Raw genomic sequence first — 144179 nt, 5'->3', positions numbered from 1 at the left:
TCAGCGAACCTCAAAGTTTTTATTTCTTCTCCATGGATTTTAATACCTACTCCGAATTTTTCTTTTGTTTACTGCTTGCTCAATATACAGATTGAATAACATCAGGGAGAGGCTACAACCCTGTCTCACTCCCTTCCCACCACTGCTTCCATTTCATGTCCCTCGACTCTTGTAACTGCCATCTGGTTTCTGTACAAACTGCAAATAGCCTTTCGCTCCCTGTATTTTACCCCTGCCACCTTCATAATTTGAAAGAGAGTATTCCAGTCAACATTGTCAAAAGCTTTCTCTAAGTCTACAAATGCTAGAAACGTAGGTTTGCCTTTTTTTAATCTAGCTTCTAAAATAAGTCGTAGGGTCAGTATCGCCTCACATGTTCCCATATTTCTATGGAATCCAAACTGATCTTCCCCAAGGTCAGCTTCTACCAGTTTTTCCATTCGTCTGTAAAAAATTCGCGTTAGTATTTACTTACAGTACGTTATTTCGTCCAGTCTTAGAGTATTGTTCGTCTGTATGGGACCCTTACCAGTTGGGTCTGATTCAAGAGATTGAGAAAGTCCAAAGAAGAGCGGCAAGATTCGTGACTGGTACATTTAGCCATCGCGAGAGCGTTACAAATCTCATAGAAAGTTTGAAGTGGGACACACTTGCAGATAGACAGCGCGCTAAACGGAAGGGGCTGCTCACTAAATTCCGAAATCCGATATTCGCCGAGGATGTAGAGCATATATTATTACCACCAACTTTCAAATCGTGCAATGACCACCATTGAAAGATGAGGGAAATTAGAGCTCGTACTGAGGCGTTCAGACAGTCGTTTTTACCTCGCGCGATTTGCGCGTGGAACCGGGTGGGAGGGGGGGATATGACTTCGGCGCGAATTGTTCCCTCCGCCACACACCGCTTGGTGGCTAGCATAGTATATATGTAGATGTACATGTAGGCTACTAGCGGTATAAGAAAGCACAGGAAAATGCAGGAGCATCGAACCACTTAATTCTCGCTCCAGTGCATAGATGAGTGAAATAGATATTAGTGTGAGTGGCATTCAGAAACAGTTCAGATTCTCATAATTTATCTGAAGGACCACACGGAATCCCTGTCAGATTCTATATCTGATTTGCGGCTGAGTTAGCCCCTGTTTTTAAGCATGTTATACCGTACCCTCCTGGAAGAAAAAACCATGCCCATTCGTTAGAAGAAAACACAGATAATACCTTACCAACTGTGACATGGTCGCGTATACAAACAGTGATCCAATACTGTCAAATGTTTTTTATTCCAGTCTTTGATCACAATATGAATTCCTTAGACGATGACCGGTTTCAGTCCGTAGTGAGCATCCTCAGATCTTTTTTACACAATGTGCTAACGTGATAAGGCCATAATGGCATCGTCAAAACATATAAATATAATCAGCATAGCATCGTCATATAGACCTAAAATAAGGTTTAGAATAGGCAGCACCGTCCACGCAGTCATTGTTAATAAGCTGTACAATAGGCCGCATCCCATAATGACTGTGTGGACGGTGCGACCTATTCTACACCTTATTTTAGATCTACATGACGATGCTATGCTGATTATATGTTTTGACGATGCCATTATGGCCTTATCACTTTAGGACATGGCGTAACAAAGATCTGAGGATGGTCATTACGGACTGAAACCGGTCATCGTCTAAAGAATTCATATTGTGATCAAAGACTGGAATAAAGAACATTTGACAGATCATACCTGTCTACAAGAAGAGTAGACGAAGCGATCTTAAAACTCATTCTGGACTCAAACCTAATGAGCCATCTCGAACAAATCGTTCATGCCAACCAGCACAAAGTAAGTGGATGCAGCAATTCTTGATTTTATTTTTATCTTATTTTAACAAGACTTATTCAGCAACAGCGTACTAGTCTCAATACAGGATTAAATAGTCGACCGGTTGCACGTAAACGGTAGGTACATTGACCTAGGTTTCTACACCTGCTAGGGTGTAGAATGAAGTGTTGCTAAATCGTTTAAAATAATACGTAGGAAAATCAGGCTCGACAAGTAAACACATTAACCAAGTTGACAATTTCCATGACGCCCAAAGGTTGCTTTTGTAAAATCGAAATGGCTCTGAGCACTATGGGACTTAACTTCTAAGGTCATCAGTCCCCTAGAACTTAGAACTACTTAAACCTAACTAACCGAAGAACATCACACACATCCATGCCCGAGACAGGATTCGAACCTGCGACCGTAGCGGTTGCGCGTTTCTAGACTGTAGTGCCTAGAACCGCTCGGCCACCCCGGCCGGCTTATGTAAAATCACATTGGTAAAAAGTAGTAGTCAGAATTTGGAGCATCTGTGCTCAAATCAAAAGTAAAACAAAACGCTCTGGCCTTTGCCACGTGTGCCCAGCTGACAAGGGAACCTGCCCATCGCACCCCCCTCAGATTTAGTTATAAGTTGGCACATTGGATAGGCCTTGAAAAACTGAACACAGATCAATTGAGAAAACAGGAAGAAGTTGTGTGGAACTATGAAAAAAATAAGCAAAATATACAAACTGAGTAGTTCATGGGAAGATAGCCAACGTCAAGTACACAGGGAACGCCAGAGCGCTGTGGTCCCGTGGTACCGTGAGCAGCTGTGGAATGAAAGGTCCGTGGTTCAAATGTTCCATCGAGTCAAAATTTTCATTTTTTATTTTCAGTTTATGTGACAAACTCTTATGTTTTCATCACTTTTTTGGGAGTGATTATCACATCCACAAGAAAACCTAAATCGGGCAAGTTAGAAGAATCTTTTTACACATTCGCCAAGTGTACAAGTTAGATGGGTCGACAACATATTCCTGTCATGTGACGCACATGCCGTCACCAGTGTCGTATAGAATATTTCAGATGTGTATTCCTGTGGAGGAATCGGTTGACCTATGACCTTTCGATCAAGTGTTTTCGGTTCCGATTGGAGAGGCACGTCCTTTCGTCTACTAATCGCACGGTTTTGCGATGCGGTCGCAAAACACAGACACTAAACTTATTACAGTGAACAGAGACGTCAATGAACGAACGGACAAATAATAACTACGCAAAAATAAAGAAAGTGAAAATTTTCGCTTATGCGAAGACTAGAACCAAGGACCTCTCATTCTGCAGCTGCTCACGCTACCACGAGACCACGGCGTTCCTGAGCTCATGTGCTCCTTGATGTTGCCTATGTGGCCCATGGACTACTCAGTTTGTATATTTTGCTTATTTTTTCACAGTTTCACACAACTTCTTCCTGTTTTCTCAATTGATCTGTGTTCGGTTTATCAAGGCCTATCCACTGTGCCAAGTTATAACTAAATCTGAGGGGGGTGCGATGGGGAGGTTCCCTTGTGAGTAATCGTCCCACGGGCTTACATTGCTGCCAACAAAACAATACAAGTCGCGCGGCCCATCAGACACAGACGTACTAGGTACGGTGTAGATCCTCCTACAGTACAGAGCATTAGACGATGGCATAAACAGTTCCGAGAAACAGGATGTCTGTGTAAAGGCAAATCGCCCGGCAGTCCCCGAGTGTCTGACACAGCCGTCGAACGCGTCCCCCATAGTTTCACAAGGAGTCCGCAGATATCCGTTCGCCGTGCAGCTCGACAGCTCAACATACCCCCCGAAGTCCGTCTGGCGTGTGTTGCGTCGACGTTTTACACATGAAAACATACAAAATTCAGCTACTGCAAGCTCTTTGTGAAGGTGACAAACAACAATGTGTGGAGTTCTGTAATTTCGTTTTTGACAAGATGGAGGACGACAGTTTTCTTGCACGCTTAGTGTTTGGTGACGAGCCAACATTCCATTAAAATGAAAAGGGAAGTGTAATAATGTGAGAACATGGTGTGTGGAACAACCCCATGAAGTTGTACGACATGAGAGGGACTCTCCAAAATTTAATGTTTTTTGTGCAGTTTCGCGCAAAAAGGTGTACGGTCCACTTTTCTTTCCCGAGAACACAGTTATAGGAAGCACATATTTCGATGTGCTTGAGAACTTTCTTTTCCCACAGATGGAGACTGATTCGAACGACTTCGTTTACCAACAGGATGGGGCACCGCCACACTGGCTTCTGCTGGTGCAGGAGTTTTAAAATCAAAAGATTACTGATCGATGGATCGGTCGCACTGGACCAAATGATTCAGCCTTACATTACTGGCCATTCAAGGTCACCGGACCTGACTGCATGTGATTATGTCTTGTAGGGGGTTTGTAAAAGACTCTGTTTACGTACCTCCGTTACCAGCAACAATGAATGAACTGAGACATCGCATAACAGCAGCTGTGGAAGCTGGAACTCAAAACATGCTCGGTGCAGTGTGGGAACAATTTGAATATTGCATTGACATAGGCCTATGCCGTGCACCTAAAGGGGAGCACATTGAACACCTATGACAAAAAAACTTTTTGAGTTTTCCGTTCATTAAAAAACAGAATTCATTGTATACGTTTATTACTTTCAGAAATATAGACGCACCAAATCGGATGTCTTATTTCAAAATACCCGGTATCCAAGCAGATTAAGTAGAACAGAGCCATCTGTCAGGCGTTACAGAAATGTAAAGAACGTAAAGAACAGAATGACACAGAAAAATTTTACCAAACGGATGTACAATCGAGTAAATATTCTCATGAAAGTAACTTCAGCAGTACATATCTATGAAACTAGAAGAAAATATAGTAAAAAATAAGGGAAAATATAGTAAAAAATAGAGGAATCAAAATTCCGTGAACAGTGGACTGAAACCATTGAAAAAGTTTTTTTTACGTAGCTGTAACTGTTTATTGAGGATGAGGTCATCGTTCTTAGAAAGACGATAGAAATTCTCTAGCTCTCCAAGTACATCGAAACTTTGACCTTTTTTTCTTCTTTACGTAAAACGGAAATTTCTTCAACGCGTTTCGGTTTTCGGTTTGCGTCCGGAAATTACCAGATGATCAGCGAAACTGGAATTGTCTACATTAGTGCCCCTTTCTCCCAACAAACGTTCCCTGCACCTAACACTAAAAGACCTTCCAGTTTGTCCTATATATTAAACGGGACACTTATCACAACTGATTTTATACACCCCTGTATTCTGTTTCGGAACAACTGTGGACTTGTTTTCAGATTGTCCATGAGAGTCTTTTGCAAGTTATTGTTCGTGGAACACGCGATTTTTAATCCACATTCTTTAATGAGAAGACGACGAATTTGGTACGAAATAGGGCCTAAAAAAGAAATCGAGAAAACATTTTTGTACTCGTTACTGTGAGGAATAGCACTGCTGCTTGAAGTGGTCAATACTTGATTTATGAAAACCATTTGACTCAGTGACACATATATGCGTACTATCGAAAATACGATCGTGTGGCTGGGCGTTGTGGCCGAGCGCTTCTAGGCGCTTCAGTCTGGAACCGCGCTGCTGCTACGGTACCAGGTTCGAATCCAGCCTCGGGCATGGATGTGTGTGATGTCCTTAGGTTACTTAGGTTTAAGTAGTTCTAAGTTCTAGGGGACTGATGACCACAGATGTTAAGTCCCATAGTGCTCAGAGCCATTTGAACCATTTGAACGTGTGGCGTATCAGGCGAAATCTACGACCGAACTGAGGGCGGAGGAAGTTGCCATCGATGGACAGTCATCAACATCGATACACGTAGAAGTAATTTGAGTTGTTTCCTAGGGAGGTGCGTTGGTTCCCTTGCCGTGCGTCTTATGTATTACTGGCCTAGCAAACGTTATTAATAGTAACTCCACACTTTTCACATATCACACCCTTCCGTGTAATGAAGTACTGCGAGAAATAAACTCCAGATATACTGAAGAGCCAAAGGAACTGGTACACCTGCATGATAATGTGTAGGACCCCAGCGAGCACCCCAAAGTGCCGCAGCACGACATGGCATGGACTCGACTAATGTCTGAAGTGCTGCAGGGAATTGACACCATGAATCGTGCAGGGCTGTGCGTAAACCCGTAAGAGTCGAATGGAGAACTCTTCTGAACAGCATGTTGCAACGCATCCCAGATATGATCAATAATGTTCATGTCTCGGGAGTTTAGTTGTCAGCGGAAGCGTTTAAATTCAGAAGTGTATTCCTGGAGCCACTCTGTAGCAATTCTGGACGTGTGGGGTGACGCACTGCCCTGCTGGAATTACCCATGACCGTCGGAATGCAGAATGGACATCGATGGATGCAGGTGATCAGACAGGATGCTTACGTATGTGTCACCTCTGGGAGTTGTATCTAGACATGCTAGGGGTCCCATATCACTCCAACTGCACACGCCCCGCACCATTACAGAGCGTCCACCAGCTTGACCAGTCCCCTGCTGACATGCACAGTACATGGATTCATGAGGTTGCCTCCATAGTCGTACACGTCCATCTGCTCGATACAATTTGAAACGAGACTCGTCCGACCAGGCAACATGTTTCCAGTCATCAACAGTCCAATGTCGGTGTTGATGGGCTCAGGCGAGGTTTAAAACTTTGTGTCGTGCAGTGATCAAGGGTACAGGAGTAGGCCTTCGACTCCGAAAGCCCATATGCAGACATTACGCCCCTTGACTTTTTTTCTGGGGCTATATCAAGGACAAAGTCTTCGTCACACCAGCTGCTGACGTCGACGAACTGAAGGCTAGGATACAAGCTAGTGTGGGTACTGTGACAGAACACATGTTACGAAACACCTGGCGGGAACTGGAATACCGCCTCGACATTCTCCGAATTACCAAGGGAGCGCAATTTTGGTTTACTAACGTAAGTGGTCTTTAAAAAAAAACTAGGAACACTAACCTATGTAACAGTATCAAATGTAAATTATTATGTCAAATGGTTATTCTGTTATAAATTTTTTATAACCAGGACAGGACTTTGTGCTCACCCTGTATAAACAGGCAGAATACGGCGCTGCGGTCGGCAACGCCTATATAAGTTAGCAAGTGTCTGGCGCAGTTGTTAGATAGGTTACTGCTGCTACAATGGCAGGTAATCAAGATTTAAGTGAGTTTGAACGTGGTGTTATTGTCGGCGCACGAGCAATGGGACAAGCATCGCTGAGATAATGATGAAGTGGGGATTTTCCCGTGCGGCCATTATCACGACTGTACCGTGAATATCAGGAATCCGGTAAACATCAAATCTAAGACATCGATGTGGCTGGAAAAAGATTCTGCAAGAATGGAACCGACGACGACTGAAGAGAATCGTTCAACGTAACAGAAGTGCAACCCTTCCGCAAATTGCTGCAGATTTCAACAAGTGTCAGCATGCGAACCATTCAACGGAACACCAACGATATGGGCTTTCGGAGCCAAAGGCCCACTCATGTACCTTTGATAACTGCACGACGCTAAGCCTCACGTCTCGCCTGGGCCCATCAACACTGTTGATGACTGAAAACATGTTGCCTGGCCGGACGGGTCTCGTTTCAAATTGTATCGAGCAGATGGGCGTGTATGACTCCATGGATCGTGCTTGTCAGCAGGGGACTGTTCAAGCTGGTGGAGGCTCTGTAATGGTGTGGGGCGCGTGCAATTGGAGTGATGTGGGACCCCTGATACGTCTAGATACGACTCTGTCAGGTGACACGTACATCTGATCACCTGCAACCATTCGTGTCCACTGTGATTCCGACGGACTTGGGCAATTCCAGCAGGACCCCACACGTCCAGAATCGCTACAGAGTGGCTACGAACACTCTTCTGAGTTTAAACACTTCCGCTGGCCTCCAAACTCCCCAGACATGAACATTATTGAGCGTATGTGGGACGCCTTGCAACGTGCTGTTCAGAAGAGATCTCCACCGCCACGTATTGTTAAGGATTTATGGACAGCCTTGCAGGATTCATGGTGTCATTTCCCTCCAGCTCTAGTTCACACATTAGTCGAGTCTGTGGCACTTCGTTTTGCGGCATTTTTGCGTGCTCGAGGGAGTCCTACCCGATGTTAGGCACGTGTACCAGATTCTTTGGCTCTTCGGTGTAGTATTACAAGTGTCTAAGTGGATTTTGGGCGGAAGGGAGAGTGAGGGACGCAGGGAGCAGTTGGTTCGGACGAACTCAAGCAACCTGCTGAAAAATTCTTTTATAAACGAACGAACTATAGAATGTGCTGGCATCACATATCACTCTCCACAAACTACTCCCCGTCTTTCCGTATCGGAAATGGTTTTCATAGTTGAGTACCGACGAGTGAGCAGACTGGGTGATATTTTGGGCAACAATGAGCTTCCGTAGCTCAGATGGTGAGAGCACTTGCCCGCGAAAGCCAAAGGTCCCGAGTTCGAGTCTCGGTCGGGCACACAGTTTTAATCTGCCAGGAAGTTTCATATCAGCGCACACTCCGCTGCAGAGTGAATATCTCATTCTGATGAGCAAAACATTTCAAAGGGATGTGACCAACGCCGTTTGAGAGATATCTTTGATGATTAATGAGATTGTTGGGCGACACAGGCAAATCCAAGTATATTTTAATGCAATCATTTTAATTTACTGTAATGACACTTATCGCACAGCTGCCTTGGGAGGTACTGAAATATTGCAACCCCAAACTTGTACCAGCCTCCAAATAACCGCTTCAATGCTAACCTTAATACACTGAAGTGACAAAGTCGTATAGGGTACACTAGGAATAAAATGGGAGAGCATTGGCGGACCTATCGTGTGAAAAGGTTTTCCACGTAATTACGACCGCTCGACGGGAATAAAGAGACTTTAAACGCGGAGCTAGATGTGGGGGACATTCCATTTCAAAAATCGTTTGAGAATTCAATATTCCGTGGTCCACAGCGTCAAGAGAGTGCCGAGAATACTAAATTTCAGTCATTACCTCTCACCATGGACAACGCAGAGGCCGACGACCTCCACTTAACTACGGAATGCAGCGTCGTTTGCGTAGAGTTGTCAGTGCTAACAGACAAGCAACACTGCGTGAAATAACTGCAAAATCAATGTGAAATGTACGGTTAATGTATCTGTTAGGACAGTGCTCTGGAATTTGGCCTTACCTGGCTACGTCAGCAGACGACAGACGCGAGTGCCTTTGCTAAAATTACGACATCGCCTGCAGTGCCTCTCCAGGGCTCGTGACCGTATCGGTTGGACCGAAAATGACTGGATAGCCATGGCCCAGTGAGATGAGCCTCGATTACAGTTGGTAAAAACTAATGGTACGGTTCGAGTGTGGCACAAAAACCACCAAGCCATCGTCCCAAGTTATCAACAAGGCACTGTGAAAGCTTGTGGTGGCTCCATAATGGTGTGGACCCTAGATGACTGGATAGCTGTAGCTCAGTGAGATGAGCCTTGATTTCAGTTGGTAAGAACTGATGGTACGGTTCGATTGTGGCACTAATCCCACCAAGCCATGGACCCAGGTTGACAACAAGGCAATGTGAAAGCTGGTGGTGGCTCCATAAAGGTGTGGGCCCTAGATGACTGGATAGCCAAGGCCCAGTAAGATCAACCTCGATTTTAGTTGGTAATAACTGAAAATACGGTTCAAGTCTGGTGCAAAACCCACCAAACCATGGTCCCAAGTTATCAACAAGGCAATGTGAAAGATGGTGGTGGCTCCATAATAGTGTTGGCCCTAGATGACTGCATAGCCATGGCCCAGTGAGATCAACCTCGATTTCAGTTGGTAATAACTGAAAATAGGGATCAAGTGCAAAACCCACCAACCCATGGTCCCACATTATCAACAAGGGAATGAGAAAGCTGGTAGTGGCTCCATAATGGTGTGGGCCCTAGATGAATGGATAGCCATGGCCCAGTGAGGTCAACCTCGAATTTGGTTGGTAAGAACTGATAATAGGGTTCAAGTGTGGTGCAAAACGCACCAATCCATGGTCCCAAGTTATCAACAAGGCAATGTTAGAGCTGGTGGTGGCTCCATAATGGTGTGGGCCCTAGATAACTGGATAGCCATGGCCCAGTGAGATGAGCCTCAATTTCAGTTGGTAAGAACTAATGGTAGGGTTCGAGTGTGGCGCAAAACCCATGAAGCCATGGACCCAATTTATCAACAAGGCACTGTGCAGGCTGGTGGTGGCTCCATAATGGTGTGGGCCCTAGATGGCTGGATAGCTGTAGCTCAGTGAGATGAGCCTCTATTTCAGATAGTAAAAACTGATGATAGGATTCGAGTGTGGCAAAAAACATACAAAGCCATGGTCCCAAGTAATCAACAAGGCAATGCAAAAGCTGGTGGTGGCTCCATAATGGTGTGGGACCTACGTGACTTGATAGCCATGGCCCAGTGAGATGAGCTTCGCATTCAGTTGGTAAGAACTGATGATAGTGTTCGAGTGTGGCACAAAACCCACCAAGCCATTGTCCCAAGTTATCAACAAGGCAATGTGAAAGTTGGTGGTGGCTCCATAATGGTGTGGGCCCTAGATGACTGGATAGCCATGGCCTAGTGAGATGAGCCTCGATTTCAGTTGGTAAGAACTAATGGTAGGGTTCGAGCGTGGCATAAAACTCATGAATCCATGGACCTAAGTTGTCAACAAGGCACTGTAAAAGCTCGTGATGGTTCCATAATGGTGTGGACCCTAGATAACTGGATAGCCATGGCTCAGTGAGATGAGCCTCGATTTCAGTTGGTAAGAACTGATGGTACTGTTCGATTGTGGCACTAATCCCACCAAACCATGGACCCAAGTTGTCAACAAGGCAATGTGAAAGCTGGTGGTGACTCTATAATGGTGTGGACCCTAGATGACTGGATATCCGTGGCTCAGTGAGATGAGCCTCGACTTCAGTTGGTAAGAACTGATGATAGGGTTCGAGTGTGGCGCAAAACCCACCAAGCCATCATCCCAAGTTATCAACAAGGCAATGCGAAAGCTGGTGGTGGCTCCATAATGGTGTGGGACCTAGATGACTTGATAGCCATGGCCCAGTAAGATGAGCTTCGCATTCAGTTGGTAAGAACTGATGATAGTGTTCGAGTGTGGCACAAAACCCACCAAGCCATTGTCCCAAGTTATCAACAAGGCAATGTGAAAGTTGGTGGTGGCTCCATAATGAAGTGTGGGCCCTATATGACTGGATAGCCATGGCCTAGTGAGATGAGCCTCGATTTCAGTTGGTAAGAACTAATGGTAGGGTTCGGCATAAAACTCATGAAGCCATGGACCTAAGTTGTCAACAAGGCACTGTAAAAGCTCGTGATGGTTACATAATGGTGTGGACCCTAGATGACTGGATAGCCATGGCTCAGTGAGATGAGCCTCGATTTCAGTTGGTAAGAACTGATGGTACGGTTCGATTGTGGCACTAATCCCACCAAGCCATGGACCCAGGTTGTCAACACGGCAATGTGAAAGCTGGTGGTGACTCTATAATGGTGTGGACCCTAGATGACTGGATACCCGTGGCTCAGTGAGATGAGCCTCGATTTCAGTTGGTAAGAACTGATGTAGGGTTCGAGTGTGGCGCAAAACCCACCAAGCCATCATCCCAAGTTATCAACAAGGCAATGTGAAAGCTGGTGGTGGCTCCATAATGGTGTGGGCCCTAGATGACTGGATAGCAGTGGTCCAGTAAGATGAAACTCGTTTTCAGATGGTAAGAACTGATGGTAAGGTTCTAGTGTGGCACAAAACCCACGAAGCTATGGACCCAAGCTGTCAACAAGGCACTGTGCAAGCTTGTGGTGGCTCCATAATGGTGTGGGCTGTGGTCTCATGAATTGGACTGAATCCCTGGTCCAACTGAACCGACCATTGGCTGAAAATTCGTTATTTTCGGCTACTTGGAGACCAATTGCAGCTATTGATGGACTTTATGGTCCCAAACAATGATGGATTTTTTTGTGGATGACAATGCGCCATATCACTGGGCCACAGCTGTTTGCGATTGGTCTGAAGAATGGTCTGAACAATTCGAGCAAGTAGTTTGGCCAGTTTGTGCACAAAATCCTGCAGCGGCAACACTTTCGCAATTATGGACCTCTATAGAGGCAGCATGACTCAACATTTCTGCAAGGGACTTGCAGCATCTTCATCAGTCCATATCACACTGAGCTGCTGCACTACACCAGGCAAAACGAGGTCCAATACAATATTCGGAAATTCTCTCAATACTCCACATTATTTAAATTGAACTTTGAAAAGGCATTTCCAAAAGTATCTCAACCCATGTGGCACAACTCCAACCATGCCAAACAATTGGGCATTGCCCTTAATGGAACAGGACGCACTGTCATTGGCTACTTGCGGGCAACTCCTATTAATAAAATATATCAACTCATGGGTATAGCATCTCCACATATCAGAAGAAGAACAGCAGCAGGAAAAGAGAAACGGGAACAGGAGATAGATCCAAGACACTCCTTGTTTGGATGTGAATACCAGCATCCAACATTAAGATCAAGAAAGAGTTTCCTTCGTTCAACAGGACCACTTTTAACATCACCTGCAAATCATCGAATACAGCTTTGGGGTAACTCACCATCAGAGAGGTACTGGAACAGCCCTAAAGAAGAGCTTGCTAGAGGACGTCAACTCCCACATAAAACATGGAAGGTCCTCAACAGGCTGAGTACTGGTGTATCCGGATTCAAGATAAATTTGAAGAAATGGGGTTACTCCCCAGGAGATGAACTATGTGAATGTGGCGAACAGGAAGATCATCAACAGCTGCTCAACTGTAGAAACCTCCCAGCCCCATACCCTATGGAAGATCTGGTTATCGCCAATGATACTGCAGTTCAAACGGCGGAATTTTGGATGTCATATGGAATTTAATCATGTACTTACAGGGTGTTTCAAAAATGACCGGTATATTTGAAATGGCAATAAAAACTAAACGAGCAGCGATAGAAATACACCGTTTGTTGCAATATGCTTGGGACAACAGTACATTTTAAGGCAGACAAACTTTCGAAATTACAGTAGTTACAATTTTCAACAACAGATGGCGCTGCAAGTGATGTGAAAGATATAGAAGACAACGCAGTCTGTGGGTGCGCCATTCTGTATGTCGTCTTTCTGCTGTAAGCGTGTGTTGTTCACAACGTGCAAGTGTGCTGTAGACAACATGGTTTATTCCTTAGAACAGAGGATTTTTCTGGTGTTGGAATTCCACCGCCTAGAACACAGTGTTGTTGCAACAAGACGAAGTTTTCAACGGAGGTTTAATGTAACCAAAGGGCCGAAAAGCGATACAATAAAGGATCTGTTTGAAAAATTTCAACGGACTGGGAACGAGACGGATGAACGTGCTGGAAAGGTAGGGCGACCGCGTACGGCAACCACAGAGGGCAACGCGCAGCTAGTGCAGCAGGTGATCCAACAGCGGCCTCGGGTTTCTGTTCGCCGTGTTGCAGCTGCGGTCCAAATGACGCCAACGTCCACGTATCGTCTCATGCGCCAGAGTTTACACCTCTATCCATACAAAATTCAAACGCGGCAACCCCTCAGCGCCGCTACCATTGCTGCACGAGAGACATTCGCTAACGATATAGTGCACAGGATTGATGACGGCGATATGCATGTGGGCAGCATTTGGTTTACTGACGAAGCTTATTTTTACCTGGACGGCTTCGTCAATAAACAGAACTGGCGCATATGGAGAACCGAAAAGCCCCATGTTGCAGTCCCATCCTCCCTGCATCCTCAAAAAGTACTGGTCTGGGCCGCCATTTCTTCCAAAGGAATCATTGGCCCATTTTTCAGATCCGAAACGATTACTGCATCACGCTATCTGGACATTCTTCGTCGATTTGTGGCGGTACAAACTGCCTTAGACGACACTGCGAACACCTCGTGGTTTATGCAAGATGGTGCCCGGCCACATCGCACGGCCGACGTCTTTAATTTCCTGAATGAATATTTCGATGATCGTGTGATTGCTTTGGGCTATCCGAAACATACAAGAGGCGGCGTGGATTGGCCTCCCTATTCGCCAGACATGAACCCCTGTGACTTCTTTCTGTGGGGACACTTGAAAGACTAGGTGTACCGCCAGAATCCAGAAACAATTGAACAGCTGAAGCAGTACATCTCATCCGCATGTGAAGCCATTCCGCCAGACACGTTGTCAAAGGTTTCGGGTAATTTCATTCAGAGACTACGCCATATTATTGCTACACATGGTGGATATGTGGAAAATATCGTACTATAGAGTTTCCCAGACCGCAGCGCCATCTGTTGTTGAAAATTGTAACTACTGTAATTTCGAAAGTTTGTCTGCCTGAAAATGTACTGTTGTCCCAAGCATATTGCAACAAACGGTGTATTTCTATCGCTGTTCGTTTAGTTTTTATTGCCGTTTCAAATATACCGGTCATTTTTGTAACACCCTGTATATGGTTTGTAAATTGATGGCATACAGAATTTAGTCATGTACTTATATTGTTTGTAAATTGCTGCCTATCGGCTATACATGTATGTTATGTTCTGGACACGAGTAAATAAATAAAATCAACATCTCACAAAAACGGATGGATAACAGCAGGTATTAAGAAGTCCTCCCAAACACTTAAATATCTCAGTTCCATGAAAAAGAGTCGCAATGATCTAGAATTCTTCAATTTCTATCATAGATACAAAAAGCTCTGTGCGAAGGTGCTGATTGCTGCAAGAAAGTCATTTAATGGAAAAATAATACATAATGTAGAGAATAAAAGCAAAGCAGTCTGGTATGTTATAAAAAAGGAAATGGGGAGAGGCAAACAAACGCAAATAACATACTACTAAGGGAGGGGGACAAGGTAATAAATGCTCCACAACACTTAGCAAACTATGTAAATGAGCATTTTTCAAGTACTGCAGAGACGTTACAGAAAAAATTCCCCAAGACAAATATAACACCTGCAAATAGTGTCGCACTAAATACAATGATGTTACATCCAACCACAGAGAATGAAGTCAATGAAACTGTTCAAAAAATAACAAATAAAAAGTCAGTAGGCTTAGATGAAATACCAGTGTGTGTACTGAAACGATGTATAGAGATTATACAAGGCCCCTTAACAATTATAATAAATGAATCCTTCACATCAGGGACTTCCAGTGCAGTTAAAATCGGCAACAGTTGTACCTTGCATGGGGGCTTAATTATAAATTTAATGCAAATATTTTTAATTTTTAGTTGCTAACTGTCCGGTTACGCAGTCTCGTAAACGGTTGGCCCTGACTGGTATTAGTGCACAATCTGACTGCATAGAATAACAACAAAGAATGAAAGAAAATTTCCATTAACACAATTAATTAATTAAGTCCCCAGCAACTATAAAACGTACGAAACCAAAGCACAAGTGTAACTGTTCTGTGTGTGGAAGTGTGATTCAACGTACACATCTGGCACGGTTCTTCTTCAATAAGACAAGAAATTTTAAATACCATTTATACTGAAGTAACTAAAAAAAATAGAAATACTATAATTGCGCAAGAAAACCAGAATTACACTCTAATACAAGAACACAAGCCAGATGCTTTGTTGACTGAACCTGTAATGACGCATTATTTAAGACATTGAAATAATAAAAAGAAAAGGGAATTTTTTTACCTTCATATATATTGACGAAAAGCACTCTGATCATTACAATCTCTCCATTCGAACAACATCTGCTGTCTAGCCCATCAAACAACTGCATAAAACATGGAACAAGCACTCCCTACTACAACATCTCAACACCAACTCACTACTACTACCTCTCAACAAGCTCTGACTACCGCCACATCTCGACAAGCACTGCCAGTGGAGGCGGCTGAATAATACTTTTTGGCGCAATCTCTGGCGCTGTGGCGCAGTGTAGCCACCTTTCATATGCCCGTCCTCCACGGGCCAGAATTTGATAGTATTTTTGCCAGCATTGGTGGTGAAAATAGCACCAAATTCGTCCACAAAAATACAGACAAAAATAAAAGATAATATTAATACATAAATATCACATAATTAGATAAAATTTTGGCTTTGCACTGACCTTTCAATAACCTAATATATAAAATACAGTAAGCAATACAAATTCTTTCATACATGTGACTTTACATAATAGTTTACACAATACACAAAAAAATCAGTTTATACAAATGTTCACATAAATTGCTTTCAATGATTCAAAAAAACAAGTAGTTGATAGTTCCAGCAGTAGTACCCAGCAATGGTCAACAGGTGCAAACAGCAAGAAGTAACATCATTTCAGTAGAAACAGTTCCAACAGTGGCACCCAGCAATGTTGAACAGGTGCAGAGACCAACAAGTGACATCATTTCAGTAGAAGCAGTTCCATTAGTGACACCCAGTAATGTTGACAGGTGCAGACAGCAACAAGTGACATCTCATCACTGGTTGAGCAGTTCCAACAGTGGCACCCAGTAATGTTGAACAGGTACAGACACCAATAAATGACATTATCTCAGTAGAAGCAGTCCATCAGTGGCACCCAGCAATGTTGAGCAGGTGTAGACAGCAACAAGTGACATCATTTCAGTATAAGCAGTTCCATCTGTGGCACCCAGTAATGTTGAACAAGTGCAGACACCAACAAGTGACATCATTTCAGTAGAAGCAGTTCCATCAGTGGCAGCCAGCAATGTTGAACAAGTGCAGACACCAACAAGTGACATTATTTCAGTAGAAACAGTTTTATCAGTGGCACCCAGGAATGTTGAGCAGGTGCAGACAGCAGTCCATAATATTCACTATCACTAATCACACTGTTCATCAGAGTTTATCAGCAGAAATTAAACATGTCCTAGTGGCACCAATCATGTAGAAAAAGTGCAAGTAACAGTCCATAATATTCACTATCACTAATCACACAGTTCATCAGCTGAAATTAAACATTTCTAAGTGTCACACATCAATGTTTAACAGGTGCAGGTCTGAACAATAGTTTGAATGCACACACAATTGCTTTTACAAAATTATTATCAATGCTCTCACACTAAACATACAAATTATAAAAAACACACAAATGATATCAGATAATTGTCATATTAACTATTACAATACACAAATATCAGTAAACCTATAATATTTATGGGTGTCAGTGCAAGCCACAACAAACAAGTAAAATAATATTTAGGAGATAGGTCGGTACCAATTATTTGGGATTAGGAAAGGAAAACACACAAAACACACTCACTCATCTTTCGTCCACATTAGTGCTACTGTGTAATTGAATAGTGTTAACTGTGTAAATGCAATTCTGTCAAAATTTGATGTTCATCATGTGTATCAAGTAGTAGTGGCAGCAATGTATAACAGTCAATAATAGTTAGTCAACGTCATAGTCATCATGTCAAGAACAATGTTTGCCAAGCCAGATCAAAATGTACGGTTGCTGAACAACTGTCAGTGTGCCAAGATATGCAATTACTTCCTCTCTCCAAAAAAAAGTATATACTGCTTAGTGATTTAACAAAGTGTATGTGTAGACAATCTTCCTTCTACTTGAGTGTTCTAGTCTGCCATCTTCATCCTCCTTGTTCCATATAGACCAACAAAAAAATATGCTCCTCACTTACTTTACCTCTTATCCACCAAAACTCCAATAATCATCAGCATCACATAATCTCAATACTTCAATAATACCTCTTACGTCGATACATATAAACCTTATCATCAATATCATTTACCTTTTCTCTCGTCCACCAAAACTCCAATAATAATCAACTTCACACAATCTCAATACCTCAATAATACCTCTTCAATACGTCAATACATATAAACCTTATTACCAATATCATTTCACTTCCATAACAATTCTTTCCTCTAGTCAGTCTCCTCGAACAAGTACAGATAAAATCCTAATGCAAACTTCATCATCCCATACAATCCGTAGACACAATGTCCACACACAACCTCTGTGTAATCCATCTGACCCATATCTTCTACTCATTATGAATTATAAAATACATTTTGGTTACTTTGTCCATCATTATATAAGAGAAATGCATACATGACCTCTAACAGCCTTTAGTTCGAATAACTCTCAGTTAGTAAGTACGATTACGAAGTGTGAATAATCGTGATATTTCAGTGTGTACACCACTTCAAGAATCATGGCAGAAGCAAACATGTGGAGTATTTTTAGTGTCAAGTGTCACTTACTATTTCAATTGCTCACGAAGAATGCAGTGTAATAACAGTCAATGGTCTAAAGCTAATGTTGGTATGTCATGTTGTTAGCTTCCTTCCTATTAACAAATTTATATAGCTTCCATAAAACCTCCAGCTCATGTGACTTCTATGAAGTTTCTTGTACTAATGTCGTTTGTCGAATTATAGCAGTTCATTTTCTTATCTTAAAAATATAAGGCACTGAGCGTAAGCAAAACATGCAACAGCGAGTAAATATACCAGTAGAGAACAGAATGTCAACAAGTAGATGCAGCACAATCCCTACAACGAGGCTCTGCCAAGCGAACTATAATTAATACCATAGTGTAACCTAAACTCCATGTTCGTACACCGTATATCAACATTTCTATATACCAAATTAAAGAGTAGTTATGACAACAAAACAGAAATGTGTAAATATGCAATCCATGCGCAAAGCAGCAAATATGTATCTTACATAATAAACAGGTCATTAGCATCATATCAGCATAAGCAAATAAATGTTCATATGTCATCTTAATAAGTAAACATGAAGGCTCAAGCAGATAAATCACGAAGTATAATCTACATACATAACCACATCAGCACAATTAATCAGGTGACAATTATAATTTAAATACATAAGCACAGCAGGCACATAATAGAAAAATATGACATCAGTGAAAAAGCAGTGCAGCCAAGCGATGCATAATATACACAAGTAACAACCCTGTGCATTAATCAATCATTGTCAAAATCAGTTAACACAAAGTATAAATCACGTAATCGCGAGCAGCAAATTACGTCTAAAGTACGTACCTAAGTGGAATTATGTTACCTGAAAAATAAACTCAATTAATAGTTACCCTTTTTAGTTTATTACTTTTTTCTTCGAAATTACATTCTTCCTGAAATTTTCTCCATAGCAAGTCGTCAACGTCGGACACGCACAGAATTTACCTGAAGTTCTTAAATATTTTATACAACCGTATCCAGAAAAATACTGAACGTTAATAACATAATTTATCAAGTCACTATAGCTTTATACTGAATTTAATCGGAGAAATTAGACCGTGTAGTTGTTTACGGCTGTCAGTGCATTCGCACTGAGCGCTCGATCAGCTGTAGGCGCGTGACGTAGGAAGTGATTGTTTGCGGCCAACGACTGCCTTGTGCGGCGCGCAGACTTGACTGTTGCTTGGAGTATGTGCCGCCGCCGGAACACAGCGCGGTATCCTTGCATTCTCCGTGTGTTTACGTACAACTGTTAGTTTCTCAAAAGTATGTCATTCCACAAGAATTTTAACGTTAGATATATGATGTATTCCCTTAGAGCGCCGAGATTTAAGAGTTTCTACTTCGACAGTGTTGTCATGAATAATTTTGCGAACTCTATATGGACCATTATAAAGCAGAAAAAATTTGCGACACAAGCCTTTTCCTTTGTGAGACAAGCGATGAAACTTAATTAATACCTTTTGGCCAACTGAAAAAGTTTTTAAACGACCAGGACGCTTAGCTGATTTCTCTCTTCTAGCAGCCGCAGATGCAATATTTCGTAGAGCCAGGTTGACAACTTCAGAATGCCGCAGTTTCTGTGAAGGCGGAAAAGGAGCGATTTCAGAAATGCGATTTGTCGGTGCTTTATTTTTTAATGTCAATATAGGCGGTAAAGAAGTTGAATCATTAGGGAGTTCATTCAGAATGTTTTGAAAAATATGAAGATACTGATCACACGTTCTGTGATTCTGATGACAATAAAGACGACACAATTTATTGATTTCCTTCATCCATCTCTCTGAAGCGTTAGATTGAGGGTGAAAAAGTGAAATGAAAATTGGTTTAATCTTACGACGCCGTAGAGTACGAAGCCAAATTTTAGAGCGAAACTGTGATCCATTATCTGATATAACCTTATCAACATGACCCACTTCTTTAAGAAAATGTTTGATGAAAGTGTTAGATACTGAACGAGCTGTTGCTTTGCATAAAGGTGTAAAACACACATATTTTGATGTCAATTCCACTGCTACGAAAATGTACGCAAAACCATTAGTAGAACGAACCACTGGACCGAACAAATCGACTGCAGCCATGTCCTTTAATTTCGCTGGAATGATAGGAAACAACGGTGCTCTGTGAGAAATAGTTGGCGGCTTAGCCTTTTGACATAATTTGCATTTGGCAAGAACAGATCGAATACGTTTTTCCATATTACTGAAGTAGCAATTTTCTCGTAATTTATGAAAGCATTTTCTGGGACCAAAGTGTGCATAACTGAAATGTGTGTACCAAATCAATTTATTGACCCACTCATCAGGAATACAAACTAACCAAACAGAGTAGTCGACCGATTTTCGTTTAAAAAGAACTATCCAGATAGTTCGCAAAAACGGGGTGTGGCCAAATTGTCCAATCTAACAAGCATCTAAGAAAATTAGAGACACCAAGGAAACTACGAACATCACGTTTTGTGGTAGGAACAGCATAATTACGAATAGCGTCTAGTTTCTCTGGATCAGGAAGAATACCTTCTGTAGAAATAATGTGACCGAGAAATTTCACCTGAGAACGACCAAATTCAGATTTTTCCAAGTTCACTGTAATGCCAACTCTTGCAAAGATACGTAATAATGAATCCAAAATTTTGTTGTGTTCACTCCAAGAATGTTTAGCAATTAGAATATCGTCAACATATGAAGTAATATTGTCACGAAGATAAACAGGTAAAATTTCGTTTAAACTACGAATGAATGCTGCAGAAGATACAGTAAGTCCAAATGGTAATTTCCGAAATCACTTTTAAGGTAAAATAGTCATATCCGGTTATTGTTTACTGATTCTCTAGATAGATTGATAGTCGAAGAGTTGTTTTGACAGATGCAAAGAATAGTAAAAGAGTAGGCAGCGGTGCAGACAACTAAAAGGGAAATAGCACCACTACAGCTCGGGGCCCTATGCACGCTACGGCACATATTCACTTAGTGTAGTGAATCCCCTGAGGACGTTAATAGTCGCACATAAATTCCAGTTTGTGACTTAGTGGCCAATTTGGTGGAAGTGCGTACATAAATTGATTTAGCCATGAACATGGATGTATGTCATTCTTAGAATTACGAAAGATCTAAATTTCCGAACAGTCAAGATGTGTTCATAGTCAAAGTTTTCGCCTCGTGGCGACAAAGACCTACCGCGTCTGTCCCAGTCACAATGACGATTATTGTCAAGTTCGCGCGCCTGGCGCTCTCTTGTTGCATCCCGTAAATAAAACAAATTACTTTCTTCAAACCCCTCTGCTATTTGTGATTCTAAATTTCCTTTGCTGTCTTTTCCCACAATTTCGCCTGCAATTTGTTGACTTGCTTTTGTAATGCCTCAAATTCCCTTTTAACGCGTTCATTAAATTTTCCCTGATTTTCAACATGCTTATTTATGTTCTGGTACTCTTCGGTATCTGCAAATGGCAATGCAGCTGTATCATCTGAATCTCTGTCCCCATTTAAACTAAGACTTGTCAATTTATCTGAAATCTCCTCAACTCTTTCCGATAAGTCACCTAATTGTTCTTTCTGTTTATTTACGTCTTTCGTAAGTGTCGCGACTCGGGTTTCAGTATTGACACATTTAGTAGTTAACTGTTCATATTGTTGTGTTAGGTTATTTAATCTGTCATTTGGTACGGATTATTCGATTCTCTCAAATATTTCTTCCTTATCGTGTGCACGTTGTAAATTTAATTCTGAAAATTTTTGTACTATCACGCGATCTCTTTCTTCCTGTTCTCTATCCTGTTCCTTCTGTCTAATCTCTACTGCAATTAATCTATTATTGTGAGCGTTCAAAATTAGTTGTACTTCTTCTCTGATTTCTTTCTTTAATTCATCTTTCATGTATTTGAAACATGTCCCTATTCGTGAATCTAACCGTGTTTCCATTGTTTCCATCTCTGTTTTAATTGTTCCTATTTGTGATCCCAACTGTGATCCCAGTGAGTCTAACCGTGTTTCCATTGTTCCTATTTGTGATCCCAGTATGTCTAACCGTGATCCCAAATTTAATATTGCACCCATCAACTGTTCCATATGAACTGGTTCAAAATTCCTTTCGCCCCTAACATTTCCCACAAAACCAGCTTCCTTCGTCATAGCTGTAAAGCTATCTGTGTTCGATATTATTCCAGAATCTTCTGTCGTTATTCTCGTATTCTGTGAATTTTCTGATTGAGAAAAATCTTGAAATGGTTCCGGACTATCTTCCCGACTTATTAAATTGTTTTCAACTTCATCATTCATCATACTGTTCTCCTGTGTTGGCGAGTTCGCCATGTTAACAGTTTCGTCATTCTCACTATTCATCATTTTTGCCTTTTTCATTGATCGCGTAATCATTTACAAAACATACAAAACTCGTCACTGTACGGAAATTACACACAATGACTCTTTATCTACAACAATACCGTTCACACGAAATGTTTCCCTCAAACACGATTAACGAACGATTGAAATAATTGCACTAAATTGTCAAACCCATAGACAAGACAACAAAAATTAAATTCTGCAAAAAAAAATACCATTAGAAGAATGACAATTACCAAATCTACACATGCAATATAGACTACAATTACTAAACTACAAATTACTACAACAATACTACTGTCTGCTATTTTTACAATCAGAAGATTCCAAGGGACGATCCGAAGCAGCGGTCGCCACGTGCATGGGGGCTTAATTATAAATTTAATGCAAATATTTTTAATTTTTAGTAGCTAACTGTCCGGTTACGCAGTCTCGTAAACGGTTGGCCCTGACTGGTATTAGTGCGCAATCTGACTGCATAGAATAACAACAAAGAATGAAAGAAAATTTCCATTAACACAATTAATTAATTAAGTCCCCAGCAACTATAAAACGTACGAAACCAAAGCACAAGTGTAACTGTTCTGCGTGTGGAAGTGTGATTCAACGTACACATCTGGCATGGTTCTTCTTTAATAAGACAAGAAATTTTAAATACCATTTATACTGAAGTAATTAAAAAAAATAGAAATACTATAATTGCGCAAGAAAACCAGAATTACACTCTAATACAAGAACACAAGCCAGATGCTTTGTTGACTGAACCTGTAATGACGCATTATTTAAGACATTGAAATAATAAAAAGAAAAGGGATTTTTTTTACCTTCATATATATTGACGAAAAGCACTCTGATCATTACAATCTCTCCATTCGAACAACATCTGCTGTCTAGCCCATCAAACAACTGCATAAAACATGGAACAAGCACTCCCTACTACAACATCTCAACACCGACCCACTACTACTACTTCTCAACAAGCACTGACTACTGCCACATCTCGACAAGCACTGCCAGTGGAGGCGGCTGAATAATACTCTTTGGCGCAATCTCTGGCGCTGTGGCTCAGTGTAGCCACCTTTCAACCTTTACTTAAGAACAGTAATGCAGAAGGCATAGAAAATTACTGGCCCATTTCCCTACTGTCACCATTCTCGAAAATAATAGAAGCAATTATGAAAGACAGATTATGAATTACCTGAATGAATACAATCTTTCAAGCGAATCACAGTTTGGTTTCCGAATTGGAAAAAATATAGAGTCAGCCATAGTAGACTTTACGAAAGTTGTACTTGATGCTCGTGACAAGATGGGTGTGTCACAGGAATATTTTTGAATCTTAGATACTGGCCTTTGATACAGACAACCACAAGATTCTATTAAATAAATTAGAAGCATTAGGAATAAGAGGGGTAGCTAAAGACTGGTTTCGATCACACCTAGCGGATAGGGTACGAAGAGTAGATATAACACATGCTCCAAATAGATCTAAACATTTAGTAAAACACTTATCAGAACAAAAATACATTAAGATAGGGGTTCTGCAAGGTAGCATATTAGGACCAATACTATTCCTGATATACGTCAATGACTTTCCCAGTAGTGTTACTCATGGCGAAAAAATTCTCTTTGCTGATGGCTGCAGTATTATAATCACTGAGAAAACAAGAGAACTTCTTGCAGAGAAAGCAAATGAAACTCTCAAGGAAGTTTATGATTGGTCAATAAGCATTAAAGCGATATTGAACATGGAGAAAACTAATGCTAAGAATTTCAGTTTGAAGATGGAAAATGGCAATGTTAAATTAAATGTAGATGGCACCTCTGTAGACCGTGTAACAAATGCAGAGTTTCTAGGAATGAATGTTGATTCTCAGTTGAAGTGGTATGAACACACAAAGGTACTTCCAGACAGAATGTCATCAGCATGTTATGCCCCTAGAATCCTGTCATCAGTGTGTAACATACAGTCTCTTTTAGTTACGTATTATTCATATGTTAACTCTGTTTTTAGTTATGGCAATCTTTTTTGGTGAACAAATGCGCAAAATATGAACACAATTTTCAAACTCCAGAAAAGAGCCATGGGAAAAATAACCAAAAATACTAGTCAAGCTTATTGTAAAGATCTGCTCAAAACACTGGGGATTTTAACTGCTCCATGTGAATGCATTTACTAGTCAGTTGCACACATAAAAATAACATTGGTAATTACTGCACAAACAGCTCTATGCATGACCATGGAACATGAGCTAGACTCAGCTTACATTTACAAAAAAAAAAAAAAAAAAAAAAAAAAAAAAAATGAAATAAAATAAACATAAATCTCAAAACAGCACTTTCTACCAAGGAATAAAAGTGTACAATAAATTTCCAAAAGAGATTAAAGAAATTGCAAAAATACACTTCTTTACAAAGGCGACTAAAATGTATCTGTTACAAAATACATTTTATACATTGAAGGATTACTTAGATAAAACAGAGTAGGGGTTTGATAAAAAAAAGTTATACAAATAAATAATAATAATGAGTATAAAACATCCAACGTTCTACATAACACCTTCACTTTATGTTTTTTCCTTCTTTTTTCCTTTCTAGAAAAACTTACCCCCAAGCTATGCATAGCACAATACATACACCTTTTCCTCTTTCTTAGCTCAACGTCTCACGCATTATAGAGGGATGATGACTCAGTTTTTCAGGATAGCAAATAGCCCAGAGATCACCAGCATGTGTGTGTTTGTGTGTGTAGTGAGTGAAGTGTTATGAAAAAATGAGTGTATAGTGTGTGCAGGGAGTAATAGTCAGATATGAGTGAACTGTGTGGCATTACATTATTTAATAAGTTATTTGTAAAAAAAGTATTGTATGCCAGGAGTAAATCTAATGATTGTCTCTAACTAGAAGTCTGTAAATGTATGTCTGTACGAATTAGCTTATTTTAAATTGGTCTAAATACTTTGGCATGTCCTATATCCTTGTAAAAAGAGATATACGGATGAATAAAGCTACTACCACTACTATTACTATTTCTACTACTACTACCTTTTTTCATCCCCTCAGTGTATAGTCCTTATTTCATCCATCACATGTTATTTTGCTTCTGAGGCAGCAGAATACCTCCACTTCGTCAAATATTGGTTTTATGTCAACTTCATCCCTAATCACGTTTCTGCTACTCCTCAATGTTTTATTCTTACTCTGGTTTGCTCTGAATCTCTATTTCATGTTCGTTATATAGTTCACTCCATTCACTGTGTCCTTCCATTTTTCTTTTCTCTAACTGAAGGCAGAACATTAACAATCAAATCTATCTATAATCTTGCAGCTGTTAGAAGAACAAGCCAAAGTCTACCATTAGGCTGCTTTCTATGCCTCATCTTACTCAACACTCTTATGACAGGCTGACACAGGAGTTTGGCACCACACACAGCTGACTTGACTCAACGAATGCCTCAGAGGTGGTGTGACTGTAAACGTACAACCAGTTTTCCTTGCTCTGGGATTTCGTCATCCTATGATTATTCTCTTTGCAGTCATGCCAATTTTACATCAAAATACACTACCCTCCATAAGTTTGGAAACACCTAGTAATTATAGACAATGGAAAGGAAATACAGTATAAAAATGCATTTTGTTGTTTTCCAAATCTTTATTAAGCTCAAAAACACACAGGAAGATGCAACTATTAAATTTTCGGTTCCTCAAAATAGCCGCCCTTTGCTTTCATCACTGACTTGCACGCTCTCGACATGCGCTGCGTCAGTTCTGCCAAAGTTTGAGTCGGAATTAATCTCCATTCGTGCTGTAGCATCTCCCACAATTGTGACCCACTCGTGATTTCCCGTTTTCGGATCCTCCTGTCCAATTCGTCCCATAGCAGCTCGATTGGGCTACAATCAGGGGATTGGGGCGGCCATTCCTTCTTTTTCAATATTTTACGAACCTCTACAGACTACACATAGTTCTGACACAAGCGAGACGTATGTTTCGGGTCGTTGTCTTGCTGCAATACAAACCCTTTCCCAATCAGACGCAGACCAGTTATCTTAGCATGTCGCTGGAGAATGGCATGAAAATCCTTTTGGTTCAGATTACCATCTATTTTCACCAAATCTCCGACTTTATTCCCTCCAAAGGACCCCCACACCATCACAGAACCCCCTCCATGCTTTACAGTTGGAATTACGCATTGAGGATTCAAGCGTTCATGGGGTAAATGGTGTACAAATTGACGGCGTTTACTTCCAAATATTTCGAACTTGGATTCATCAGTGAATAAGACCCTTTCCCAATCCCCTGCTCTCCAATGCTGGTATGTCTTAGCCCACTGAAGCCTTTTCTTCTTGTTAACAGGGCGCAACAGTGGTTTCCTTGTTGCTACGTAATCTCGGAGGCTGTTGTCTGCCAGGCGTTGTCTCACTGTTGACTCAGTCATTGGTGTATCCCTCGTTGCGTTTAGGTCAGCAGTCAATTCACGGACAGTTTTTAATCTGTTACGTTTACTGGTCGCTAACAAATACTTTTCCTGGCGTTCTGATATTTTAATGGGTGCTCCAGAGCGAGGACGATCTCCATAGGAGCCTGTTACTCGACGGCGGTGTGTGGTTTTGACAATTCCGTTGATGGAAATAATCAGTTCCATTGCTATTTGTCGGTTGCTATTGCCTTCTTGGTGCAAAGTGATTGTCATTACCAGTGATTCATAAGGAATCTGGCACTTTGGGGTCACTTTCAATTACTTTCGCGGCGTTTTATACCTTCATGCAAACGCAAATACAAGTGAACAGAAATGTAAACAACGCACCTCTACACAGCCGTGCGGTCTACTCGCGCAACCTGGCGTGTTTAGTAGAACTGCTTGGACAGGTAACGTCGGTTTGCACAAAACGGAGCAATACTAGTATGTTCCAGTGTGTATGTATACGTACAATAATTAAGTGTACAGTACTGTACGTGTCACTATTAACCGTTATTTGAGCTTGCTATTCCGTATTCTAACCAATAACTCACATAGATCACTTCCACCTTGCTCCGTTGTAACACGCAACACGGTGTTTGGTTCAAATGGCTCTGAGCACTATGGGACTTGACATCTGAGGTCATCAGTCGCCTAGAACAATTTTTTTTTTTTTTTTTTTTTTTTTTGTCATCAGTCTACTGACTGGTTTGATGCGGCCCGCCACGAATTCCTTTCCTGTGCTAACGTCTTCATCTCAGAGTAGCACTTGCAACCTATGTCCTCAATTATTTGCTTGACGTATTCCAATCTCTGTCTTCCTCTACAGTTTTTGCCTTCTACAGCTCCCTCTAATACCATGGAAGTGATTCTCTCATGTCTTAGCAGATGTCCTATCATCCTGTCCCTTCTCCTTATCAGTGTTTTCCACATATTCCTTTCCTCTCCGATTCTGTGTAGAACCTCCTCATTCCTTACCTTATCAGTCCACCTAATTTTCAACATTCGTCTATAGCACCACATCTCAAATGCTTCGATTCTCTTCTGTTCCGGTTTTCCCACAGTCCATGTTTCACTACCATACAATGCTGTACTCCAGACGTACATCCTCAGAAATTTCTTCCTCAAATTAAGGCCGGTATTTGATATTAGTAGACTTCTCTTGGCCAGAAATGCCTTTTTTGCCATAGCGAGTCTGCTTTTGATGTCCTCCTTGCTCCGTCTGTCATTGGTTATTTTACTGCCTAGGTAGCAGAATTCCTTAACTTCATTGACTTCGTGACCATCAATCCTGATGTTAAGTTTCTCGCTGTTCTCATTTCTATTACTTCTCATTACCTTCGTCTTTCTCCGATTTACTCTCAAACTATACTGTGTACTCATTAGACTGTTCATTCCGTTCAGCAGATCATTTAATTCTTCTTCACTTTCACTCAGGATAGCAATGTCATCAGCGAATCGTATCATTGATATCGTTTCACCTTGTATTTTAATTCCACTCCTGAACCTTTCTTTTATTTCCATCATTGCTTCCTCGATGTACAGATTGAAGAGTGGGGGCGAAAGGTTACAGCCTTGTCTTACACCCTTCTTAATACGAGCACTTCGTTCTTGATCGTCCCCTCTTATTATTCCCTCTTGGTTGTTGTACATATTGTATATGACCCGTCTCTCCCTATAGCTTACCCCAACTTTTTTCAGAATCTCGAACAGCTTGCACCATTTATATTGTCGAACGCTTTTTCCAGGTCGACAAATCCTATGAAAGTGTCTTGATTTTTCCTTAGCCTTGCTTCCATTATTAGCCGTAACGTCAGAATTGCCTCTCTCGTCCCTTTACTTTTCCTAAAGCCAAACTGATCGTCACCTAGCGCATTCTCAATTTTCTTTTCCATTCTTCTGTATATTATTCTTGTAAGCAGCTTCGATGCGTGAGCTGTTAAGCTGATTGTGCAATAATTCTCGCACTTGTCAGCTCTTGCCGTCTTCGGAATTGTGTGGATGATGCTTTTCCGAAAGTCAGATGGTATATCGCCAGACTCATATATTCTACACACCAACGTGAATAGTCGTTTTGTTGCCACTTCCCCCAATGATTTTAGAAATTCTGATGGAATGTTATCTATCCCTTCTGCCTTATTTGACCGTAAGTCCTCCAAAGCTCTTTTAAATTCCGATTCTAATACTAGATCCCCTATCTCTTCTAAATCGACTCCTGTTTCTTCTTCTATCACATCAGACAAATCTTCACCCTCATAGAGGCTTTCAATGTATTCTTTCCACCTATCTGCTCTCTCCTCTGCATTTAACAGTGGAATTCTCGTTGCACTCTTAATGTTACCACCGTTGCTTTTAATGTCACCAAAGCTTGTTTTGACTTTCCTGTATGCTGAGTCTGTCCTTCCGACAGTCATATCTTTTTCGATGTCTTCACATTTTTCCTGCTGCCATTTCGTCTTAGCTTCCCTGCACTTCCTATGTATTTCATTCCTCAGCGACTTGTATTTCTGTATTCCTGATTTTCCCGGAACATGTTTGTACTTCCTCCTTTCATCAATCAACTGAAGTATTTCTTCTGTTACCCATGATTTCTTCGCAGCTACCTTCTTTGTACCTATATTTTCCTTCCCAACTTCTGTGATGGCCCTTTTTAGAGATGTTTATTGCTCTTCAACTGTACTGCCTACTGCGCTATTCCTTATTGCTGTATCTATAGCGTTAGAGAACTTCAAACGTATCTCGTCATTCCTTAGTACTTCCATATCCCACTTCTTTGCGTATTGATTCTTCCTGACTAATGTCTTGAACTTCAGCCTACTCTTCATCACTACTATGTAGTGATCTGAGTCTATATCTGCTCCTGGGTACGCCTTACAATCCAGTATCTGATTTCGGAATCTCTGTCTGACCATGATGTAATCTAATTGAAATCTTCCCGTATCTCCCGGCCTTTTCCAAGTATACCTCTTCCTCTTGTGATTCTTGAACAGGGTATTCGCTGTTACTAGCTGAAACTTGTTACAGAACTCAATTAGTCTTTCTCCTCTTTCATTCCTTGTCCCAAGCCCATATTCTCCTGTAACCTTTTCTTCTACTCCTTCCCCTACAACTGCATTCCAGTCGCCCATGACTATTAGATTTTCGTCCCCCTTTACATACTGTATTACCCTTTCAATATCCTCATACACTTTCTCTATCTGTTCATTTTCAGATTGCGACGTCGGCATGTATACCTGAACTATCGTTGTCGGTGTTGGTCTGCTGTCGATTCTGATTAGAACAACCCGGTCAATGAACTGTTCACAGTAACACACCCTCTGCCCTACCATCCTATTCACAACGAATCCTACACCTGTTATACCATTTTCTGCTGCTGTTGATATTACCCGATACTCATCTGACCAGAAATCCTTGTCTTCCTTCCACTTCACTTCACTGACCCCTACTATATCTAGATTGAGCCTTTGCATTTCCCTTTTCAGATTTTCTAGTTTCCCTACCACGTTCAAGCTTCTGACATTCCACGCCCCGACTCGTAGAACATTATCCTTTCGTTGATTATTCACTCATGGTAACCTCCCCCTTGGCAGTCCCCTCCCAGAGATCCGAATGGGGGACTATTCCGGAATCTTTTGCCAATGGAGAGATCATCATGACACTTCTTCAATTACAGGCCACATGTCCTGTGGATACACGTTACGTGTCTTTAATGCAGTGGTTTCCATTGCCTTCTGAATCCTCATGTCGTTGATCATTGCTGATTCTTCCGCCTTTAGGGGCAATTTCCCACCCCTAGGACAAGAGAGTGCCCTGAACCTCTATCCGCTCCTCCGCCCTCTTTGACAAGGCCGTTGGCAGAATGAGACTGACTTCTTATGCCGGAAGTCTTCTGCCGCCAATGCTGATTCTTTATCAAAATTTAGCCAGTGGCGGGGATCGAACCCGGAACCGAAGACGTTTTGATTATGACCACGGGTGACCTCCCCTAGAACTTAGAACTACTTAAACCTAACTAAGTTAAGGACATCGCACACATCCATGCCCGAGGCAGGATTCGAACCTGCGACCGTAGCGGTCGCGCGGTTCCAGACTGAGGCGCCTAGAACCGCTCGGCCAAAAGGGCCGGCAGCATGTTGTTTCCAAACTTATGGATGGCAGTGTATCAAAACATCGTGTGTGAGCTCAAAACTGCGTGAAATGTTTTGATTTATCTGTTATCAGACAATGAGGAATAAGATACTGGTCCCTAACTGATTGTACTTCATAAAAACGTCCATCTCAATCAGAAACTGATAATGACACATGATCCATGTTCAGGGACAGTTTCTTATCATCAGCTGTAACACAGCCTGTGAACTCAACATAATGTTACTTGGAAGCAGCCGGGAGCTTGTGCACTCTGTGACACGCAAGAAGCGAGACTGGATCACAAAAAATTGTTAACGTGACATATCTGTTCAATTAGTGGACGTCGCCTTCATAAGCCCCTTTTCCATTTTCGAAGCAACCAACACGAGTAGTTCGAAGTTTAAGGCAAGCATATCGCTTTCCGCGCAGTACTCTGACACGAATATCTTGCAAAATCTAAATTTGAATATACGTTGTCGGTGAAACAGTGTAGTCGATGATATTAAGTTCTTAGGACTGAGAATAGATGGAAAGTTTTTTTTTTTCTTTTATTGGAAGTATCACGTTCAGGAACTTCTGCAGAGACTAAATGCTGATACCTCATTATACGGGGTGACTGGGCTAAATATCTCACGAAATAAGCATCAAACGAAAAAACTACAAAGAACAAAACTCGTCTACCTTGAAGGGGGAAACCAGATGGCGCTATGGTTGGCCCTCTAGATGGCGCTGCCATAGATCAAACGGTTATAAAATTTTCTTTGAAAATAACACGCCAGTGTATATTGGCAAGATGTGCTTTTCCCACTTTCTTGTTTGCTATGCGTTTTTTAGTGCACAATTTTAAATTTGAAATATTCAATTAATGATTTGCAAGTGCACTTTGGTATTTTGTGATAATCTCTTGCCAAATAAATTATTGTTAAGTCTTCACGTGACACATGTCACATAGAGGGCGTTCCAAGAACCTGCCACACCGAGGTCTGTTGTATAGGTGGATGTAAACAGCGGCTTCAGTTATTGCGATCGTTGCATAGCTTTGGTTACTGAAAATAACTTAATACCAGTGCCTATGAGTTTAATTTGTACACTACAGGTATGTTCTTTCCAACAGTTGGTTTATACTCAGGTGTATTTGTGGTCTTTTGTTTCTTATTCACTGGTCGCTATGTGAAAATTTTTAACTTGCAGCACTGAAGATGATCACTATGTGATTGAAAATAGATTTTGCAGTCAATAAACAATGAAAATTACGGTCAACGCTGACTTTCCTTCTAATTTTTGTTTCATATTTTTTTCGCAATTTTTGCTAAATATTTGAAATTGTTCTTTTGAAATTGTCGTAGAACATGATTTTACTTTCACTGTGTCAAGGAGTCTTACTACGTTTTGAGCTTTCAGCGCGCCCTGACTTTATCTCTGAATGGTGAAGCAAGTACATGTGGCACCAAAGAATTCAAATGGCTCTGAGCACTACGGGGCTTAACATCTGAGGTCATCAGTCTCCTAGAACTTAGAAATACTTAAACCTAACTAACCTAAGCACAGCACACACAGATCCATACCCGAGGCAGGATTCGAACCTGCGGCCGTAACAGTCGCGCGGTCCGGACTGAAGCGCCTAGAACCGATCGGCCACAGCGGCCGGCTGGACACTTTTTATTGTGCCACTTCCATAGAGTTACCATTGTTAGCAAAGTGGTTATCGTCTAGGTATGTAAATGCAACGTTTTCCTTTCAATTTTTGCTCTAAGGGGGATAAGTAAGCTGCTGCTTTGTTAACGTACAGAATATATAATAATAAATCAATACTTGAATATACAGCTCTAAAACCAGCAGTATATTTACTATGTGTAGCTGATATTTTTATAGGGCAGTGCGTCGACATTATCAACGTCGGTATATCGATAAACAGTTCGACATATCAACGGCCGATAATGAGGTATTTTAAATATCGAAGTATTGGATTCCCGATATTTTTAAAAGCATCAATAGTCCTAGTGCCTATAGTGGCAGCCCAACAGTGGGTTGTCATTTCTGACCATTCGAACGTAAGGACAACACAGTACTCGGTCCCCGAGCCCAGAAAATCTCCGACCCGGCCGGGAATCGAACCGGAACCCCTTCGGTAAGCAATACAGCCGCGCTGACCACGCAGTCACCCAGGCGGACAACGCCAAAGTTTTACTGAGTGAAATGCGAAAACGCGCTAGACGATAATCTTTTTTCCTTTCATCATTTTTTGTGGAGCGTTAGAGAGAGAAAGTTTCTTAAAGATTTGAAATTACCTTTGTTAGCGAGAGTGAAGTCCAAAACTCCACCGCAAAACACCGATGGACCATGCAAGATGACTTCGGCGCCTACGTAATCCTTGGTAGTAATAGAAATGTTGTCTATTGCTTTAGAAACTGTAAGACGCGAGAGCCTACGCCTCCTAAAATTTTACTGCGTGAAATGCGAAAATGTGCTAAACGATAATTTTTTTTCCTTTCATCATTTTTGTGGCGCGCTAACGAGAGAAAGTTTCTTAAAGATTTGAAATTATGTGTAATGCTGGTTAGAAGTCGGTTAGTTCTCCCATTCTCAGACACTGGATGTATAAAGTTCCTGTATTTGCGCGCAGTGAGTCAAGCCATATCGAGACGAACACACGGTTTCTTACTGTAGTGCTGGTCTTACATTGAAGAGTCAAAGAAACTGGTACGCCTGCCTAATATCGTGTAGGGCCCCCGAGAGCACACAGAAGTTGCGCAACACAACATGGCATCGACTCGACTACTGTCTGAAGTAGTGCTGTAGGGAACTGATAACCGTGAATCCTGCAGGACTGTCCATAAATCCGTAAGAGTACGAGGGGATGGAGATCTCTTCTGAACAGCACGCTGCAAGACATCGCAGATATTCTCAATAATGTTCATGTCTGGGGAGTCTGATGGCCAGAGGAAGTGTTTAAACTCAGAAAAGTGTTCCTGAGCCACTCTCTAGCCATTCTGGACGTGTGGGTTGTCGCATTGTGCTCCTGGAATAGCCCAATTCCATGGGAATGCATAATGGACACGAGTGGATGCAGGTGATCAGAGAGGATACTTATGTACGTGTCACCTCTCAAGAGGCGTATCTGGACCAATCTGGAGTCCCATATCGCTCCAACTGCACACGTCCCACCCCATTCACCAGCTTCAAAAGTCCCCTGCTAACATGCAAAGTCGAGGGATTCATGAGGTTTCTCCATACCCGAACACGTCCATCCGCTCGATACAATTTGAAACGAAACTCGTGCAACCAGGCAACATGTTTGCAGTAATCAACAGTCCAATGTCAGCTTTGATGGGACCAGGTGAGGCATGAAGCTTTTTGTCGTGGAGTCATCAAGGGTACACGAATGGGTCTTCGACTCCGAAAGCCCATTTCGATGATGTTTCGTTGAATGGTTCGCACGCTGACCCTTGTTGATGGCCCAGAACTGAAATCTGCAGGAATATGCGGAAGGGCGGCACTTCTGTCACGTTCAACGATTCTCTTCAGTCGTCGTTGGTCCCGTTCTTCCACAACCTTTTTCCGGCCACTGCGATGTCAGAGATTTGATGTTTTACCGGATTCCTGATATTCATGGTACACTCGTGAAATGGTCGTACGGGAAAATCCCCACTTCATCGCTACCTCGCAGATGCTGTGTCCCGTCGCTCGTGATGTGCCAAAGGCTTGTTGTGTTATACAGGCGTTGCCGACCGTAGGGCCGTATTCTGCCTGTTTACACATCTCTGTATTTGAATACGCATTCCCATACTAGATACTTTGGCGCTTCAGTGTGTGTTGTTAAACTTTTCTCGAAAAAGTTGTAAGACGTGTATATTTCTATTGTCTATTGTCAAACCACAATTTATGAAAGATGTTTATATTTTATTAATAGGATTAGGAGGAATAATTGATATTTGTCATGTTGGAAATAATTGTGGTAGTAGGGAATATCTGCACCAAAGTATTGTTGATATAATTTTAAAAAGCGCGGGAGAAACCGCGTACGGATACATTTTAAGAAAAGAGCGGGAAAGACCGCGCATTGATATATTTTGTAATGGTAGTAGGTATTGTCTGCACCAGAAAGCATTGTTGGCAGGAGAGACCGCACTTAAGCTTGCGTAGGAAGTCTGTAGTAAGCGAGATGAGAAGCGAGTCGATAGCTGGTCTCAAGCGAGAGGTTGAGAGGAGCGGTGTGCCTGCCAGCCACCAGCTATGATTTACAAGAGATTATAATGTGCAGAGACATCAGCTAACTATTATCATAAGAGTAACTAATATTATTGAATTTTTTTTTTTTTTTTTTTTTTTTTTTGAGAAACTCAAGACTACTGAAGGTATGTTTGCGCAATGCTAGTTGTAAGATTATTGTAAAAAGTAAGTCCCATTTGAACGTTAGTAAAATCATTTCATTACCAACAGTAAATAGTTGAAGCGTTTTCAGAATATAATTAATTTTTGCCAGCAATGTTGCATTACTGATTATAATCTACCCCAAAAACCATCAACATAAAACTTTGCATAAATTTTATTGTTGTCAAGAAAAAGTGTAACTATGAATTACGTAACTTCAGTCAAATTAATTAAATAATAACGTCAGCTTTGCTAATAAAGAATAACGTCAGCTTTGGTAATAAGTACAGCCACTTATTATGACAGCCCACCAGCAGTTAATAGAGTATAGTAAACTAGAGTAAGTATATTCATGTCGCGGTTCGATGTAGCAGTCAGATGGCGATCCAGTAACAGTAAAAAAGGTGAGGAACAGTTTTGGGTTATTGCAGATAACGACTGAGGGCCACGACAACGACACATTCTACAGGGTGTCCAGAAAAGGACTCCCTCGTTTCAAAATTAAATATCTCGGTAAACAAAGATCGATAGAGGAATGCAGTAGACGGTATGTTTATTGTGAAAGCTGTAAGAAGTTTATACAGCAGTTTGAAATAATAGTTACAAAAGCTGCTAACAGATGGCGCTGTGCGCTGTACAGCTCATATCAGCATACATAAGTGAAATAATCGTATGAAAACAATCTTTGCAAACAATCACATCACAGTGTTTTCAAAATGTTCACCATTGGCACTACAGAGGTGGCGCAAACGAAGAATGAAATTCGCCATCACATTTCGTAGTGTCTCAACCGAAATGGATTCACCTGCCACAGAGATCGCCGATTCAAGCTCGTCCAGCGTGGCGGGATGCTTCGGGTAGACCATGTCTTTCGCTGTACCCCACAAAAAAAAAGTCACAGGGAGTCAAATCCGGCGAATATGGTGGCCAATCCATGCCTGCACCAGTAAATTTGGGATATTCCAAAGCAATGACTCGATTCCCGAAGTATTCCTCAAGAAAGCGAAACACTTGTTCGGTCCGATGTGGTCGGGCTCCGTCTTGCTTAAACCATTCAGTACCTGGTCGATCCTCTAACGCTTGCTGTGTGGCGACAAATTGTTCCAAAATTGCAACGTAACGTGCACCAGTGACCGTTTCTCGAATGAAAAAAGGGCCAATAATGCCTCTGCTGCATACTGCAGCCCACACAGTAACTTTAGGAGAATACAGGGGTTTCGCTTCACACCAATATGGCTTTTCGGAACCCCAAAATCGCCAGTTCTGCTTATTCACATATCCATTCAGGTGGAAGTGTGCTTCATCTGTAAACCAGATGCAGCCAACATCAAATCCTTCACTATCAATCATAGTGAGCATCTGATTAGCAAAGGCAACCCTTTGTTGCACAGCTCGTACAGGTATGGCCTGGTGCGTTTGAATTTTGAATGGATACATGTGTAGGCTCTTTCTCAGTATTTTCTGCGTGCTGGAAGGCTTCAAACCAGTCTCAGATGCAATTCTACGGACGGATGACATTGGATTTCGCTGAATAATTCCAGAAACTGTGGCGATATTTTCAGGCGTAACTGTGGTTTGCTTGCGGCCAACAAGCCCCACTAGATCACCAGTTACGCTGCCTGTTCGTTGAAATTTTGCGAAGAGCGTACGAATGGTTTTCGCATCGGATCCTTTTGGAACATTAAATCGTGCTTGAAAACTTCGCCTTGTTGCCGTAGGACTCTCTTCTAACCTGTGGTACTCTAGCACCAGAAAAACGCGTTGTTCAATGGAGTACATGGTTTTAATCTCTTCCTTCGGTATGCTAACCTTTCACGTTTCAATAGTGGAACTGCTCGCTCTGGGCTTCGGATAGCTATTTATATTAGGCATTACGTATGGCGATTACAGCGCCATCTGTTAGCAGCTTTTGGAACTATTAGTTCAAACTGCTGTATAAACTTCTTACAGCTTTCACAATAAACATACCGTTTACTGCATTCCTCTATCGATCTTTTTTTTTTCGAGATATTTAATTTTGAAATCAGGGAGTCCTTTTCTGGACACCCTGTATGTTTCGTCGAAATAATCGGAAAATCATTTTTAAAAAGCAGCAATTAAGTTTGTATGTGAAGATTGAGAAAGAGAATAAATTTCAAAGGGAAGATTTCATTTGTTATTATTAAGCAAGAGATAGAAATCCTAAGGAAAGGTTACATAGGTTATAGTAAAAGGGAAGGTTATCATTAACAAAAGAGGTATAGAGCAGACGGGAAGGTTTCAGAGTATGTCTCTCAGAATGACTAGACTATGATAGCATTCCAAATTTTTAAACTCGGTCAATAATTACGCGAAACATTGAAAACCACGTTTTTGCTGCCGCTGAAGCTGTTAGATAGGCATTCGGCTACTGATAGCCGGTTCAGGTTTCGCGCTTGCGGGACAGTAGCTAATTGCAGGACTGTCGGCGCGCGTAAACAGCAGGTAAACAAGAGGTAAACAGCTGGGCGCAGCTCGCGGTACGGTACCTGCGTTCATCGTTGCTCGCGCTGGTCGGGCATCGGTGTTGAACTTGGTAGCGACGCCGCTGGAGTCCACCTGCCTAAGACGGTGAGGTGACAGGTACGAGCGTATCGCTTCTTCAAGAGGCAGAAAGTAGTCGGCATAATCTTATCAAACGCTGCCGCTGCCGACCCAATCGCAGACAGGATGCGCCTGTTTTCCTTATGCGCGCACACACACACACACACACACACACACACACACATAGATTGTCAGCGAGTAAGGCGTCAAACACTCTGGCACTTCTGTTATCTACCGTCGTTTCTGATTTCTCCGAACTGCAATAATTCGTTTCGACCCGAAGAAAACGTAATATTATTCATTTTAGTTATCGATCCATTGACAATAAACATCATATGGATGTTATCCAAATGTGGACTTACATATATCTACAACTATAATCCAGAAACGGTGTGTGACCGAGGGCACTTCTAGACAGATTAAAATATGCAGTTCTTAAACTTCGTTAGAAGACATGTAGCAAGAATGACGTAAATACACTGGAGCGCCAAAGAAACGGGTATAGGCATGGGTATTCGAATACGGAGATACACTCAGTCAGAAAAGTATTCGGACAGCACGTAACGGCGCATAATTTTGCAGTTTGCCGCATGGACAAATACAGGGTTATTACAAATGATTGAAGCGATTTCACAGCTCTACAATAACTTTATTATTTGAGATATTTTCACAATGCTTTGCGCACACATACAAAAACTCAAAAAGTTTTTTTAGGCATTCACAAATGTTCGATATGTGCCCCTTTAGTGATATGGCAGACATCAAGCCGATAATCAAGTTCCTCCCACACTCTGCGCAGCATGTCCCCATCAATGAGTTCGAAAGCATTGTTGATGCGAGCTCGCAGTTCTGGCACGTTTCTTGGTAGAGGAGGTTTAAACACTGAATCTTTCACATCACTATGCGTGAAACTTGAACGCACGCGTTCAACCGTTTCTTCGCTCACTGCCGGCCGACCCGTTGATTTCCCCTTACAGAGGCATCCAGAAGCTTTAAACTGCGCATACCATCGCTGAATGGAGTTAGCAGTTGGTGGATCTTTGTTGAACTTTGTCCTGAAGTGTCGTTGCACTGTTATGACTGACTGATGTGAGTGTATTTCAAGCACGACATACGCTTTCTCGGCTCCTGTCGCCATTTTGTCTCACTGCGCTCTCGAGCGGTCTGGCGGCAGAAACCTGAAGTGCGGCTTCAGCCGAACAAAACTTTATGAGTTTTTCTACGTATCTGTAGTGTGTCGTGACCATATGTCAATGAATGGAGCTACAGTGAAATTATGAAATCGCTTCAATCATTTGTAATAGCCCTGTACAGAAATTGCACTTTGTAATGTATTTGGGACTCTGGGTGCGATGTCGTAACGTGAAACACGCGTCAAATACGAAGAATTGTTGTTGGACGTGTGTGTGTTACGTAATATTTCCTGAAAACGGCATGGGAAGGTGCAACAAAAGTATTCGGACAAAGGCGGACAACGTGAGAGAATAGTTCATTCCGAGACGCACAGAGGGTGAAGTGACTGCAGAGTGTCCGACATTTCCGCAAGACGTTAGCGATGATTAGTAAACACGTATCGCGAGCATGTGCAGGTCGACGTTGGAACGCAGAGGGAAGTGTTCTACGTTCGAGCAAAGGCAACTTGTCGTCTATCATCACGCGAAGGGGAAAACCTGCAGGAAAATTGCCGCAATAGTGAACATGAAGAAAAGTACAGTTCACGGCATTATTAAACGGTTCGAGAAAGAAGAACGACTGGAATTCCTTTGCAGTACAGGACGGTCACGAACATTTTCACAGAGAGATGAACGTGTGATTGTGCGAAAGGTACAAAAGGATCCGAAAATATCTGCCACACGAATTGCAAGCGAGGTGGAGGGAGACCTCGGTATAAAAGTTCATCCCGAAACCGTGCGGAGAGCACTACGACGATCGCAGTACCCTGGTCGAGTGGCTCGGCGACAGCCATTCACAAATGCAGTGAACCAGAAGAAACGTATGCAGTTTGCGAGGGAATACGCCGAATACGATCAGGTTTGGTGGAATCGGGTGATATTTTGCGACGAATGTAAATTTACATTATGGCAAAGCGACGGAAAGCCAAACGTGTGGCGAAAGACCAATGAAGAGCTGAATCCCAGGAACCTCAAACCAACAGTAAAGTTTGGAGATGGGAGCATCATGGTGTGGGGATGCATGTCCGGCAATGGTGTGGGTGATTTAGTGTTCACTGGTGATACGATGAACAAGGAAGCGTATTTGAATATACTGCGAGGACATTTGAAGCAGAGTGCACGACATCTAGGTATTGCGAACAACTTTCATTTTCCAGAATGAGATTTTCACTCTGCAGCGGAGTGTGCGCTGATATGAAACTTCCTGGCAGATTAAAACCGTGTGCCCGACCGAGACTCGAACTCGGGACCTTTGCCTTTCGCGGGCAAGTGCTCTACCATCTGAGCTACCGAAGCACGACTCACGACCGGTCCCACAGCTTTACTTCTGCCAGTATCTCGTCTCCTACCTTCCAAACTTTACAGAAGCTCTCCTGCGAACCTTCTGGAAACATCCCCCAGGCTGTGGCTAAGCCATGTCTCCGCAATATCCTTTCTTTCAGGAGTGCTAGTTCTGCAAGGATCGCAGGAGAGCTTCTGTAAAGTTTGGAAGGTAGGAGACGAGATACTGGCAGAAGTAAAGCTGTGAGAGCGGGCGTTGAGTCCTGCTTCGGTGGCTCAGATGGTAGAGCACTTGCCCGCGAAAGGCAAAGGTCCCGAGTTCGAGTCTCGGTCGGGCACACAGTTTTAATCTGCCAGGAAGTTTCATATCAGCGCACACTCCGCTGCAGAGTGAAAATGTCATTCTGGAAATCTCCCCCAGGCTGTGGCTAAGCCATGTCTCCGCAACATCCTTTCTTTCAGGAGTGCTAGTTCTGCAAGGTTCGCAGGAGAGCTTCTGTAAAGTTTGGAAGGTAGGAGACGAGATACTGGCAGAAGTAAAGCTGTGAGAGCGGGCGTTGAGTCCTGCTTCGGTGGCTCAGATGGTAGAGCACTTGCCCGCGAAAGGCAAAGGTCCCGAGTTCGAGTCTCGGTCGCCAGGAAGTTTCAACTTTCATTTTTATCAGGATAATGATCCCAAGCATACCGCGCATATTGTACAAATGTGGATGCTCTTCAATTGCCCGAAAGTATTGCACCCCCCTCCCCAGTCACCAGACCTTAACCCAATCGAACATTTGCGGGATAAATTGAAATGGACCCTCCGCGCGGACAACATCTATACGAAGGAGACCTTGAAAGAGAAACTGCGCCAAGAATGGGCAAATATAGGCCCAGATTTCACGAAAAAACTCGTAGAAAGTATGCCTAGTAGACTGGAGGAGGTATTGAAAATGAAAGGTGGACCCACAAGGTATTGACATTTTCGTTGTACAACTTACGAACATTTATTGGACAGTGTCCGAATACTTTTGTAGCAGCAGTAATACAATAATTCTTTTGTAATTAATGTTGTTACGCATATCTATTGCTAATAAATATGTTTGGGTTTCATAGTCGGTGTTTCTCGAGTACTCATTGTGAAACTTCCCACTGTCCGAATACTTTCGCGACTGAGTGTATGTAAACAGGCAGAATATGGCGATGCGATCGGCAACGCCTACATAAGACACCCATTGCCTGACGCAGTTGTTAGATGGCACGTTATCAAGTTTTAAGGGAGTTTGAACGTGGTGTTATAGTCGGTGCACGAGAGATGGGACACAGCATCTCCGAGGTAGAGATGAAGTGAGGATTTTCCCGTACGACCATTTCACGAATGTACCGTGAATATCAAGAATCTGGTAAAACGTCAAATCTCCGACATCGCTGCGGCCGAAAAAGATCCTGCAAGAACGGGACCAACGACAACTGAACAGAATCGTTCAACGTGACAGAAGTGCAACCTTTGCGCAGATAGCTGCAGATCTCAATGCTGGGCCATCAACAGCTGCCAGCGTGCGAACTATTCAACGGAACACCATCGATATGGGCTATTGGAGCCGAAGACATAATCGTGTATCGTTGATTACTGCACGACACTAAGGTTTACGCATCACCTGGTCTCGTCAACACCGACATTGCGCGGTTGATGCCTGGAAACATCTTGCCTGATCGGGCGAGTCTCGTTTCAAATTGTATCGAGTGGATGGACGTGTGCGGGTATGGAGACAACCTCATGAAGCCATGGATCTTGCATGTCAGCAGCAGACTGTTGAAGCTAGTGAAGGCTCTGTAATGGTGTGGGGCGTGTGCAGCTGGAGCGATATGGGACCCCCGATGCGTCTAGATACGACTCTAAAGGGAGACATGTACGTAAGCATCCTGTCTGATCACCTGCATCCATTCATGTCCATTGTGCATGCCGACGGACTTGGGCAATTCCAGCAGGACAATGCGAAAACCCAAACGTTCAGAATTGCTATAGAGTGGCTTCAGGAACACTCTTCTTAATTTAAACACTTCCCTTGCCCTCCATACTTCATAGACACGAACATTATTGAGGATATCTGGGCCTGCCGGTGTGGCTGAGCAGTTCTAGGCGCTTCAGTCTGGAAACGCGCGACCGCTACCGTCGCAGGTTCGAATCCTGCCTCGGGCATGGATGTGTGTGATGTCCTCAGTTACTTAGATTTAAGTCGTTTGAAGTTCTAGGGAGCTGATGACCTCAGATGTTAAGTCCCATAGTGCTCAGAGCCATTTGAACCATTTTTGAGGATATCTGGAATGCTTTGCAATGTGCTGTTCAAAAGAGATCTCCACCCCCTCGTACTGTTACGGATTTATGGACAGTGGGCCGATCGGATTAGTATATCAACAAGTCGGCACATGTTATCAGTAAATTAAACAGCATAGCGGTACAAACTTAAGTCCGTCCAACGGTACCGACCGGCCGCCGTGTCATCCTCAGATTACAGGCAGCACTGGATGCGGATATGGAGGGGCATGTGGTCAGCACACCGCTCTCCCGGCCGTGCGTCAGTTGACGAGACTAGCTGAAATGGATTTTTCCTCCTGATGTTGCAGAACTGTTTAAATACTGCCTCACAACCACGTACTTCAAATTGAACGAAGAGTTCTATGAATAGACGGATGATGTCGCTATAGGGAGCCGTTAAGACCTGTTATAGCGAGCTTCTTTACGCAAAAATTCGAGGAACAGATATTGGAAACTGCGACGAAGAAACCGAATATCTGGTTCCGCTACATGGATGATATGTTTGTTTGATGGCGGCATCGCAGGAGGGAACTGGATAGTTTTCAGAAACATCTGAACGGGATGAATCCGAAGATAAAAAGAAAAAGGCTCTAAGCACTATGGGACATCTGAGGTCATCAGTCCTCTAGACTTAGAACTACTTAAACCTAACTAACCGCCGGCTGGAGTGGCCGAGCGGTTCTAGGCGCTACAGTCTGGAACCGCGCGCCTGCTACGATCGCAGGTTCGAATCCTGCCACGGGCATGGATGTGTGTGATGTCCTTAGGTTAGTTAGGTTTAAGTAGTTCAAAGTTCTAGGGGACTGATGTCCTCAGAAGTTAAGTCCCATAGTGCTCAAAGCCATTTGAACCATTTTTTTCGAACTCCAGAAAGGGCCATAAGAATAAAAAGCAAAAATACTAGTCGAGCTCATTGTAAAGATCTGTTCAAAACACTGGGGATTTTAGTTGTTCCGTGTGAATACATTTACCAGTCAGTTGCACACATCAAAAATAACATTGGTAATTACTGCACAAACAGTTCTGTACTGACCATGCAACAACAGATAGACTCAACTTACATTTACCAAGAAAAAATAAACACAAAACTTAAAACAGCATTTTCTACCAAGGAATAAAACTGTATATCAAGTTACTAAAAGAGATTAAAGAAATTGCAAAAATGCACTTATTTAAAAAGGAAGCTTAAAAGTACCTGTTATGCAATACATTTTATACATTGAAGGATTACTTAGATAAAACAGAGTAGGGATTTGATAAAAAAAGTTATACAAACAAATAATAACAATAATGATTATAAAACATCCAACATTCCACATAACACCTTCACTTTGTGTTTTTTTCTTTTTTTCTTCCTTTCTAGAAATACTTACTCCCAAGCTATGCTTAGCACAATACTAACACTTTTTCCTCTTTCTGAGCCCAATATCTCAGTCATTATGGAGGGATGCTGAATCAATTTTTCAGGATAGCAAATGGGAAGTAGTGGTACAGAAAATGGTCCAGAGATCAACAGAGAGTGAACGTGTGTGTGTGTGTGTGTGTGTGTGTGTGTGTGTGTGTAATGAGTGAAGTGTTATGAAACAATGTGTGTATAGTGTGTGCAGTGACTGATATTGAGATATGAGTGAACAGTGTGGCATTACATTATTTAATAAGTTATTTGTAAAAAAGGTATTGTATACCAGAAGAGAATCTAATGACTGTCTCTAACTAGAAGTCTGTAAATATATGTGCATACGAATTAGTTTATTTTAAACTGGTCTAAACTTGTAAATACTTTGACATGTCCTATATCCTTGTAAAAAGAGATCTATGGATGAATAAAGCTACTACTACTACTACTACTACTATATTATGCGCGGCCCAAAAGTAACCGCCTTCTTAAAATATGGGCTAGGTAAGGCAAAAGGTTGGACGCCACTGATGTAGACGATCTATCGATAGCAACCCCGACTTCAGAGGAGCATGTTCAATTAATGGAGAAAGTGTTAAAGAAATTCTTAAGTAGTGGAGTAACTTCCAATTTAGAAAAATCAAAACTTGCCAATGATAAAATTAAAATTCTCAGATATATCATTTCACCTACAGGTATTGTAAATTATTCTGAAAAAATCAAAGTAATAAAGTGCTTCCATCTTCCTACTTCAAAAAAACTATTAAAGGTCTTTTTAACACTCACTTTCTTTTTAGGAGATTTGCCCCTAATCAGTTCGTGAATAGTCCAGTGTTTCTATAATTTTCAGTGCGGTAGGGTCCACAGCTGCAATGAATTTTTTGAGGGATTTCTTGTCCGATTGTACAGTTTCGGCCTTAGGCCATTTTCAAGTATTTTATGGATGATTTTTACTAACAGAATATGTCATATACGTCGTTGCTCTTATGACATCATGTTATGCTCATAAATTAATTGGAGATGTTCGCGCTATTTTAGGAGCACGTTAGAAAAATCAAAATTTGCCTATGATAAAATCAAAATTCTCAGATCTATCATTTCACCTACAGGTATCGTAAATGCGTAACGTGCTCCTAAAATAGCGTGAAAACCTCAAAGTAGTTAATGAGCATAACATGATGACATAGGAGCAACGACGTACATGGATTAATCTGTTACTAAAAATTCATCCATAAAATACTTGAAAATGGCCTAAGGCCGAAAGTGTGCAATCGTACAGGAAATAAAGAGAATGGCAGCTGAAGGCTTCAAGAAATCGTTCTAAAGAAAAAAATAGTCCAGTGTTGTTAAATCTTTTATGTAAAAATGTTACATGGTTTACATGGTTTTGGTCAACAAAATGTCAGGAGGCTTGGCTCGTCAACACCAACACTGAACTATTGATGACTGGAAACATGTTGCCCAATCGAACGAGTCTCGTTTCGAATTGTATCAAGTGGATGGACGTGTATGGGTATGGAGACAATCTCATGAATGTGTGGACCTAGAATGTCAGCAGGGGACTGTTCAAGCTGATGGAGACTCTGTAATGGTGTGGGGTGTGTGCAGTTGGAGTGATATGGGACCCCTGATACGTCTAGATACGACACTGACAGGTGACACGTACGTAAGCATCCTGTCTGATCGCCTGCATCCATTCATATCCATTGGGCATTTCCAGCAGGACAATGCGTCACCCAACATGTCCAGAATTTGCTACAGAGTGGCTCCAGGAACACTCTTATGTGTTTAAACGCTCCCGCTGGCCATCAAACTCCCCAGACGTGAACATTATTGAGCATATCTGGGATGCATCGCAACGTGCTGTTCAGAAGAGATCTCCACCCACTCGTACTCTTACGGATTCATGGACAGCCCTGCAGTATTCACGGTGTCAATTCTTTCCATCACTACTTCAGACATTAGTCGAGTCCATACCGCATTGTGTTGCGACACTTCTGCGTTGTCACTGGGGCCGTACGCGATATTAGGCAGGTGTACCAGTTTCTTTGGTTATTCAGTGTAAAGAGTGGACAGCAGCGAAATCGGCCTGTAATCTTTTGGGTGATCAGTTTTTCCAGGCTTTCGGATAGCTTTCGATTTATTCCATATTTTTGGAACCTTACCCATGTTTATGATTGTCGTAAACAATTCTGCTAGGCACTTCAGTCTGTCCGTACCAAAGAATTCAGGGATCAGTACATCCACTTTCCTATTTTTGGTGTAATGTACTGTATGAAAGCAACCTGTGCCATGCAGTGTACAGTGGCTTGTAAGGAACACACACTGAAGAGCCGAGACACTCTGATCGCTGTCCAGTGCGTTGCCAGCACGTGACGCGTTAAGGGGGTTTATAAGTGGAGCAGAGACGAATGGGGAATCATTCTAGCGATGAACTGGGGCGCAAATTGAGAAACCAACTGATACAATCGACTCTGACAAAGGTCAGACTGTTGTTGCCCGGCGCCTCGGAAAAAATCAACGTCCACACAGCGGAGCCAGTCAGCTGTTCGAGTGCTATCATTGTCATACACAGGATGAGTGTAGGCTATTTAATCTGCTCTCCGTTTTAAGCAATAACTAATTTTCCGCGCATCCCAATGTTTGTGACGTCATATTTCCTTAACTATGTGTCTCACAACGATATAATTTTGCAGGTACATTTGGTGGTGTATGCAGATATTGTCTGCACAATGTGCTGCGAATAGCGTTAGTACGAGGGCTATGCCGAAAGTTTTTAGCAGAATGTGTGAAAAAAATTTATTTGCAAAAAAAACGTTTACAACTTCTCAAAATACTCTCCATTAGCATGTATGCATTTTTCCATTCTCTGAAACCACTTAGAAAATGTGTCAGTCCAAGCTTCTTTTGGGATGTCACTTAGTGCACTCTCGTACGCTGCAATGGCCTCTTCATCTCATGAAAACCGCTGCCCTCGAATTTTTGCCTTAGTCTTAGGGAACAGAAAGAAGTTACAGGGGGCCAGGTCAGGTAAATAGGGGGGATGGGGTAACACTGGCACTTTTTCCTTCTCCAGAAAGTCCATCACTCTGGCAGCCCTGTGTGCAGATGCATTGTCGTGATGCAGCAGAAGGTGCCCACTCTTGGACTTTGGATGCTGTGACTTCCATGTGGTGATGACTTTTGGAAGACAGTCGTTCACGTACCATTCAGCATTGACTGTACGACGTGTGTCCAAGGTCACAGAGGTGAGATGCTCGATCTTAGTAAAAAGGTTGCCACCATCTTTTTTCCAGAGCTCCGGCTTCGTCGAACTTTTGTGGGTGGTTCCTCCCCTGGAAAGCACCACACAGAAGACTGTCTCTTCGTTTCAGGGTCATAATGGTAGACCCACGTTTCACCACCTGTGACGACATTGTAGGTGTCTTGGGAATTCCTTCCATTGAATTTTTCGAGCACGAAACGACACCAGTCCATTCTCGCCTCTTTTTGGCTTTCTGTCACGGAATGTGGCACCCAACGGGCACATCTCTTAGTAAGGCCTACGTGACTATGAACGATGATCTGTGCTGCTGTCGATCCAATATTTAGGGTCCCTTCAATGTCGCAAAATGTAAGATGTGGATCTTCTTTGATCATTTATGTTTCCAGGAGTCACAGCTGTTGCTGGCCGACCGGGACGAGGTTAATCTTGAATTGACTGCCGACCCCTCGAAAACCCGCGAAACCAATTTCCAACTGTGGCCCTAGAAGGGGAAGCTTCACCAAAAACACGCAGCAAAGAAGAATGGCATTCTTCGGCACTTAAACCCTTTTTACAATCGTAAAAAATCATGGCGCGAAAGTCGCGGCGCGACAGCTCCATCCTGCACCCTCTCCGACTTTGCACTGCCTGTGCTTTCTTACGGCACTGTGGGGGATCACCACTAGCCAAGGGCTGCACGCGCACGTCCCAAGGTCGAAAAACATCGCTCTTTCGAATGAATACAACCCCATTGTCCTCCGCCTTACGGTTTACGGGCTGCTAAAAACTTTCGGCATAGCCCCCGTAGCAAAACGACCTGCTCGATGATTAGATTAGATTTACTTTCATTCCAGTTGATCCGCAGTGAGGAGGTCCTCCAGGATGTAGAACATATCAGATGCCCAAGTTTTCTGCCCAAACAGTGAAAATGTAGTAAGCGACAGATTTTTTCCCATTTCATCTTTTTGTGGGGAGTGTCAGAGAGAAAAAGGTTCGTAAAGGTTTGAATGTACCATATGTGTTAAGCTTCTGGTAAGTTGCTAAGCGCTCTCATTCTCAAATACTGAACGGATATAGTCTATTTGAACGCCATGAGTTCCACATCCTCAAGACATTTACATGGTTTCTAAGTGTAATATTTGTCTGACTGTGTTAGACCATAACGTAAGATTATAGCTCTTAACGAGATCATAACAGCATTTTAAAACCTCAAATTTGGTCAATAATTACGAGGCGTGTTTTCTAAGTAAGTTGATGTTGTTGTTGTGGTCTTCAGTCCTGAGACTGGTTTGATGCAGCTCTCCATGCTACTCTATCCTGTGCAAGCTTCTTCATCTCCCAATACATACTGCAGCCTACATCATTCTGAATCTTTTTAGTGTATTCATCTCTTGGTCTCCCTCTACGATTTTTACCCTCCACGCTGCCCTTCAATACTGAATTGGTGATCCCTTGATGCCTCAGAACATGTCCTACCAACCGCTCCCTTCTTCTTGTCAAGTTGTGCCACAAACTCCTCTTCCCCCACTCCTATTCAATACCTCCTCATTAGTTATGTGATCTACCCATTTAATCTTCAGCATTCTTCTGTAGCACCGCATTTCAAAAGCTTCTATTCTCTTCTTGTCCAAACTATTTATCGTCCACGTCTCACTTCCGTGAGTAAGTAAGTACCGTTTTGAAATTAAAAAAAGACGTGCTAAGATATCTCAATAATTTTGTTTTACGTGGAAGCCTGTACCTTAATCTACTTTTCTACATAATTTTCGTTAATATTGAGGCACTTGTCATAACGCTGTACCAGTTTTTGAATACTCTCCTCATAGACGTCTGCCGCATGACTTGTTAACCACTGCATCTCCACTGTTTTGACTTCGCCATCGTCTTGAAGATGCTGATCGCCCAGGTGTTTCTTCAAGTGCATGAACAGATGGTAGTCACTGGGCGCAAGATCGGGGCTGTACGGAGGATGATCTAGGGTTTCCCATCGAAAAGATGTGATGAGATCTTCGGTCTGATTCGCCACATCCGGACGGACATTGTCTTGCAGTAAAACGATGCCCTTGCTCAACTTGCCACGTCTTCTGTTCTGAATTGAACGGCGCAGATTGTGCAATGTCTTACAGTAAGCTGCTGCATTGATTGTCTCATTACGAGGCAGAAATTCCGCAAGCTATACTCCTTTTCTGTCCCAAAAAACTGTGCGCATGATTTTCCGGGCAGAACTTGTTTGCTTGAACTTCACTTTTCTGGGTGAATCTGAATGCCGCCATTCCATGGACTGTTGCTTTGATTCTGGTGTGACGTAGGCCACCCATGTTTCATCGCCCGTAACAATTTGGCTTAAGAAATCATCACCATCGTTGTGGTACCGCTCAAGTCAATGCACTGTCTAAACGTTTGGTTTTGTGCACATCCGTCAACATTTTCGGTACCCAATGTGCGCGCAATTTTCGGTAATTCAAGTGCTCGGTCACAGTGCCATACAAAACACTACGAGAAACATTAGGAAAGTCATCCCGCATGGAGGAAATCGTAAAGTGTCTGTTTTCTCTCACCTTATTGTCCACTTCCTGCACCAAACTTTCATTAACCACCGAAGGACGCCCACTCCGTTGTTCATCGTGCACATTTGCGCGGCCATCTTTAAATCCTCTCACCCACTTTCTTACCATTCCATCACTCATAATGTTTTCTCCGTAAACTGCACAGATCTCACGATGAAAATCGATCGCTTTTAGGCCTTTATCACTAAGAAATCTTATAACAGCCCATACTTCACAGTCGGCGGAACTCACGATTATCGGAGGCATCTTCAACACTCAGTACACAACGTAAACAAGGAAGAATCAGACTGTAATGGCGTCAGTGCATAGACAACAGATGTAGGTAGCCAGTGCGTATGCGCAGAACGCCGGCCGCAGTGCTGCGGCCACGGTGTGGCAAAACGGTACTTACTTAGAAAACACGCCTCGTACATCTTTTTCTTCAATCCCATATCAAGTACCAGGGAATGTCGCTCTGTCTGTTTCTCCACCCTATTCTCGCACAATCTTTTCGATTTCACACCTTTGTCCCAGTTGCTCGATCCTGCCTGCCAGCCTCTTCTCGAATTCCTTCAATTCTAACTACATTTCTACTTATCTTTTCTACTGCTCTACTAACAAACATCATTTCTGTGACAGCAATCCTACACAGATGTTTCTCTCATAGAGCCACTCTCTCCATGCCATATGTTTCTAATTGATGCCATAACTATGCTGTAAATTTGCATTTTAGTTTTCATACTATCCTCTTTCTTCCTTACTACTGTGTCACTCATCTGACTTAGACTGTTTTCTTACAGTTAGTTCTGTTTGCCACCTCTTGGTCTAGTCTCCCATCACTATTTAATATGGTGCCAAGATATTACCTCTACCTGCATTCGCCATCTTTCCCTTTCTTTTCAGTTTTTCATAGCATTCATTAGAGTCTGCTGAAATCTTTCTGGTGTGTCATCCAGCAATACTGTATCATCTGCACAGAGCAATGGTTGCACATAGACTGGCTGTAGTGTTCACATTCCAAGATTTTTTTTGTTCTATGTGTTTGACAGTTGCATATTTTTGTTACTTTAAGTAGAAAGATGTCAAAAATAATAGGTTGGGTCAATCATGTAGCCCCACTGGGAATTATCCTGGTTTCTCATCATGAATACAAACCACTCCCACACTTGTTCGTATGCACTTTTCCCTGTATTCGTTAATTTTATTGGCACTCTGTTTGCTACCAGTGCCTCTCACACATACTGCCTTGGCACAGAGTCATGTGCAGCTTTAAGATCGATAAATGCGACATAAAGGTTCCCGGTCTTCTCTCTGTTTTTCTCCGTACCTGTTCTTACAGTGTAGATATGGTCCTGTGTCTGCCACTCTACCCTAAAAGCAGACTGCTCCTTATCCATTTCCTCTACCACCGCCCTTCTCAGCTGCCTCTCCAGTACTCGCCTATAGACTTTATAGGCTACTGATGATAAGTAAATAGACCTGTAATTGTCGCAGTCGTGCTCTCCTTCTTATGCAATGGTATGACTAAGTTCTTCTCCCATTCTTCAGGGATACTATTCTCCTGTCACTCTCTCTGAAACAGCTTAGTAAGTTCCTCTAGCACCTCTGGTCCTCTGTACTTCATTAATTCCCGTCAGGTCTTGCAGCCTTCCTTGTTCTAATTTCCTCCACTGCCATTTCTACATCCTGTTTTTATATCTTTCCATCAGTTTCCGGTCTTGTATATTTTCATATTGCCCAATGATACTTACATATGTGATACTGAAAACAAAATTTTATTGTCCCAGGAAGCCATTACATAAACAACCTGCAACTGGGAGAATACACTGTGAACCAAATTATGTACCAGATTAGCCATTTAGTAATATACACTGAAGAGCCAAAGAAACTGGTGCACCTGCCTAATATCGTGAAGGGTCCCCAAAAGAACACAGAAGTGCCGCAGCACAATGTGGCATCAACTCAACTAATGTCTGAAGTATTGCTGGAGGGAACTGACACGATGAATCCTACAGGGCTTTCCATAAATCCGTAAGATTAGGAGAGGGTGGAGACCTCTTCTGAACAGCACATTGCAAGGCATTCCAGATATGCTCAGTAATGTCCACCTCTGGGGAGTTTTTTGGTTGGCGGGAGTGTTTTAAACTCTGAAGAGTGTTTCTGGAGCCACTCTGTAGCAATTCTCGATATGTGTGGTGCGCATTGCCCTGCTGGAATTGCCCAAGTCCACCGGTATGTACAATGGATAGTCGATCAGACAGGATGTGTCACCCGTCAAAGTCGTATCTAGGCGTATCAGGGGTCCCATATCACTCCAACTACACAAGCCCACACCATTACAGCGCCTCCACCAGCTTGAACAGTTCCCTGTTGACATGCAGGACCCATGGATTCATGAGGTTGTCTCCATACCTGTACACACCCATCTACTTGTTAGAATTTGAAACGAGACTCATCTGACTAAGCAACATGTTCCCAGTCATCAACCGTCCAATGTCACTATTGATGGGCCCAGGCGTGGCTTAAAGCTTTGTATCGTGCAGTCATCAAGGGTACACAAGTGGGGCTTCGGCTCCAAAAGCTCATATCGATGATGTTTCGTTGAATGGTTTGTACACTGATACTTGTTGAGGGCATAGCACTGAAATCTGCATCAGTTTGTGGAAGGATTGCACCTTCGTCATGTTGAACGATTTTCTTTAGTCATCGTTGGCCTCCTTTTTGCAGGATGTCTTTCCGGCCACAGCAATGTCTGAGATTTGATGTTTCACCAGTTTCCTGATATTCACAGTACACTCGTGATATGGTCGTACGGGAAAATACCCACTTCATCGCTGCCTCGGAGATGCTGCGTCCCACATCGCTCATGCGCCGACTTCAACACCACGTTCAAACTTACTTAAATCTTGATAACCAGGCATTGTAGCAGCAGCAAACGATCTAACAACTGCGCCAGAGAGTAGTCTCGTATAGGCGTGCAGACCACAGCGCTGTTTTCTGACTGTTTACGATCTCTGTATTTGAATATGCATGCCTATACCAGTTTCTTTGGCGCTTCAGTGTATTACGCTTTGGGGCACACTCACCTGGGCTTCGTGGGACCTGTGGTAGTAATGTAATTGATGGTACCACTACAGCTGCATCTCTTCGCACTCAGTGTCTTCCCTGACAATGATGGTCTCTTCCGGCAGAATTACTGTCCATGCCACAAGGTCACAATCATACTCCAGTTGTTTGAGGAGCGTGACAGTGAACTTACATTGATGTCTTGGGCACCAAACTCACGTGAGCTGATTCCGACAGAGCACATTTGGGACATTATAAGATGCAGTTCCACATTCACAAACCACTGGTCCGTAATTTGCGTGAATTGTGCCCAGGGCCATTCCAGGTGTTTTGGCACCCTAGACGGGAACTGAAAAATAACGCCCACTCAGTTTTTGCTACCATCAGTATCCCCAATATCCCCTCGCCCTCCACCACCACCACCACCACCACCACCACCACCACCACCACCAACATCCAGAAGCACAACAATGGAAATCTTCTATTACACTTTTAATCATTAAACTAAGTGATAGGTGTTTAATCGTTCGTCTGAGATGAGTCTGGCTTTGAATCGCAGTGAGGTATGGGTGTTGTATTTGTCTTTGCACTGGCACTTTCCCTTAAATTATAGACGTGCGACTGTTTATAGCCCATTGAGTTACTCACAGTGGTCATTAAACTCTAGAGTCAAAAGTCTTAGTAGTATCTGCTTTAGTTTTGAGGTAGGTAGAGACAATGTCAGTAGACTGATGAAAAAAAAAAAAAAAAAAAAAAAAGGAGACAATGTGTTTACTTTCGTCAAAATAAGTAAAAACTTATTGAGTAACTGTTCCGAACGGTTTTCGGAATCCGTGCCATACAGGATCTCTGCGATATGTGCTCCAAAGTTGGACCAACATGCCATTGGGCATGTGATCCACATAAGTTACTACCCATTTTTATACCCTGTGCTCTATTCCGTAATTTCATTCTTGGCTTGCAAATGAACCACTAATCACACTCATTGGTAAAATCTATTTGTTTAAATCCCACGATCTGTCTAACTTTATTGGATTCTTGTACATCACACAGAGGAGACAGGTATGTCCATTCATTTTTTTTTTTTTTTTTTTTTTTTTTTTTTTTAAATATCTTGTCTCTCTCTCTCTCTCTCTCTTCTCCTGAACCAGAGTAAGTATAAGTTTGTTCCAATTTTTGGTAACTGTCTTTCTCCACAGGCACTCTGTAAATGATTTAGCAAGTTTCTTGTGTATTACTTTACATGCATGCAGCTTTAACAAAGTATATTCGAATATCATTCTCACCAGACCGAGTTTCCTGCTGGAGGCTCATTCTTCAATTTTTATTCTACTTCTGTATTAAAATCCGCCATAACAATGTTGCAATGGTGTTTGCTATTATTTATTATCGCTCACGACTTTCTGTTTCTTCTTTCTCATTATCATATGTTGGTGAACAGATTGAAAGATTACTTTTGTTTACTTTTTGAATAAGTCTTACTAGTCTGTCTGAGGTCTCTTTACCATCTATGATATTGTTACAATTTTAATGTTTGCAATAAGCCACTACCTGAATTTCATCTCTGTTTTACTCCTCTGTAATAAAATATATGACCTGTTTATAATTCTATTGTTCGTCATTTATTTCCAGCACTTTTGATAACCCAACTGCGTCCTATTTCACCTAATTTCTCTCCCAATTTCACTAACCCTTCTTTGGACACCAAAGCAGTGTAAAAATATTGAACATTGTTTTTATTTGTGTCTTTTTCGTGTGGCAGAGAGGGAGCAGGAGAATCAAATTTGAAGCCTTGCACTCGATAATTTTCATACCTTGGTGAATGGGTAAGTCTCATCAACTCCCACAGACAAATAAACAAAATTTTATCAAATGCCATATCACCTAGTAATCATAGTTTTTGTAAGTTTTCTTCAAACTTTCAAACTGGTGCGTAGTAGCTTGTCAGCAGAGCTCATTCTTATATTGACCCAGTATGGACCCGCTCTGCGGTGAAGTTTTTAGTGTAAAGTGCTACCACTGCTGGAGAGTGAATTTCAGTTCCTGGTGAACACAGAATTTTGTAGAAAAGTGCAATGCACACCAGTCAGCCTTGTGAGAGCAATTGGGAAGCTGTGGGGGCAAAATAAGCACAGAAACTGAGAAACAAGTTGCGAAACTTGGTGCATACAGAAAACCTTGCATGAGATGCCGGCCACATCAAACGTGCTTTTTTTCTTTTGTGTGTGTGTCAATCTTAACTGAGTTAAGTAAAGTAGTAAAACATGAATCACTGAGAGACCCCATCAGACAGATCCAGCCACCTAATTGGACAGGTTTTCCCTATCCTTCTCACCCACAGGCATATTTCCCTTGCAAACTATATGAGCTGTGCACGTACGAGATCTGTTAAAAAAAATCCGGAACATTCGTAATTTCACACCATTGGTGTGTGGAGCAAAACGTGGTTGGCATCCCTGCATACACTTGTGTTTAATGTGTAACTGCCAGAAGTTTCACTGTTGTATGTCTGTCACTGTACAATGCTGTACTAATGAGAGAAACTCTCCATCACTCCTCACCCCCCCCCCCCCCCCCCCCCGAGATTTAGTGGTAAGATGGCTCAGTGGATAGTCCGTCACACATTGAACAGAGATCAAGCACAAAAAGTGAAAGGAGGTGTACTGAACTGTGAAAAATGAGCAAAACATGAACAGTGAACAGTCGAAAGACTAGACATGTAACGCAGAGAAACCCAAACAGTAATGGCGTCGTGGTTAAATGATCACAATGTTGCGCTACCATGCGGGCGAGTTGTGTTCAAATCACTCTAAAGCACTTTATTTTTATTTCTTTTTTTTTCTTCACAACACCATTAACTGTCCGTCCGGTCACTGAAATGTTTGTTCTCTGTGTTCTTGGCAGTTATACTGTACACTGGTTATACACTGAAGAGCCAAAGAAACTGGGAGCACACATAAGTGCCACAACACAACGTGGCCTGGACTTGAATAATGTCTGAAATAGTGCTGGAGGGAAATGGCACCACAATCCTGCAGGGCTTTCCATACATCCGTAAGCATACGTGGTGTGGAGATCTCTTCTGAACAGCATGTTGCAAAGCATCCCAGATATGTTCAATAATGTTCATGTCTGGGGAGTTAGGGCCATGGGAAGTGTTTAAGCTCGGAAGAGTGTTCCTGGACCCACTCTGTAGCAATTCTGGGAGTGTGGGTGCTGGAATTGCTTAAGTTCGTTGGAATGCACAGTGGACATGAATGAATGCAGGTGATCAGACAGGATGCTTACATATGTGTCACCTGTTATCTAGACTTATCACATATGACTCCAACTACACATGCCCCACACCATTACAGAGTCTCCAGCAGCTTGAACAATTACCTCCTGATATGCAGGGTCCATAGATTCATTAGGTTGTCTCCAAACATGTACATGCCCATCCTCTCTATATAATGTGAAAAGAGACTCATCCGACTAGGCAACGTTTCCAGTCATCAACAGTCCAATGCCGGTGTTGACAGACCCTGGCAAGGTGCAAAGCTTTGTGTCGTGCAGTCATCAAGAGTACACAAGTGGGCCTTCGGCTCTGAAACCCCATATCGATGACATTTTGTTGAATGGTTCACACACTGACACTTGATGGCCCTGCATTGACATCTCCAGCAATTTGCGGAAGGGTTGCAGTTCTATCACCTTGCACGATTCTCTTCAGTCATCATTGGTCCCATTCTTGCTGGATCCTTCTCTGGCTGCAGTGATGACAAAGATTTTATGTTTTACCGGATTCCCGATTTTCACGGTACACTCTTGAATTGGTTGTATGGGAAAATCCCCACTTTATCGCGACCTCGGATATGCTGTATCCCATCACTCATGTGCTGACTACAACACCACGTTCAAACTCACCTAAATCTTGATAACCTGCCATTGTAGCCGCAGTAACCGATCTAACAACTGTGCCAGACACTTGTTGTCTTACGTAGGCGTTGCCAACCGCAGCGCCATATTCTGCCTGTTTACACACCTCTGTATTTGATTATGCATTGCTATTTTCTTGCAGTTTCTTTGGTGCTTCCGTGTAGAATATGTCATGTGGAATGAATACATTACTGTCGCAAGTAAACGTGATGAATAGGGAGATGAGGCGAGGTATCATGTAGACGTCTCACAGAAATGAAAACAACAAACAGGGGGGTGTGAACTATGTTGTAACAAAGGTATTGAAGAGTCAAAACTTCCAAATGCAACGCAACTTTGGAAACGTTCAAAACATATATTTTGACAGAGCACTGAGAAACTGTGTGATTGTGAAACTTTTGCTTTCATTTGTTACAGCTTATGTGACAAACTACTATGTTTTCATCATTTCCTTGAGAGTGATCACATTCACATTCATATTAACACCTAAACTGGACAAGGAGGCGTATCTTACTCCCTCACCAGGTGTACAGATTGGGTGCGTAGGTGAGAGATTCCTATGACGTACGTACTGTCACTAATGCCATGTATAACACACCAGACTTGTTTTCCTGTGGAAGATTCGGCTGACTTGTTGCCTTGTCATCAAATGTTTGCGGTTCTCATTTGAAAGTCACTTCCTTTCAGCTGCTAACAGAGTAGTAGTGTGGAACCACCTGTCATTATAGGTCCGTTCCTTACACCTCGCTGTTGCAACCTGACATTACATCTAGACACAGACACGAATTTGAGTATGGAGAACAGCAGGGGAAGAGAGAGAGAGAGAAAAAAAAAGCATGAAGGAGGTTTGTACATGGCTCACCCAAATGGCAGCCCAACACTGTGACCACTCAATTAGATACCTGACAGCTCCCCACATCAAGACTGGAAGAATGAGACCTCTCCTGAAGCTGCTACCACACTTGCTGACAATGGTCATCTGGGGTAATGCAGAACTGTGGTTCATCACTCAATGAGGCAACACTGTTCAACAGTACACATTTCCCAGTCATGGCACCACTCCAAATGTGTTCACAGCAGCCCACTCATGGGGCAGTCCACCTTATGCTAGTCTCTGATGGTGTGGTGTGACAGACTGCTGTTGGGAGTCAAAACAAGGATGGCAGCCGCAGACGTGCAGGACCTACAATGTGTTTGGTGCACAATACAGCGACACTTCCTTCTGATGGTGAGACGCGGTTGGCCGGAACCTTGACAGTGAGTAACTGTCCTCACGTTCGCATGCAACTCGACATCAGGCCACTGTCACTTCTGAATGACCCATCAATCTGGATATTGCACAATTAAGCCAGCCAGCCAAATGGGGACTCACTATGAGACCCATTTTAAAGCCCAGCAGGTGCCTATAACACTGTCTGAATGAGTACACAGTATCTCCGAGTCCTTCAGAGAGGTCACAACATCTTACGCCGTTCACCTTATATACCTGGCCTGGTAACACCACTGAACACGAACAATCCTAATGCAGTCTAGCAGCTGTTCAAGCGGTCACAGAGAACTGCAACTCTAATCACTTACATACGTGCCGATGATGTGTGTGTGCATGAAGTTACAGTGTCATCTGGTGGTCTCTTCTATATGTTTCATTTGCTTTGTCAGTGTGTGTAATTGTTTACCTTTTTCAAGTTGTCTAAAATTTGTAGTGGTTTGTCAATGATACCACTATAACATCCCTCATTTTCAGTATCTAAATCTTTTTATTGTTGGTTTAAATCTCAAGTCAAAGGACCTGCCTGTATAGCCGATATAACTTTTTTTGAAGTCGCGGCATAATATTTAGTGGACCCCAGATTTTCCATATTTATTAGTTTCAACTGGAAAGTTACAAAGAACTCATGTTTTTGGATTATCTTTTGCTCTGCAGGCAATTGCAACCCCTTTTTCCAGAATATACATACAATTTTATCAGATGCTTTCCCTATGTACTTCATAGCAGCGTATTTGATTTTATTGGCTGCAGGCTGTACACATGGTCTATTTCTTTTCTTTACATTCTTTTACACTGGAAAACCATGTAGTTGTGTTAGTAAAAAACAATGTTCATAAAATTCAATGATTGTAATGACTTTAGATGAAAATATTAAATGGTTATCGCAAGAAGTCAGTTTTGAAATTGTCTGTGTGTAACTGACACTGTAAAAAAGAATGGGAAGCAGTAGCTGTTAAGAAACTTTAAATTTGTCAGTGGCATAGGTATCAAAGGATCTGGCCTGGTTGGCTGTCATCATCTGAGCTGTTGGCATGTGGGTTCGGTATTTGTTATGAAATTTGCACAAAGAATCTGTAATAACTAACTGTCTGCAGTGTATAGTTTTTGCCTTTAACATTAAAGTGAAAACTGAGGGGTTTTAGTATCCTATTATCTCCTTTAATGAAACCCGAGACAAACATATCTCACAACCAAACCTGTGTATTGCTGTTTTATCTTTAACATTCTAGCATCCATCACTGGTATGTGGTGTTAAAAATATGGTGTTGTACCATTACATTCACTAGCTCTATAATTTGTTAAACTAACAATTTTTAATATATTTTGATGGGGTAGCACTGTTACAGGTCTTTCAAAATGATTGTAGCAACCAGTCAATGTTCACCAATTTTTGAATTTTTTATACTAGTTGTAAGGTTGTGTCTGACAAAGTGTTGTATGCAAAAGCTTGCTTCGACATTTGACACTTTTCTGCAGCAGTTTTTCCAAGTTTAAAACAAAGCTTTACACAGACATGCTATTCTCTCAAGTCAGCTGTTGTAAAAGGCAAAGCGACGGAGACACAAAAATGAAAATCTATTAACCAGTGACTGACTAAACAACTCTACTCACAGCTGCTTGCCATACTGATTCAAGAACTTACACCTAGCAGTATTTCCGTGTAAAAATTTGTGCGTAGAATTCAAATCTTGGAAACTTTTGGAACAGCTCATGATTTTGTCTCCTGAAGCTAAATTCAGGTTATCTGCCAGTTGCAACTTTTTATTGCATTCCAGTTTCTTTGACCTACTAGACATGTTTTCATAGAATACGTCATGTAGTCTGTTGGGGCACATTCAATTTGTGACTATCTCATTTCACATTTCTTGGGTTGCAGAGAGAACCAGCAGCTGGCACTGTTGCAGCTAATGTGATCATACGTTCCCACTTTGTGGTCATTCATTACACTGTGTTTCTCTAATCAGTTACAACAACGCACACGCGTGTCAATTCAACCACGATACTCCCTACTGAGGCACAGAGGAGCTATTTAGTAACCAAAAACTATAGTGTTTTGGTGCAACGAGTTCATGAACTACACAAACAGGCATAAAGCTTACAGACAAAGAATATGTAAAGTTCACCTATCATTATATACAATTATGTCATTGCAATAAAGTTGAAGTCAGTTTTACATTTGCATCATCTTTCTTAAATAAGCCTATATTAGAATCAATCACAAATTTGTTATATCTAGAGAGATGATGACTGTACTTGACAAAGGGATCTTTTTATTCATTTATATAGTTACAAGCTGAACAATTGGTTTGGTTCTGTATCGACAATCTTTGTTACAAAGGATTTGTACTAAATAAAATTACATTCAGATTGATGCTACTACTTTAAATTGTTGATATTTAGCTTAGAAAATACGTGTACTTACTATTCTCGACATTTAACATGTGAAGAGATACATTTTCTTATACAATTTTCAACAAATTAAATATTTGTCACATAAATGAAAAAAAATATACATTCCAATATCTGAATGTATAATCAACGATAAACTCAGTCACGCTTTAGGAATCTTTGAATGATCAATACGATAACAGCTGGCATATAACAGAAATCAGTGTCATCAGCATAAAGTATCTCATACAACATATGGGCAAAAATAAAAGCCATCCGAAAAGATGTTCACAGGTAATACAAAGCTATACTTCTGAGCTAGTTATTTTTGCACAACATGGTGGTGTTACATCTTTGGCTTTGTACAGAAACCTACGAGTTTTGACACAGAGAGGCCACTGCCAACACATCACATAGATAGGGCTTACAGACATCTAAGTAAGTTCATTGGCTACACTACAAACTAAAGTATTTATCATGCAACATTCTTGCCCTTAAGAAATGACACACAGAATATTTATGATGATTGCAAAATTCATAGTTTAATTCATTAACTCTTGTTTCCACACATAGAACATTTATGATGATCGCAAAATTCACAGTTTAATTCATTAACTCCTGTTTGGAAGCAATGAAACTGTCCTTTCCATTGCTCAGATCAGAATTCATGGTGCAGCGCTTTGTCATTTTCTTCTCACATCTGCATCTTCTAATGCATTAATTAAATTCTTCAAATCAGAATGCTAGAATCTTAGCACTCCCACCGTTCAATCCCATGTCGAGGCCACTGTTTTATTATTCCCCCGAACGTAATTTACCTGTACGTGAGACTGTTCGTGAAACGAAGTTGGGAAGGCTATCACTGCCACAACTTCTTAAGGTGATCGATGACAAATCTCTGATCATTTGTTTACCTACAAATACCTCAGTGGCTGTCATTGTTATAAATAATGTCACAACACTACCTGCATCATGTCCGGTGACTATAGGATCAATTATATTCTTAGTGGGTACCTCTGTTCTTAGTTCCCTCCATAAAAACCATCGGTAACATCTATCTTTCTTACGAATATTCTCCAATCACTCTCAAATTTTCAAACAGTCTTTCACACAACCTGCGATTAAGAATAAATATCAGAAGAGTTGCAATGTCCCATATTCTGTAACCACATGAAGTTCCTCATTTAACAAAATGAAAGACACATTCACAGTACACTGCAGAAGGACTACGAAGCGTAACTTATCTGAATACAATTCCTTTTCCAGAAAAGGTCTACACTAAAGTTTTCACACAATTTTCCTTGCAGACAACATTAATCAGTTATGAAATTTCTGACACACACACACACACGAGCATGTGCACAAAAAACATTTAACACTGTGTATGTAAAACATCTGTTAGTATAATGTAAACATAAAACAACTAGCCATATGTTCTTCACTAAATATTTTTGTGGCACAAGTTTCAAGTGTGCTGTTGACATCCAACTTGTAAAGGTTTGTCAAACAGACAGTCTTTTGAGATGACGATTTACACAGGAAATACAAAGTGCTATAAAGCGAAAATGTGATGCACTAATTTGAAAAACAGAGAAAAAGCACTGAATACACACATCTGGGAGTATTCTGGCCCAGTCAGCCGCTATGTGGTCCACCGCAAGTAATACTGGTGTACAGCAAACGAAGCAGTCCTCTGAGAAGCAGCAGGAGCGGCACAGTATATCAGCTGCAACATGAGAAACAGATTTCATTTTCACTCGCACCGCTCAGTCTGTTGGCAGTTGCATTTGCTGCTCCCTGCACTTTGACATCATTTGGATGGCATACTCCTTCAGTACGAGGTGCATTCAAGTTCTAAGGCCTCCGATTTTTTTCTCCGGACTGGAAAGACATAGAAACATGCACATTGTTTTAAAGTGAGGCCGAGTTCATTGTCAATACGTCCCAGAGATGGCAGCACCGTACGGCAGATGGAATTTTACCGCCAGCGGCGAGAATGAGAACTGTTTTAAATACTTAAAATGGCGACGTTTTCCTTACTTGAACAGCGTGCAATCATTCGTTTTCTGAATTTGCATGGTGTGAAACCAATTGAAATTCATCGACAGTTGAAGGAGACATGTGGTGATGGAGTTATGGATGTGTTGAAAGTGTGTTCGTGGGTGTGACAGTTTAATGAAGGCAGAACATCATGTGACAACAAACCGAAACAACCTCGGGCTCGCACAAGCCGGTCTGACGACATGATCGAGAAAGTGGAGAGAATTGTTTTGGGAGATCGCCGAATGACTGTCAAAACAGATCGCCTCCACAGTTGGCATTTCTGTGGGTTCTGTGCACACAATCCTGCATGACGACCTGAAAATGCGAAAAGTGTCATCCAGGTGGGTGCCACGAACGCTGACGGACGACCACACAGCTGCCCGTGTGGCACGTTGCCGAGCAATGTTGATGCGCAATGACAGCACGAATGGGACTTTCTTTTCCTCGGTTGTGACAATGGATGAGACGTGGATGCCATTTTTCAATCCAGAAACAAAGCGCCAGTCAGCTCAATGGAAGCACACAGATTCACCGCCACCAAAAAAATTTCGGGTAACCGCCAGTGCTGAAAAAATGATGGTGTCCATGTTCTGGGACAGCGAGGGCGTAATCCTTACCCATTGCGTTCCAAAGGGCACTACGGTAACAGGTGCATCCTACGAAAATGTTTTGAAGAACAAATTCCTTCCTGCACTGCAACAAAAACGACTGGGAAGGGCTGCGCGTGTGCTGTTTCACCGAGACAACGCACCCGCACATCGAGCTAACATTACTCAACAGTTTCTTCGTGATAACAACTTTGAAGTGATTCCTCATGCTCCCTACTCACATGACCTGGCTCCTAGTGACTTTTGGCTTTTTCCAACAATGAAAGACACTCTCCGTGGCCGCACATTCACCAGCCGTGCTGCTATTGCCTCAGCGATTTTCCAGTGGTCAAAACAGACTCCTAAAGAAGCCTTTGCCGCTGCCATGGAATCATGGCGTCAGCGTTGTGAAAAATGTGTACGTCTGCAGGGCGATTACATTGAGAAGTAATGCCAGTTTCATCGATTTCAGGTGAGTAGTTAATTAGAAAAAAAAAATCAGAGGCCTTAGAACTTGAATGCACCTTGTACATCAGCTACATATGGTCTGTTGGCAAACTGGAGGTGGGAATGTGAGAAACAGCTCCATCACAGTGAGGCTGCCCCGCAATGAGTTCACACTGGCCCAACTGTAGTGTGTGTTTAGAAGGGGCAACACATTGTGCGTGGACAGAAAGGTAACTTTGTATTTTATTTTCCAATAAATGTGTTAGCAGTTTACAAAATACAGTGTACGATTGCATCTTTTAAATCACATTATTAAAGAGTAAATGCTATTAAGTATGAACAAAAATAGTTAAAAACAAACAATGGAAACTTCAGGCTGGAATATCAACAATGAAAGGAAAAGATAGATTGCTACTTACCATGAAGATGACACATTAAGTTGCAGAGAGGCACAAGAAAAAGTTTAGCTTTAGCACTAGCTTTCAGCCACAGCCATTGTCAAAGAAATGAACGCACCCACACATTCGTTCACACAAGCAAGCAAGTACACTTTACACACACAACTGCGATCTACAGCAGCTGAGACCAGAATGGAATTGTCACGGAGAATGGAAGCAGCAACCTGACGGGGTGGGGAACCTACTCTAACCTACTGTCTCCATACCCTCCGCCCAACAATTTTCACCTCTCCCCCCCTCATTCTCACCCCCCATCATCTGTGTGTGCCTCACTCTGCCAATGTAACTGCCAATCTTTCCCCTTCCCCATTCCTCTCCTTTTTCACTCTCCCCCCCCCCCCTCCCTTCACCACAGCCTCCTGACACTGCACCTGTTGGCAGTCTAGTCCCTGAACACTCCTCCAGACAGTGCTCTTCTCTCCCCCACCCATAGCATCCTATACCTTCCCCTTCCATGATCCTTCCACACTGATGCCCCCAACCAACCTGCCAGAGATGGCGAGCAAGCGAGCGAGCGCACACAGTCTGCTTGGTTGTGTGAATGTGTGTTGGCTACACTCCATACAAATACACACACCAAAAAATGTTTTGCATCAGCCCAATTCACAGAACTGACGTGGATACTGTATCAGAGACACAGTCCCTTTGACTGTTCACAGCTGTCACTCGGTTCCAGTCATTCCACTAGAAAGGAGGTACACGGCCCGTGTTGTCTGTAGTTCAACCATGCCTAGATGGTAAATACCGCAGTTCGATCGTGTCCACATTGTTATTTTGTGCCAGGAAGGGCTCTCAACAAGGGAGGTCTCCAGATGTCTTGGAACAATGTTATTCGGACATGGAGAAGACACAGATAGGAACTGTTGATGACATGCCTTTCTCAGGCCGCCCAAGGGCTACTACCACAGTCGATGACCACTACCTATGCATTATTGCTCGGAGAAACCCTGACAGCAATGCCACCACGTTTAATACTTTTCGCACAGCCACAGGACATTGCGTTACGACTCAAACTGTGTGCAATAGGCTATATGATGCACAACTTTATTCCCGACATCCATGGCGAGGTCCACCTTTGCAATCACAACACCATGCAGCGTGGGCCCACAACATGCCGAATGGACCGCTCCGGATTGACATCACATTATCTTCACCAATGAGTGTCGCACATCCCTTCAACTAGACAATCGTCAGAGACGTGTTTTGAGGCAACCCGGGCAGGTTGAACGCCTTATACACACTGTCCAGCAAATGCAGCAAGGAGAGGTTGCCTGCTGTTTTGGGGTGGCATTATGTGGGGCAGACATATGCCACTGGTGGTCATGGAAGGCGCTGTAACAGCTGTACAATACGTGAATGCCATCCTCCGACCAATAGTGCAACCGTATCAGCAGCATATTGGGGAGGCATTCGTCTTCATGGACAACAAATTCACGCCCCCAACAGGCAAATCTTGTGAATGACTTCCTTCAGGATAACGACACTGTATGACTAGAATGGCCAGCATGTTCTCCAGACATGAACCCTATCGAACATGCCTGGGATGGATTGAAAAGGGCTGTTTATGGACGACATGACCCACCAACCACTCTGAGGGATCTAAGCCGAATCGCCGTCGAGGAGTGGGACAATCTGGACCAACAGTGCTTTGATGAACTTGTGGCTAGTATGCCACGATGAATACGGGTAAGTATCAATGCAAGAGGACATGCTACTGGGTACTAGAGGTGTCGATGTGTACAGCAATCTGTATCACCACCTCTGAAGGTCTCGCTGTATTGTGGTACAACATGCAATGTTTATTTTTCATTAGCAATAAAAAAAGGTCGGAAATCATGTTTATGTTGATCTCTGTTCCAATTTTCTGTACAGGTTCCATATCTCTCGGAACCAAGCTGATGCATAACTTTTTTGATGTGTGTACTTTTAGAAAAAACTTCCTAACACTTAATTCTATACTCGATGTTAACAAATTCCTCTTCTTCAAAAACACTTTTCTTGCCATTACCAGTCTACATTTTATATCCTCTCTACTTTGACCATCATCAGTTATTTTGCTCCCTAAATAGCAAAATTTTATCTAATACTTTAAGCGTCTCATTTCCTAATCTAATTCCCGCAGCATCATCCGATTTAATTCGACTACATTCCATTATCCTCGTTTTGCTTCTGTTGATGTTCATCTTATATCCTCCTCTGAAGACACTGTCCATTCCGTTCAGCTGCTCTTCTAGGTCCTTTGATGTGTGTGACAGAATTACAATGTCATCAGCAAACCTCAAAGTTTTTATGTCTTCTCTGTGGATTTTAATACCTACTCCGAACTTTGTTTCCATTACTGCTTGCTCAATATACAGATTGAATAACATCGGGGATAGGCAACAACCCTGTCTCACTCCCTTCCCAACCACTGCTTCCCTTTCATGCCCCTCGACTCTTATAACTACCATCTGGTTTCTGTACAAATTGTAAATTGCCTTTCGCTCCCTGTATTTTACCCCTGCCACCTTCAGAATTTGAAAGAGAGTATTCCACTCAACACTGTCAAAGGCTTGCATTATACTTAACACTGTGAAAGACTTTCTCTAAGTCCACAAATGCTAGAAACACATGTTTGCCTTTCCTTAATCTGTCTTCTAAGATAAGTCATAGGGTCAGTATTGCCTCACGTGTTCCAACATTTCTACGGAATCCAAACTGATCTTCCCCACGGTTGTCTTCTAATAGTTTTTTGATTTGTCTATAAGAAATTCCTGTCAGTATTTTGCAGCCATGACTTATTAAACTGAAAGTTCAGTAATTTCTGTCAACACCTGCTTTCTTTGGGATTGGAATTATTATATTCTTCTTTAAGTCTGAGGGTATTTCGCTTGTCTCATAACTCTTGCTCACCAGATGGTAGAGTTTTGTCAGAGCTGGCTCTCCCAAGGCTATCAGTAGTTCTAATGGAATGCTGTCTAATCCTGGGGCCTTGTTTCGACTCAGGTCTTTCAGTGCTCTGTTAAATCCTTCACACAGTATCATATCTCCCATTTCATCTTCACCTATGTCCTCTTCCATTTCCACAGTATTGTCCTCAAGTACATCGCTCTTTTACAGACCCTTTATATACTCCTTCCACCTTTCTGCCTTCCCTTCTTTGCTTAGAACTGGTTTCCATCTGAGCTCTTGATATTCATTCACGTGGTTCTCTCTAATTTCCCTGTAGGGCATGCCTACCTTAGTGATATATGCCTCTACATCCTTGTATTTGTCTTCTAACCATCCCTGCTTAGCCATTCTGCACTTCCTGTCGATCTCATTCTTGCGACGTTTGCATTACTTTTTGCCTGCTTCATTTACTGCATTTTTATATTTTCTCCTTTCATCAATTAAATTCAATATCTCTTCTGTTACCCGAGTATTTCTACTAGCCCTTGTCTTTTTACCTACTTGATCCTCTGCTACCTTCACTATTTCAGCTCTCAAAGCTACCCATTCTTCTACTACTGTATTTCTTTCCCCTGTTCTTGACAACAATCATTACCTAATGCTCTCTCTGAAACTCTCTACAACCTCTGCTTCTTTCAGTTTATCAAGATCCCATCTCCTTAAATCCCCACCTTTTTGCTGTTTCCAGTTTTCGTCTACAGTTCACAACCAATACATTGTGGTCAGAGTCCACATCTGCCCCTGGAAATGTCTTACAATTTAAAACCTGGTTCCTAAATCTCTGTCTTGCCATTATATAATCTATCTGAAACCTTCCAGTGTCTCCAGGCTTCTTCCATGTACACAACTTTCTTTCATGATTCCTGAACCAAGTGTTAGCTGTGATTAAGTTATGCTCTGTGCAAAATTCTACCAAGTGGCTTCCTCTTTCATTCCTTACCCCCATTCCATATTCATCTACTACTTTCCCTTCTATTCCTTCTCCAGCTATTGAATTCCAGTTCCCCATACATGTTACATGATGCAATCAGGCAGAATGTGTCAGACACATATTTACACTGTCATTCTCAAGTTGTCAAATCCTGATCTGAAAACAGTTCTGTCTATTGTGGAATCTTAAACTACTGTAGGCTCAACAGAGGTTGATTTTAGGCCTCATTACATTTCTGTCGTTCAAAGTGTGCAAGACACACTCCCTAATGTTAATCCTAGTATTAAAGTGAATAAAAATAGTGCTCAGACAAACAGTAAACACTGTGGCAAAAACTTTCAGTTTCACGGTGCACAACATGTACTATCGAATACAGTGGGGAAGTCTCATCCTCGGTACTTTTCGAATGATGAGCAGAACGCTTGTTCTTATCGTGATGCAAAATATTTCTAATGTGGAAAGCAAGGTCACATTCCAATAGTTCGTTTACAAGCAATGCAGATGCTTTGTGAGCACACAGCCACAGCATAGTTAGCGACAAGTGCATTCTGTAACAGAAATGTCATAAAAGCCAGGACAGGTAATTGCTTCACTTTCACATTGCAGAACTCTTCTGTTGCAGTACGTAGACAGGACGACATGCTTTCTGTCCCTTAAGAGTGGACAGCTACAGCTGCCTACTTCTGTTGTATCTGCCTATAATGCACACAAAATTCCAGTGCTTGACATGTGCAGTTTGCCAGCAACTTCTCCTGGAATTACAAAATGAATATCGTTTCATGTACTCAGTTCTAGAAACAGAGCAAACATATTCGGTTAGACTTGTTTGATGTTACAAATCAGTGTTTCAGTGTGTCACACTAATGTTTCCGAATGTTTGACCAACTTTTAGTACGGGCTAATGATTTTTAAGCGATTACCGTTCAGAAGGGTTTCAGCTCCTGCTATTTCTCATCAGCGCCTGGAACCACTAACAGCAAAAGCCCCTTCTTGTAAAAATTATGATGTTAATCCCAAAAGTAAGGTCTCCTAATTTTTTTTATGTAAGTACATAGACCTGTTTATTTCTAAGACGGTTTATATCAGATTACAACTTGAGCATTTAGATATTTTTCAACATAATCACCATTTCCGTCGATTCATTTTTGTAGACACTGTGGCAGTTTTTGTATGCCCATGTCATACCAGCTCGCCGCCATGCTCTTCAGAAAGTTATGAACCTCCTCTTTCACCTCATCATCGGAGCTGAATCGCTAATGCCGACATTTACTGTGAGACTCTGAAAAAACTCAAACGGGCAGCAATTCAGAACCAAAGAAGAGGAATGTTGAGCAAGGGCGTACACATTCTGCATGACAATGCTCGCCCACACATCGCTCGGCAAACCGTTGCCCTCCTGCAACAGTTTCGGTGGAACATGATCACCCACCCACCCTATAGTCCTGACTTGGCACCCAGGGACTATCACCTGTTCCCTAGGTTAAAAGAACATTTGGCCAGAAAGTGATTCAGCTCTGATGACGCGGTGAAAGAAGAGGTTCATAACTTTCTGAACAGCATGGCGGCGAGCTGGTATGACATGGGCATACAAAAACTACCACAGCATCTACAAAAGTGCATCGACAGAAATGGTGATTATGTCGAAAAATAGCTAAATGTTCAAGCTGTAAACTAATGTAAACCATTGTAGGAATAAACAGGTCTATGTACTTATAAAAAAAATAGGAGACCTTACGTTTGGGATTACTCTCGTATTTGCACAATACTCTAGCCGTCGGTTGTACGCCTGCTAAACATTTGGCAAATTTAGACTGCTTATTTCAATTTCTTTCCGTGGATGGTTTAAAGTACAATATGGAAAAGTACTACTCCTTCCAAAAAAATTTTTACTATGTAGGACACATAATAAATGCACAGAGAATTCATCCTGCTACTTTTCAATTGTCTGCAATAAAAGATACGCTGGTGCAAGGTGCACTGTAGCATTAAGGAGCTCCAAGCTCTCATTGGGAAGCTTACCTACTATATCAAATTCATTAAAACTACTGCACAATTTGCTACTCCACCGAACAGGCAGCATTGGAAAAATGTTCCTTTCGTGAGGTACCAAGAATTTCAGGATGCATTTCGGCAATTAAAAGGACACATTATTAAATCATCTTTGTTTGATTTTTTTGACCAGCTAAGCCTGTTGTGTTAGCTGTGGATGTATTATTATGGGACTGGAGCTGTGCTCTGGCACAGAATTTGTTTTTCTGATAGACCTATTACTTTTGCCTCAAAAACTGTTAACAAAACACAGTGCAATTTAAAACAGAGTCAGCTCGAGAAAGAGGTGCTCGCCATGACCTTTGGTGTTACCATATACCACCAATATTTGGACAGCTGGAAGTTCTATTTCATTAGAGATCATAGGCCTCTATCAGCTCTAATTGGGCTCTAATGCTTTGTATCATTTTTAAATCTATATGCAAGAATTTGAAAATCTTCAAAATTTTTTTCTCGATTTCTGGTGTATTGCCGCACAAACTGCTCCTGACCCAGCTCTTCGGCATTTTGCAATACATGTACCATGGGTGGCCACGTACTTTGATAGAAATTCTCCACTCAGCAGCACGTCGCTATTTTTGTATCATCACACACTACCTGAATGGTCAAGTGTTCTGCTGTTGCATACAGAGAATGACGATGCACATGTTGTGATTCCTCTCTCCCTGAGAGAGGAGATTTGTCCTTATCACATCCCGGTCATTGGGGCATAGTTTGCAAGAAACAACTCATCAGAAATCATTGTATCTGGCAGGGCATGGATGCTCAGATTGAGAAAAGGTTTCTGCGGAACATCAATCAGCTCCACCACAATGCTTTTATGAGTCGCCAGCTCCATCCAAACTGTGGCAACATATCCATATTGATTTTGCGAGTCTCTGCCATGGTGGGTGGTGGTAGAAGCACACAGTTAACTTCCTTTAGTTGTCCCCCGGACATCTACCACTACTGAAAGTAGGGCTTTGACTTTATCTTCTAATTTATGTCTTTAAGGTCTTCCTGAGATCACTGTCTCAGACAGTCGACCACCATTCATGGTAGTCAATTCAGTTTTATGCTGCCAGTTCCATCCACCATGTGGCTACTACATCTTTACACCCCCAGTCTAATGGTGAAGCTGAACAGTTTATTCTAGCATTCAAATGACACATGGAGAACCTCTGCTCCTCCCACATATACAGGAGCAAGCCTTTAGGTTTTTTTTTCTTTTTTTTTTGTTTTTCTTCTTCTTCTTTTGTCCCTCCTTGCCATGTGGTGGGATGTCACTGGCAGAATTACAAGGGTGGTTTGAGAAGTTCTCGGAATCACCACGAGAGGTCAGCACTAGCGCAATGAGTTTTTCACGTGATATTCATTGGACTGTTGTCTGTAAACACGTGATACATCAGTGCTCTTGGTAGAGAGTTGTGATTGTGATGTGCCTGTGTTGTTGTTCCCACGTAGTGATTTGCGAAGACAGAAAAAGATCGAGATTCGAGCAGTGATTAAGTACTTCGTAAAGAAAGGTAAGAAAGCAAATAGACATTCATGCCAATTTCAAGAAAGACTGGGGGACTCTACTCCCTCATATTCAACTGCTGTCACGTGGACAAATGAATTTAAATTTTGTCAGGAGAGCTTAGCTGATGTTCTGCACAGTGTTCAGCCAAGATGTGTCACTACTCCAGAAATCATGGCAAAAGTGCACACAATGGTCACGGAGGATTGCCGATTGAAAGCGCGAGAAATTGTTCACGCTTGCCCGATGTCGTCTGAAAGGGTATATCACATTTTAACTGAAGAATTAGAAATGAAAAAATTATCTGCAAGATGGATGCCGCAACTCTTGATGCTGAATCAAAAACGCAATATAATGGACATATTGGAACAATGTTTGGCCCATTTTATGGGAAACGAACAAGATTTTTTGCACCAGTTTGTGACCCCAGATGAAACTTTGGTGCACTACTATACCTCAGAGACAAAACAAGAGTAAAAGCAGTGGAAACATGCTGATTCTCAGCCACCACAGAAAGCAAAGACAATTCGTTCGGCAGAAAGGTCATGGCACCAGTGTTCTGGGATGCGAAGGGGATTCTGTTTGTAGATTATCTCCGCACTGGGCAAACAATTACTGGAGAATACCATGCTAACCTCCTGCACAAATTACAACAAAATATACTCGAAAAAAAGGCCAGGTTTAGCAAGGAAGAAAGTCATCTTCCATCACGACAATGCGCGTCCGCACACACGTGCCACCGCCGTGGCAAAATTACACGAACTAAGGTACGAATTGTTACTACAACCGCCTTATTCACCTGGTATGGCTCCATCAGACTTCCATCTCTTCCCAAAACTGAAAATTTTTCTTGGTGGATGAAGATTCACTTCAAACGAAGAACTGATAGCTGGAGTTGACAACTATTTTGCAGGCCTGGAGGAAACTCATTTTGGAGATGGGATCAAGGCACTCAAACATCACTGGACCAAGCGCACTAATCTAGAAGGAGACTACACTGAAAAATTAAAAAAGTTTCAGTGCTGTAAGTACTTTTTTTCTATTTTGTTCTGAGAATTTCTCACACCACTCTCGTATTACACAGTCGTAGTCACTGCACCCTGTTACATTTCCTGTGGCCACTACGGAAACAATTCGTTCTGCAAGGTGAGACAAAGTTTCAGCCACAAGATGAAATATTTTACAAACTTCTTGGAGAGAAACAGTGAGCACAGTGTTATTACAAAAGCCGCTGTAATTTCTTCTTACATTTTACAAGGTTCCACTGGGCTGCACCACAACCAGCTATGGTGTGCTTCCAAGTACGGCACAGATTCTGCCACAGAGTTTTTACCCAGAAACCCTGGTATGCCACTGTGGTCCCTGCAAGCAGTTGTCTCTGGCTTTCTGCCAATTGCAGCCCACACCGTCCACAGTGGTGTCCACAGATGTCAATGTCCTGGCACCGCTGCCACTGAACTGACATGTGTGGACGCGCCACCCACAGACGATCACTGCTCTACCACAGAAGATACCCTTGCTGTGTGCCCAACCACGGCGACTGGTCTCAGGGCACGGGTGTGCACCCTGTGACCAGTTTCTCAGCCGTTGTTCCCGGTCACTCGCAAAGTGGATATCAGGGTGCAGTCAGAGAGCTGCCATTGGTTAAAGTTACACCCCCTGTCTCCCCATCTGCATCCAGTCTGCCCGCATTCCACCGCTGGGAACCACAGCCTTACATGACAACGGTGTTGAGGCTTGGAGGGGAGGAATGTGTCTCATTCAAAGAGTGAGCTGCCAAAGCAAGGTTGTTACCTTGCAATGAAACCACAAGGTATGATAGTCACTGCAAGCCGAGCTGACAAGTTAGTCACACCTGTGTAGCCACACCCACAAATGCTTCGCTGTACCGCAGCATCTGCTCATCTATTTACCACCGAGCACGGGGCAGCTCATCGCCATTTGCCATCACTGAGTAAGACGAGCATTGTCTTCAAACTGTAAACTCAGTGTCTTAGGTAGAACTCACAACTATCAGTGAAAGTTATTGTTAAGTGTAGTCTGATGGAGAAACTCTCTTTTCTCTGTATCAAGCAATACAGTAACGTTCAGAGACAGTTGTAAATACTCATGGCATCGCTGTGGAAATGAATTGTACAAAGTTAAGTAATTCTTCTGATCTATGTTGTAAGAAAGTGAACTAATATTTTACAACTTACGGTATCCACTCCGTCTCCTCCCAGAGCAAACGAAAGAACCCACCATTATACCAGCGAGTGTACTTTTGTCAGGCACAACATTGCTTAATTTAATTTAATAATTGGTGTACATTTCAAATAAATATTGCAATGCCTGTATGTCAGTTTGCACATATATTGTACACCCATTCACATTTCATCAATGTAAGAAAAACTTTCTGCCTTTGTTTCTTAATTTCCTTAAGTGTGTGAAGCATCTGCACATGTTAGTTACATCAGTTCTCCCTGCCAGGAAGCTTGTATACTTCCAGTTCTCTACCAATGAAAGTGCACCGTGTCCTGTGCAGAACACCTTCCTCTCACAGAAAATGGTGGTGGTTAGTGTTTAACGTCCCGTCGACAACGAGTGCATTAGAGACGGAGCACAAGCTCGGGTTAGGGAAGGAAATCGGCCGTGCCCTTTCAAAGGAACCATCCCGGCATTTGCCTGAAACGATTTAGGGAAATCACGGGCAACCTACATCAGGATGGCTGGAGACAGGATCGAACCGTCGTCCTCCCGAATGCGAGTCTCACAGAAAATGAATCTTCTGTTTTATAACAGGAAATAGTTTCCATAGAGTTGACAATATTTTTTTTAAGTATTCTACATTTCCTTTCAGATGACCATCTGTCAAAAAGGTCGACAACATTGTGAACTTTGTGCTGTATTCCCCCCCCCCCCCCGGCAGGTGAAAGGCCAGACGGCTACGGGCATTCATGTATGCCCGGCAGGGGGAAAGTCAAGATGGCTAATGGCATTCATATATGTCCAAGCTCAGGAGCACGTAAATGTACACAACAGATTGGCTACTCGCTGTTGTCACCATTTCTGACAACAGAGTCATTATCTGGTCTTCTTTGTAAAGTAGGAAAAGGCTTTAGTTTTCACCTCCCCTGGCCCTTTCTGCTTACGAGTCGTACATTCGGCCAGTCTTCTTCTGGCTTCTGGTGAGACAACGGAGTTTGCGTGTGTAGCCTTTGCCACATTGGGACACAATATATCAGACAAGGAAATCATGGATATTCCTATGAATAGTAGAGACGAAGATTGTAGTGATACTTCTTTGATTTCTTCTGACGAAGTGTTGGATGCATCTGAACGTATTGCTGAATCCTCGTTGTCACAAACAGAAGATTCTTCCTCTGAAGACAGAAAAGATGATGAAGTAAGTGAAACTTCATCAGGAAGAAGAAAGTATGACTGGACAGAGAATCATCCAGTGATGAAACAACACCATTTTGTGAACATATTTAGCAGGTTAAAAGCAGGTTTCGAAGAGTCAGCAAGTCATTTAGATTTTTCTTATTACTTCATGTCAAGGGAATACGTTTATGCCATCTGTACACAGATCAATAATTATTATAAATTTATTAATGAAAAAGTAATGACAGTATCCAGGAGGTTAACTCACTGGAAGCATATAGAGCCAGCAGAATTTTATTGTTTCTAGTGTGTTCTCTGCTTATGCCTAGAGGTAAAAAGTCAGTGAATGAATATTGGTCGACAGATTCTTTGCTTCAAACACCAATATTTTCTAACATAAGAGCCAGGAACCGGTACAAATTGATCCTGCATTTATTGCACTTCAGTGATAATTCCACTGCATCTCAAGATCTTCTTCTAAAAATACATCTCATCGTAGATCACACAAAAAAATAAATTCCGTGAGGTAGTAGTATCCTTTGAAAACCTAGTGACCGACGAAAGTCTGTTACTTTTCAAGGAAAGGCTCCAATGCACGCAGTACACGCCAAATAAACATAGCCGTTTTGGCAGTGAAATTTTCATCCTTTGTGATGTACAAACCAATTATATTTTGGATTATACTGCCTACACTGGTGCCACCACGGAAATAGAATCCGGAAATGCTGATTTGGGAAAAATCAGGCGATGTTGTTGTTAGGTTGTTATTGCCATACCTCAACAAAGGTCATAGCATTTATTTAGACAAATGGTATTCAAGCTCTGAATTATTCCTGTGGCTCTATGATAAATGTATAAACACCGGCGTAACAGCACTCAAAAACAGGAGACATTTACCACCGTTGGCAGACAACCTGAAAAATGTAGAAATACAGTTCAAATCCTGTAGAACGTTAACGGCACTAAAATGGATGGACAAGAAAGGAGTCTGGATGCTTTTAACCGTAAATGGACAAGAGTTTGTGGAGTCAAAGAAAGAAGAACATAAAACGGGCCAAAACAAATTGAAACCTACCTGTGTTGTCAGCTATAATAAGCCAAGTTATCTTCTGAACAGTGCATCCGAAAGACAATGAAGTGGTACAAGAAAGTATTCTTTCATTTGACTGACCTGTGTGTGCTTAATGCAAAAACTATTTTTGTAATATAAAAGCAACAGAAGGTAGCACTAGGGAAATACCACTTGAAAATAATCTGTCAGTTGCTTGATAAATTTCATAGACGTGTAAAAGTTCGATCCCACAGACAACCAAAGGAGAGAGCCCTTTCCGACTGCAAAACAAAGAGGGACATCATCCAAAGTTCCTCGTAGTAATGGAGAAAAAGGAGATTCCCCAGAGACACTGTAGTATGTACTGCTCATTCATAAGATGTAAAAAGTGTGATGTGGCTCTCTGCATGGTGACATGTTTCAAAAAATATCACAGACTAAATAAATTTTAGGATGTTTTAATAACTGTGTACATTTCAAGTAAAGGAAAATAAAATATAAAAATAAAAAATTAAATAAGACTAAAAACAATGGTTTTTAACACAGCCAGTGGCAGTCCAAAGCCAGTGTCAAAAATGAGAATGGGAAACCACTAAAGTAAACCGTACTGAACGTGACAAGCTAAAAAAGAAAACAGTGAGCAAGAAGAAAGTAGACATTTACTACCCGATTTCTTACTGTGGAGAATCGACTCTAGACTTTAATTACAAACGAAGCCATGGGCCTATCTCAAAATGTGTTATCCAGATATATTCTTTGTTTATCGCCGAGTCTGGATACATGACACAATGTGGTTTTAAATTTCTGTAATTATTTTTTATTTAAGATAGTAGCAAGAATTGTCAGAGATTTTGGTGTTTTTGCTATGCGCAACTCACTTTAAAACCATATATATCTTCAAACGCATTCGTTTGATGTCAATGATATTTTAATATGTTGGAGACATATTGACAGTCTCAAGTTACAGGAATTACTAATAAAAAAAGTTCCCATCATTTTTCTAAACAAACTGTTTATCAGCCCACAATAAGTAAGATAACTGAAAGTGTTGGTTAGTTTTGAAGCTCTCTTTCGTGGTTATCAGACACTATAACCACTGTGACCATACAGGTATACTGTTTTTAGGAAGAATATCACTGAACAGTCGTTCTGTGCGCACTGGAATGTGAGGGAACCCTGCAGTGGCCGTAGCCTACAGCGACTACAGGGTTCAGTCCACCGCCCGCCGGCCAAGCGCACACTGTGTTTCCTCCCAACAGTCAGCCGGGCAGCCAGAACACTCAGCCCTTGTAGCCGTGAAAGGGTTAATAGGCGTTTTGAAAGAATCCACAAATTAGAAGAACCAAAAGCAAAGGATGGCATATTGGCATCCACACCTTATCCTTTTTCTCAAATCAAAATGGGTATCGAAAGCTAGCCGAGAATACGTTAAAGAACTGGTGTTGCCCGCCCCGTCCCCCAGAAATACAGGGGAACGAGAACAAGGGAAGAGCTTGCAACACTCTGAAAATATATATATTAGAGGGAAACATTCCACGTGGGAAAAGTATATCTAAAAACAAAGATGCTGTAACTAACCACACGAAAGCGTCGGTATGTTGATAGAGACAATAACAAACACAAACACACACACACAAATTTCAAGCTTTCGCAACCCACGGTTGCTTCATCAGGAAAGAGGGAAGGAGAGGGAAAGACTGAAGGATGTGGGTTTTAAGGGAGAGGGTACGGAGTCATTCCAATCCCAGGAGCGGAAAAACTCACCTTAGGGGGAAAAAGGGACAGGTATACAATCGAGAGCGCGCGCGCGCACACACACACACACACACACACACACACACACACATATCCATGCACACATATACAGGCACAAGCAGACATATATATAATAAAATTACTCTGATTCTTCTGTAGTGAGTAATACTGCCAATACTATAACACATCTAGAAATAATGCAGTATTTAAAAGATAATGACAATAGTTTAGTTACCTTGAACAGATATCCAAATGTAAAAAACAAATAAAAAAGATTACCCTTAAAGATAAAACTTGTTTACTAAGTTCTGCTCCAGCTGAAAGACTATTTTCATTTAGTTGAACAATACACAAGGTCACTATGCTGTGCAGACATACTGTCTGGCTAAAGTACTCTGTGACGGTTGTGTGTTAACAATGCAAAGTGGAGAATGGATTTAAACACTCAATACACCCACTGCAGGAACAATATGTAAGAAACTATCAACTGAACTAAGGAGGGCATAGATATGAGAAAAATTATATTACGTACTGCAAATAATATTATTGTATAAAAGAATTTTGTAAAATCAATAGAAAGAAAAGAGTTGACATGTGAAGGAAAACTAAAAAAGTTAAAACATAAAAACTTAATAAGTGTGGCCAAACAATGAAGGGTATTGCCCCCTACAGGTCAAGGACCTAGTACAGAAATTGTAATGTAATGTCTACTCTGAGCAGCAAATAAACAAACCCTAAACAACCAGAAAATTGCACCAGAACTGTATACTGTCGTCTAGTAAAGTCTGGACAGCGGCAGTATACAGTAAGGGGGCAGTTGTACTGTACCGAAACTGAGATACCTGAAAGACCAGAAATTTGTTAAATTGATTGTCTCTCTCTTTCTCATGATTTATAGGAAGATTATACTACATGTGGCACTGAATCTATGCTATCTCAGTAATTCCAAATTTCCTACTGTTCATTTCTTAACAGTTTTCTTTTATTAATCTCTTCTCTTGTTTTGGACGTCTCCACAGTACGATGTTTCACGGAGGCATTCTGTCTTTTGTGTCAAGCAAAAAAAGTGTAAACTTTTATCTTAATACAGTGTTTATTACAAGCCTTGAGTGGGGTTTTATTCGGGAGGAGGAAAATCCGAAGTCCATTACAATCCCTTCCACAAAAATTTTATATCACAGAGATAATATGCCTTATCGATACGACACAGTCAGAAGAAATTTATTTATCCAGTAAGAGGAAGGCCACAGAAAAAGACTCTGGAGCTGCTGTTATCAAGAAGAAATGAGGTAAAGCGATAACTTCCACAAACATTACTTTACAAGACATTAATGAAAATCGGTGGTTTTATAGGTGAAAGCAACAATAGCAGCTGTTTGGTATGCTGCCCTCTTAACATTATTTACACAAACTGTAAAAAGTCAAAAAAAATAGACAATCACATCATCCACACTTCACAGACCAATCCTTCAGCAATACCAACATAGCTGTTACAGGTTATGACTGCCCTCACTCAGTACACAGTCCCCGCACGGCATGGCAGTTTGAACTGGCACACAGCACACGTACGATATTTCTAAGCCACGTCCTTACCGGAGTGTGTTTCCCATTCCGCACGCCTGTACGGGTCCCGATGCCTAGGTCACACTACTCACCGCCCTTCCGCCTCCTGCTGCTCCTGCGCCGGTTCTCAGCCCGTCCTCTGTGACGTCTTTGAGTGGCCGGCACTCCTCGTATTCTCGGGTATCGCCACATCCCTCGCCGCCTTGTCCGCCAGGGACCCTTCGATCCGGTCCCTGTACTCCTCCCATTCTGTTCTCTTCCTGTAAACCAAACCAGGCATTGATAATTTCATTTTGTTTCTGATCTCTCCGAGATGCATTAAAATCTCAGAACACTTCACATACTATTTTCTGTGGACAATATAGCCACACTGGCAGAGACCTTTCCCAGTTCAGATGTATATTACGAGGAAATGAATGTATCACTTTTGTTTACTTAGTGGTCCCGGTGGAGGTTCGAGTCCTCCCTAGGGCATGTGTGTGTGTGTGTGTGTGTGTGTGTGTGTGTGTGTGTGTCCTTAGGATAATTTAGGTTAAGTTGTGTGTAAGCTTAGGGACTGATGACCTTAGCAGTTAGGTCCCATGAGATTTCACATACATTTGAACATTTTTTTTGTTTACTTAGTATGGCTGCATTCGGGCCTTAACATTCTCTCGCGCATCAGACCAGGAACAGCACATTCCAAAACATATTACAAAACTCAATTTCTAAATAGACCTCTGGTTCATTTATGTAAAACTGAGTAATTATTATGAGAATAATTACAATCACCAACACAAGTATTAACAATCAGTAGTACAGAATTGTCATTAATAATAATAATAATAATAATAATAATAATAATAATAATATTAAAGATCCCAATACCACAACAGATAAATGCAGACTTTGGTTCAAATGGCTCTGAGCACTATGGGACTCAACTGCTGAGGTCATTAGTCCCCTAGAACTTAGAACTAGTTAAACCTAACTAACCTAAGGACATCACAAACATCCATGCCCGAGGCAGGATTCGAACCTGCGACCGTAGCGGTCTTGCGGTTCCAGACTGCAGCGCCTTTAACCGCACGGCTGCAGACTTCGCAAACAACAAATAGAAACAGTAGATCACATCACAAGTGTATGTACAATACTAGCAAATACAGAATACCCCCAGAAAACATGACAATGTAGCAAAAATAATACATGAACAACTTGCCATACAACATAAACTAATAAAACAACACGTTCCCACATACAAGTATGCACCACAAAATGTACTGGAGAATGAGGAATACAAATTATACTGGAACAGAACCATTATAACAGATAAAACAACACCACATAACAAACCTGACATCATACTCACCAATAAAAAGAAGAAATTAACACAACTAATCAAAATTTCCATACCCAATACAACAAATACAGGGTGTTACAAAAAGGTACGGCCAGACTTTCAGTAAACATTCCTCACACACAAATAAAGAAAAGATGTTATGTGGACATGTGTCCGGAAATGCTTAATTTCCATGTTAGAGCTCATTTTAGTTTCGTCAGTATGTACTGTACTTCCTAGATTCACCACCTGTTAGCCCAATTGAAGGAAGGTAATGTTGACTTCGGTGCTTGTGTTGACATGCGACTCACTGCTCTACAGTACTATCATCAAGCACATCAGTATGTAGCATCAACAGGTTAGTGTTCATCACGAACGTGGTTTTTGCAGTCAGTGCAATGTTTACAAATGCGGAGTTGGCAGATGCCCATTTGATGTATGGATTAGCCCGGGCAGTAGCCGTGGCTCGGTACGTTTGTATCGAGACAGATTTCCAGAACAAAGGTGTCCCGACAGGAAGACATTCGAAACAATTGATTGGCGTCTTAGGGAGCACAGAACATTCCAGCCTATGACTCGCAACTGGGGAAGACCTAGAACGACAAGGACACCTGCAATGGACGAGGCAATTCTTCGTGCAGTTGACGACAACCCTAATGTCAGCGTCAGAGAAGTTGCTGCTGTACAAAGTAACGTTGACCACGTCACTGTATGGAGAGTGCTACGGGAGAACCAGTTGTTTCCGTACGATGTACAGCGTGTGCAGGCTGTAACACTATCAGCAGCTGATTGGCCTCCACGGGTACACTTCTGCGAATGGTTCATCCGACAATGTGTCAATCCTCATTTCAGTGCAAATGTTCTCTTTACGGATGAGACTTCATTCCAACAAGATCAAATTGTAAATTTTCACACGCAACATGTGTGGGCTGACAAGAATCCGCACGCAATTGTGCAATCACGTCATCAACACAGATTTTCTGTGAACGTTTGGGCAGGCATTGTTGGTGATGTCTTGATTGGGCCCCATGTTCTTCCACCTACGCTCAATGGAGCACGTTATCATGATTTCATATGGGATACTCTACCTGTGCTGCTAGAACATGTGCCTTTACAAGTACGACACTACATGTGGTTCACGCACGATGGAGCTCCTTCACATTTCAGTCGAAGTGTTCGTACGCTTCTCAACAACAGATTCGGTGGCCGATGGATTGGTAGAGGCGGACCAATTCCATGGCCTCCATGCTCTCCTGACCTCAACACTCTTGACTTTCATTTATGGGGGCATTTGAAATGCTCTTGTCTACGCAACCCCGGTACCAAACGTAGAGACTCTTCGTGCTCGTATTGTGGACGGCTGTGATACAATACGCCGTTCTCCAGGGCTGCATCAGCGCATCAGGGATTCCATGCAACAGAGGGTGGATGCATGCATCCTTGCTAACGGAGGACATTTTGAACATTTCCTGTAACAAAGTGTTTGAAGTCACGCTGGTACGTTCTGTTGCTGTGTGTTTCCATTCCATGATTAATGTGATTTGAAGAGAAGTAATAAAATGAGCTCTAAAATGGAAAGTAAGCGTTTCCGGACATATGTCCACATAATATATTTTCTTTCTTTGTGTGTGAGGAATGTTTCCTGAAAGTTTGGCCATACCTTTTTGTAACACCCTGTATACAGAAGAAGACAGGAGAAAAAATTGAAAAATACATCCAACTGGCTGAGGAAGTCAAGGACATGTGGCATCAGGATAAAGTTGACATACCGATTATACTATCAACTACAGGAGTCATACCACACAATATCCACCAGTACACCAACGCAATACAGCTACATCCAAAACTTATATATACAACTACAGAAATCTGTAATTATTGATACATGTTCAATTACCTAAAGTTCCTAAATGCAACGTAACATATACCGTACAGTTAAAAGGAAGTCATGCTTGATCAAGGTCCACGTCACTTTCCATTTTTAACCAGACATAACATCTGAGAAAGGAAAGAAATAATAATAACAATAAAGAACATTAAAAATAAGAATAATATTGATTAGTTTAGCACATCTGAAGCTGCGTTACTAATCAGATTGGGAAGAATAATTAATAATGGAGATGATTGAAATAACAGCAACAGCAGCTGTTAAGAGTGCACTGACTTTCAATAGAGGGCTCTGTATACGAAGGGGAGGGGAAGAAGCTACTGACAAGAGTCAGCTGCAGACTAGTGTGTGGAAGAGATTCCTACTGTGATAAAAGTTAGACCATGAGGTGCCTTTTGAAGTTTGGAAACAATTTAATTTCCCTGATATTTTGAGGAAGAGTGTTCCAATGTTGGGTTTGTGAAACAGATGGCTTTGTTATGTAGTGGTATAGAGAGGACATCCTTTCAGGAGTGCTAGTTCTGCAAGTTTCGCAGGAGAGCTTCTGTAAAGTTTGGAAGGTAGGAGACGAGATACTGGCAGAAGTAAAGCTGTGAGGACCGGGCGTGAGTCGTGCTTCGGTAGCTCAGATGGCAGAGCACTTGCCCGCGAAACGCAAAGGTCCCGAGTTCGAGTCTCGGTTGGACACACAGTTTTAATCTGCCAGGAAGTTTCATATCAGCGCACACTCCGCTGCAGAGTGAAAATCTCATTCTGCATTTAGGTCAAAATTACATAGGCAGTAGAGAATCCTAAACTGAGTATTTTGAGATCAGGAACAGTTGGTCAGAAATTAACATTATACGGGGCAGAAGTCAACATTTTATGCAATCTTCCTGGCAGCGTAATACCGAGATCTTGAGCGAGCTTTGAACTTGGGATCTTCACCTTTTGTTGGCAAGTGCTCTTCTGACCGAGCTTCACTTTCGCCAGTACATCATCTCCTACTTTCCAAACCTCACAGAAGCTCATGTGTAACACTTGCAAGACTAGCACTCCTGGACGAAAGGATATATACATAAAGTTTAACAAACTTTATGTAAAGTTTATACATAAATTTTAACAGTGCAAGAGTAATGAAGTTTTTCCAAAATATATCAACGCGAAAATTAAAGCTACCTCCACGGCAGCAAAATGAGCTAAAAAGCTGCACTTGATAATGGCCTAGGGCCAAAATTGCAATCATGAAATAAAGAAAGTGTTACAGTCACTGGTATAAAATGATGTCTTTTATAAAGTTCTACATGACTGTGAATCCCAGGTATAAAAAGTGAAACCACACTGTAAGCAGCAGCACCAGTGCATGATGGGAGTGACGACTGGATGGAGGTAAGGAGGAGGCTGGGGCGGAGAGGGGGAGGGATAGTTAGCGGAAAAGGAGAGACATAGAGGGGGGGGAAGGAGAAAAAAAGAAAAATGCATGCAACTGCTATTTTTTCAGCCTACTTTTCCAGTGAAGAATGTTCAACTAGTGAGATTACAGGTAAGCGGTAAATGACGTTTTCATTCCACTCTGGTGTCAGTACAGGTACAGAACAAATGAAGCAGAAAGAGGAAAGAGTCAAGAACGTAACCCAGTTTCTAATACCTCCCCCCCCCCCTCCACCCTCCTTTTTAAAGAATGGTGGAATAATTCAATTGTAGTTCACGACACATCCCTAATCACTTCTGACAGGTCTTAATTAACTACCATATTTACTCGAATCTAAGCCGCACCTGAAAAATGAGACTCGAAATCGAGGAAAAAAAATTTTCCTGAATCTAAGCCGCACCTGGAATTTGAGACTCGAAATTCAAGGGGAGAGAAAAGTTTTAGACCACGCCTCCAAATCGAAACAAAGTTGGTCCATTGTAACACGAGAGACAATTCAGGTCGAATGGATGAAGATACAGCTACAGTAGTTTGGTTCGAGTTGTAAGCTTAACAGTTAAGATTTACCAAGTAGCCATTGCTATGTGTCAGGCGCTCTGTCCATATTTAAAGAGTATCCTTTCTTTTTCATGCGCTTTGTCCGGTTTGAATCGATTGCTTATTGTGCTTTGATCTGATAAGTGCCGTTCTTTGTTATAGGTGTTTACGTCACTAAGCTGAAAATGCATTATTGTACTGTGTCATGCATTGTTTGTCGCATTCTGATAATGAGTGTTTACGACCTGTAGCCACTCGCGGCGTTGCTCGCTATTGTGCGCACTACCACCGCTTACAATAAAAAAATTGGAATTGTCTCATAAGCGAAACAATGGCAAGAGACTGCTATTTCTTGTTACTTACACTGCTGCTTTCTTTGATAACAAGAACCAAATAATATACTGCGTATGATAGAAGACGTTCAGAACGTGAGTTTAGGGAAAATTTTTCTCCGTTTGAAACTCTTTGCAGATGCCTCCTTAGTACATTACACACTGTACAGAAATTAGTCATCTTAGATTTAAAAATCTAGTCAGTTGACGTGCTTCATTTCTGACTATCACTATTCAGCATAAGAATAATATGAATATAAACATGACATGATATTTATATTCTTCCGTATTTGCTGTTGTCTCACTCTAGTTTCGTAGTTTATTAGGCAGACAGGATTTAAATGAGATAGCAGCAAACACGAAAGAATACACGGCATAATGTTTATATTCTTCTATCTTTTCTTTTAATTTATTTGCTGGCGCAGAGGTTTTGGTGCCAGTATTTATCTTTGTGCCTGCAAAGCACGCCTGTGTAGCGATACAAATATTCGACGGCAGAAGTTAGTTGTGGCAGCACTTACCAACATTTTTCAGAACTTCCGTTTACTTTGCACTCTATTCTAAGCCACAGGCAGTTTTTTGGATTACAAAAACCGGAAAAATGTGCGGCTTAGATTTAAGTAAATATGGTACTTTCTCTGTGGTTGGGAGTGAATGTTCTGTTGTGCTCAGCTGCTAAACATATAGTATTACAAGTTCAGTTTCTATACCGGATCTAGTTTCCATTCAAGTTTGGAGGTATTTTACTCAGATAGAACATTCAAATGTTAGTCAGCAGCCACTAAGATGCAATATAAATTACCATTAAGATGTGATATCAGTCAGTCAAACCAAAACAAAAGCCATTATACACACTGAACTTTCAACAGTAATGAACAAAAGAAACATTTAGAAAATGTGTGAAATGTTGGAAAGTGGAGACACACACACACACACACACACACACACACACAGTGCCGATCCAGAGGGTCCCCAAATAGAGCACACCACAGTCCAGGGATTGCTACAAGCAAATTCCACAGAGCTCAGAGTCCCCCGGATGTAAAATATTCATGAAGTGATGCTGAGGTAAGGAATGCAGTAAGCACCTGGATAAACAGACTGCTGGTAACCAACTGTGATGGGGGAATCTCTAGCTCAGATGTATGACAAGTTCTTAAGTAATGCAAACGATTACGTAAAGAGATAAAAGCAAGTCTCTGTATGCAACATTTTTGTTAATGAAATATTTTATGGGATTTATGAAACGTAAACAGTCATTAGTTCCTGATTTAGCCTCATGTTTTACCCTGTCAGATCAATACACATTAAAACACCATATTTACACTATTAATGCAGCAATCCTTATTGCGTAAAACACAGTTTAAGACGATACATAACAACTCCACAATTATACTCTGGAAAGAGATACGGATGCCTTATGAGAATAATACATCTACAGCAGTGTGCTGAAGAAAGCTTGCTCCAAAACAGGATTCCGAACATCACGATCGAAACTGACAAACTGTGCACACTATTTTTATTTCTGTTTGACATTCAAACTGTTTTCCACTCTTCAGTTATGACACAACCAGAAGTTTGGACAATATCAGCCATAAATGCTTCAACTGCTGTGTAGCAACAGTAACTAACATTAACTAAAATCACACACAATCTCTCTCTCTCTCACACACACACACACACACACACACACACACACAAAAGAAATGAAGTGTGACTACCGTTGCAGTCCCACAACTTCGACGTCAGGGCGGAGAGCAGCAAACGCCTCAAGACCACGGCGTGTCACTCCGCAGCCCGCGAGGTCCAGGTGGCGCAGTGTGTTCACCAGGGCCAGGTAGCGGACACTCGCATCAGTCACGTATGAGAACCTGTAGCAGACGACGGGGGTAAAATAACTGCCAGACTCGGTCTTTCAATAGGCCACTGTCTAAGTGAGAGAGACAACTGTTATAAACTGTTGCAATATCAGGAGACTAAGCAAACGCTTCAATGTAATCAATGTTTTATGATTTGCTTATACCTTGTTATTGCTGTGCATATTTATTTATTACGATAATAACAGAAGAAGAATATAATAATTCCAATCCCAAAGAAAGCAGGTGTTGACAGATGTGAAAATTACCGAACTATCAGTTTAATAAGTCACAGCTACAAAACATTAACGCGAATTCTTTACAGACGAATGGAGAAACTGGTAGAAGTCGACCTCGGTGAAGATCAGTTTGGATTCCGCAGAAATGTTGGAACACGTGAGGCAATACTGACCCTACGACTTATCTTAGAAGAAAGATTAAGGAAAGGCAAGTCTACGTTTCTAGCATTTGTAGACTTAGAGAAAGCTTTTGACAATGTTGATTGGAATACTCTTTTTCAAAATCTGAAGGTGGCAGGGGTAAAATACAGGGAGCGAAAGGCTATTTACAATTTGTACAGAAAGCAGATGGGAGTTATAAGCATTGAGGGGTATGAAAGGGAAGCAGCGGTTGGGAAGGGAGTGAGAAAGGGTTGTAGCCTGTCCCCGATGTTATTCAATCTGTATATTGAGCAAGCAGTAAAGGAAACAAAAGAAAAATTCGGAGTAGGTATTAAAGTCCATGGAGAAGAAATAAAAACGTTGAGGTTCGCCGATGACATTGTAATTCTGTCAGAGACAGCAAAGACTTGGAAGAGCAGTTGAACGGAATGGACAGTGTCTTGAAAGAAGGATATAAGATGAACATCAACAAAAGCAAAATGAGGATAATGGAATGTAGTTTAATTAAATTGGGTGATGCTGCGGGAATTAGATTAAGAAATGAGACGTTTAAAGAAGTAAAGGAGTTTTGCTGTTTGGGGAGCAAAATAACTGATGATGGTCGAAGTAGAGAGGATATAAAATGTAGACAGGCAATGGCAAGGAAAGCGTTTCTGAAGAAGAGAAATTTGTTAACATCGAGTATTGATTTAAGTGTCAGGAAGTCGTTTCTGAAAGTATTTGTATGGAGTGTAGCCATGCCTGGAAGTGAAACATGGACGATAAATAGTTTGGACAAGATGAGAATAGAAGCTTCCGAAATGTGGTACTACAGAAGAATGCTGAAGATTAGGTGGGTAGATCACATAACTAATGAGGAGGTATTTAATAGGATTGGGGAGAAGAGCAGTTTGTGGCACAAGTTGACAAGAAGAAGGGATCGGTTGGTAGGACATGTTCTGAGGCATCAAGGGATCACAAATTTAGCATTGGAGGGCAGCGTGGAGGGTAAAAATCGTAGAGGGAGACCAAGAGATGAATAGACTAAGCAGATTCGGAAGGATGTAGGTTGCAGTAAGTAATGGGAGATGAGGAAGCTTGCACAGGATAGAGTAGCATGGAGAGCTGCATCAAACCAGTCTCAGGACTGAAGACAACAACAAAACAATAACAGAAGCTGGAGAAATGAATTTGTGCTACTGCTGGGACTTAAACCCAGGACTCCTCCTTGCTATGCAGATGTTCTAACCATTACATCACCATAGCAGTATGTGTAACAAAAGCTGCATAGACTATACTAGTCCAATGTCCTCCCTAACAAACTTCAATTCACGCCTTTGGCTCTTTTCCCCCCTTCTTAAATCGTCAGTACTGCCGAAGCTCCCTGGCTCTGGAATAGCATCCCAGCTTTGTATGTAATGGGAAAACCCTGTCTGTGCCTGAGGCATAAATGATCTATGGATGTCACGGAATTACATTTTTCCTTGAGACATAAGAGTCTCAACTTTATCTTTGATAATGACAGAAGCTGATGAAATGAATTGAAGTTTGTGCTACGGAGGGCACTGTACGCAGCTGTGTTAGCTGTATCGCTAAGGTGACGTGATGGTTAGCAAATCTGCCTAGTATGCAGGAGACTTGGGTTGAAGTCCAAGCCGTGACACAAATTGTAATTCATTTCTTGAGTTTCTATCATTATCAAAGATAGAGTTGAGACTCTCATGTCTCAAGGAAAAATGTAATTCCATTATGTTTACATTTTGTTACTGTTTCGAGGACGGACTAATTCTTTTTAACACACATGCGACAAAAATTTTATTACTTTGCGGCAGTAAGCTACGAAAAAAACTAATTCTCTCATCCTTTTCTCAGTATGATTATCTGCTTTGAAAATGAGAAAAACTCATATCTGTGCTGCTGGCTTGTAAGTGACCAGAGATAGACCTAGGAGCCACTGTATCGAATCGTCGTTCATAGAGCTGTCACGAGAGGGAATTGCTATCAAAATTTACATTTATACTGAACAAGTGTAACAAAATAAAATAGACTGATCTACGTAACACACTGTTTTATATGGAAACACCCATCACTGTGATAATATCAGTTATTTTACATGTAGAGGAAGAATCTAAATTTCACTTCACTACTTATCCCCGAGCAATCTTAGAAATGGTGATGTTTAGTGTTCACAATCATCTTGTGGAACATAAGAGACCTAACTATTCAGAACCGAGAAGTAATGTGTAAGCATATTTTCAATTGGGGTTTTGATAGTGCTGTCTTTAAATATAAATGTGGTCAATGAACTGACCTTAGATTTAAATGACTTTAAACACAAGCTATGAACATCTCATCTCCCTGATGATAAGAGTTAATTAATGCTAAAATCCAATGAGGAAACTAATGAACTATGAAACAGAAATGGTAGCCAGTTCTCACCTTCAGATGAAATGTACAGAACTACCAATAACACATATTAAAGTAACACACCATCTAGGTTTTGGAACTAACAGTTCCTTCCTGGAGGCGAGAGAATAGATCACTCTGACACTAAGGTCAGAGAAACATGTCTGTTCCCACAAAGAGGATTAACAATTTTAATTTTATCTTGAGTGAAAACATTAACTAATCTGCACACAGTTTTCTCACTTTATAATTGTGTGACGGTTCTGTAATTGCATTTATGTTTGGCATAAATAACAACCATTTTTGGAATTTGACAATTTCAATTATTCTGAAATTAGAAAAGTCTGTATGGAGTAACAAGAGACCAATATCAATATCGAGACCAAGTTCAAGCATACAAAACAATTATGGAGCAAAAACTGAACAAAATTCAGAAGCATTGTGTAATACACCTTATACCAGTATGTGCTGAGTAAAGTTGTGGGTGTGTTAGTATGTTTCCAAAAAAAGCAAAGAGAAATGCAGCCTTTAACAGTGGAAGGGTAATACTCTACGAGTCGAAGTGTCAAATGTCTGAAGTTTGAATGTGGTAGGGAATCTTGGAAACTTGAAAAGGGAAATGTGAAATGTGCTAGTATACATGCCAATATCACACGCAGAAGCAGATGTAGAGAAAGTATATGAGGAGACTGAATATTTGGGTAATTCCGTATGTAAATGGAGATGGGAGACTGGCATGTGGTACTAGGGAAGGACAAGCAAGAAATACTTACAAGATAACATGAGATCTGTAAGAAAAATGAGAGAAGAGAGAGCCTAACTGAGCTAAAATTTAAGCTAGTAGTAGCAAATACACTGTTCAAAAATCACAGAAAGAGTAACCTGGAAATGGCTAGGAGATATGGGAGGATCGGAGCTCCATTACATAACGGCGAGATGTGAGATTCTAAGGTGTACCATACTCAGAGCCAATACAGATATATATCACAACTTAATAAGGATGAACAGTAATCTGAAGTTCAAGAAATGCTACAGAACAACCAATGTGGCAAGTATTGGGATACTGTAGCACTGAGGAATGACGACACGCACTGGAAGTGCTCCAAAGCTGTAGAAACTAAACACCGTAGAAGGCAGTTCTGTTGAACAGAATGGACATATCTTTATAAAAAAAAACCATTCACGGAAGTTCGGGAGACAAATATAGGAATATAGGTACAAAGGATGGTAACTAAGAAACACAGGCCAACAGAATAAATAATTCAACTGGCCCACAAATGAAGGAGGTACAAAAATGCTCACAGAAAACCAGGAATACATCCTTGTAAGTGACTAAGGAATGAAATGAATAGCAAGTGCACAGAAGCTAAGGCAGTCACTGCAAAAAAAGTGAGCAAATCAAAAAAGAAATGGTCACTGTCAGGAAAGATTCCACATACAGAAGAAATGAAACAACCTTCAGTGAAAGTGAAAGCAAAAGCAAAAGTGTCAAGATTAAAAGGGTACAAGAAAAATTTCACAGATGGCAATACTGTGGGTCATTCCACATCAAGTGAACCAAATGAAATGGTTCCAGCTGGACCATTTCTGAATCCCGTGAAAGTTTTTGAGCAGGTTCCGCAATGTGTTGCACGGATACGAAAAAAGTTTCTGCTCGATATCTCCTTTGATTCCATTTCTACACCCTCTCGTAAATAGGTGTCCCAAATATGCATGACCTGTATGCATGCCAAAGTGCCAACATCGGATAATCTTTATGAAAGAACTCTTGTACCAGAAGCGCCTGATTTTGCATACTTAAACAGTGGTCCACTTCACAAGGAATGACCCTAACCTTCACACTGAATTTGCCAAGCTTTTTTGGGTCTCAGTAATCCACAATGTGACAATTAGGACAATGGAGCCTTAGTTTCAATGTAGAATACTTAAACCTGTGTTTCATCGTGTATTCTGACACATTTCAATATTTCTGCATCGTTGTTCACTTCAATGGCGACTCGTGAGCAATTTACATTCACTGGTGTTTTTGTTAGAGATTCAGCAGTATTACTGTCACAAGTTTCATACCTAAAAAATACGAAAAAAGAATTCGCGGCACGAGCAATATATTAGGTTGTGCTTTGGCAATCATTCGCACTAATTTCTTTCAACATTGCATCAATTTTACCAGTTGATGCTTTGGGGCCTTTGGTGTGCTCGTCATCTTAAACCTCTTTGTGGCCTCCTTCAAAATGCTTATACCCATCTTAAATAATTCTTTTAATTTTACCACACTAACCAAAAGCAATATTTAACATTTCCAAAGGTTCACTGCACTTTATTGCATTCTTACAGGGATATGTAATAATGGGTCACTGATTTATTTCTGTACAGAAAAATCACAAGTACTGCCAAAACACATGTAACCTTTTTGCAGCTGACAACATACTAAGTATCGGATATCGCTAATCCTGTACAGATGCTTCCCAGACATGTTCACAGACTCAATAAAGAAAAAACTTAGAACAACTGTTTCAAGCAAAGTTGGTATATAAGAGACTTGGCTGGAATAGTCAAACAATGGAAATTACATGTAGGAATATCAACAATGTAGGAAAAGATAGATTGCTACTTACTGTAGAGATGACGCATTAAGTTGCAGACAAGCACAATTAAGACACTTGCACATAAGCTTTTGGCCACAGCCTTCATAAGAAAAAGAAACACGCACCATTCATTCACACAAGCAAACATGTCTCGTGTGTACATGACTGCCAACTCTGGCAGTTCAGAACAGAATACAACTATTGTGTGGAATGGAAGCAGCAGTCTGGAAGGGGTGGGGAAGGGGTAGGGATAGCAGGTACAGGAAGGGGGGGCTGGAAAGCTGCACTGTCTAGCAGAGTGGAAACTGTTGGGTGCTAGGTGTGGGGACAGTATGTTACCATAAGTTGAGTCTGGGATAAATATGGGAGTGGAAGATGTGTTGTAATGGCAACTCCCATCTGCACCACCAGGAAAGCTGGTGGTGGAAGGGAGGAGTTTCCACTTCCTCTGTCCTATCACCTCCTCCCCATTCTTATCTCCTACCCTCTTCGTTTGCCACCTTCTGCCAACACGCCTGCCCGTCTTTCCCAACTCCTCTCCTTTTTCACTCCATTTCCCCCACCTCCCGACACTGCACCTGCTAGCATTCTAGTCCCTGCACGTTCTGCAGACGGCATCCCCCCCACCCGTACACTACGGTCCGTTCCCCTTCCCTGCCCCTTCCAGATAGCTGTTTCCATTCCACATGGCAGTTGCATTCTGGTGTCAGCTGCTGCCAGAGTTGGTGTTCGTGTATGTGGGGTGTGCTTGCACGTGTGAGAGAATGGCGAGTGTTTCTCTTTCTTTTTCTTATGAAGGTTCAGGCTGAAAGCTTATGTGCAAGTGTCTTAATTGGGGCTGTATACCACTTAACATGTCATCTTTACAGTGAGTAGCAATATGTCTTTTCCTACATTGTTATCTGGACAAATAATCTGTCAGGTTAATATGCCCCTATAATGGAGGCCGCAGAAGAAAAGACTGACAGTTGTTTGGGCTTGCACGGTTGCTTTGTGTGTTTACCTCAACCGATCGCATAATGTGATGTTTCTGTGGCTAAGCCTCAGTGTTGTCACTGCTCTGTATATGACTGTCATTTTTTCATTTTTGCCTGCAGCTATTTGTTTCACAGCTGTAAGCTGGCAACAGCATTGTCAACTGTGAAGGACCTTCTTTCCGCAGCTGTGCTAAAACACCATTTGACCGCACAGTGACTCTTGAGAAAGCTCCTGAGGCCCTCGATATTGCTCGAGGCAGGTGGTTGGCACTCGGTACCCCACCCACATATATTTTTATGGTGCTTGCTCAATAGTGGGATTTTAAAAATGCGCTAATCACTCTGTCAACCCTACAAAAAGCTATGTAATGTCCAATGAAATGCCTACTGCAACTTGTAAAGTGGCAACTCATCTTGTGTTCATCTGGTGCCTAGACGAGAGGCTATGTGAACACAAATAAGCATAGGAAATGTAAAAGTCAGTTATAAATCTCAATCTTTAGATTGAAAATATGTATAGTTAAACAACCGTCTTCTCTTTCTAACAGTGGAAAATCCAGGATGGAATGCAACAATATTATGAAAAGGATAGTTGCCACTAACCATACAGTGGAGATGCTGAGTTGCAGATAGGTACAACAAAAAGACTGTCACAGATAAAGCTCTCTGCCATTAAGGCCTTCATCAACAATAGACCACTCACACGCAAACGCAACCTCGCGCAACTGAAACCACACTGCCACAGTGCTCTATGGTGACTGGCAACTATCCTTTTCATAATATTGTTGCATTCCATCCTGGATTTTCCACTGTTGGAAAGGGAAGATGATTGTTTAACTATGGAGTGAAAAAGGAGAGGAGTTGGGAAAGACAGGCTGTCGTGTTAGCAGAAGGTGGTAAACGAAGGGGGTAGGAGATGAGAATGGGGAGGAGGTGATAGGACAGAGGAAGTGGAAACTCCTCCCTTCCACCACCAACTTTCCTGGTGGTGCAGATGGGAGTTACCATTACAACACATTTTCCACTCCCATAATTATCCCGGACTCAACCTACTGTAAAATACTGTCCCCACACCTGGCACCCAACAGTTTCCACTCTGCCAGACAGTGCACCTCACCAGCCCGCCCCCCCCCCCCCCCCCACCGTTCCTGTACCTGCTGTCCCTACCCTTTCCCCACCCCTTCCAGACTGCCGCTTCCAATCCACACAATAGCTGTATTCTGATCTGAGCTGCCAGAGTTGGCAGTCATGTACACGAGACATGCTTGTTTGTGTGAATGAATGGTGCGTGTTTATCTTTCTTTTTCTGATGAAGGCTGTGGCCGAAAGCTTATGTGTAAGTGTCTTAATTGTGCATTTCTGCAGCTTAATGCGTCATCTCTACAGTAAGTAGCAAATCTATCTTTTCCTACATTGTTGATATTTCTACATATAATTTCCATTGCTTGACTTTTCCAGCGAAGTCTTTTATATACCAACTTTGCTTCAAATAGTTGTTCTAAGTTTTTTTCTTTATTGAGTCGGTAAACATGTTTGGGAAGTATCTGTACAGTGTTAGCGATATCCAATACTTAGTATGATTTCAGCTGCAAAAAGGTTAGAAATAAATCAGTGACCCATTATTACATCTCCTTGTAATAATGTAATAACATGCAGTGAACCTTTAGAAATGTTAAATATTGCTTTTGGTTAGTATGGCAAAAGTAAAACAATTATTTCAGATAGGTATAAGCATTTTAAAGGAGGCCACGAAGAGGTTTAAGATGACGAGCACACCAAACACCCCAAAGCATCATCAACTGGTAAAATCGACAATGTTGAAAGAAATTATTGTGAATGATCGCTGAAGCACAACTTGAGATGGTGCTCGTGCCGTGAGTTCTTTTTTCGGATTATTTAGGTATGAAACTTGTGACAGTAATACTGCTGAATCGCTAACAAAAACACCAGTGAATGCAAGTTGCTCATGAGTCGCATTTGAAGTGAACAACGATGCAGAAATATTGAAATGTGTCAGAATACACGATGAAACACAGGTTTAAGGATTCTACATCGAAACTAAGGCTCCATTGTTCTATTAGTCGCATTGTGGATTACCGAGACACAAAAAAGCTTGGCAAATTCAATGTGAAAGTTAGGGTCATTCCTTGTGAAGTGGACCATTGTTTAACTATACAAAATCAGGCACTTCTGAGACAAGAGTCCTTTCATACAGATTATCCAAAGTTGGCACTTTAGCATGCATACAGGTCATGCATATTTGGGACATCTATTTACAAGATAGTGTAGAAATAGAATCAAAGGAGATATCGAGCTGACTTTTTTTTTATATCCGTGCGACACATTGTGGAACCTACTCAAAAAATTTCACGGGATTCGGAAATGGTCCTGCTGGGTCCATCTCATTTGGTCCACTTTATGTGGAATGACCCATTACCCTTATTGTATTTTTGGATTTTATCAGCACAGTAGACCATTAGCTGTTGACTGAAGGTCGAATTATCTGTGAAGAGTATTGTGAGGAACTTTCAATATGTAATACAACACCGTTTATTCTCAGCCAATTTCAGTTTGTTATGGGACAATGTGGAACATTCCCAGCCCCTGTAATTTCATGAAGTTCAGATAAGTGGTGGTGCTGTACATAGCCATCAGAATGGAATCTGTAACGGAGGTGCAATCCAATCACAGAGTTCCCAGAATGAGATATTCACTCTGCCAGGAAGTTTCAATCACAGAGTTGTCACTGCATTTCTTCTAGCACAAAACCAGAGCGCTGCAAATACGAGGCGTGTTTTTTTAAATAAGGTCCATTTGAACATAAGTACACAACATAAGGTTATTTCAAAAATGTAAATTTACTTTCAGAAAATACACTATTTTTCGATATAGTTGTCAAGTTTGTTCAAACACGTATCATAACTCTGTACCAATTTTAAAATACCCCCTTCATAAAAACTTGCCGCCTGCTCTGATAACCAAGAGTTCATTGCTGTTTTCATGTTGTCGCCATTGGAACGGTTGCCGCTGAGGTGTTGTTTGATGTGGGGGAACAGATGGTAATTGCTCAGAGCAAGATCAGGACTGTAGAGACGGTGGTCTAATACTCCCAGTCAAAACTGTCCGATAAATCACGGGTCTGACCTGCAGTGTGAGGTTTTGCATTCTCATGGAGAAGAACAATTCCCTTTGTCAGCATGCTGTGTCATTTGTTTTGAATCGCTCTGCATAGCTTTCTCAGGGCTTGGCAGTATGCTTCTGCATTGATAGTGGTTCCTCGTTGTATGAAGTTAACCAACAAAACACCATACCTATCCGAAAACACCGACGCCATGAATTTTTGTGCTGGGGTAGAGTGTGTTTGGCCTTCACCTTTACAGGCGAGTGTGTGTGTCTCCTTTCCATGCTCTATTGCTTCGATTCGAGCGTGATATGCAAAACCTATGTTTCGTCTCCAGTTACATTCTGACTCAAGAAGCCGTCACCTTCGTGATAACGAGTCAAGAACTTCATCACACACTCAAATCTTTGGTTTTTGTGGTCCTCTGTTAGGAGTTTCAGGACCTAATGGGAGCACAGTTCCTAAATTTTACGTGTTCAGAAACAATGTTGTAAAGTGTTATTGTGAAGCGCCTGTTCTCACGAATCGCCACTTCAACCAAAGCCACCAAATCGTCTGTAATCAAAGAAGGGCGACCGGAGCAGTCCTCATCGTGGACATTATCACTGCCATCTTTGAATTCTCTTACCCACTTATGCACTTTGCTTTCACTCATAACAGTATCACTGTACACTTCACAAATTTGCAGATGAATTTCTGCAGCAGACAGGTTCCTTGCTGACAAAAACTGTATCAGTGAGCAAACCTCAAGTGTGGCAGCAAGCTGGTAGTCAAACATTTTGAAAGCACAGAACAGAGCCGTACAGGTTAGCTACAGAGCTGAAACTGAGCACAGTTGTTGCCGAGGCATGCCGGTACACAACGCACGCACTCGTTGCGGTATGCGCACGAACTACTAGTGCCTACAACAAAATGGACCTTACTTAAAAAACACGCCTCAAATTCAGGCATTTGCAAAATGTATACAGAAACCTGGGAGTTAACGAACGTACAGTGAGGCTGTTGGGCAAGACATCTGTCAGCATCACAACGAGGTTGCGGAAAACCTGTATCTTCTTCTGCATACCAACCGGCCACGCACAGCTGTGACTCCTGCAGTGTTTTAATGTCAGGACACTCATCTGAGGTGATCGACAGATCACAATCTGAGCCCTTGCTGCACAACTAGATGTCTCTGAAACTTCCTGGCAGATCTGCCAAGAAGTTTCATATCAGCGCACACTCCGCTGCAGAGTGAAAATCTCATTCTGGAAACCTCCCCCAGGCTGTGGCTAAGCCATGTCTCCACAATATCCTTTCTTTCAGGAGTGCTAGTCCTGCAAGGTTCGCAGGAGAGCTTCTGTAAAGTTTGGAAGGTAGGAGACGAGATATTGGCAGAAGTAAAGCTGTGAGTACTGGGCATGAGTCGTGCTTCGGTAGCTCAGATGGTAGAGCACTTGCCCGCGAAAGGCAAAGGTCCCGAGTTCGAGTCTCGGTCAGGCACACAGTTTTAGTCTGCCAGGAAGTTTCATATCAGCGCACACTCCGCTGCAGAGTGAAAATCTCATTCTAGATGTCTCTCTTGGTAGTGCTGACACACTACCACCAGTTGCGGTACTCAAAGGTGTGTGCCTGTCGAGTCCCCCGATGCCTGGCGGAAGGCTATAATGAGCAACATAGCACCATCTGTACTTCATTGTTTGCATGTTACGAGGCTCACTATGACAATCTTCTCGCATGTGATGAAACGTGGGTTCATCACTTTGAAGCAGAAACAAAATGGCAATCCGTGGATTGACCTTACACCACATCTCACCTGAAGAAAAAATTCAAAGCCACACGCTCAGCCGATAAAGTCTTCTGGGACTCTTGAGAGGTTTAATGTCCTCCCTCACAGTAGGTGTTGGGGCAGAGGTGTACAGGGTTCAGCCAAGACTGGAGAGCATCATATCTCTAGGGAAACTGGCCTCGGGGTTCCAAGCTGAAATTACTGCAATCAGGGCACGTGTGGAGGAGAATATACATAGGTGCTACAATGACCGTAGCATCTACATCTGTGCAGACAGCCAGGCAGCCCTGAAATCATTGGCAGCTCCTGCAACAAGATCTAAGATTGTTGCAGATTGCCACAGGGCTCTGGTGGAGCTAGGGGGAAGCAATAGGGTAAACCTAGTGTGGGTCCCTGGCCACTCAGGGATCTGTGGCAATGAACAAGCCGACAGATTGGCTAGGATGCGGACAACTCCATTTATTGGACCGGAACCTGTCCTGACAATCACCGAGGCTATCATCAAATTAGAAGTACGGAACCGGCTTAGGAAACAGCATGTAGGATATTGGACTGAGGTCCGTAAACAAAAACATGGTAAGGTAATGATACTCAAGGCATGTTTTAAAAGAAGCTCTGTAATCCTGGGATTGAACAGGAAAGAGATTAAACTCATGACTGGACTGACGACAGGCCATGGGAATTTCAAAAAAATTTGCACACAATGGGTATAACGGAAGAGGACCCTAAATGTAGGATCTGTGATGAGAGTGAAGAAATTGCATCACACCTAATCTTCGAACGCATGGCACTGGAGAGTGAAAGATAGACAATCTTCGGGACAACTAGACCTGAAGAAATTGTATTTAGCAAAAAAACTGGTAGACAGACTCCTTGCACTATTTAAGGGCACTGGTTGGCTTTACTAGACATACAGGGAGCGATACCGCACAATAAACCTAGTTTCAGTGAGGGCAGTGGCGGGTCGGACCTAAGCTGTTTTAGCTTCACTGTTAAAATCAATCAATCAATCCCTCATGGAGCTGCAAACAATGCTGAAATGTATCATGCTATCCTCAGGAAAACTCCATGACAATGTGAGGCCTAACAGAAGTCTGTGCACGTGAGGGGGCTTAGTAAACTTAATTGGACTGTTATCCCTCATCCATCCTACAGAATGGATCTCTCACCTTTCAACTTTAATCTGTTTGGTCCAATGAAGAATGCACTCAGGAGGAAGCAGTACACAGATGATTGAGAAGTTATCGATGCAGCGAGACGTCGACTCCGACGTCGACCAGTAGAGTTGAACAGTGTAGGTATATGGGCCCTCCCAGTAAAGTGGTATAAGCCAGTCGTATTGGAATGGAGATTATGTTAAAAAATAGGTTTTGTTCCCAAATAGTGGGGAATAAAATGGTGTATTGGAACGCTAATTAAAACCAACTTGCTTTCAGGAAAAATTGGTGCAGAAAACCTATTTACGGTTAAGTAATTTAACACTTTTGCACTACTATTCTGCATCTGCTCACACTTTGTTGCTCATTCACAAATATTTGGCCAAAAACAGCACTGTAATCAAGATCTCAGCCCACATACTCGCCAGACATGGGCCTGTGTGACTCTTCTTTTCATAAAAATAAAGAAAACATTAAACGTCCTCTGTTCTACAAGCATAAACGATGACATTGAAACGGCATTACAGATAGCATTAAAAGTTACGCCAAAGGTAAAGAGTTCCAGAAGTGTTTTGAAAAAAGCACTGGTGTATGTATATAATTGGAGTAGATAAAGAAATAAAAATGTTTACAAAAAAACTGAGATTCCCATTATTTTTTGAACACACCTCATATCACCATATTGGGCAGTACTTTATCTCAAACAAGGACTGCTACAATGCAGGCTGAGGCAATAATATTAGAAATGGTAACAAAGTTTGTTATACACTGTAACTGGTGCCTGTTCAGTAAAAATGAGCAAACACTGTAAATTATATAAAACCATCTATGTGAAACTTGCTGCCAGGACACAATTTTAGCAAGTGAAGACTAACAGCAGAGGCAAGGCATCGCTCTACACACAATACTGACCCGCGGACAACAAGCTTCCGGAGGCGCGGGTTGTGCTCTGTCAGGGCAATGCCGACCATCCGCACGACGACCACGCCCGGAGCGGAGCGTGTGCCCTTCCCCAGGGAGCAGATCCCAGTGTCAGATACAGACTCCATCAAGCTCGGTGACCAGTCCACGCAGTTGACTCCTGGATGACGACCCTGCAACTGTCAATGGCAATGAACACCGCATGTGGTATAGGAGCTGCTGGAAGGGGGAGGAAAGCCTCTCCCACCAATGCCAGCCAGCCCCCCCCCCCTCTCTCTCTCTCTCTCTCTCTCTCTCTCTCTCTCTCTCTCTCTCTCTCTCTCTGTCACACACACACACACACACACACACACACACACACACACGCACACACACACACACACACACACACACACACACACACACAACACACACACGCACACACAAATTATATGAAAGGAAAAGCTTTCACTTCTTGCTTTGGTGTTTATAGTTTACGTGGAGAAAAAGAAATCCCATAGCATGGGTACAAAAAAAAATAAAAAGAGAGAGAAAGAAAGAAAGAAAGAAATAGGGAGGGAGGGAGAGGGAGAGGGAGAGGGAGAGGGAGAGGGAGAGGGAGAGGGAGAGGGAGAGGGAGAGGGAGAGGGAGAGGGAGAGTGTTTAATTATAGGCTACTAGAAGAGAAGGCAGCTGCTGTCAGGGGTGAATATTGAGTGCAAGGTGGAAAAAAAAAGAAAAAATAAAGACTGGTATTATTTTTTAAAAGCTACATATTTTCAAATTGCTCACACAACAATACTCTCTATTACAACTAATACATTTATCGATACTTCCACTGTTTGAATTTTTTGTAGTCATCTTTAGATATGGCACACAGCTCCTCCATTGATTTTTTTCCTTGAATTCTTCAATGCTGTCAAATCGGAGTCCTTTGATGGCCCTTTTCATGTGTGGAAATAAGAATAACTCGCACGGAGCCAGGTCAGGCAAGTAAGGTGCGTGGGGCAGCAGATCCATGCCATTTTTAGTCAACTGTCTAACAGAGGTGTGCTAGTGTGGTGTTGTGGTGGAAGAACCAGCCTTCTATCTGCCACAAATCGAGTCTTTTTTGACGAACACTGTTGCGCAAACTTCTCAAAACTTCCAACTAAAAGGTTTGATTGATAGTCTCACCTGCAGGAACAAACTCTGAATGAACAATGTCCTCGGCATTAAAAAAAATATTTAAAAAATCAAATCAGCAATGTTTTGATGATGTTTGTTTGACTCAGCGATATTTTTTCAGGCAGAGTGATGATAATGTCTTCCATTTGCTTGACTGTGTTTCTGGGTCATGAAAATAGCACAATGACTTATCACCAGTAATGACCTATGGCAGAAAATCTAGATCAGTTTCCAACTACTGTTCCAAAGCACAACATGTTTTTAACTCAACATTCTTTTGATTGTCAGTCAAAACCTGAGGATCAAACTTGGCAGCAACAATTTTTATTCCCAAATCTTCCATTAAACCGAGCTCTAAGACAACCCACTAATCTCTGACAGTTGACCAATTGTCTGTCAACGGTCTGTGATCACAAGCTCTCTTATTTTTTCAATATTTTCATCGATTCGAGCAGCTGATGGACGTCCAGAACAAAGTTTGTCATCAGTCAACATGTCACCATTTTTTAATCGAGCAAGTCACCCGCATACTTTTTTCCCCATAACGTCATCCTGATAAGCTGTTTTCACCATTTAAAACAGTTTCGGCAGTATCTTTACCGAGTAGAAAACAAAATTTCATAGCTGCACGTTGTTCACTTAAATCTACCATCATAAAAAAAAAAAAAACAAGAACACAACAGTACTAGCAAAAATGGTCACTGCAAATGAACAGAACAAGCCAGGTTGACAACAGAGGTGGCACTGAAATGGCAATGAGTTACGCTATACACGTCTAGCGGCAGAAATGCATACTACACTAGCTCCATCCACAGCAATATTGTTCCAGTTGTTTTTGGGTATTACAGACCCATCAGTTTAACAGGTCACGGCTGTAAAATACTGACAAATTATTTGTAGAACGGAAAAATATAGACTTCAGCCTCGGGAGGGACCATCTGTATAAGGGAGAAATGTAGGAACATGCGATGCAGCCCTGTCCGTGTAACTTTTATACAAAGATAGACTGAAGAATCGGAATCCTACCTTTATATCACTTTTGATGTTGTCTGCTCAATTATTCTTCAAAATTCTGAAGGTGTCAGTGACAAAATATAGCTAACAACATGTTATGTATACCTTCTGGAACATCACAAATGTGTTCAGGACTGGGGGACAGACCCAGTACCTTTGCCTTTCACAGCCTAAGTTCAAGTCTAAGTCCAGCACACAGTTTTAATCTGCCAGGAAGTTCCAATATTAAGTAGCTGTCTAAAAATTGACTCTCCCTAAATTTTGAAAAAACACAATATATTGAGTTCTGCATAACAAATAGTGTGATACCAATAAATGATGTAGTACAAGAAAAGGAGTCAGTAAATAGGGCAGCATGCTCCAAATTTTTGGGTATATAAAGCGCGCGCACACACACACACGCACACACACACACAAATTTCAAGCTTTAGCAACCCACGGTTGCTTCATCAGGAAAGAGGGAAGGAGAGGGAAAGACAAAAGAAAGGATGTGGGTTTTAAGGGAGAGAGTAAGGAGTCATTCCAATCCCGGGAGCGGAAAGACTTGCCTTAGGGGGGGAAAAGGGACAGGTATACACATGCACACGCGCGCACCCTCCCACCACCTATTCCAGTCCTGTAACCTGGAAGTTGTACATGATCAAAGGCAGAGCCACGTGTGAAAGCACCCACGTGATTTACCAACTGACGTGCCTACACTGTGAAGCCTTCTATGTGGGAATGACCAGCAACAAACTGTCCGTTCACATGAACGGACACAGGCAGACAGTGTTTGTTGGTAATGAGGATCACCCTGTGGCTAAACATGCCTTGGTGCATGGCCAGCACATCTTGGCACAGTGTTACACCCTCTGGGTATCTGGATACTTCCCACTAACACCAACCTATCAGAACTTTGGAGATGGGAACTTGCCCTTCGATATATCCTCTCTTCCCGTTACCCACCTGGCCACGACGTTGAAATCGAGACACAATCATCCCAGTGGTATCTGCCTGAAAAGCTGAACACAAAGAAATTCGACAAGTTCTATGCAAAGGTTCTTCTCACTGTTAACTTCGATTACAATGGGGGTAGTTCATTCCGAGTTCCTGCCTTATGGCCGTACAGTCAATAAGAAATACTACCTTCAAGTTATGTGCTGTTTGCATGAAGCAATGTGAAGAAAATGACCAGAACTGTTGCAAAAGCACTTGTGAAAATTGCATCCCAATAAAGCTCCCGCACCATACCTCAGTGATTGATTGATTTTTTTTTTTTTTCTTTCTTTTCAGGAAACAAAACCGTTATGTTGCCTCAGCCCAATGCATTCACTCAGCATGGCCTCCAGTGGCTTTCTGAGGCCATGCTCTGAGTAGCCAGAAGTGGGAGAATGCACTGTTCATACGCGACCCAGCTGTGCACGCACACGAGCCCGCCAGCAACAACTCGAACAAAACTAATGTAAACATTTGTGATGCCACGCTCATGGAAAGCAGTCTGTCGTTACAAATACGTCACAGTTTTCGTCCTACAGCCTTTGACACATTTTGCTGTCAGCAGACTTATGTGTGCACTGTGTTTTGTTGTATATGAAGCATTTTCTTTGCAATTTAAGTTTTATTTTGGTGTTCTTCACTCTCCATTTTGTGGTGCATTATCATTCTGACGAAGTGGGCTAAAGTAGAATTCTTTGGTAGAGTATCAGTTCTTATCAGTCGATATTACAAAAATTTAACTGGAAACTAAAACAATGAAAAATTTCCAGAATTCTAAAAAATTCTGAGGTTTCTCTAGGAAGAAAAAAATTCCCAGGTCTTTTCAGATTTCCTAGTCATCCCGAGTTGTATACACCCTGTCGTGAAAAACAGTTCCGGGTACACTTATGGCTACTCAGCATTCGTTAAATGTTGGAACTGTCTTTGAACTGATAGTGAATCAATATGTACGTGTGGTGGGGAAGTATCTGAGATACACAAAGGCTAACAGTACCTCCCTACCCTTACTAACCAAAGGTTTGGAAGAGAAGAAAAGTATGGACTGACAGTTTGATCACTGTGGAATCATGTGAGGCAGACACTCACATAAAACGCAGAAGAAAGGAAACAAAATGACTCAAAGTATAGGAACTTTAATATGGCAGGAGTCCGAGACACACCTTCCCCACTGGGAGGCTACCTTCCACAGCCAGTCAGCTGTGTCGCTATCACTACATAATATGGGCTTAATGCTCAAGTCATGGAAGTTAAGAAACAGTGAAGTAATACTGAAAAAGAATGTGAGCCAAAGGACTGAGAATGTCAAGGATTTGGAAGATTTGTTGGTAAGACGCAGGGTCAACCCAAATGAAGTGGTCCAATAAAAATTAAGTTGGTTGCTTGACCACTTTTAAATATTTTAATTTTTTGTGTGTGTTTGCCCTATACTTGAGAAGTTCAAAACAATTTTTTTAAAATAATTTATCTGGTACCTTCACTGGATGGCAGCCATTTTTATTTGTAGGTGCACGACGATTTTTCAGTCTGAAGACATTAGCGAAAATTTGAAAATCTCTGCACTGGTTTAAGTAACAACACTGCGATTGACATGAAAAGTGTCCTCTACAACATTGTCTATGACACAAAATACCCTAAATTCAAAATAACCAGTCAAATTTACCTCCAAAGTTTGGTATCCTAATTTTCAAAAATCCACTTTTTAGGCCCAAAAATAACAAACAAGGAGTGATTTATGAGAGTATTTTTTTCCTATAGGTAGGTATCACACACTGCTAGCCTCATATAGAGCAAGAACAATTACAAATGTTTCCTTAATTTTTAAAAAATTTTTGAAATTTGAAAATTTTCATTTTTTGTAAAGTTTTGGGTTAGTTATCTCAGGTAGGACTGAATATAAAAATATGATTTTTGCATAGTTTGCACACCTATATGATAGCAATGTACTATAAAAATTTAAATATTGATATCTGACTGAACAATGATATGAATTTTTGAAAATGAGGAGATAATTCTCACTTTACGCTACAACTGATCTTATGGCTGTTGCCTATTCACGAGTGATATAATCAATTATTATTGAAGTAAGGTACTGAATTTTATACAAAAAGTGGAAACATCACTGAAATTAACATTAATATTCTTTTGACACACTTAAAATAAAACACAAGGGGTCGGGGGGGGGGGGGGGGGGGGGGGGAATTAGGGGGGGGGGGGGGTTGGTAGAGTGTGGCACATCCCCTCATCGTCACACAACACCCCCCCCCCCCTTCACTACTCATCTCCTTTTCCATTTCTCGTTTCCCACCCCATCTCCTCCCTATACCAAAGTGCAGATACTGTGCATGGTGGCACTCTTGTCATCCTCCATCTAATCCCTGCATGCTCCACCGAACAGCATTCTCCTCTCCCGCACCTGTGCCCTGCTGTCCCTTTCCCTTCCCTGGCCCCTCCAGATTGCTGCTCCCATTCTATTCGACAATTTCAGGAGTGACATACCACTTTGAAGAAATTTGTCTCTCTGTCTGGAAAATTATAGTCATAACCTTGAGAAAGCATTTTTGTTATTTCAGTAAGTAAGTGTTTTGGGTCACATATTGTGCAGGAAATTTGTTTCCTTTGTGCAAGTCACGAGAGTGGAAATGGATGCAGCATATTTGCAAGGCAGGGGTGATGGGCATCTGGATTCCTACACACGGAGACACTCATTCGTAGGTGCAGTTATTACGTGAAAACGCCGTCCCACTGCAGAGATTCACTGTGAACCACAGAATCTCCATGTGCGAGACAATGGTCATGAAGTCACTTGTCGAGGGAGAGACACAGAGGACAGAGCTAAATTACAAATGCAGATACTGATTGTGAGCTTCATTAAAGTTGTATGCTATAGCAAAATCTAACATGGAATGAATACAAAAGAGGTAAAATACGTGTGCAATAAAGAAGCAGCATGTGAATTTATTTTGTGGTGACTGGTGGGCACGGACTTGGCATCTTTGAGAACAGTGTGCTGTCTTCAGATAGAGCAACACAGTCCAGTCAAACAGTAAACACACTAAAGTGAAGGCAACCACAAAAACTTGTAGCCTATATAGTCCACCTCATTACAATGCCCGAACAACAGTAGCGGCATTACATTCCAAAATGCATTCCAGCCAGACCTGAAGGAGGTGGTCATCATGGGTGTGAGCTGTGCTTGCTTTTGTGTGTTTCATTTTCTGAAGAATGTGTTGATCAAAAGCTAAATGTGTAATGGTCTTTTCATTTGCCTGCCTGCAACTCAATTTGTCTTCTTTATGGTGAGTAGGAATCTATGTTTTTCCTTATACTGTTACTACACTCATCCTCATAAATAAAGGATAATGCTGATACATGGTGAAACAACGCAATGGTGGGCAGTTTGTGGGTTTAAATCACCTCGGGGTATGACATGCGGTGTATCTGACCTGCGGTCATCGCACGGTGGCACTGGCAGCAGCCCACATACGCAGAGGTGTGTTGGTGCATGTCAGAGTATGGTGCTGCGAGTAAGTGTGCAGACGTTTTCAGACATGGTAATGGTGACAGTGTTGAGAATGGCTCAAAGAACACATATTGATGACATTACGAGGGGTAGAATACTAGGGCGACTGGAGGCTGTTCAAACACAGCCAAGTTATAGCACAGTAAGATTATGGCAATGATTCCAGCAGACAGGAAACGTGTCGAGGCGGCGCTACAGTACGGGACGTCCACAGTGTACAACACCACAAGAAGACCGATCTCTCACCATCAGTGCCCGCAGACGGCCACGGAGTGCTGCAGGTAGCCTTGCTTGGGACCTTACTGCAGCCACTGGAACAGTTGTCTCCAGACACACAGTCTACAGACGACTGAACAGACATGGTTTATTCACCCTGCAAGGGGCATTCCATTGATCCCTTGTCACACGAGAGCCCGTAAAGCCTGGTGTCAAGAACACAGTACATGGTCATTGGAACAGTGGTACCAGGGTATGTTCACAGACGAGTCCAAGTATAGTCTGAACAGTGATCGTCACCGGGTTTTCATCTGGCGTGAACCAGGAACCAGATACCAACCTCTTTATGTCCTTGAAAGGGACCTGTATGGAGGTCGTGGTTTGATGGTGTGGGGGTGGTATTATGATTGGTGCATGTACACCCTTGCATGTCTTGGACAGAGGAACTGTAACAGGTCAGGTGTATCGGGACGTCATTTTGCACCAGTATGTCCGCCTTTTCAGGGGTGCAGTGTGTCCCACCTTCCTCCTGATGGATAATGCACAGTCCCACTGAGGTGCCAGCGTGGAGGAGTACCCCTTGAAACAGAAGATATCAGGCGAATGAAGTAGCCTGCCTGTTCTCCAGACCTAAAACCCGTCGAGCACGTCTCGGATGCTCTCGGTCGACATATCACTGCATGTCTTCAAACTCCGACAGGCACTGGTGCAAGAATGGGAGGCTATATCCCAGCAGCTGCTCGACCACCTGATCCAGAGTATGCCAACCCGTTGTGCAGCCTCTGTACGTGTGGACGGTGATCATATCCCATATTGATGTCGGAGGAAACAGTGGCGTTTTGTAGCACATGTGTTCGGGACAGTTTTCTCAACTTATCACCAATACCGTAGGCTTACAGATCCGTGCCGTGTGTGCCTATATTGTTAGTGCCAGTTTTGTGTAAGGCCACGTTGTGTGGCACCACATTCTGCAATTATCCTTAATTTATGAGCATGAGTGTATTTACAGTATCATCTGCTGCATGGCTGCTTTGCACTTCTCTCTGTTTTACACTTTTCTTCTCCTGGTGATGAATGTTCTTAATTGTAACAGTTACAATCTTTATTAAAGGTGTCACTGCATAAAATGATTTCAGTTCTGAATACGAAGCACTACTGAGGAATTTTTACATACATTTTCAACTTTTTGTCTCGCAGAAGCATAAAGCACGAGTCACGTTGCCCACAAACGGAGAGGGAGGCAGGCACAGCTCATTCCCCCCTCCCCGGAAAGTCTCCTCACCCCGTGGTCTAAACAGCAGTCCGTCTCGCTCCCTCCGCTCCCCACAACTCCCACTGGCAGTTGGAAAACTCACTGCAATTACACCGTACAGGAATAACGTGCGAGAGTGCCCCAGCAGAGTCACTCTTAACTCACCGCAAATCAGACAGAGGTAATTGCAGAAAAGGCAACCCACTAGAGAGAGAGCAGGGGAACCGCGAGACGACATGACTACGGCGTTACCGTGTGCCCGACCTCGTGGTGCCAGCTGCTGTGGGCGTGCTGGTGGTGGTCCACGTCGTCGGGCGGCGGGCTGCAGCGCCCCCCGGTGCCCCAGCAGCCGCAGTTGGCGCCGCCGTAGCAGGGCCGCCCGGCCCCGCTGCCGCCGCCCCACTCGGGCGGTGACTCGCCGCAGCGACAGCGCGGCACGGGCCAGCGCCCGGCCGCGGAAGCGCCCGCGGTGCAGGGCAGCAGCTCGGCGTCACTGCCGTCCGACGAGTCCGAGCTGTCGGCGACGGCGGACGCGACGGCGCCCGGCCGCTCCAGCAGGAGCTCCTCCAGCCGCTGCAGCTGGCTGAAGCACATCACCTCCGGATCCCCCACCGGTGTCTGCCTCAAGTCCAGCACCTGCCACATCCGCGAACAAAAATTAAAATACGGGACACCCGAGGGAAAAGGACCATTTTAAATCTGCACTACAGCGAGCTCTGGAGTATCCGAGTTAACGAGAACCTGACACCGAACAAATAGCAGAGCAAAATCCAGACAATCAAAAACTGCTATTTATTATATTTACAAAACACGCTACATTTCACATTTTAAAATCCACTGCACACCAGACACATTAGTTGCCAGAAATAGACAATTTATTTACAAAACTACACTTAAACCAAACTAATTCGTATCACTTTGAAACTTCCTGGCTCATTAAAACTGTGTGCCGGATTGAGACTCAAACTCGGGATCTTTGGCTCTCTTTCAGTTAACTTTTGGGAAATATTTATCCAATTTTTTCTGTTTCTGCTCTCCATTTATTATTTTCCTGATTTTCCAGATAGTCAAAGCATTAATATAGTGGAACATCCTCTAACAACAGACCACCAGATTTAAGTACCTCAGTGTGTGCTGCAACAGGTTCCTCAATCATCTCTTATTCCCTCCCCTGCCTATATCTGCCACATTTAGCTGCTGAAATGCCACATACCTGTGCAGATAGCCTACAGTGTTAAGGCAAAGGAGTGGGTGAATCAAATCTAATCTGCCTATATCTACATCTATTAAGTGGCTACTCTGCACATCACACTTACATCACACGTAAGTGTCTGGCAGAGGGTTCAGTGTCAGTGTGCGAACCATTCAACAAAACATCAGGGATATAAGCTTTCGGAGCAAAAGGCCCACTCTTGTACGCTTGATGACTGTGCGACACAAAGCTTTACGCTTCACCTGGGTCCTTCAACACTGACATTAGACTGTTGATAACTGGAAACATGTCGCCTGGTCAGATGAGTCTCGTTGTTGTTGTTGTTTTTGTTGTTGTTGTTGTGGTCTTCAGTCCTGAGACTGGTTTGCTGCAGCTCTCCATGCTACTCTATCCTCTGCAAGCTTCTTCATCACCCAGTACCTACTGCAACCTACATCCTTCTGAATCTGCTTAATGTATTCATCTCTTGGTCTCCCTCTACGATTTTTACCCTCCACGCTGCCCTCCAGTACTAAATTGGTGATCCCTTGATGTCTCAGAACATGCCCTACCAACCGATCCCTTCTTCTAGTCAAGGTGTGCCACAAATTTCTCTTCTCCCCAATTCTATTCAATACCTCCTCATTAGTTATGTGATATATCCATCTAATCATAAGCATTCTTCTGTAACACCACATTTCGAAAGCTTTTATTCTCTTCTTGTCTAAACCATTTATCGTCCACGTTTCACTTCCATACAAGGCTACACTCCATACAAGTACTTTCAGAAACGACTTCCTGACAAATCTATACTCGATGTTAACAAATTTCTCTTCTTCAGAAACGATTTCCTTGCCATTGCCTGTCTACATTTTATGTCTTCTCTACTTCGACAATCGTCAATTATTTTGCTCCCCAAATAGCAAAACTCCTTCACTACTTTAAGTGTCATTTCCTAATCTAATTCCCTCAGCATCACCCAACTTAATTCGACTAAACTCCATTATCCTCGTTTTGCTTTTGTTGATGTTCATCTTGTACCCTCCTTTCAAGACACTGTCCATTCTGTTCAATTGCTCTTCCAAATCCTTTGCTGTCTCTGACAGAATTACAATGTCATCAACAAACCTTAATGTTTTTATTTCTTCTCCATGGATTTTAATACCTACTCCGAATTTTTCTGTTGTTTCTTTTACTGCTTGCTCAATATACAGATTGAATAGCATCAGGGAGAGGCTACAACCCTGTCTCAATCGCTTCCCAACCATTGCTTTCCTTTCATGTCCCTCGACTCTTATAACTGCCATCTGGTTTCTATACAAATTGTAAATAGCCTTTCGCTCCCTGTATTTTACCCCTGCCACCTTCAGAATTTGAAAGAGAGTATTCCAGTCAACATTGTCAAAAACTTTCTCTAAGTCTACAAATGCTAGAAATGTAGGTTTGCCTTTCCTTAATCTTTCTTCTAAGATGAGTCATAGGGTCAGTATTGCCTCACGTGTTCCAACATTTCTACTGAATCCAATTGAACAGATAGCACAGCAAAATCCAGACAATCGAAAACTGCTATTTACTGGATTTACAAAACACACTACATGTCACATTTTAAAATCCACTGCACTCCAGACATGTTAGTTGCAGACATAGACAATTTATTTACAAAACTACACTTAAACTAAATTAATCCGTATCACTTTGAAACTTCCTGGAGGATTAAAACGGTGTGGCAGATAGAGACTCGAAATCGGGACCTTAGCCTTTCTTTCAGTTAACGTTTGGGAAATATTGAGCCAATTTTTCTGTTTCTGCTCTCCATTCATTATCTTCCTGATGAAAGGGTCTCATTTTCCAGATAGTCAAAGCATTAATATAGTGGAATATGCTCGAATGACAGACCACCAGATTTAAGAACCTCAGTGTTTGCTGTAACAGGTTCCTCAATCACCTCTTATTCCCTCCACTGCCTTTATCTGCCTCATTTAGCTGCTCAAATGCCACATACCTGTGCAGATAGCCGAGTGTGTTAACCTGCCACTTAACAGGCGCGCAAAGGTGAGGCTGAATCATATCGAATCTGCCTACATCTACTACGTGGCTACTCTGCACATCACACTTTAGTGTCTGGCAGAGGGTTCAGTGTCAGAATGCAAACCATTCAACGAAATATCAGCAATATAGGCTTTCGGAACCAAAGGCCCACTCGTGTAACCTTGTCGACTGTGCGACATAAGCCTTTACGCCTCACCTGGACCTGTCAACACTGACATTCGACTGTTGATAACTGGAAACATGTCGCCTGGTCAGACGAGTCTCATATCAAATTGTATCGAGATGGACATGTACAGGTATGGAGACAACCTCACAAATCCATGGATCCTGTGTGTCAGTAGGGGACTGTTCAAGCAGGTGGAGGCTCTGTAATGCTGTGGGGTGTGTGCAGTTGGAGTGATATGGGATCCCCGATATATCTAGATATGACTGACAGATAATACGTACTTAAGTATTCTGTCTGATCACTTGCATCCATTCATGTCCATTGTGCATTAGGCACTTCCAGCAGGACAATGCGACACCCCACACGTCCAGAATTGCTACAGAGTGGCTGCAGGAACAGTCTTCTGACTTTAAACACTTCCGCTCGCCACCAAACTCCCCAGACATGAACATTATTGAGCAAATCTGGGATGCATGCAACATGCTCTTCAGAAGAGACCTCCAACCCCTCATACTCTCATGGATTTATGGACAGCTATGGTGTTAATTCCCTTCAGCACTTCTTAAGACATTAGTTGGGTCCATGTCACGTCGTGTTGTCGCACTTCTGCAAGCTCGCGGGGGCCCTACACAATATTAGGCAGGTGTATCTGTTTCTTTGGGTCTTCAGTGTGCAGTTCTCAACATCACAGGTGGATAATGGCTAAACTCATTGATGAACCCAGACCCTCTGAAACTTCAACACAGTTCTGTTTCGAACACAGGTTTTCATTCTGCAATCTACAGGATGGATGGGCAATGAATGAGTAACACGGCGCATGCGTGCATGTGCATGTGCATGTGCATGTGGGTCTTATTTGCATTGATTTTTGAACTTTATATATGTATTATTAATCTTCTTATTATTTTCTTTACTACTACTTCTACTACTACTACTACTACTGCACATGTGATGCAATTCTTTCTTTATTTTTCTGTTCTGATTGTATGTTCTGTAAAACTACCAATGTATTCTATACATACTACGTTCAAAGAAATAAAGTGAAAGCAGACTGCCAAGACAACATTTCTACAAACTCCAGGAAATCTTTTTACATGTCACAAAAAGGATCTACCATATAGTAGTTCCATGGTCGAGAGAGCAACCATGAATTTGGTACAGAGTTCATAGCAAGACAAGAATTTAAACTTATTGTGGGTGGATTAACTAGACACCATCCACGAGAGCCTCGGCAGAGCCTATGATGAATGTCCAGCGCAAGATGTTAAAATAATTATTGGAGACCTCAATGTACAGACTGGGAAAGAAGATCATTACCGTCCAGCAAAAGGTAAGCATAGCCTCCATGAATAAACAAACGATAACGGACACAGAGTTGTTCAGTTTGCACTATAACATAACATGGTTGTAGGCAGCACAATGTTACCACACAAAAGGACCCATAAAGCAACATTGTTAGCACTGATCAGCATATCTACAGCCGAAATAATCACGGCAGGCATACATACCTACAGAGGACTTAATGTGGAGTCAGACCACTACCTCGTAACTGCAAAACTAACAGCTCTAATACCTAATGCAAGGAAAGTGGGAAAGGAAGATCTCAAAGAAAGTATGTGGCATCAAAGCTAACTAATGAATAGCTTGCTGAAACGTACTCTGAGATTATTACACTATACACACCCTGTGTAAGTGATAGTCTGGATCAGGAAAAGAGTGCTTGCAGGAACACAGTCACTAAGGCAGCAGAAGAAGTGCTAGGGAAAGAAGGAAAATGACCACGGAATTCCTGGTTTGATGAAGATTGTAGAAGAATAAGACATGAAAAAAAATTTGGCTTATAGGAAAATGCTTCAGAAATCTTTTACACATTTAGTGGTAAGAAATTATTAAAATAAAAGGAAAGAAGAGAAGAAACTGCTTTGGAAGAAGAAAAGTGAGAGGGAAGAAAGCAGACTGAAGAATTGGAGACAATTGAAAAATCAAATGATGTCAGAAAATTCTATCAGAAAATTAATGGTGAAAGAACATTTAAGCTGCATATTAATATATGTAAAAGGAAAAATGGGGAATTACTAACTGACTATCAAGAGGGTAGAATATTTTAGTGAACTGTTGGATGCTCCAGAGCCCCCTATTGTAGAGATCCTAATCCACCCTGAAGAAGATTAGGAGGCCATAGTCACCCCCCTTCCTACTCCCCCCCCCCCCCTCTCTCTCTCTCTCTCTCTCTCTCTCTCTCTCTCTCTCTCTCTCTCTCTCTCAAGGACAAGTAGACAACCAACTGAAGAACAAAGCACTAGGGACTGGTAACCTAATATAAAGACTATTGAAAGCTGGATAAGTCGAGTTAAATGGCAGAGCATACAAGCTTTTGTGCCGTATCTGGGAAAAGGAAGAGTTGCCAGATGAATGAAATGACAGTGTGTTTCATGCACAAGAAAGGAGATATATTTAAATGCAGAAAATACAGAGGCATAACACTCCTAAATATTGCATTTTAAGTATTGTCAAATATCATGTTTGCAGTAGACTCTCACCCACAGCAGAAAACATTATTGGAAGTTATCAGTGTGGGTACAGACCAGGAAAGTCAACTGTGAATCAGATATTTACTCTCCCACAAACAGTAGAAAAGACCATGTTTTCATTGATTTCAAATCTTCATATGGCACAATAAATTTGGCCTAAATTTATGAGGCAATACGGAAATTTTGAGTGCCTGAGGAGTTAGTGCATTTGACAGAAGTCACCCTAAGGCACTCCCCGTGTACTGTGTGAGTGCAGTATATGCTATCACCCCAGTCTTCCACACAAACTGGGCTAAGACAAGGGGTGAGCTTTCCAGCCTACTCTTCAATTAGGCACTTGGAAAAGGTGGTGCGAGGATCAGGTATCCAGACAAGAGGTACTATCTACTATAAGTCCGTACAACTGATGGGATATGCAGATGATTTGGACTGAATGAGAACATTTAGAGATCTACAAAGAGCGTTCTCAGCTCAAAAACTGAGGGAGGAGAAGATGGGTCAAGAAAATTAATGAAGAGAAGACAAAGTACATATACCGGGTGTTCCATTGATCGTGACCGAGCCAAATATCTCAAAATACGCGTCAAATGAAAAAACTACAAAGAACGAAACTTGTCTAGCTTGAAGGGGGAAACCAGATGGCGCTATGGTTGGCCCGCTAGATGATGCTGCCATAGGCCAAACGGATATCAACTGTGCTTTTTTAAATAGGAACCCCCATTTTTTATTACATATTCGTGTAGTACGTAAAGAAATATGAAAGTTTTAGTTGGACCACTTTTTTCACTTTCTGATATATGGCGCTGTAATAGTCACAAACATATGGCTCACAGTTTTAGATGAACAGCTGGTAACAGGTAGGTTTTTTAAATTAAAATACAGAACATAAGCACGTTTGAACAATGTGATAAATGTACCTTTGTGAACTTATCATTTCTGAGAACGCATGCTGTTACAGCGTGATTACCTGTAAATACCAGATTAATGCAATAAATGCCCAAAATGATGTCCGTCAACCTCAATGCATTTGGCAATACGTGTAACAGCATACCTTTCCCCAAGGAGTAGTTTGCCTTCCGTAGTGTTCGCACATGCATTGACAATGCGCTGACACATGTTGTCAGGCGTTGTCGGTGGATGATGATAGCTAATACCCTTCAACTTTCCCCACAGAAAGAAATCCGGGGACGTCAGATCTGGTGAACGTGCGGGCCATGGTATGGTGCTTCGACGACCAATCCACCTGTCACGAAATATGCTATTCAATACCACTTCAACCGCACGCATGCTGGAAGTATATCCCCATTCTGTCATGCAGTGAAACATGTTGTAGTAACATCGGTAGAACATTACGTAGGAATTCAGCGTACATTGCACCATTTGGATTGCCATTGATAAAATGGGGGCCAATTCTCCTTCCTCCCATAATGCCACACCATACATTAACCCGCCAACGTCGCTGATGCTCCACTTGTCGCAGCCATTGTGGATTTTCCATTGCGCAATAGTGCATATTATGCCGGTTTACGTTACCGTTGTTGGTGAATGACGCTTCGTCGCTAAATAGAACGCGTGCAAAAAATCTATCATCGTCCCGTAATTTCTCTTGTGCCCCGTGGGAGAACTGTACACGACGTTCAAAATCGTTGCTGTGCAATTCCTGGTGCATCGAAATATGGTACTGGTGCAATCGATGTTTATGTAACATTCTCAACACTGATGTTTTTGAGATTCCCGAGTCTCGCGCAATTTGTCTGCTACTGATGTGCGGATTAGCCACGACAGCAGCTAAAACACCTACTTGGGCATCATTATTTGTTGCAGGTCATGATTGACGTTTCACACATGGTTGAACACTTCCTGTTTCCTTAAATAATGTAACTACCCAGTGAATGGTCCGGACATTTGGATGATGTCATCCAGAATACCGAGCAGCATACATAGCACACGCCCGTTGGGCATTTTGATCACAACAGCCATACATCAACATGATATTGACCTTTTCCGCAATTCGTAAATGGTCCATTTTAACACGGGTAATGTAATACTAAGCAAATACCGTCTGCACTGGCGGAATGTTGCATGATACCACTTATACGTTTGCGACTATTATAGTGCGAAAAAAGTGGTCCAGCTAAAACATTCATATTTCTTTACATATTACACTAATATGTAATAAAAAATGAGGGTTCCTATTTTTAAAAATGCAGTTGATATCCGTTTGACCTATGGCAGCGCCACCTAGCGGGCCAACCATAGCGCAATCTAAATTCCCCCTTCAAGCTAGACAAGTTTCATTCTTTGTAGTTTTTTCGTATGATGCTTATTTTGTGAGATATTTGGCCCGGTCACGATCAAGGGATCACCCTGTATAATGGAACAAATCAACCTTTACAGCACACAGTAACCCATAACAGAACGACTTTCGCACGAGTGGAATGTTTCACTTAACTGGGCGCAAAGATAGAAACAAATGCCGGCACTGACTGAAATTATGGCCTGCATAGTGCTTTTAACTGATGTTATTTTGGAGTGCTGTGACTTTTTAAATCCAAGCTTCTATCACGAGTGACTAAGTGCCGACTCTATAACACTCTGATATGCCCAGTACTTATGTATGGTTCAGAAACATGGACAGTTACAGAGCAGGGTGAAAGTAGACTGAGATCACAAAAGAAATACACTGAGTAGAATCATTGGACCTGTGTATGAAAATGGGAGTTGGCGGTGGCGAAGGAATGCCGAGCTTTGTGACTGCTATAAGGAGGATGATGTGGTCAAGTTCATAAAGTTGTTTAGATTGAGATGGGTTGGACAAGTAATACAACTTGATGAGAGAGATCCTGCAAGGAAAGCCTGCTGCACTGAACCTGCAGCAACAAGAGCAAGAGGACGATCGAGGTTGGAGAAGACACTGCACGGGTTGGTTGACATAACTGGAGGTCTACCGTGAAATCCAGAGAGAAATGGTGGAAAATTGTCAAAGAGGCTAAGTACCATCTTGGGATGTAGTGCCAATGAAGAAGAGAAAGATATAACAGTTCCATGTGTAAGCAGTTAAAAAAAAAGTCTTAATTCAGATATGAACCCAGGACTTTTGGTACAACAACCTAACGCTCTACCAACTTACCCACAGCAGCAACATGCACATCTTCAAAAACACACTTTTCCTGTGTTCTGGTAATTCTGGTGTAACTTTTTATTAACGTTTGCATCCATTCTGCTGGACGACAGCACACAGAACGCACTAGATTGAAATTCTGGTTGATACTTTATAGACATACAACATTTGGTACAGATCTGAGTGACATCTGGCAGTTTTGGTGTAAGTGCTCTGTCTACAGGTGCCGCAGTGACGTTATGGCATTCTCAAACTGATGTGAGTTTAGGCTTGCGCCATTGACACCAGTCCCGTGGGAGCTGGTCAATTGTAACAAACAGAAGATTGAGCTGTTGGGACAATTTACGGCATCTGCCCAGTGCAAGTCAGTGGTTCGTTCCATTATATTTTTGGTGGTTGCTGATGCCAGTGTTGAAAACTTTTTTTGGAGGGATGCATTTCAGGCATCTGGATTTTCTGTCACCGACACAGTTTACCTTGTGTCCGATCAGGCACCGTATTCTCAGTTGGAAATACTGTGTGAGGAGTCGTCAGACTTGTTTTCAGAAGGTATAGGGTGTACTATGAATTGTTTTTGCTCATATTTCTTTAAAATCCAAAGCTAGGCCTCATTTTTATGTGCGTGTCCTATATCTGTCACCCTGAGAGGTCAAGTGAAAGCAGAATTGGACATATTTCAATCTCTAGGGTGATGCAACCTGTTATGGCACGCGTATGGTAATCTCCGCTGGTTGTAGTTCAGAAGCCGTCTGAGAAACTCTGCCTCTGTGGCGACTTCAGTACTACTGGCAACACGCAGTCGATCGTGGATACATAGCCTCTCAGGAAAATATCAAGTGGCCAGTACTTTTCTAAAATTTATTTGTCTGAAATGTGTCTGCAGATTCCCACGGATGAAGAGTCTTGGCAAGTTCTGATTTTGAATACCTCTTTTGGTCTCAATATTTGCACCCGTATTGTTTTACAGCAATTTTAAGAGCAATTGACTATGCCTACCCTGGGCTGCATTAATTATCTGGATAATACTGTAATCATGGGCTCCTCCATGACTAATCACTTGAAAAATTTGTGCACTGTTTTCTGTCTCTCTTCCGCAGGTTTACTGTAAAACCTCGCAAAATCTCAGTTTTTTCAACCCTCTATTGTTTATTTATCTGGGGTTAAAGATCTCATGCGAAGGTTTCACCCTCTGCCAGACCACATTTCTGCTACGTCCATGCCCCACCTCTCATCCACAAAGGAGCTTCAGGCCCTCCTGCAGAAGATAACCTTCTACCATAAATTACTGCCGGGATGGCAACAGTGATCTACCCATTGCACAACTTGTTGCACAAGAATGTACCACTTTGCCGGAGTCCGGATTGCGAATTTTCTTTTCAGATGTTGAAATTCAAACTATTCTTGGCCCCTTGTTTAGCTATGTTCCCTCTGGACCAGCACAGAGTTTTGCCTCACACTATAGCCTCAGTGCAGTCATAGTGTACAGACATGTTGACAGCTTTGAACAAACTATTGCTTCCACTTCAATCTCTCACTCCAGCCCAGCAATGTTACTCTGAGGTGGAAAAAGAAGCTCTTGCCATAGTCTATGCTTAACAGAAATTTCATGTTTTTTATAGGGCTCCAAGTTTCACCTTATTACTGCCCATAAACTGCTGGTTTCCTTGCTTAACCCTCACATTCCTTGCTTTACAAAGCAGCACACCGTCTACAAAGCTGGGCACTGTTGTTGTCTCACTACAATTATGAAATCCATTTTCGATCTATGTTTAAACATGTCAATGCGGACACCTTGTCCCGCCTTCCTGTGGGTCCCGATCCTGACTTCGATCACAAAGAAACGCTTTGCTTGCATCTCGATATTGAAATGCAGGCAGCAGTCGAGGGTTCCTCAGTTATGAGATCGTGCACAGCAGCTGCTGTCGGTGCCGATCTGGTTCGGCAACGGACAAAAATAATAAGTAATGAATATGACTAAATTACTTTTTTACAACAATCTTCATTTTAAATTCAACCTGTGCTTCAAATCTGTTCCCATTGGGACAACTATTTGTGTGAGCATAAAAAACATCTCAATTTGCAAAGTTTGTAATAATTTTTTTTGTATTTTGGTATGAATAAACAAGTCTGATGCTGACAGAAGTAGCTGTATTGCTGTAACGGCTGCAGTCAGTACCGGCAGCTTCCTCGGCCCAGGCAGCCTGTCGACTTCAGAGAGCAGGTGACACACTTGTCAATTGTGTCAACATACTCATAAATAAAAGCAGACTTAATAGTTAAAAATTTTTAAAAATTACGGAAATGTTAAGTTTGAAACAATTGAAATTTATTGATATATTCTAGTAATATTGTCTCTGAGCAGAGTATGGAAAACTAAATTCAGTTGTGACAGTAACAAGTGAATATTGGCACAAAGCGACGCACTGCCTTCAGACTTCTCAGAAATAGCTAATCCTGTCAGCCATCGTGCCAACAGTCTCCTCAAACTGACTGATTAATACTTCCCGTTTCACTGACACAAAAACCTCCCAAATATTCACACTTCAAGACACCTCAATAGGTGTGACAGACAAAACAAAGTTGCACAAAGTAAGCACAAACCTCCAAGCTCTTGAAGCCAAACCGGCAGGAAAGGCTGATGTACGGGAGCGAGTCGACGATGCCGGGACACTGTGTGATGCGGAGTACCTTCAAGTGAGCGCACTTGCTCAGTGCCATCAGTGAGTGTGAGTAGAACCATGGGCACCTGTACCAAGCACAAACACAAACCAGTCACAAACTAAACGTGCACATGCAGACGCTGCTGATTCCCATTTCTGACATTCTACTACTACTACTACTACTACTACGAAACTCACAAACACACACAAACACACTCTTTTACTTTCTCTCTCTCTCTCTCTCTCTCTCTCTCTCTCTCTCTCTCTCTCGAGGGAAACATTCCACGTGGGAAAAATATATCTAAAAACAAAGGTGATTAGACTTACCGAACAAAAGTGCTGGCAGGTCGATAGACACACAAACAAACACAAACATACACACAAAATTCAAGCTTTCGCAACCAACGGTTGCTTCATCGGGACAGGGGGAAGGAGAAGGAAAGACGAAAAGATGTGGATTTTAAGGGAGAGGGTAAGGAGTCATTCCAATCCCGGGAGTGGAAAGACTTACCTTAGGGGGAAAAAAGGACAGGTATACAATCGCGCGCGAGCGCGCGCGCGCACACGCACACGCACACACACACACACACACACACACACACACACACACACACACACACACATGAAAACGTCTGCTTGTGTCTGTGTATGTGCGGATGGATGTGTGTGTGAGCGCGCGCACGAGAGAGAGTGTATACCTGTCCTTTTTTCCCCCTAAGGTAAGTCTTTCCGCTCCCGGGATTGGAATGACTCCTTACCCTCTCCCTTAAAACCCACATCCTTTCGTCTTTCCCTCTCCTTCCCTCTTTCCTGATGAGGCAACAGTTTGTTGCGAAAGCTTGAATTTTGTGTGTATGTTTGTGTTTGTTTGTGTGTCTGTCGGTTCGCAACAATCTGTTGCCTCATCAGGAAAGAGGGAAGGAGAGGGAAAGGCGAAAGGATGTGGGTTTTAAGGGAGAGGGTAAGGAGTCATTCCAATCCCGGGAGCGGAAAGACTTACCTTAGGGGGAAAAAAGGACGGGTATACACTCGCACACACACACACACGCACACACACACACACACACACATCCATCCACACATATACAGACACAAGCAGACATCTCACAAGCAGACATATTTAGATATAAACACACACACACACACACACACACACACACACACACACACACACACACACACACCGCATTGTCAAGAAACCGTATTACATTCAACAGACTGTGCCTGCATACCAGTATAAAAAATTCTGACAATGTAAAATCTGCACATGTGTATGACTTATTTACAAGCAGTAATCATTCGTCTCATTATGCCTTGCTAGTCATTAAATGATTTTGTAAGGTACAGTATGGTACTACGAGATTTAGTGAACTAAACACACCACCGTCTTATTTTATTATATTATCCAAATATTTTATGTGCTCATGGGCTCTAGTGTAAGCACTAGAACACAAAAATAACAAGAGACATAAAAGTGCTAGTCAGAAATTCCTAACTCTCATTAATGTAATAATAAGATAATGTAAATGTGATGCCATGATACACTACGTATTTCAAAACAAAATATTTATAGTTGAACAATTTTCTACTACTTTTATGGACCACTGATTATGCCCAACACAAACAGGCAAAGTCTTTGGTTAAAAACAATAATCAGTTGCAAAAGGCAGAAAAAATTTGTTCTTATACAAGAGATAAACATAACTGAAGAATACATTGTGAAATAGATTCAGCAAATATTAACTCCTTTGCTTTATTTGCCCATCTACTGCTCAACAAAAGTTATATTTGGCAAGCGTAAAATTAAAGTGATACAATTCTTACTCACATAGCACCTTCTGGAAGAAACATTTCAGTACCACTCAGATACACAAAAGTACTAAAAACTAACCCAGCTATCCGAATTAATAGTTCCTTGAAACTTCCTGGCAGATTAAAACTGTGTGCTGGACCGAGAATCAAACTCGGGATACTGACATAAGTAAAGCTGTGAGGACAGGGCGTGAGTTGTGCTTGGGTAGCTCAGATGGTAGAGCACTTGCCCACAAAAGGCAAAGGTCCCAAGTTCGAGTCTCGGTCCGGCACACAGTTTTAATCTGCCAGGAAGTTTCATATCAGCGCACACTCCGCTGCAGAGTGAGAATCTCATTCTGGTAATAGTTCCTTCTTTGGGGACTAAATGGTTCAAATGGCTCTGAGCACTATGGGACTTAACTTCTGATGTCACCTAAGGACATCACACACATCCATGCCCGAGGCAGGATTCGAACCTGAGAGCGTAGCGGTCGCGCGGTTCCAGACTGTAGCGCCTAGAACTGCACGGCCACTCCAGCCGGCTCTTTGGGGACTACAGAGGGATATGTCGTGGAGGTTAAAACAGAAGCACAGGTCTCTCTGACATCACGCAAGAACCATCCACACTCAGGCTCATTGCACACTAGTTAGCAACGGTCACATGTGCTCGCAGCAAGATCACAGCACCGAAACATTTTGGTGTGCAGGTAGCCACACTGGGCAATATTTGTGTAGCATTACTACATTGGAAGCCGACTGGTATAAATGTAGGCACGAGAAAGTAGGCAATGTTTTCCTGTTTCATTTACGAATACAGTAAGAAATGCAACAGCAGTTTTTGTTACGGCGTAAAGTAAAGTGCTGGCATGCCAGTCAGGAACAATACTATATAGAGGGCTGTGAGAAGAGGTCAGCTTTGCTTGCTGACTAACTCCTCTCCAGGATGACAACGCGACAGCAGCGGTCCCTGTGTGAAGAGAACATAAGCGCCGCACACAACCGGTAGCGGTCCTGTCAAAGAGCAGCCTCTGGATTACGCACTTGTATATCAGCGACTTAGGATTGTTTATACTGAAGAGATTTCTTATTTCGCATGTCACCCTTTGCTTGTGACAGATCTGTGTAACACAAAGTTAAGTATTATAATTATCTTATCATACTAAAAACTCATTTATACGATTTGTTTGAATGTTGTCTAGCGATAGGTCAAGACAAAGCTGTGGCCGAGGGATTCACCGTGGAGGTGTACGGGGTGGGTCCAGAGGACACATGGAAGTGGAAGCAACTGCGGTTCAGAGAGGATAGACCAGATGTGGATCGCAGTTGTCATCCTCAATCAGGGCTGCAGTTATGGGAAATGGTTTACCATGTTTGGAAACAGGAGATGGTAGTTTGGATGCTTAGGGGAGCTGCCAATATAGGTAGCATAATTGTTGCAGCCTGACCCCCGGCCTCCAAGAGTAAGCTGTTCACAAAGCTGGTTCGAAAAGCTCCTGTCACAAGTCAAGCCACGAAGTGGTGTATCAGGTACAGTATCCACAATGCCAAGAGTGATGCCGAACCGTATGCCGGACTCCCATAATTGAGGCTTTGTAAAGGTTCAGAAGAATAGTGTGATTTAGGTGCACCCAGCACTTTCACTTAAGCTGGTGAGGATGGGAAATCCATGTCAATCGAAAATCAAAGACCAGTCCTTCCGAGCGATACGTCTCCACCACATTGAGTAACTGGTCGTCGAGGTAAAGTTCTGGTTGTGGGTGAAGGGTACAATGTTGACAGAAGTGCATGACATGAGGCTTTGTGGCAGAAAATCAAAAGCCATGGGGTGAGGACCCACACCCGTGCCTTCTGTATGCTAGAGGAGCAACAGTAGAGGCAAAAGTCATCAGCATACAAGGAGGGTGGTAATGAGGACCCCACAGCTGCTGCTAGACCATTGATGGCTACTAGAAAGAGAGGGATACAAGTACAGACACATGTGGGACCCCATTCTCTTGGATGGGAGGGTGTGCTGTAAGAAGCACCAACTCAAACCCATAAAGTACGGTGCAACAGGAGGCTCTGGATGAAAATCTAGAGCGGACCTCTGAAACACCCCTCATGTAAGGTAGCAAGGATGTGGTGTCATTTTGTGGTGTCATATGCCTTTTGTAGGTCGAAGAAGACTGCTATAAGATGTTGGAATCAGGCAAAAGTTGTTTGAATGGCAGATTCCAGCTAAACCAGATTATCAGTAGTGGAACAGCCTTGGCAAAAGTCACCCAGGGAAGGAGTCCGAACACCCTGAGACGCAAGCAGCCAACACAGCCATTGGCTCACTGTGGTTTCAGGTGACTTACAGGTAACATTAGTGAGATTTACTGGGTGATAACTGTCCATCTCTACATGGTGCTTACCCGGTTCAGTAATGGGACAATGATGCTTTCTTACCATTGCGATGGGAACTCGCCCTCACTCCAGATGTGGTTAAAGTGTCAAGGATACGACACTGTGAATCCGCCAGTATGTGCTTGGTCATTTGGTTGTTGATGCGGTCTGGACCTGGAGCCATATCAGGGCAGTGGGCAAAGACACTCACGAATTCCCACTCACTGTGTGGGGCACTAGTGGCTCCATGTGGCACGTAATAAAAGATAATTGCTTTCACTCCAACTGCTGCTGGAGGCTGATAGTCTTCAGACGTTGAGGCTCGAGCACAGAACAGAGCGAAATGTTCAGCGATGGCGACTGGGTCAGTGTAGACTGTGCCATTCAAGGCTTTACCAGGAACACCTGTAGGTGTCTGGTATCCACTGATGTCTGATCTTAGCCCAAATCTGCATAGAAGAGGTTTGTGGCACCATTCCCAGCATTCTCACTTCTGTCTTTTTTTAGGTGGCAGCCCTGGGCACAGAGCTGCTTAAAGGCAATGAGGTGCTCCACTGATGGGTCCACTTATGGTGTTGGAGAGACTGCCTACAATCTCAAAGGGCCTCCGTGATTTCTGCAGACCACCAATGTACTGTCCTCCGTCAGGGTGGGCCCAAGGAACAGGGGATCACAAAATCAGTTGTTGAATAGAGGGGAAAGCATCCCTGTCAGCAATGTAGGGAGGCCATCTGGGCAAGCATCCAGGGCAGTGACAATGACAAAAAGGACAGGATAATTGGGAAGTAGTCACTACCAAACAGGTAATCGTGAACCCTCTAGTTAATGAATGGGGGAAGACAAGGGGGGCAAACGGAAAGGTCTATGGCCGAGAAGGTTCTATGTGCCACAGTGAAGTGTGTGGGGGTACCAATATTCCAGAGGCAAAGGTCAAGTTCTGCCAGTAAATTTTCAAGGTCCTTACCACAGCCAGTCACTAAAGTTCCACACCACAAAGAGTTACGTGCACTGACATCAGCCAAGATTAGGAAAGGTGGGGGAGCTGAGAAACCAATACAACCGTATGTTCCGAGACACATCACCATCAGGAGGAAGGTAAACATTGCAGATGGTAATATTTTGAAATTCCCTTACCCGAACGGCCACAGCCTCCAAAGGAGTATTAAGAGGCACAAGTTCACTATATATTATCTGGAACGTATCTGCACACTTCCAGATACCCTGTCATAGGTAGCACAATTTTTATAATACCCCCAGTATCCATGAAGGACTGGAGTCTGCATTGCTGGGAAACAAGTCTCCTGAAGAACAATGCAGAAGGTAGATGATGTGCTTGAAAGATGTCATAGATCAGCCACATGGTGAAAACACTGTCACAATCCCATTGGGGTATAATGTTGTCAATGTACAGTGAGGCCATGAAGGGATCAAGGGGGCACATTATGCCTTAGGATCACCTGTTGCCACTGGCTGACAGGTTATGGCGTCAATATATGTAAGTTCCAGTTTCCGTCACGTGGTGTCACCAGATTTTACACCTCGGCCACAGGAGTGGAAGAGGTAAGATCTGGTGGCATGAGAGCCACCAGAATGGCCTCCTCTTTGGAGGACTTTTTCTTGTCTTTCCTTTCCTTAAAGAGTTTTTACAATTGCCCGAGTTCCTCTCCATCAGTTTCAGGTAACGACTAGCAGTCCTTGGCTCCTTTAGCGAGTGACTGGTGCCTAGTTATAGACCAGTGGAAACTTAGAAAGAAAGTGTCCTAGGGGCCCCTGACTGGCAACTGGAGGGTGATCTGTCTGTGACAGGGAAGTAGGGACCAACATCAGTGGTGAGTGGGAAGCCATTGATCCCAAAATGGATGTGGAGGAAGCAGCAAGAGGAGGGCCCCCAATTATCACGGGGGCAGGCACGGTTGAGCGACCCTAAGGGTCCATTTTAGGAAGTGTAACGGGTGGGAGCACCGTCGTTGAAGTGGGCGAAGTCATTATAGCTGTAGCACACGGCATTAGTTGACATATAGGGTGCAGTGGCTCTTACTTTTACTTGCCTTCTTGATAACTGAGTTTGTCCGGAGTCTTGTATTCTTGAATTTTCTATTCTCTCTGGAAAAACGAGTGCAATCTGGTGAGCAATGAGAAGGGTGCCTTCGACTGCATCGGTACACTATCTTCTTCACCTTTTCAGGTAATTAATCACCCTCAAAGGCCACAGAAGCCTCTGGTAGCAACCGTACTGTCTGCTGGCCCCCTAAGTACACAACAGAAAAACTGTACACCAGATCACTCCAAGCTGGCATGTAGTTTGTCATCAGATTGTACGAGCAAATCTCTGTGGAAAATGATGCCCTGAACTAAATTTAGATTGTTGTGGGGAGTGAGGGTCACTGGAGTGTTACCCAGCTTGTTACAAGCAAGCAATACCTGCAACTAGGAAAGGGATGTCATTTTAAACAGAACCGACCCACTTTTCTTTTTAGAGATGGCTGTCACTTCCCCAAACTTGTCTTCTAAGTTCTCCACATAGAATAAGGGCTTTGTGGCCAAGAACTCACCATCACTCCTCGTCCAAACCAAGTATTGCATGGAGTATTGCTCTGCTTGCTGCTCAGCCCTGCATTCGTCCCATGGCAGAGCCAGGGAATGGAACATTTTAGAGTCTTATCTCTCTGCATTGAAAGAGGACTGTCCTTTCATAGAGACTGCTGGGGTCGTATGGCCACCAGTGGGAGGTAACGTCATCCACTTCATTTGTGGCTGATTGTCCACGGTACCACCCACTCCGAATGAGTGCTCTTCCCATGGGCGCCACCCAGCTTCAGCAATGGCTACCTGGCTAGTAATCCACTGCTGGAAGTCCCCATCCCCCAGTCACGATGAGCACATACACCTCTGTACGCATGAGGAGTTTTCAGCTCAGACACCAACAGTGCGATCCCTGCATGGTCAGGAGGCTACCACCATGCAAATACTTGACGACCCCCCCCCCCTATGGAATGGCTACTGTGCTGTGTTTTGGGTGTGTTTCTGTATTAAAGGCAAGGGTGCATAAATGGAAAGGCACAAAGGTGGAGAACACACCTCACTGGGCAACTTTCCCTGCACAATCCGCACTTCTGGAGAATTTTGAAAATTGGTGACAGGTTAAACCCAACAATGAGGACTGTGTTTATTTAACGAGATGTTGTAGAATAAGTTGGAAGAGGAAACTTGAGGCCAATCATAAAGCAGGTCCAAGCAGGGTCATCACCAAGAAAACCATTCAATACAGAAGCAGAGGGAGAAAGGGATAGTGGAAGTATAAGCATGCAGCACGGAAAGGAAGTAATGCTTCAAAATCTGGGACCCCGTGGTAGCCAAGCACATGCAAAAGCTTTGTGAACCCCCTGCGGAGTTGGTGAATGGACTAATGTCGGTGTGGGAGAAACAGCGTGCTATAATCGAGTATCGAATTTGAAGAGTTCATCCGCATATGGAATGCGACAATGCCAGACCACATGGCTACTGTGACATCTGGATCACTCCCGACACCTCAGGTTCACTGACACTGGTCATCCTCCTCATGTTCCTGACTTGGCCCCCTCCAATTTTCATCTGTTCCCAAGTCTTTAAGAATGGCTTCAAGGATTTCACTTTGACAGTGGTGAAGCAAGCAAGCAGAAGCAATGTTATAGTTCCATAGACAAAGTGAAACATTCTACAGTGATGATACCAATGAACTAGTCTCTCGTTCAGAGAAATATGTTCGTCATCAGGGTGACTATATTGCAAAGTAAATATGTACACATGAAGAATAAAGATGTAAAATGTTAGTAACATCTGTTTCATTTACCGCATTGTAAGAGTTTTCACATTAAAAAATTCGGAAGCATTACTTTTCAGCACACCCTCGTACATTTCACATAAGAACCACAAAGATAAAAGAAATTAGGCCACATAGGGAGGCATACAGACAGTCCTTTTTCCCTCACTATTTGCAAGTGGAACAGGAAAGGAAATGACCACTATGTTACAAAGTACCCTCCATCACACACCACATGGTGGCTTATGGAGTATGAATGTAAATGCAGGGATGCATGGCAAATGTGTGCACTTCACAATAGAATCTCTCAACATTTACACCAACAACCTCTCCCAGGCTTTCCTCACCCACAATTACCCCACCCTCTGACAAATACAGTTCCGACTTCCCAAGCAGAAAGACAACCCCCCCCCCCCCACCACCACCACCACCACCACCACCACCACCACCACCATTGTCACCCTGGAATGCCTCAAACTTCACTCTATCCAGGCAATGAGTTTCTTGAGTCAATCACTGAAAAGAGATACTATGTGGCTGACAGCCTCCCCATACCAATCCCATATCTGTCATCTCAAATGCTGGAGGTGGGAACTCGCATTCTGTCAGAGCCTCACACCCATACATCCTCCTGGACCTAATCTCTATTAACACAGCTCCCACTCTTTTCTGTTATACTTTTTATTCAGCTATGTATATATTACTAATATGCCACCTCTTGACTCCTTCCCCACTAACCTTCACTACCATCGATCGTATTAAAGGAGAATCCTCCTAATCCCAGCGTCCAAGTGACCTAGTCCACAATTCCAAGAAAGGAACTACTAAGGGGCCTATACGAGCACCAGTTTATCGGCAGACCAACTGACTAACCAATTTCATTTCTCGGCTACAAATGTCATGACCGACAGCAGTCCGTGACTAAAGCACTGACCTGTTCCTATAACTAGTTGCGAAGTTTTTTATGTTCATTGAGGTTATCTTGTACGAGATGCCACTCGGCATTACTCTGACACAAAGAGTGGGACTTTCCATGACTGCCAAAAAAAGCCAAGAGAAAGCTGTGGACTGAGAAATGGCTAATGCAAAGGAAGAAATTTACCCAGACTCTTACTTAAGGAGCTGAAAACTGAAGAGTTTCAGAATTATTTAACAGATGACAAAACTGCTTTTTGGAGCTGCTGTTTGTCATCAAACCACATGTGGTAAAATAGAATTGTCTTGAGAGAAGCTGTACGCTGAAAGGAGAGGTTGTTAGCTGTATTACCATTCCTAGCACTGGCAGAAGTTCCAAGGACTTCAAATTCAGTGCAGTTGTATCCCCACAATTACTACCTAAAATGATTCTAGAAACCCACATTGTGATGTATAGTTGTGTGATGAACTACATCACAGTAAAGCAAAACAAATAAAACACAATGTTGATGCAAATCTCATGTACTTATAATGTAACCAGCATAAAAGATGTCACCTACAAGTCTAAGGAACTACTTTAAAATTAGAAGCAGAAAGGCTACAAATGGTGGTGGTGGTGCAAATCATGTAATAAATAGACCAACACATACATAAAAAATGAAGCATTTAGCAGCTTTTAGCATTGTGAAAGTAGTCCTACTCTTTGGTCTTTATAGCTGAAGACTTGGTGATGGGCTGGATTTTTTTAACACTTCTAACAAAGAAGCAAATGTGTTTTTACCAACAGCTCACCGGCTGTCCATATTTACTCTGTCTTTCAGTTTTCATATTTCATTTCCGATAAGAATCGGAAAAGAAACCCACAAACTGAAAAACAGATAGACGGGTGCTCTTACCAAACCGACCATCCAATGAGAAACATCAGTCAGTCTGTTGGCTAACATGCCTACATACATCCAATTTATCAGTTTTTCAGGCAGTAAGAAGGTATGTGTGTTGAGCCCTTTGTCTCTGTTAGGTAATATGCCACTCTCACTTCTGTACCGTCTATTGACAGTACTACACATTTTACCTTGCTAAGCAAAGCAACTCTACGTCAAATATTTTCTGCTTAACCATGCCCAAAGTCCTGCAATATTAACCAAGGACAATATTTTCTGCTGTTAAACATATTTATTCACCACAATCACGATTTCAACCTACTGCGCCATTTCCGAGCAGTGCTCACTACAAAGTCTGTCAATGCATCATTCTTCTTACGAGGATAATGTCCTTTCTCTATCACGATAACATTCTACATTTATAATAAGACATGAATCTTCACTTTTTCTAAAACAGGCTATTTTCATTGTGTCAATCGCTGTCCTTAGTATCTTACATTTTTTGGGAATGTCACTCACCATCAGATCATTTTTCACTGGACTGAAGTCTAAATCAGGGCCAGTGAAGTCACTGTGGTGACTATCTATTGCTCATAGGTTGGCAGCACATCAGTTCACATGTCCAATGCGATGATTCTTTGACATGAGAGATGAAAAGAGAGAGAACATATTTCTACTGCCAAAACAAAAAAAAGTGTCTCGTTTGCTGTTTTTCGGTTTATTAGTGTGTTTTGAGAGAGATATTTTGTGAATATGGCAGTGCATGCGACAAAGTTAACTGGTTTAAGTCATTTAGTTCTGCATGACACTGTTGGCCATTGGTGGGTGTCTCACGGATTAAATGGGCAGACGCGAAAATGTATCAAATGTCATGAAATGGCCACGCAATCAATCTGTGCAAACTCACTAAGTACATCAACTTTTTTTTATTGTTATTAAGTCAATGGGGAAGGTAGATGGATCAATGACATATACTAATGAACACTGATACACCTACCTCCTCACATGATTTAATTAAGAAATACTGATCCACTAACTCGATGTGCTCACACAGACTGACTGCATAGCAACAAAGAGCAGAGAACTATTTCACTGCTTTATTTTGAATATGTTGTGGGTTGCAACGCTATCCTTTGTTTGCAGATACTAGCACAGCTTAAATAGCTGTGACACACACAAGGAGCAATTAAATTTATAATCCTCATTTAGAGCAATGTTTCACCCTTTCTTGTGAATGTATTACTTTGAAACACTTTGTCTGCCTGCAGCTCTCCCACTGACTGCATAAAACACCTTCTGTTCCAATCATATATCCTGGCAAGTTCTGACAACATTGCTCCACAAAACACGTAAGTACACCACCGGACCTATTCCAACATCAGTTTTAATTGGTGAAAATCAACATATTTCTCAAATTTAACATCAGGCGATTGCACACTGGAAATTACGCACACAGACAACAGATTCAACAGTAATTATTACACGGAGCACGACATTCTTTTACAGAGGTGATGAATATTCCATCTTCTTATATATGTGCAATATATACACACAACTGACATGAGAAGATTATCTTCTCAATAACTGGATCGCACTGATGAACTTCACTACAAGCTCGCTCTGGCGTGGCACAAATAGGCTGAAATAGTGATTGACAATGGAACCCTTACTATCTCTCAATCTATCAGTTTTTCCCTCGACAGAAATACGGAAGTGGCACCTGTTGAGCTCCAGTTCCTGCAGGTGGGCGAGTGCAGTGTGGAAGCCCGAGAAGTACGAGTCGCCCGGCTGTGTGCCCACCAGGCCACAGCGGCGGAAGGAGAGGCGCTCGAGGCGGCGCGGCAGCGTGCCCGGGCAGACCTCACGTGCGTCGATGCGGTGGTCCCGCAGTACCAGCGCCTTCAGGTTCGGACAGCGCGCCTCCAGTCTGGCGACGAACTCCGCCGACAAGTAGTCGCCAACTCGTGGCAGTAGTCTGCTGACAGGCGAACTGCACTATAGTCTACAATAGAGGAAAATTTTGAGGTCAAAATGAACTTCCGAATCTCTGTCAATTCAACCTTTCCTCAAGCTCCAGTTTTTGGTGAAATAGTCTAGTGACATATGCAGAATTGTTTGCAATAAAGTTCCCACTTCACATGAATGATTACATAAAATAAAACTCGTTTCTTAACAGAGAAGTTCAGAATGGTAGTCACTCCACTCCAAGAAGTTTGTGTTTGCGGAAAGTTTCGTATTCTTTGAAGTACACATTACTTTCGAGCAGTACAGTCCGTCTAAAAGACGTCATTTTGGTGTAGAAATGATTGTTTATGTATGACTGTGAAATGAGATTTATACCAGACTTTGTAGTTTACACTAGGGCAAAGTGTGATACAGTAGTCATCAAGAACTATTTGGGAATTAGACTCCTTCAGTCTACAGAATATAGAAACAGATAAATCAGCAAAGCTCCTCAGTATTAACTTGGGAGACAAATACGAATTTTATAAGCACAGAGCTAGCAAAAGTCGGTAATTTCCAAGAATGATTGCCTATCGAAGTTGGAGGGCTCCAAACGAAACATATCAAAGATGCGATAGTAAATCGATTATGCAAGTCTCATGGCACTTATTATGATAAATTATTTGTGATCGTCATTTTTATCAGTTTTGCGTTTTTTCTTCAGTTCGAGTACATTACATTCCCACCGTAATTGTTTGTGATTCCATTGGGAAATTGACACAGTTTCTCTTAATACCGAGTGTGCTGCTTCTCAAGTTTCTTCTGCGGATTGCCTCACATGGAAAACTCTTAATTGCATGCGTATCCAGTATAGACAAATGTTTGACTTTTTGCCAGAAATATGGACTTCTGCCAGACAACGAAAGGAGAGACTGTGTCGACTGTGGTGCTGCGAAGTCTGTGAAACTGCGTAAGAGGAGTGTGGACACAGATTTCATTGCAATTTCATTGCGGACTTTGCAGTAAGCAAACCAGCATCAGAAAAAATACGTGGTTCGAGTCCTCTAAATTATCGATTCAGACTAGCGTAATTCTTGTGTCGTGCTGGATTCGAGATTATACTTTGCAGGCCACAGCATCAGAAACTGAGCAATCGCCGATACCGTCTGTGACTACTTCGGGTTTTGCCGAGAAGTGTGCTACGTGACAGTGACAAATGACAGTGTGCCAATTGGTGGACCGAATAAAATAGTGGAAGTTGACGAGTCTCATATTGCTAGACGAAAGAATCAGAGAGGATGACCTTCTAAAAGTGAAGTAGATCATATTTGGGTTTTTGATGGGACAGAAAGGGAGTCACGCAAGTGTTTCGTTGTGAGGGTATTGTCCCGACACAATGTGACTTTAGTGGGTCTCGTAAAACATTTCATACTGCCTGAACAAAAGTCATCACAGACAGGTTTCAGTCATACCAGACTCTCAAAGCTGAAGGGTTCGAACACGAATTCGTGAATCACTCTGTGGAGTTTGTCTCTTCAGATGACGCCAGTGTCCATACCCAGAATATAGAACGGCTGTGGAAGTCTGTCAAGTCTACCATAAAAAGAGAAGAGCGTCCAGGACAGAGGGACGAACTGTATTTGTTGCAGTACTTATACTTTCACAACTTGCGTTTGCAGGGGAAAGTTGACGCATGCGACACTCTGCCGACAATCCTACGCGATATTGGCAGAGTTTACCCTGGGTACGGGAAAAAAGGAATTGTCCCTGCAGCTTATACATCACAAATGGAAGTAGAATTTGACAGACTGGAAAAGGAGGCAGAACAGTTGGGACTTAGAGTAAACAACACAAAAACACAGTCTCTTTGCTTCAGGAAAAATGCTGTTGTTGAAGAGAAATATATTAAGTTGAACAGAGGCAATTATGAGAGATGTGAGAAGTTCCAATACCTGGGAGTGCTGGTTACGGAGGATAGTAGAATAAGAGAAGAAATAAAATCTAGGATTGCCCTGATAAAGATCCTTCAGTCACATAGACAGAGCAGAAAATAGAAGGTGACTGTCTATCGAACAGTCATAAGACCTGTGGTAATGTATGGCTCAAACATGAACAATGACTTTAGCAGAAGAAGAGCTCTTGAAAAGATGGGAGAGGAAAATATCAAGAAAGATTTTTGGAGCTGTGTATGAGGTGGGGCAATGGAGGATAAAGAGAAACAAGGAATTGGAAGAACTATACAGAAATCCTGACTTGGTGACTGAAATTAAGTGTAACAGATTAAGATGGCTGAGCCATTGAGCCATGTAGAGCGAATATCAGAGGATCGAGCTGCCAAAAAGGTTCACACGGGAAATCCGGGTGGCTTAGGTAGATCGCAGAAACAATGGCTGGCGGATGTCGAAAATGATTTGAGAAAGATTAGAGTCAGGAGATGGAGGAAGCGAGCAGAAAATCATCAGGATTGGGCTGTGATCATCAGAGAAGACAAGGCCCTACATGGGCTGTAGCACCACGGAATAAGTAAGTAAGCAAGCAATAACTTCTCACTCCAAAAATAAAATGAAACTAACAGGACAACTGTAGGGTTAGGGTGAGGACAAGCTACAATAAAATGAAAAACAACCCTCTATCCCAAAACAAATAACATAAAAAAATTTAAATAACGACATTCTGGTACACCAACAAAACCACAGGAACTGGACATTTCCCTTGACCTATACAGCTCGAACATGGCTACCAATACCAAAAAACAAACACCTACAACTCTGAAAAGTGGAACCTAGACCCCCACAACTTAAAAACCCAAATATGCCACATTCACATTAAAACAACACAACTGACCTACCATAAATAACTATGCAAAACACAAAACATCACAATGTACAATAAAACCATGACAAAAATCACTTACCATCTACGTACGTATGCACATGCAGGCGCGCGCGCGCGCGCGCACACACACACACACACACACACACACACACACACGACAATGCAACCACACAAACGTGACACACAACATATTCAGCAAGGAGACTGAGTAGCTGCAGAAACTGTATGACAGACATCATACCACCACACATCTCAGAACGTAATGATACACTCATGAACTTCATTGTCATATCCACATCTAATGAAAAAGTACTAAAAAACTTCTTTCAGCACAACAAACACCAAACTAACCAGACCTAACAAAAACACCAAACACATAAACAAAAACGAATCTTAATCTCCCACTGAAAACACTTCCCATTACTGCACCAACTACATAAACTCAAAACCACATTAGTATGATGACAACCAAAACTCAACTGAACCCAATACAGGAAGTTAAACTTGGCATGTAACCCTCAACTACCAGAGGATACCATCAAATATAACAACACGATATCTACAAACAGAACCAACTCTAAAGCTCCACACCGTAATGGCGTCACACACTATACTATCACATCATGGGTCAAAGCATACAACTGGAATCGGATGCTTCCATTGACCTGATTTTGTTGTGCTAAATGTAGGTACCTGTAAATTTGCAAACCTTCACGTCTGCTGAAATAAGTCTTTCTTCTACTGTCTACATAGCTTACATTTCATTTATACCTGGTAACAGTTGCATCTACATTAAGTACCTTGCTGGTTCTGGAGACAAGAGAGGACCTCGAGTAGCCACCGAAGTTGTCCACGGGCCTAAGAATGGCAAGTACTGCTCACAGAACTGATCACAAGACAATCCTCTCTGGTGACGGAAGTCTGGAGACACCCACAACGTATGGTCAGCAACCACATTAACAAACCGTGATGACACTTGCCCAAGAGAGCGCACGTCACGAGGTGGCAGTGAACGCAACACCACCAGCAGCAACTCGTCTGACAAGTCTGTGAGACTTGGACCGTACTGCTGAGCACTTCTTCTAGCCGCTTCTGAAAATAAAAACAAGTGGTTGAGACAGTGTTTTGAAAAACACTTTGACATTTGCCACACACAATACCACCACTACAAAATGGGCCTATACTTAAAATGCAACATAATTAAAAGCCACAGGAGTAAAAATCATTTAATTCTTATAAAAGGCACCAGTTAACAGATATTTCACTACAGATTCAAGTGCACGGAGTGATTAAACATACAAACAGGCAACCAAAAACGTCAACATTTTGCACTGTCCAAATTGGTAAAAGTAACCACTTAAATCTGATATTATCTATACTTTCAATTTGCAGCTTATCACATGAGTTTTCCATTGACTTCAAATGTAACTTGTATTAGATCTATTTTAAGTTTTTGTGGTATCGTGTGGCCTCCGCAACACTTTTAAACAGGCTCTACCGTGATGTTTTTGTAATTGAGAACGTCAGTGCGATAAAAATCAACATTCATCGATAGTTTACATCTCTTCCATATAATGTAACAGGAGTTAGCTGTTAAATGTTGAGGCACCAACTGTGGCGTCTCTTTTTATTTCGAAAGAAACTAACAGAATAAGAAAGCAAATTACTGTACCATCCAAACATATAACCAAAGCGAGCCACTCGCTTGCATTAGACCTACATAACACAACATTCTTCAAAGCGTTGTTAGTATAGTTTCATAATTCTAAACAGCTGTAAATAATTTCAGACAAGACAACAGTCCAAACAAAGGTAGCATTACACATACTACGCACTACTCACCATTTTTCTTCCTTAAAGACCTCAGCTTCAAACGCTGAACAAGCATTCGTTTTCTTTTGTGAACTTTTTCACTGCTTTCAAGCTTAACTTTTCTCTTGCGGCAACTTTCGTCTGATGTCTGTGGTTTTGGCTCGTCTGTCTTTCTTTCTTTTTGATGGTCCGAACTTTCTCCATTTCCCACAGCTCTGTTTTGGGATCCATCAGTTTCTCCTTTTCCAAGGGCGGCAATGCCGACAGGCTCCGATTTGTTTTCCATGCTGTAAGAAATTAATAAATTTACCGTAAAAGTTCCTCTGCCTTGCAGTTTGTATCAGACGCTAAATACTCATGACGCATATAAAATTAATGACTCAAAGAAACTGGAAAGCAGTTAACTATATTAACATTACTTCTATACCTCCGAAAAGCCTTCGACGACAAAGCCCTCAACCTATTTGCTGCGTCAATTCCAAACAACCATTATACCCTAAACACTGCCACAATTTTCTAAGAAGTGCTCAAAGATGTGACAAGCGCACAAACACTCAACAAAGATGCAACTGCAGCTCGGATTTCAGTGTCTGCCGTCAGATGCATGATGCTGCTACACAAATGGGCACCATTTAGTTTCCCTGATTTTATAGCCATAAAGGATAGATAAGAGTCTCAAAATACTAATAAACATGAATTTCCTAAAAATTCTTTTAATTGTAACAGTTAAAACCAGTTATCGCTAAACAGAAGAGGGACAGCTACTGTTACAATTTCTGGAGTAGAACATTGAACACATTGAATGAAAAATCTGTCCAGAATTATCACAGCGTATTTTCTCTAGCCACAGCTGCAGTACATACATAAAATAATTAATAGAATTCCTTCTTAATTAATATTTAAATCGAAATTCCAATGTTCACGAACGCCGAAAACTACCTCCATGAAGACAAGAAATAATTGCATACATTCCACTTGTGAAGGAATATACATAACAGAAAAAATTAGATTAACAATGGAATTAAACTTGTAATTCTTTTGCGTCAAATACATTACACTTTGAATGAAAAACTTGACAATTAAAAAGTAGTTGGTGAGAAGCAACAATTTACATAACCTTGATCCTTAGCTTTGCCGTCTATGAAGCATTTTTTGTCATTAGGAAGTGATCGACGATTTTCCTATCTTCAGTGTTGCTCTATTCCAAGTTACAGGTAGGTATTAATAAATGGAGAGGAAGGTACTTTTTTCTTCTAGTACCGGTATTGTAACTGCATATACGTAACTCGTTCTCAGCTGACATCAGCTAGTTGCATCCCATTTCACAGCAAAAGTCATATGTAGGGCTTGCAGTCATGATGAAGTCAAAATAACTGTCAACTGCCTTTTTAGAGCACTGAGATCTACAGAGTATTCACATTCAGCCCTTTTTCCAATAGAAACTTTCTTCCTTAACGATGGTTTAGTGCAGAAATTATATTTTCACAGGAAATATTCAAATTATAAACAAAATATTTAATTTAAAAATAATTCTTTCTCTATTTAAATTCTCATCAATATATATCCTCAAAGATGTAATGAATGTTGCTCTCGCCCCATTCCTGTCCAATGTTTGTACATGTTATATACACCCACAAAAATATATTAATGTGTGCTTGATATGTTATACGCTACAGTACTAAATTATGAATGGATGGAAAAATACCTTAAGCTTATCATTTACCACCATTTGAGGCACAGAAATTAACATGTCGATATTTTGTTTTAATTCTGAGGGTGACAAAAGGTCAAAAATTCAAACCAGTCTATTATTTATGACTTCCGCTGTTCAATGTAAAATGTACATTACAACATAAATTTATTTGTGTGTGGCGACGTCATTTATCCACTGCGCCAAAAACAGCGGGTGAAAGCTGCAGCTGATAGATATTTATCTTTGCTGTAGTCGGCTTGGTTACAAGTTGTTTATTCTTGTCAGTTTTTGATCTGTGCTTTGAAAATAAAATGTTTTCTCATCTCATGAAAAAGCTGTTACTTGATAAAATATAAAGGCTCCCATAGTGGTGACCCCGAAAAATCGTAGCAGAAGCATAAAGAAAATATATATACCGACGAGAATAATGAATTCAGAGACAAAAGCATGGGGCAGTGGAATCAAGATCGAAGACTACAGTCTGTTCGACCAAGGATCGCGGTCCACGCCCTTTGATTCGCCACAAAACGGAACGACAGATGTTAATGCAAAAGATGGGAGTACCTACGCGCTACACGGAAATGTTAAGCTTTCCGCGTTCTGGCCGACGCGCTCCCAGCTTTGGTTTACGCAGGCTGAATGCATATTTCGGGAGCGTGAGGTGTCTAACAACATTGACAAATTTAATATAGTGGTTTCACATATAAATTTAGAAGTGATAGAGCAAGTAGAAGAAACCTTGTCGCAACAAAATTACTTTGTGCTAAAGGAAGCTCTCATACAGCATTATATGTTGTCACCAGATTTGCGACTACAAAAAATTTTCGCATACGAAGATTTGGGCGACAAGACTTCGTCACAAGTACTCAAAGCCTTACGTACATTAGCCGGCCCGGAACTCCTACCTGAAGAGCCTTTACGTCTAATATGGCTTTGTAAACTTCCTGCCAACATCCGTGCCGTCATTGCAGCAGAAACAGTCTTACCATTCCAAGTCTTAGCAAAAAAGGCAGACACCATCGCAAACACCTTAACCGAAGTTTCTGCGTGTTCCGAATACAACTATAGCCAGGTTCAAATGGGTCAAATGACTCTGAGCACTAAGGGACTTAACGTCTGTGGTCATCAGTCCCCTAGAACTTAGAACTACTTAAACCCTAACTAACCTAAGGACATCACACACATCCATGCCCGAGGCAGGATTCGAACCTGCGACCGTAGCAGTCGCGCGGTTCCGGACTGAGCGCCTAGAACCGCTAGACCACCGCGGCCGGCCAACTATAGCCAGGATAGAGGCCCAAGAACGTCTAGTGTGATGGAATCTGAGGTCAGTGAGCGAAGAACATGCAATAATACTTCCCAACAGCAGTGCTCATCGACCGAACCCACCATACAGCAACTGGCAGCACAAGTGGCAAAACTCAACGTGCAAGTAACTTCACACCACCAGCAGCTACGAAGTCGCAGTTGGAAAAGACGAAGAAATGCTATCCAACAGGATTTGACAGATCAATGGTCCTGGTACCACAGACGCTTCGGTAACACTGCCCATCAATGTATTCAACCCTGCAGCTATCCAAACTTAAAAGGCGGGCGTTAAAGGGCGCTAACGTTCGTCAACAAAAACATAGGCGCCCGAGTCATAGCGTGATTCAAAGAGGTGAAAACGCCACGGTATCTTCAGTCAACCAATCACACCGATTGTTCGTGTTGGACCTCTCTTCAGGTGAGAAGTTTCTGATTGACACAGGCTCAGAAGTCAGTGTTTATCCAAGAATGAGAGGTGATATACTCACGACAACAACGCAACATGTGCTGACTGCGACAAACAATTCCAGAATGTCTACCTATGGTGAGAAACAGTAGGCATTACATCTGAATTCCAACTTCCATCCAAAATGGACTTTTGTGGTTGCTGATGTGCCGAGTCCTAAAATTGGAGCGGACTTTTTGCGGAACTACCGACTTATGCCCGACCTGGTTAACCGTCATTTGGTGACAGTTTCCACAGAAGGGATAATGCCTACTGCGTCTTCCGCGTCGGTTCAAGTGCAGTGCGATGTGCCCGTGTCTTTCCGCATGAAGATTTCCGGCTCCTCTACCGCGTCATCCGCGTCGGGATATTGTGATACGATTTCGTACCCGCAACTAAGCGGGGCGCACACGTGTGCGTCACGCAAGAAGACACCCGACAGTCGTAACGATTCGTATACTGTAGGCAATATCAGAGCACTGTCGGAGGAATCACTTTGTCGTAAACTGCTTCAAGACTTTCCAGCACTTACCGAACCCGTCAACGCAACCAGGAAATGCAAACACAATACTCAACACCACATCAGCACGACACAAGGCCAACCCGTTGCCTTCTGCCCGCGGCGTCTGCCTCCAGAGAAGCTGCTCGCGACGCGAGATGAGCTCGACAGACTTCTACAAACAGGTATTGTAAGTAGGTCTGATAGTTCATGGGCATCTCCAATACACATGGTCCGTAAAAAAGACAATTCATGGAGAGTATGTGGAGACTACAGGGCGCTCAATGCCTGCAAAATTCCCGACCGCTACCCAGTGCCCAATGTGACTGATTTTAACAGTACGATTAGCAATGCCAAAATATTTAGTGTGATTGATTGGGCCAAAGCATTTTCCCAGATTCCCATGGCTCCATCTGACATTAAAAAAACAGCAGTTATCACACCATTCGGTTTGTTTGAGTACAATTTTATGCCATTTGGCCTCAGAAACGCTGCCCAAGCATGGCAAAGATTCATGCATGAGGTGCTTCGAGAATTACCATTCGTATTTTGTTATATGGACGACATTTTAGTATTCTCTGGTTCTGTATATCAGCATGACGAACATCTGCGGCAGCTTTTCCGCCGTCTGACAGAGTATGGCATAATTATTAACGAAGCAAAGTGCACGTTTGGAAAACGCGAGGTTAAGTTCCTGGGATATTTGGTTTCAGCAGCAGGCCTGTCACCTTTGCCTGAGTGGGTTGAAGCAGTACAACAGATGCCCCTTCCCACAACTTACAAAGGACTTTGCAGATTTTTAGGCATGCTATACAACAGGAAATCGTAAAATTCCATGGACTCCAGATGCTGAAGCAGCTTTCCATGACTTAAAGAAATGTCTTTTTCGGGCAACACTACTGGGACATCCAAGATTGAGCGCTCCTTTAGCGCTCATGGTTGATGCGAGCCAAACAGCAGTGGGTGCAGCGCTACAGCAAGAAGTTGATGGCAGATGGCAGCCGCTCGCATTTTTCTCTAAAAACCTGACTCGACAGCAGCAAAAATGGAATGCTATTGACCGTGAGTTGCTTGCTATTTACTTAGCCATAAAGCATTTTCGCACGTCTGTCGAAGGGAGACACTTTGCAATTTTTACCGATCACAAGCCGTTAGTAGCTATATTTCAACGAGACACAGAGCTCAATTCACCACGTCAGTGCAGGCAAGTCGAGTGCATTGCACAGTTCACAGCTGACGTGCGTCACATTTCAGGAAAAGACAACCTGGTCACAGATTGCCTGTCTTGGAATTGTGCCAGTTTAAATTCAATTCGTTGGACCGAGTTAGCGTCTAAACAACGAGAAGATCCTTTCTTGCGCCGTCTAATAGAGGAACAGAGAACTGCGCTGCGGCTCAGACGTGTGTCTGTCCCAAATGTTCCAGACGGAATTTGGTGTGATGTAGCAAAAGGAAAGGAGCGACCTTACATGCCAGAACAATATCATCCCGAGATTTATAGTGCAATACATAACCTATCACATCCAGGAGTACGAGCTACAGCCAAGTTAGTTTCCTCCAAAGTAGTGTGGCCTGGAATACAAATACAATACATGGGCGCATGCATGCCTAACATGCCAGCGTAATAAAATCAGCAAACATGTCTTTACACCTGTTGCTGACTTCCCGACGCCATCTGCAAGATCTTCACATATACATGTGGACATTGTGGGCCAGCTATCATGCTCTTCAGAACAATGCTATTTGCTCACAATCATTGATCGCTTTACCAAGTGGCCAGAAGTAGTTGTAATACAAGACATTTCTGCGGAGTTGCATTCATGGTTCTCCAGGTTTGGCGTTCCGCAAAACATAACAACAGAACGTGGAAGGCAGTTGAGAGCCAACTTTTCAATGAACTTTTACTACTGTGCTGGTGCAACCACCTACGCACCACAAGCTATCATCCATCTAGTAATGGAATGGTGGAACGACTACACCGCACACTCAAAGCTGCATTAATGTGTAGTTCCACTTCATGGCCTGAAGCACTACCGCTGGTCCTACTCGGATTGAGAACGGCTGTGAAGGAGGACTTACAATGCTCTTCCGCAAAATTGGTTTATGGCGAGCAATTGAGGGTTCCTGGAGAATTTATCGTTCCAGCATCTACACAGCCGTTCGCCCCTGAGCTATGCACGCAATTCGCGAGACAACTCAACGTTAGAATGAGAAACATCAAACCCACTAACCCTGTCAGACAAGGAGACCGGGGAGTGTTTGTACATAAAGACCTGCAAGCAACGTCCCATGTGTGGCTTAGGGATTATACGGTGCGCCCGCCGCTTGTTTCGCCTTACTCTGGACCATACAGGGTAATCACATGAGGAAGCCACAGCTTCAAAATTGATAAGGATGGTAAAGAAGAGACAGTCTCAATTGAGCGGCTTAAACCTGCTTACACTGAAGAGGGTACACTCCTTCCTCGGTCTGCAAAATCACCCTCAAACGTGGAGGCCAAAGAAACAGCAGAGAGTCTCGCTGAGCCCTCGGTTTCAGAAGAGGACAACGAAGCAGCAAGTGCAGAACAGGAGCAGCCATTGCCTGCACCAGATGTTTTCACGAGAGCTGGTAGAAAAATCAAGTGCAAGTTTAACCACATACCTGGTGCACCTGGTTTCAAAAGGAGGGGGGCTGATGTGGCGACGTCATTTATCCACTGCGCCAAAAACAGCGGGTTAAAGCTGCAGCTGATAGATATTTGTCTTTGCCGTAGTCTGCTTGGTTACGAGTTGTTTATTCTTGTCAGTTTTTGATCTGTGCTTGGAAAATAAAATGTTTTCTCATCTCATGAAAAAGGTGTTACTTGATGAAATATAAAGGCTCCCATATGTGTCAGATGGTTCAGCTCCTACAATTTTCTGAAGCAAGTACCTCGGTTAATATTTACTTAATTACGATGATATTTTACACCTATTTATATACTGAGTTCTATTTATAGTGCATTAATACTAGTCATACAAAGTTACAATAAATATTGGCACTGACCATGTAATGAACAAAATTTTTGAGTCCCTGAATAACTTGTAGAAGAGTGTCTAATGAGATATGTTTTTAATTTTGTTTTCAGTTGGTAGGGATTCCCAATTTCCTGTTTATATTAGATGGGGCTTGTTGAATATCTTACCATCAGTGAATACAATTAATGTCTGAATCCTAAAGAAGAAGCCAAAGTGCTAAGGAAAATTGTTTTTGTCTCTTGTATTGTGACAATTTATATCACAGTACATTTCAAACTGATTTAAGCGACATTAGAAATCGTTATGGAGTAAACGGATTGGGATGTGAGTGTAAGAATTCCAAGACCATTAAAAAAGTTTTTGCGAGTTGTTCAGTTATCCACTTCTTAATGCCCCCTTTTGCTGAACAAACACTTTATTTACTTTATGGCTGCAGTCCCAAAACATAATTCCACGAGTCAACAGGGAGTGAAAATATACAAAATATGGCAACACTCTTGTCTTTAGATCACCACAAAGAGAGAGCCTACTAAAAACATAACATGCTGAACTGAGCTTCTTGATTAGTTTATACATCTGTACACTCCACTTTAACTTGTTATCCAGTAGACTCTAAAGAATTTTACACATGGTATTTCTTTCACTCTGTTAGCATTACTGCCTACTTCTGACGCTACAAGTTCGTTATTGCTCTTTGAAACTCTTTAACATGAGTCTTTGTGATATTAAAACTTAAACTGTTACATGTGAAGTTATGTAGGCAACTTAAACTGTCTACTCAGTGATGTTTGCTAAGGTTGAGTTTGGACCCTTGATTACTGTGCTTGTATAAAAAGGAAACCTCACAGTTTTTGAGCTCACGCTTAACTTCACTGGGAGATAATTTATGTTGGTTACAAAGAAGAATGGACCGAGTACTGAACCCAGTGGCATTCCATAATTTAATTTTCCTCATTCTGAGGTTATTTTTATGCCACAGATTAAGGAGGTTAGAAAAATGGAGATGGTGTTAAATATGCTGAGATCAGGCATTTGCTGAAGCCAGAAGGCAATCGCAGTCCTCCACTTTGTTGAGACCAAGACAAGGGTTTTTCCCTAAAAATCCTGTGCAAAACTTAACCTCTCTAATGCAAGCCACTGAATTGATAATCACATGTGAGTTCGTAATTAGATTTTTACTTTTGT

At 42.2% G+C, this 144179-nt stretch overlaps 1 protein-coding gene across 5 annotated transcripts; it reads right to left on the bottom strand.

The window, feature by feature from the left end:
- Window positions 1-61869: 61869 nt before the first annotated feature.
- On the bottom strand, window positions 61870-136596 carry LOC124552538. Of its 5 annotated transcripts, none has more exons than XM_047126852.1 (10): window positions 136478-136596; window positions 136081-136337; window positions 135039-135330; window positions 131180-131437; window positions 119645-119789; window positions 108237-108620; window positions 99853-100040; window positions 86412-86561; window positions 79297-79464; window positions 61870-62254 (listed from the first exon to the last, which is right to left on the bottom strand). In XM_047126852.1, exons 2-9 carry the CDS (start codon window positions 136334-136336, stop codon window positions 79332-79334), a joined length of 1806 nt encoding a protein of 601 aa, XP_046982808.1. In that variant the 5' UTR covers window position 136337; window positions 136478-136596; the 3' UTR covers window positions 61870-62254; window positions 79297-79331. The 5 variants fall into 5 exon arrangements, with proteins under 5 accessions (XP_046982808.1, XP_046982810.1, XP_046982811.1 ...); XM_047126854.1 differs by having other exon boundaries at window positions 99853-100034; XM_047126855.1 differs by having other exon boundaries at window positions 108249-108620.
- Window positions 136597-144179: the final 7583 nt, after the last annotated feature.

Source organism: Schistocerca americana, chromosome 10, assembly GCF_021461395.2.
Source record: "Schistocerca americana isolate TAMUIC-IGC-003095 chromosome 10, iqSchAmer2.1, whole genome shotgun sequence".
Taxonomy (NCBI): Eukaryota; Metazoa; Arthropoda; class Insecta; order Orthoptera; family Acrididae; genus Schistocerca; species Schistocerca americana.
The sequence above is the reverse complement of the archived record's forward strand: the minus strand, read 5'-3'. Positions and strand labels throughout refer to the sequence as shown.

What these genes read in the sequence shown, in the direction of transcription:
- LOC124552538 (XM_047126852.1), bottom strand. Translation starts at nt 136,336, where the DNA reads ATGGAAAACAAATCGGAGCCTGTCGGCATTGCCGCCCTTGGAAAAGGA. An exon ending in TTGTCTCCAGAACCAGCAAG is followed by an intron (nt 131,438 to 135,038) that starts GTACTTAATGTA and finishes TTCGCCTGTCAG; the next exon opens with CAGACTACTGCCACGAGTTG. An exon ending in GAAGTTGTGGGACTGCAACG is followed by an intron (nt 79,465 to 86,411) that starts GTAGTCACACTT and finishes TTTGGTTTACAG; the next exon opens with GAAGAGAACAGAATGGGAGG.